This window comes from Aulonocara sp. 'chitande type north' Nkhata Bay, linkage group LG8, assembly GCF_057382095.1.
Source record: "Aulonocara sp. 'chitande type north' Nkhata Bay isolate Kocher_YH1m ecotype deep benthic linkage group LG8, A_spYH_male_GT1.1, whole genome shotgun sequence".
In the NCBI taxonomy this organism is placed as follows: Eukaryota; Metazoa; Chordata; class Actinopteri; order Cichliformes; family Cichlidae; genus Aulonocara; species Aulonocara sp. 'chitande type north' Nkhata Bay.
In genome coordinates, this window is record NC_141351.1 from 26556014 (window position 1) to 26676013 (window position 120000).

The following is a 120000-nucleotide window of genomic DNA, read 5'->3' on the forward strand; positions in this document are numbered from 1 at the left end:
GGGCGGACTTTGTTTGGACTCGTGCTGAGCTGGCAGGACTCTGCCGTAACGTGTTCAGCAGACTGAGTCCAGGTCCGCATTAAACCCGATCAGACAGAATTAATAACCGCCGGGTCAATACGAGGAGCGGCGGCACAAAATGGAGTTTTAATGAACATGTGTTTGTTGACACACCGACTCACTGTTTCATCCCATAAGCACAAAATAAAATTGATTTAACCTGGGTTAATTTCCCAGCTCAGTGTGTGTGTGTGTGTGTGTGTGTGTGTGTGTGTGTGTGTGTGTGTGTGTGTGTGTGTGTGTGTGTGTGTACTGAATTGAATTAGCTGTTGTGTTTCTGTGCAGGGTAGCAAACATTGTTAGCTTTACAGGCTGATCACTCAACTAAAACTACATCACTAATTAAAAGCCTGCTCTGTGTGTGTGTGTGTGTGTGTGTGTGTGTGTGTGTGTGTGTGTGTGTGTGTGTGTGTGTGTGTGTCAGATATTTTCTTGGTGTCAGTGTGCTGTTGAACTCTGGACGGGTCAACACTCACTTTCTTGTTTTTTTCTTTTTCTCCATTTCTATTCCTCCTCTGCTGTCACGCCGCCTGTCATCCCTCCCCCTCTCTCCGTCAATCAGTCAGTTATTCAGCCGACACATTACTAGTTTCCGGACACACACACACACACACACACAGACACACACACACAGACACACACACACACACACACACACACACACACACAAACACACACAGCTGACCATCATTACCAGGCTGCAGCGAAGCAGAAAAGCTCAGTAATAGCAGGTCACCACCCTCTGTGTGTGTGTGTGTGTGTGTGTGTGTGTGTGTGTGTGTGTGTGTGTGTGTGTGGGCTGACCAGTTGGCAGTCTATTAGTGTGAAGTGATGGACTGTTTGGCCAGAGCAGCAGTGTGATGGCGGTCAGGGTGGCACAAGGCTGGAAAGTAGAAATTTGCAGAAACTTCATGAAGAGCTCTGTGTGTGTGTGTGTGTGTCTGTGTGTGTGTGTCTGTGTGTCTGTGTGTGTGTGTCTGTGTGTGTGTGTGTGTGTGTCTGTGTGTGTGTGTGTGTGTCTGTGTGTGTGTGTGTGTGTGTGTGTGTGTGTGTGTGTCTGTCTGTGTGTGTGTGTCTGTGTGTGTGTGTCTGTGTGTGTGTGTGTGTGTGTCTGTGTGTGTGTGTGTGTGTGTGTGTGTGTGTGTGTGTGTGTCTGTCTGTGTGTGTGTGTCTGTGTGTGTGTGTGTGTGTGTGTGTCTGTCTGTGTGTGTCTGTGTGTGTGTGTGTGTGTGTCTGTCTGTGTGTATGTGTGTCTGTGTCTGTCTGTGTGTGTCTGTGTGTGTGTGTGTGTGTGTGTGTGTTCAGCTCAGAGTGTAATGTTATTGTAATGATGAGAATGACTGCACTGCACTTCGACTCCTTTGTGTCTTTTGTTCCTAACGATGGGCTTGTTCTGCTTTCAGTAATTTTCTGGCCTATAAACAGTCTTTATATACACTTAAGTACCTCACATGTGTCTTTATAGTGATTAACTAAATCTTTAAAAATAAAAAGATTAACTGAAATATGAAAATCCCTGAAACTGTGTGCTCACAAAATGCATCCAAATTAATCAAGCTTAGCTGTGTCAGTGCAGCACACTCACCGTGTGATGTCCAGAGTTTCATTATTACTGTACTTTGAGTTCTGCCTGCTGGTTTCTGTCGGTGTTCCTTAGTTGCTCTGTCTCCCCTGTCTGCTGTATCAGCTGTGTTATGCTTCCTGTTTTACTTTGAAGGTCCATGTCTTATGTTAGTGTGTTTGGTTTTGCTTTTCCTGTCTCATTAGGCCTGATTTGTCCCTGCTGTGTTTCCCTCCTGTCTCTCATTCCCTGATTGCTCCGTCTGTTGGTGTTTGGACCCAGTTGTCCCTGCGAGTCCTCCTCTGTAGATTTGGGACTCCTGGAAGTTTATTTTAAACCTGTTGTTACTGACTTTGGTTTTAAGTTGGACAGTGATTTTAAATTGTACAGCCAAATCAGAGCAGTGGTGAAGTCCAGTTTTTATCATTTAAGCCGACTGGCACGAGTGAAATCTTTTCTTTCTGGGCAGCACCTTGAAACAGGATCCATGCTTTTATTTCTTCCCGCCTGGACTGTAACGCACTTTATGTGGGGGTCAGTCAGTCGTAGCTCTCACGTCTGCAGCTGGTTCAAAATGCGGCTGCACGACTCCTAACAGGAACTCGTAAAAGAGAGCAAATAACCCTGTGCTGGCCTCACCGGCTGCCCGTGTCTTCTAGAGTTCATTTTAAAATTCTCATGTTTGTTTTTAAATGCCTTCACAGTCTCGCCCTGTCTTACCTCTCTGAGCTTCTCCACACACCCTGTCGGTCTCTCAGGTCAGCTGACCAGCTGCTGCTGGAGAGATCCAGGAGGAAGCTCAGAGGGGGCGTGGCCTCTTCTATCGTGGCTCCTAAATTATGGAATAATTTGCCCGTGCATGTTAGAGAGGCCCCTTCACTGTCCACTTCTAAATCATGTTTTAAAACCCACTTTTATTCTTTGGCTTTTAACCTCAGCGAGACTTAGTTTCTCTTGTAATTAAATTAGTTATTTAATTAATTATTTTACTTTTTATTTGGCTTTTATTTATATCCTATATAATTTTATTATATGCTTCCAATGTACAGCACTTTGTACGTTGGAACCTCACCGAACCACACTCAGAGCTCAGTCCAGCCCCCGAGCTGCGTCTTCTTTTGAGGTCAGCCGACCTGATGCTTTTAGATGTTCCCAGGTATAAATTAAAGACAAAGGGAGAGAGGGCGTTTGCTGTGGCTGCACCCAGACTGTGGAACAGTTTACCTCCTCACGTCAGACTCTCCAAAAGCCTAGAAACTTTTAAAACCGCTCTTAAAACTCACCTCTTTTCATTGGCTTTTAGAAAGGTTTAATTTATTTGTTTTATATATTTTTATTTTATTTTTATCAGCGAGGTGTTATTACGAAATTGTGTTCTATTGTATTTTTATCTGTATTTACTGTACAGCACTTTGGTCAGCCTTGGTTGTTTTTAAATGTGCTCTATAAATAAACTTGACTTGACTTGACTTGACTTCGCCACCACCAGCATTTAGACTCTAAATCCATGGTTTCGGCTGCCGGTCAGTCAGTGCTGTTTGATTCGTCTGATCCACCATGCAGGAACATCTGGAAACATCAGCTTCATGCCTCAGTATGAAATTGATCCAAACATGCTGCAGGTGCATTAACCTAGGACCTGCGTCCACATGTGGGGACATCACATTTTGGGTTATTTAGACCAAAACACTCAATTTTGCTCTACAAGGGCCTGATATCCTGTTCTACTGTTCTATCGAAATTTTAAACAAATATCCTCATATGTGGCTCTGATTTTTCTTAGAAACAAAAATCTGGTAATTCTTTGTTTTTACATTCATCAGGTCCCAATGTGTCCAAATATCAAAGAGAAATTACAATGCTGCTGTGGAAGAGTTCGGGTTTTAGGAGGTTAAAGCACACCTGGAAAGAAACGCACAGGGGAACTCTATCAGAGCCGGACCTCATCCTGACAGGAAGCCTGTAGAACTGTTCCTGAAGATCCTCACAGAGCTGAGATGAAGCATTTCACACCAAACATCACAGCTCGTTAAAGCCACACAAGCTCTGTCACAGAATCGCTGCACTATTTCTCAGATGTTGTAATCTGTTCATTTACTTTTTTGACAGGATCTTTTGAGTCATATCTGCTTTGAAAAGACAGAACGGCACATTTGATAGTTGATGGAGGAGTACGTGACTCTGCCCTCAGACTTTGAGTCTGTGAACTGATGCTCCATTTTCATTGGTTGTTTGGTTAGCTTCCGTCAGAAGTTGTTGTCCTGTGGGTACCTGCAAACAGGAAGCTCCGCCCCAGCACTAAAAAACCAGAAGGAAAAAAAGCCAAAGTGCTGACCTGGCCTCCAAACTGCAGAGTCCCACCTGATGACACTAAAGGACAACATCACAGGTGTCCATGTTGGAGCAGGTGAGAGCTGCCTCGGGCCTGAACAGTAGCGGCAGGTGTGTGTGTCATGTGATCAGGCATAGAACAGGTGAGCGGCGGTGGCGTGACCTCCTCTCTGTGGCTTCCCTGTTCCAACATGAAGCTGTGATGCACATCAGAGCTGAAGTCTGTGTTAATATTTCATGTCACGCCTGGATAATTCATGCGCGCGCGTGCACATCTAACGAGCTCTGTTTGCTCGGCGCTGCTGAAAGATTCACCGACAGAATCAAAGTTTAACGAGGATTTTCTCTCTGCGTCTCAATGAAGCCACCAGTCCATTTGTTCACATTTAAATAAGAAACGAGGACGAGCAATTAGCACCACACACACACACACACACACACACACACACACACACACACACACACACAAACACACACGTTTGTGAGCGTATATTCAAAGCTTTGTGGAGACCTGGTCCCCAAAAGTTTGAAGACATTTTTGAGGCTCAGAATCTGGTTTTAGTGTCAGGGTTACAGTTAGCTTAGGGTCAGGGTAAGGGGCTACGGAAAGCATTATGTCAATGAAGGTCCTCACTAAGATAGCTGAACGGGCTTGTGTGTGTGTGTGTGTGTGTGTGTGTGTGTGTGTGTGTGTGTGTGTGTGTGTGTGTGTGTGTGTGAGATAATTTATTAATGTGTGTCAGAGTGGTTTGAAACAGGAAACCTCTCATCTCTGTTTAGCTGCAGGCTGAACGTTGTCTGACCCATGACGCCCTCAGAGTGTGTTTGTATGTTTTCACTGTGTGTGTGTGTGTGTGTGTGTGTGTGTGTGTGTGTGTGTGTGTGTGTGTGTGCTGCAGATCTCTGACTCGTGTTAAAACAACAACAGTCAAACCAAATACAGAAGACCTGAAGAACAAGTCATTGATGCTGAACCTCACATGTGGGCTTTTCAGTCACATGACTTCTCATAAAGCTGCTCTGCTTCCTGTCAGGTGGTTGCACAATCATAACACATGATTCGGTCAAAGCCGCGCCGTTCATCATACGTGTCACACTTCAGTGCTGACAGCAACATTGCTGCAACATCCGAGTACGAAAAATCAAAGAAGAAGAAGGAGTAGCGTTTTGCGAGACATCACTTCCTGTCCCTGCAGGCCCTGGGTGCGTTTGGTTTGTCAGTCGTGGAGCACAGGACACGGGACAAGACTCAGCTATACAGCTGCATATAAAGGTCAAAGGTCGTTCTTTGAAGAAGAGAAGACAGATGGTTTGAAAGAGGAGTGAAAGAAGCATCTACGTCCACTGTGAACGACCATCTTTGAACAGAGGGCGGAGCTTATGACGCCAACCGTCTGCCATCTGTAATGTAGTTCCCAGACGCCTTAACGCCGACTCCCTGTGGGTGTGGCAGGTCTCAGAGTGGTTTCACCTCTGCTGATAACGACCCGTTTTCACACCTGAGATGATGAGTGATGTGATGAGTCACATGGTCAACAGTGGGTCAGCGTCCATCTTGGGGACACACCCACGAGCATTTCGGACGGGTCTAAACTGTGTTTCACACCTGTAGTTATCATCATTCAGTCACAGCGCCGCACTGAGCGCGCTCACACCGCGGGTGTCTCCCTCCCTCGGCTGCTCCTGAGCGGGTGCGCTTGCTTTGTCCATCTGAGCGTCTCTGCTCTGTTATTCAGTCGATTATTTGACTCATTTGCTGCTTAATATTTTGATTTGTGGGCCTCGCTCGCAGCCGGCGTGTAATGGACTGAACCCGGCGTGAAACTCTGAGGCCACTTCAGGCCGACGCGCTGCTGAATATTTAACCCACTAAGTGGTTTTTAAGGCGCGCTGAGTGATGGTTTTAAGGTGTTTTAATAACTAACGCTGCCTGCCGGCGCCTTTACTGAATTAAACATGGCTGCTCAGAAACAGTCATCACCTGCAGCTGGGCGGCCAATCAGCAGGCAGAGAGCTTCACTCTGATTGGTCCACAGACACAAAAAAGAAGAAAGATGTAATGGAGATGATTCGGTTCTGACCCGGTCCAAACCAGGACGTCTCCTCTCTGCGGCGTTCTTCTTTATTTAAAAGCAGCAGAAGAAGAAATACGACCTTTTTCCTGCTGGGACACAAATCGATCGGATCAGAACTTCACGATGTTTGGATGTTTCTGGGACACTGAAGACGACGACGGCATGTCAGAGCTTAGACGCACGAGTTCGTTGGACTTCATCAGTTGCTGCTTTGTGGTGTCTGCGGAGCCACAACGCTCCAGATGTTTCAGATGTTTCAGTGTCAGGCTGTACTCTGGTTCTTCCAGAGGTGCTTCATCAGCGATGAGGCCTTCACAGATGTTCGACGCCTCGCCGGAACGTAAAGCTCTGCTTCCACAGGCGCTCCTCTCCGTCAGTCTCCTCACTTTCAATCCTCAGAAAACTCAAGTTTTAGAACTTTTGTTCCTTCGTTAGTTGTCCTGATGTTTTACGTTTTTACCCTCTAACATATCGCTGAGATAAAATCAGGATTTCCAGCGTGGGTTTAGCCGGCGCTGTAAAAGAGAAAACACCTGATTTGCATTTTTCACTGGGATCGTTTGAGGAGACAATAGCTTTGATGTCAGTAATGAGCTTGCTGCAGTTTGAGGAGACTCCCGTCAGCTGTTTTAAACGTGGACGTCAAAGCAGCGTTTTAATGTCCAAACTGTCCTTGAGCCGTCACCGGTCTCCTCAGGAAGCTCACAGCACATTAACGAGCAGGTAATTAATCTTAATTAGAGAGGAGGAGACTGTGTGTGTGTGTGTGTGTGTGTGTGTGTGTGTGTGTGTGTGTGTGTGTGTGTGTGTCAGCAGACAGCTGGACTCTCGGCTGCTGCCTTGCTTCGGGGCACTTGTGGTGGTTCGGGGATTAAACCTGTGACCTTCACTGACGTGTGTCCTGTAGATTTAAAGGGCCATTCTGCTTTATTTCAGCCTGCCGGCTTTATTCCTGACGAGCACAGGAACCGTGAGCGTGAGCACCACGTTGGCTTCTTCAGAGCCACATCTGGACCTGCAGGTGGAGCGCTATGGGGCTGGACTCACTGCTGCCTCTGCTGGACATGAGCGGTACTGCAAGTTTGGCACGTTGACGGTCACTTCTGGTTCCTCCGTCAGATCCACTCCTCCCTCATCGCACCAGAGCTGTGCGAGCTCACACTCACACTTTCCTCAGCAGTTACAGTTACAGTTACATAGCACAAATGCAGACCGCGTGGAAGTCTGACCAAATTTGATTCAATAATACACAAAAGTTTACTTTTTAAACAATGAATAAAAAAGTTCCTTTGGAGTCATGTTAGGGGACGAAATCAAAGCTGAACTTGACCAATCAGAAGCTTAATCTCAACCACAGGAACAGTCATGGAGTTGAAATGCCCCTCCCACCTACCCACCCCCGCAGGATGACTGACAGAGCTAATTAACAGCAGTGCGTGCAGATCAGGCTGAGACACACACACACAAACACACACACACACACATTTAAATAAGACTAAGACGGGGCACCTCAGCGATCTGTAATAACAGCTACGATGATGATGATGATGGTGACAGAGGTGGTGTCGGCTCTGATGATGATTGATTGTGTTTCCATGACGTTAACATGGATGATTAATTAGTTTTAATTACCTGAAGTGCTAACTGATGGACAGACTCCTCCCCTTCTGTCTGCCTGTCGTTCTAACATCGGAGCGCCCACTAAGCCCCACCCCTCCAGGAAAGGGCCCACAAAAACCCGTCTTTGTTGCCTTATTTATTTGGTATATTTCTGAAAACGTCTCAGAGCGTTGCCGCCTCGTTATTGCTCCGTACCTGTGGGGGAGCGACCGCCACCTGAGCCCGTGTGCACTGACATTTGTGAGCATCGGGACTCTGACTGTGTTCAAAGCTGCAGCGCGGGTCACCGTCTCAGACAGCACAGCTGGATCCACATCAGCATCGCCCCCCCTCTGACATTCACCAGGTCAGAGGTCAGACTCTTTTAGGGCCTGCTGTTCTTGATGCTGGTCTGATTCAGGCACACCTCTGAGTTTCATGTCGATTTGGGAACACGTGTTGGCTCGTGATGTTTGAGGTTTTCTTGTTTTGGGGACAAAAAGGCTTCATAGAAACAGCACCGTGGGAAGCAGATAATCAGCACATAACCTGAAGGCAGATTTGAACCCAGGGCTCTGCAGTAGCTGGATGGCACATGGGCCGCCTGCTGACCCTGCTGAGCGCCCTCATTCGGCTTTTTAAACAACACACTTCGTCTGTGTGTTGGTATTTGTGACATACACATGTTCTTTTTCCCTTGTGGGGATGCTAACGCTGAGTGTGCTCGCACCTCTTTCTTCTTCTGTGATGTGATTTCTGGTATGAGGGGTGATGCTGTTCTTTCTCAGAGACAGTTAAACCAACACGTGGCGTACGGCAGCGTCGTGTTTCCTCGTTAGTATAAATCCAGGTTTAATTACTTTACAGAGCGAGCTCGTTAGCTGTGAGGACTGGCCTTGAGACTAACAGTGTCAATGTAACAGTAATGATTTAATTACTCAGTGATACAGTGATATGCCCTCGCAGTGCTAACGAGCTGCTCTAATTATTTTTTGTCTGTAAATCTTCTCTGCGCTCTTTGCTCATTAACAACCTGTTTGATTAACAGGACGAAGCAGAGCCTCTGAATATCATAACAACATAACAACTGTACAGGTCGGTGCATTTGTTTATATTTATTCTGTTTAGATACTATTAAGGCTTAAAGTTTGCATTGTTAGGGGCGTGGCCTCTGTGAGTGACAGGTGGATGGTGAAATGGGCGGCTGTAGCTGCTCGCTGCCCGTCTGAGTGGAGTCCGTGGACCTCTGTTGGTGTGTTTGTAATGCAAATATCTGACCAATGTTATGGCTGCTGTGAGGTTACTGTGCTAACAGGCCATCCAAGAAGTCTGGTTTTAGTTATAGGTTTAGTTATCAGTTATCTGTGCCTGTATAACAGACCCATACGCTCCTAACCAGGGCAGCTAGAATTAGCTGACAACGTAGCCCTCCACCCTCTCGCCCAAACACCGTCACTTCCTGAAACAAATAATAATAATAATGGATTGGATTTATATAGCGCTTTTCAAGGCACCCAAAGCGCTTTACAATGCCACTATTCATTCACTCTCACATTCACACACTGGTGGAGGCAGCTACGGTTGTAGCCACAGCTGCCCTGGGGCAGACTGACAGAAGCGAGGCTGCCATATCGCGCCATCGGCCCCTCTGGCCAACACCAGTAGGCAAGTAGGGTAAAGTGTCTTGCCCAAGGACACAACGACCAGGACAGAGAGCCCAGGGATCGAACCGGCGACCTTCCGGTTACAGATGCGATTCCCAACCCCCTGAGCCGATTAGGATTAATCGTCTCTGTTTAGGATACGAACAAAGATTCACCTTTGACCTACGGCACCTCAGAGTGACCAGGAATCACCACAAAGCTCAGACTGTGAGGAAGATTTTTACACTCAAATATCCTCCTGAAGGTCTGTGGAGCTCACACACAGGGTGGTGATCACCTGACAACAGCCTGAATATTTCACAGGTGAGAGGAGGAAGAGGAGGAGGAGGAAGAGGAGAGAGCGAAACAGTTGAGTCCTCTCTCAGTAGTTTGGTCTTTTTACTGGAGCTCAGCGCCTCGCTCTTCATCTCTTTAATTGACTCCCTCTCCTCCTCCTCCTCCCTCTTCATCTCTTTCTCCGTCTGTCTGTTTGTAGCTGGAGGGCGCGCTCGCCGTTGTTTCTCTCCACAGCTGATTGGCTGCTGAATTACTGAGGGAATAGCCATGATTGGCAGCTGAGAGCTCACAGTAACAGCTTGGCAGGAAGAACACAGGACTACTAATTACTGAGGAGTGTGTGTGTGTGTGTGTGTGTGTGTGTGTGTGTGTGTGTGTGTGTGTGTTCTTGTCGTTAGAAGATGTGACGATCATGTTGTTCCCAGCGGTCATCAGAGAAGATTAGCTCCCATCACCGAGGGACAGACACACACACACACACACACACACACACAGACACACACACAGACACACACACAGACACACACACACAGACACACACACACACACAGACACACACACACAGTCACACACACACACACAGACACACACACACACACACACAGACACAGACACACACACACACACAGACACAGACACAGACACAGACACACACACAGACACAGACACACACACAGACACACACACACACACAGTCACACACACACACACAGACACAGACACACACACACACACAGACACAGACACACACACAGACACAGACACACACACACACACAGACACAGACACACACACAGACACACACACACAGACACACACACAGACACACACACAGACACAGACACACACACAGACACACACACAGACACACACACACAAACAGACACACACACACAGTCACACACACACACACACACAGTCACACACACACACACACACAGACACACACACACACACACACACACACACACACTCATCTGGTTTCTCGAGTGTGTCTGGTGCGTCCCCTTCTCCTCTTTGTCTTCAGGCTGGACAGAATAATAGGAACGTCACTGAAACCAGATTCAGTTTGGATCTGAATGGAAACACAAACCGGTTTGAGGCGCTGACCGAGCGGGCAGCTGTCAGCATGCTGCAGTTGTTTGTGGGACACATGGAGGGCAACACTGAATTGAACTGTTTCCGGTCGTAGTGAGCTTTTCACTCTCTACACCTTTAACATATGTGTTTTTAAAGGACCCAGAAAACAAAGTCCACAGCTGTCTGTGCTGGGTGGGACAGGATGAAGTTCTAGGACTTTCTTTAGGAGAAGAGGAGCACAGACCATGTTCTACATGAGCCCCTGAAGGACAGAACAGTATTGTTGACTTCATTCTGTAGGCCAGGATCATGGTCTTTGGAGGTGTTTTCAGGACAGCATAAAGTTCTTCAGGACTTTCATGAACCAGGAGGGTGTTTTTAGGACAGGACGATGATCTTCTGGAGGTTCTTGGCTGTGGAGCAGCAGCAGTCCCCAGTGTCCTGCAGTTCATTAGTGGGCGATCTACAGAGGCCGGTCCTGCTGGTGGAGATGATGAGTGAGGAGCTGCAGACAGTAAACTCTCTCAGATGTCTGCAGCTGAACCAGAAACAGCTTCGTCTCAGTCTGATGATGAAAAACGTGCAATTCCCCTTTAAGACTTTTCCCTACAGGACAGGAAGCTGCTTCAATCACACACTGGTCATCTGAGCGTGTGTGTGTGTGTGTGTGTGTGTGTGTGTGTGTGTGTGTGTGTGTGTGTGTGAGATGATTGGATCAGTTCAGATCTATCAGAGAGCTCAGAGTTTAGAGGACGAGAACGCCCTGAAGCATTCTAGGAAAAATCACATATTCCCTCTAATGTTCACTCCGATTGTGTGTGTGTTTGTGTGTGTGTGCGTATGTGTGTGTATGTGAACATCCTTCAAACCGCTCACAGAAACCGCCTGCACCCTGATCCAGCCACCGGTACGGGGCAGTACCGCAGTAACCTGTGAGCTGCACAGATTAGCTGACCTACTCAACTGAAAGGACCTGCAGAGGTCTGACGAGGTTGTTGAGATGTTTGAGTAATGGCTGAAAAGTGAAGCTGATTCTCAGTGTGACGTCTCTGTGTGATGGACGATGACCTGTCCAGGTGTACACCCTGTAACCCCACAGCTGGGATGGGTTTGAGGCCCCCCGTGACCCTGAACTGGCTGAGCGGTCAAAGTTACAGGTGAGGAGTAAGTAACATCATGAACTGTGCAGGTAGCAGAGCAACTCGTTAGGAAAAGAAAAACTTGGCATAACTAATGATTGACGTGAAGCCTCTGAGCCTTTGCAGTTACAGTGATTTCTTTGCCCTCTGATTGGTCAGGGTTAGCGTTACAAACTAAAGGATTATCTGATAAAACCGCCCGGTGTGGAAGTCATGTGTCAAAGCTGAAACAGATCCCAGGTTGCAGAAACAGGTCAGTCTAATGTCAGGTTAATCCTCGCCTCCTCGTGAACAGCGAAGTGCAGCAGAAGTGATGTCACAGCTGCTGGCGGTGCAGCACGGCCGAAGCCACGAGCGTACGCGCCGCTCTTCTTCTCCTACACCAGAGCGCAGAAGCTGGAGCTGAGCGTGGTAACTGTAACTGAGCCGATGAAGACTTCAGCTGGAGCTTCAGCTTCAGTGAAGTCACTGCAAGTCTCCGCCTTCAACTTTCACTCGTGTTACCGTGAGTCTGCGCGCCGAACTCCTCAGACTTTAAACGTTTGTCCTAAAGGTCGACAGCAGGACCGATGCTCAGTAAAAACCTAATGACACAGATAAAAACCACATCACACCTGTGTGTGTGTGTGTGTGTGTGTGTGTGTGTGTGTGTGTCTCATTAGCTTTGCTCTAAAAAAAAAAAAAAAAACATTAACGAGATCCATAAAAGGAAAAAATTAAAATTTTAATGTGCAGTGGTCATCCTGCAGCTGCTCTGAGTGTGTGTGTGTGTGTGTGTGTGTGTGTGTGTGTGTGTGTGGGTGTGTCTGGAGGCTGGTCAGTTTGTCTCGTTAATGACCCCTCCCACCCTAATGAGCTAACGATGAGCACTCGTTAAGACAGACGGACGAGCTCAGCCAATAAAATGCGGTTACTGCTCTCTCTCATCTGATGAAACCATGGCGACCAGTCTGGACAGGTGAGGCGGGGGAGGGCAGCTGTCCGTCTGAGTCAGTGCTGTAAATGAAGGACAGCGAAACTGTAAGAGTGAGAAAACTGACAGGAAGTCGAGTCAGCCAAACAGCATCGAACATGCTCTCTGCTTTTAAGATCAACTTACTCGCTGCTTCCAGGTGTTTGGGTTCAGAAAACATCTGCAGCTCAAACACTCAGGGCCCAACAGTAAGTTGCAGTCTGCTTCTCCAAACCTGAAACAGGTGTCGGCATCACATCCGGTCTCGTCGGGTTCAGCAGTCAAACGTGTGCAAGATACACATCATGGACTGAGGTCAGAGGTTAAGCTGTGGGCTTCGTTTGTGGGGAGCAGATCGCTGTGTTTAAGGATTAAATACATCTCTGAACCTTTGTTAAGCTGCAGAAAAACTTGTTACCAGCTTTAAACATCCAGGAGGGAGAATAAGCCCCTCTGCAGGAGAACCGTCACCACACGAATTGAGAGGATTGTGGGAAATCTGGAGCCTGACTTTCTGCTTTGCTATGCTACTTGGTGTAGGATATTTGTCATGTAGGAGCAGCCAAGGATCAAACAACAAACCTTTCGATTAGCAGATGAGCTACAGCCACTGTGAGAGCTGCGACACCACCCAGTTACTCATTATTAAGGTGGAGCTGGCAGCAATGCACTCAGTGAAAGGGACTCTGACAGAGGGAGATCAGAGGTGCGTGCATGCTCGGGCTGAAATGGGAAAAACTGTCTGGAAAAATGTTGGACCTTTGAAGCAGATGCAGGGTAAAGTGGCTGACATGAAGCCGGGCGCAGGAATAGCTCTGAATGACAGCACGCTGACTTTGGACATGAGACCGAACACGGTGACGTGCTACCAGCCCGTCCTCATCCTGACAAACGCGAAAGGTGACTTTCTGCGTTCTCAGCGCCGGGTTATGAATGAAATGCAGTAGAATGACGCTCCCACGGTAATACATGTTCCTGCCATGTGTGTGAGTGTGTATGGGAGTGAGAACGTGTTGGTGCTTCCACCCAGCTGTGAAAGGTAATGAGAGCAGCTTCATGAAGACATCGAGTGATACTGAGCGGGACTAAGCTCACGGTATTGGTGCGGCCCTCCACATTCAGGAGCTCATCAGAACAGTCTCTATTCAATGTTCCAAATCAACACATACATGTCCTGTTGGAATAAATCATATAAAACAATAAGACGAGTGTATTGAGAGAAATCAGATGAAATATTATGAATGATGAATAACTTAGAAAGTATCTGATCTAATAAATCAGTGCAGGAGGACGTTTTATCTGCAGATCACTGCGACGCGATCAAAGAGCAACACCTGAATAAAAGATGACTGCAGGAGGAGGTTAATGATGCCCTCACCGTGACTGGAGCCACCACAGGAAGTCATGTGATCAGAATCCATTCAAAAAGAAGCCATTCTCACAGCGTTGGGTCATGATGAGGGATCAATAACTATCTGGTCATTAATCAGCGCCTCATTACCAGAAGGGATTCCAATCAGAGCCAGCTCCTGGTTCTGGTTTGGTGGGGGCGGGGCTGTTGCCTTTAGGAGTCACATGACTCTTAACAAGCTCTTACTGTGTGGGAGGAACAGGAAGAATCTCGTTAAGGACACCTAACGAGCGTTTGATTGAACCCTCCTCCTCTGCTCTTCATCTCTTGCTCTTTAATCACCTTCCTCTGACAGTTTAATGTCCTCCACCTGAAGGGTGCCGGGGGGGGGGCTAACGTTACCATCGGTGCTTCATGATATCGTCATCAGAGCGAGAGAGAAGCGAGGCAAACCAGGTGACACTGAACAGGTGAGAAACCAACAACAACAGGAAAGAACCTGCAGGCCAGGTGATGTGCAGAGACAGAATACGTGTGTGTGGATGACAGGCAGACAGGTGAAAAGGTAAAGGAGGAGGAGCCGCAGGTATCCATGCCACCTGCCTCACACCTGCACACAGGTGCAGTTCAGGAACAAGTCTCCTGTTAATCCATCTACGTCACAACTCCGAGTACCTGACGTGAGCTGCTGTGGCAGCGAGTGGCATCCAGCTGTCTCCACCCTTTACCTCTGATCCATCCATCACACAGTCTCACCTGCTCAGGTGGTCCTCGATTAATCACCTCCTCTCGCATTAAGTCGCTGTGGCCTCAGAGTCCCACTGTGACCCTTACTGAGCACGCTCCAGGCCTCCCGCTGCTGCTCAGCAGCTTTTATTGATCCACACAGCGGGGAAGACGAGGGAGGTGCTGTCTGATTAGAGTTGGCATGGGCTCGTTGGGCAGCAGGAAGCGCTTAATTTATGAGCGTGAGGCTGTTTATGAAGGCTGACCTTCGACCTCTCAGGGAGCAGTGCGGCAGCAGGTACAGTTCGTCAGCGGTGGCTCGATAAAACTCGTTTACTCACTGCAGCGAGCACAGAGTTTATAAAACATCTTCTCATTAACGGCTGACCTTTGACTTCCACAGTCTGTATACATCAGGAAAGTCGTTGAATTAACTCACTGCACCTGAACGCACCACAGCTCAAGTTTCTGAGTCTGCAGGAGTCAAACTTTTATTCCAAGACACACCCAGGGCGGGGCTTAAACTGTGACATATGCATTTTTAGGGGTGTGGCCTGTTTAAATGACGTGCAGCCGTAATTGATGGTGTCATTATGCTCAGCGTTTTCACCCTAGAAATCAAAAACAACAAAAGTGGTACCACATGGTCTCACATCAGCTCGTCGTGCACGTCTGGATTTTCATAACCCACAGAGGTGAGGCAGCGCCATGGCAACAAACAAAGCTCTGGTTTCATGGCAAATGGTTTCATTTTGTGAAGCACAGTGAGAATCATCATCAGCACCTCTTAGCTTTGAGCTTTGTCACACTTTTGCTGCTCGTCTCCATAATGAAGACGAGTCCCCACAGCAACGCCTGAAGTCTGAAATACAGGGACTGAACCTCCTCTTCATCCTCCTGATGTTTAAGATGAAGAGTGTGTGTGTGTGTGTGTGTGTGTGTGTGTGTGTGTGTGTTCTGTGATAAACAGACTCTGGATCAGTTCCAGCCTTCCTCCTCCTCCTCCTCCTCTGTTCTGCTCCTCTGGACTGAAGCTCAGTCTCTCGGCGCTCCACTCTTCCAGGGCTCTCCAGGATTTTCCAGGACGCCTCTGAAGTGTTTTCCAGGTAAAGCGGCTGCAGGAGATGCAGCCAGACTGCGTGTGTGTGTGTGTGTGTGTGTGTGTGTGTGTGTGTGTCAGATTTACATAGTGAATCCCTTGCTGGGACATCCGAGGCCAACATCACATGACCTGAGAGCGACAGCGATGTTTCCTGAGGGACTCGGCCGTGTTTCTGTGTCACAGAGTCTGTTTGATTTCTCGCTCCTCGTGTCACAAACCTCCTCCTCCTCCTCTTCTTTGAATTTTATTATCTGAACTCCTTTGTGTCACGCAGCTGCTCCTTGTCCTCTCTCCTTCCTCCTGTTGCCTGAGAAGACGAGTTCGGGGTCAACGGCGGTCCGATCAGGTTCAAGTTTATTGATCAGAGTTTTCCTGATTGCAGTGATTGAAGCTCCAGATTTACACTTTTTTATTCTTCTGAATCTTTTTTCCAGCTTCTCAGTCTGCTTGCAGCCATGCAGTACTGCTGCAGTATTACTGTCCCAGTACTGCAGTGAGGCTGGCGCACCTGGGGCTCATTTGTGGAGCCGCAGCTCCCCCTACAGGAGGCTTGGTGAAGTGCAGCTCACAGACTGCTGCCCACTGTCACTCAGAGCAGCAGGATGTTTTTAATGCAGATGTTCAGTGAAACTCACGGACGGCGTTCAAGTTGGACGCTGCCGCCCGTCAGCAGGAGGCCGGGTTCAAACTGCCTCAAGAGGTCACAGCTCCTCCTACATGTCCTACATCAACCATCTCGAGACGTTTGTAGGAGGACACAGACTGTTGATTTTTTTAACCCTTAAACTTTGTGCAGTTTTCTGTAAATTGTGTGTCACAAACTTAATTCATGTTTGTGTGACTCATTGAAATTTTCTCTTCCTGAAAGTGAAACTCTTACCAACACACAGGGCCAAAAATTCTCCCGTTCACAGCTTTGATGTCACAAACAGGAAGTACGATAAACACGGAGACGAAGCCACACAGGCTTGGCACAGGGGGGCATGACCGACAGGGAACACCCAACACCGAGACAAGACAGGAGAGGACACTGAGGAACTCAACGATCACAAAGAACTGAAGACTAATGAAGATCACTGCAGGACTAGAAATAACCATGAAGCTGAGAACAGAGAACATTTTAAAATAAACAGTCCAGAAACGAGAAACAGTGGGTCACACATCAGTACACTCACATTAACTGTAGCGCATCTGAGTTCAGTTTCTCTAGCCACACCCACCTGATATCTGCCACACCTGTTCAAAGACCTGCCTGACAAAGTGGAGCAGACCAGAAGATCCTCAAAAGTCAGACATCACACTGCGATCCAAGGACGTTCAGGAACAACTGAGAAACAAAGCAGTTGAGATCTCTCAGTCTGGAAAAGATTGCAAAGCCATTTCTAAAGCTGTGGCACTGCAGTGAACCGAGTGAGAGCAGTTATTCACAAATAGTGCAAAGATGTGATGAACCTTCCCAGGAGGGCCGACCAAAATTACATCTCATGAAACTAACAGAAGGAACATCGTGCCAGCAGTAAAACATGTTGGTGGTAGTTTGATGGTCTGGGTCTACCAAAACATCCTGAAGGAGTGTGTCCAACTACCTGCTAGTGACCTCAAGCTGAGCTCAGCAGCAGGTCCACCTCTGAATGGCTTAAGGAAACCAAAATAAAGGCTTTGGAGTGATCTAGTCAAAGTCCTGACCTGAATTCGATTGAGATGCTGAGGCATGGTTCATGCTGGAAAAACCTCCAATGTGGCTGAAATATAACAATGGTGTAAAGATGAGTGGGCCACAGTTCCTCCACAGCTGGAAAAGACTGACAGTTATCACATTATCTGACTGCAGTTGTTGCTGCTAAGGGTGGCTCAATCAGTTATTAGGTTCATTTCTTCCCCTTAATAATAAACACCTTCATTTAGAAAGTGGACTAGAAAGAGAGAGCAGACCAGGTGTTGGATGTTGCTGAGCACCAATGAGCAGGTACTCTGTGTCTGCGTGATACGGCGCGCTAACCAAAGCAGCTAACATTATCTGAAGTTTGAGCATGCTAACAGCTGACTAAAACAAGTTGGTAGAAGCTGAAATGCTTAAAGTGAGACAAAAGGAGCCGTCGCACAGCCGAGGACGATGGTGGACATCCTCGATGAGATGGTGCTAATGTAAAGCAACCGTGTGGAGCTGTAGCGCTCCAGCAAACAGCGAGATCGTTTCCACGGTACTAAACACGCTTTGATTTGCCATAATAACTGGCTGTGTTTCAGATGCCCGTCGACGCTTCATCTTTATCTACAGTGAAGCGCTGCTATCTGAACCAACAGCTCTCTGACTGCAGCGATAACGTTGACGCCTCTCCTCTGATCGATAATTGGCGGGAGCTCTTTATTGACCCGTGAGCTGCTGTGGCGACTCGGTTGGAGACCTGCAGCACGAAGTCAGAGTTCCTCTAATTACCGACGCAGTCTCCGTCTCATCTGGGTCGTCTCTCTGCGTGACGACGAATCGACTCGTATCTGATTGATAATCGGAGCAGAGTCATGCGGTGCGATTGCTGTTTGTGGGACATCCAATCATCTCGACTTTCACTCAACAAAACCAGAGTGACCCTGAATCCTCCCTTAGTGAGTGTTTCCTTTCCAGTCACCTTTCTCACTCACTATGTATTAACAGACCTCTCTGCATTGAATCATATCTGTTATTAACCTCTGTCTCTCTTCCACAGCATGTCTTTATCCTGTCTTCCTTCTCTCACCCCAACCAATCACAGCAGATGGCCCCGCCCCTCCCTGAGCCTGGTTCTGCCGGAGGTTTCTTCCTGTTAAAAGGGAGTTTTTCCTTCCCACTGTCACCAAAGTGCTGCTCATAGGGGGTCATATGATTGTTGGGTTTTTCTCTGGATGTATTATTGTAGCGTCTACTGTACAATATAAGCGCCTTGAGGCGACTGTTGTTGTAATTTTTTGCTGTATAAATAAAATTGAATTGAATTCAGAAACTGTATTTTGTGTTTTCTCGTGTTATCTTAAAAAGTTGATTCTGTTCATCTGGACATTATGTCAGATTATAACAGATTTACCTGGATGATTGAACATACATCAAGATGCGTGTGTCATCTTTGCCTAATATTCAGATTTGTTTAATGACCTGAAATATTTAAGTGTGACACACAAAAAAACAGGAAGTTGGGGGCAAACACTTCTTCACACCACTGTAGGAGGTACTTTTGAATGCACCGTCTGGGTCACCATCAGCTGTAGACCTTCGATGTGGGCGGGCCATCTGACCTCATCCCCAACTGATGACCTCACACTGTGCTTGGGTGGAGGTTAATCAATCACCTGGCTGTCAGGCCTGTCAGTCAAAAACCCAGAAGGCATGTGTGTGCTTTCTTTTTTAGTGTGTACCGTCCAACCCTCTCCTGGAAACACCTGTCCACCTGCCCTTTGAGCGACTGCAGAAGAACTGGTTAACGGAGGTACTGAACCCACTGTGTCAGTGTGTCTTAAGCTGGGCTCACACTGTACGATTTTTGGCCCATTTTGAGCCGATTTTTTAGTCGTGCGACCGTTTTCGGGATCGGCCTGAGTTTCGCCTTCATCGTGTGTCGTGCATCGTGTAGTATATGTGGGGTAACGATAAGCGATTAACACCTCATGACCAACTCCCGATCATCAATCGCTTGGTCGTAAGAAAATCAAACCTGTTTGTAATCCTGTCGGACGTCGTGAGGGCGTCACCGCAGCCTCACGCAGATTTTTGTGTTATAACCTTCATGTTATGGACGCACAGTTTGAGCACTCAGGTCGCATCAGAGCATCGGGCCGTATAGTGTGAGACCTGCATCGTGACCTATGAACTTCTGACCCCTGCGAGTCAATCGTGCAGTTTGAGCAGGAGCTGAATAACACGACTGAAAAAACTCGCACAGTGTAGCCCAGCTTTAGGTGTGTGTGTAAGGTCTGGTGTGAGGTTCAGGTTGATGCTGCAGTGATGAAATCTGTGAATGATTAATTTTGGCACATTGCTCAATACATGAGCGGGGCACAGAAAGGGAGTGGCAAGAGGAGCGAAACACCGAGCGGTCACCCGAGACTGCAAAACCAGGGGTGAACGAGACATCGATTCACTGATGCACAATTCAATTCAGTTTTATTTATACAGCACCAAATTACAACAACAGTCACCTCAAGGCGGCAGAACCAGGCTCGGGGAGGGGCGGGGCCATCTGCTGCGACCGGTTGTGGAGAGAGAAGGAAGACAGGATAAAGACATGCTGTGGAAGAGAGACAGAGATCCACACCACCAGGATACACAACAATGACATCGGGATGTCGTTCGGACTGGAGAAGTGTAGTCGAATGGTAACAAAGAGAGGGAAGGTAGTCAGAACGGAGGGGATCGAACTACCAGAAGGCAACACTGCAGGCATTGAGGGCAGCTGCAAGTACCTGGGGATCCCGCAGGCAAATGGGAACCATGAAGAGGCCGCTAGGAAAGCTGCAACCACCAAGTACCTGCAGAGGGTCAGGCAAGTCCTGAGGAGTCAGCTGAATGGTAAGAACAAGATCCGGGCCATCAACACGTACGCCCTGCCCGTGATCAGGTACCCTGCTGGGGTAATAGGCTGGCCAAAGGAGGAGATAGAAGCCACTGACATGAAGACAAGAATGCTCCTTACCATGCATGGAGGGTTTCACCCCAAGTCTAGCACCCCGAGGCTGTACGCTAAGCGGAAGGAAGGGGGCCGGGGACTGGTGAGTGTCAGCACCACAGTCCAGGATGAGACAACGAACATCCAAGAATACATTGGGAAGATGGCCCCAACTGACCGAGTGCTCAGTGAATACCTCAGGCAGCAGAAACCCAAGAAAGAGGAGGGAGACGAGGAACCATCATGGAAGGACAGGCCCCTGCACGGTATGTACCACCGGCAGATAGAGGAGGTGGCTGATATCCAGAAATCCTACCAGTGGCTGGACAAAGCTGGACTGAAAGTATATTGACCCATTGGCCCTGCTCTGTGTTGAACTGGGAGCCAGTGAAGTGCCATCAGTACTGCAGTAATGTGGTCACATGTCTGCATACCTGTTAAGATTCTGGCGAATGAACTTCAGTCCATCGAACACAATGTGTCGGTGATCTCACGCGCTGGATACGAAAACATGGACGGAGACAGGAATGATCTAAACTTAGATGTAGTTTGATGTGATAGAAGGCAGCTCTGGTGACCTTACTGATGGATGTGTGTCAAAGGCAGAGATGACAAACGTGAACACATTTTCTGTGTGTGAGGTTTTGCACCAACAACAAATATTTGTCTCATCTCTGTTCTTAGACAGTTTCATCCAGCAGTTACAGTACGTGACCAGCTCAAAGGTTTGTGAGATCATCAGAGGGGAGTGTGTCACCTATGGTCAGGTGTATTACGATTCATGTAAAGCTTAGACAGTGACAGACTGACCCTCTCTGAATCTTATAAACAAAACAGCAGAATCAGACCAACTATTGTTGATCTTTTGTCTATTTTCTCTGACGATGATGATGAAGAAGAACATGTGTGCGGATGATGTAAAGTGTGTCTCGGTGCTGCTCTCGTATTCAGGACGTCTCTGCTCATGAACAATTCATCGACAACAGCGAGAACAAAGCAGCTGCAGAAGAAGAAGAACGGCGTCTCCGCTCAGCAAAATAAAAGCCTCTAAAAGGCTTTAATGTCTCCTTTGATTTTTTTACTTCTGACACGTTTTCTGCCGGGACGTTTCCACGCCGACGGCAACAAGAAGAAACCCGAGTTTCACGCTGGGGAAAACTTCAGCTTCACAAACACATTTAACTGTCAGCGAAGCCCCGCCGGCGGCGCCCACCAAGCAGGAGGCCACACGCCTTCATCCTTACGACCACGAGGAAGATCAGAACATCTGACAGACCGTGGAAGCTGAACGCAGGAAACATTCTCACCGACTCAGCGGCCAAACATGCAACACAAAACTTTATTCGTAAGCACAGTCAGAGCAGATCAAATGTGGACAAACTCGGTGGAGGCGGGTCATAAATGAGCTCATCATCGATCCGCTCCCGCCCCGTGAAGCTGGCAGCTGGTCGCTCTAACCAGCTTGTATCCCATTAATCAATCCTGCGCTGTCATTGGTAGTTTCTCTCTGAACCCGCCCACTTCACAAGACTAATTCGCTTCCTGTGAATCCCTGCCAGTGTGGGCGTGGCGCCATGCTCCAGGGTCAGATTGACTAATTGGGGAAAATGATCATGTGACTGCGACCTTTATTAGCAAACACAAGAGGGTCATGAACAAGTGGGCGGAGCTTCACTTTGACTAGCCTGGGATTTGTGCATCAGCTTGCCCGGTGATATTGATAACGGTAACGCGGTGTGACATCATTTATAACGAGGTCCCGACCAATCAGCATACAGATGCTTGTGGCATGGATGCTCACGTGTGACGCCGCAAGAATTTACGAAAGTCAGAGGAAAGAATCAGACTCACAGAGAGCGAACAGGAAGTCGGCGGGTCCACTGAAGGATCTGCAGACACACCTGAAGGACCTCACTGACTCCAGATCAGAAACACACAAACACCGAGAGACCGCCAGGTTCTGCTGAGGTTCTGCAGGTCCGGTGAACGAGCTGAAGACGAGCAAACTGCAGGTGGAGGTGAAGATGGAGGCTCTGCAGGGTGAGGCTGTTTGTTTGGGCGGAGGAGGAGCTGCCGTGTGGTGTTTCGGGCCTTCGGGACAAAGATTTTCCGCTCAGAATACTTCAACATGAAGATGATGTGAAACAATTCAGGCGGAGCCGGCGAGGACGGAGGGACGACAGCGGGCCGGGGAGCGGGGAGGAGGTGGGAGGAGGCGTGGAGGGCCTGAGGGAGAATCTAAAACAGCGTTTAGCACTCGGCTGACCTTCACTCGCTCCTCGCACTCCTTCCTCTCTCCTTGTTCTTTCGCTCCGTTTGCTCTAAACAGCTTCCACTCGTTTAACCGAGCCTCGGGAGAGAGACGCCGTCTGCACGCCGCCTGTCTCACCATCAGCTGACCTCTGACCCCTGAAATCACAAAGAGCTTCCTGTAAAGGCTCATTCCACTGATTTCACTGCTGATACCTGCAGACAGCGAGCTGTGGATGAGAACACCTCCTGAACAGCTGTTTCCATCTCTGAGGATCACTCCTCCTCCTCCTTTTCTTCTTCTTCACATCTAATTCATGCGCTCACACCGAGCTGCAGATACCTGCAGCAACATACGAGCTCGACATCTGCGGCAGCTCATGACGCAGAGAACCCGGAAACAGCCACAGCTGCTGTTTTTGCAGTTATTAAACGTCTGCCTTCGTCTGTCGATCCTCTCAGAGCTACACGGTCTGATACTTGTCTGTGATCCTCTTCATCGCTCCGCTCAGGTCAGGTGAACAGTCTTCATCGCTGTATGACAACGTCGGCGATCTTCTCGGCTGTTTCAAAATGAAGCTGCTGTTTCACATCACTGTGTGTCAGGCTGTCACTCACCGATCTCTGGTTTCACTTTTTTTAAAACTCTGGTCTCGGTCTTTGAATGCGTCACCTGAGCCTCACAGATTCGTCAGCCCAGCCAAACTCACTCGCGCTGCTCTGCCGCCACCTGCTGGACACTTTCAGCCTTACGCCGAGCAGCTTTTTAAAGCCGACACAGGAAGTGACGAGATCAGTTCTGTCCTCTGGTGTGTGCTTTCAGTGTTGGACTTCTTTAAAGCATTTTATAGACCTGAAAATATTATTTCAGTGCGTAAAAATGAGAGCCGTCTCCCTGCAGTCAGGAACAACTGTTAAAAGGAACAGATCAGCCCTCTTTTTACTCAAGCAGCTGAATTACTCGAGAGATAAAAACAGGAAAATAGAAATATCACAATTACCACATTATTAATATCATTATCACGGGTCATTAGCAGGCGACACAGATTGATTTAAAAAACCTTCACAAGCATCTGGTCTGCATGTAAATGTGGAGAAATGCATGAAAACACCGAAAGCACCATACTCGATAAACATGAAGTCAAACATTTACAGCTTTCAGTGAAAATCACAGTGACGACAGATAAACACTCAGTGTGTTTTACCAAAGAATAAATAATATTAACTACTGTCATTATAACTTATTCATATTTTGTTACTACGTCCAAGCTGCCTGTTCTCTCTGCCTCCCTCCGGTCTGTTATTTCCTCCTGCTGTCTGCTGTTTATGTTTTATTCATGCACGATGTCATTGTATGACAGTAAAGGGCTATTCTATTCTATTCTATTGTATTCTATTCTATTCTATTCTATAAGAACGATGGATCGAGAGATTCATTTATCCAACAATTGATTGAAAAGCATCAAAATGAAATATTAAAAGGAACCAAAGTCGTTAGAATTTTATTTGGAACAATAAACATGACAATAAAGTCCAGTAGAAGCAGGAAGTATGACTGTACTTGACTTTGAAGTAATGAAAGGTGTCATTAAGTTTAAGCTGCACATATGTAATGAAAAAGAAGCACAGCCAGGTTCTAAAGGAAGAGTTTGGACCAGGGTCCATGTCATGGATGGAAAGGTTCGACGTCATTCTGCTTTTAAGGACGCATTTAAAGTGAACTGCTCTCTACTAACCTGCTAGCTTTAACGAAAGGATCATTACAGTATTCGTAACACAGATTTTTCCTCATCTGAGAATTAAAGATTGCAACTTTCTGGACAATAGAAGTAAAAACAAAATGCACGAAACGATGTTTTTCTCTTCCTGTGAAAAGAAATTTACACTGGAAAGATTTACAATCGTGGAGATGATCAGAATACAAAATATGTGACGTTTGAAAGCTTTCTCCAACTTTTCCTGCCTTTAAAAGTGTTGCAGAAGAAGAAGGCCTTAAAAGTGTCAGAGGGACCAGCAGCATACGTGCAAGATAATTGTAAATAATTAAATAGAGTTTATTTATGTATTTCAGGACTGCTGCTTGGGTTGCTTGATGAACATGTTTGTAACTTAAAGACTGTTCAGTAAAAATAAATAAATAAATCTTTTCAATTCTCTTCGAACCTCGCGAGACAATCACCTCACCTTAATTGGATGGTCTGCCTCACGTCACAGTATTTGAAATTGAGGCGATCCTAAAAATGTCAAATCAACACGCGAAACGTCAACAAGTTCCGCTTCAAAATAAAAGTAATGTGCCGTTTTATTTTTTTCTTCGTTTCTCTTTTTAACCTTGAATGATAAGCCTTTATGTTAGACTTACACATGTATGATTTTATTTGATTTAAGTTTGTGTTTCACGTTTGGCTGCTGTGATGCAGGAAAGTGACAACTTTCAGGACTTTGAAGTTTATCTAAATGGAGTGAATATACACACTGAAATGTGTAATTATTATAAAAACACAGTAAAAATATAACCTTTTCTTTTTAAAATTTCAAAATCAGATGACTTTTCTTCTTTTTAGGGTTCAAGAAAAAGAAGAATCATTATGTGTTCACACAACAGATTGTTATTTGGTAGCTCTCAGCACAGAAGAGACACCGCCTTTTACACGCGCGCGCGCGCGCGCACACACAGAGATATTTGAACATATATATAAACATATTCAGATACACACACAAAAATAAGGCGGAAGCGAAACCGTCAGTGCTTTTATTGTGAAAAGCTGTTTCCGTGTCATACCGGAAGCGGTGGGCTTGATGCTGAGAGCTTCATGTTGCCGGTCAGCAGAAGGTCAGCCAACAGCAGCAACAGCAGCAGCAGCGGATAGTTGTCGGTCAGGTAGCACGAAGTTAACGATCGATCGGTTAATCGGCTCCGTTTGTGCTCTTTGGGCGGGAAACCGGCAGCTTCCGGTCAGTGTCTACCAAACTAATGCTAACAGGCTAACTATTAGCTGCTAGCATGCAGTGCGCGCACCCCATGAAGAAGAGAAGTCTGGAGGCGGAGCCGCGCAACTCCAAAGCGGTAAGACCTGAGGAGGAGGAGGAGGAGGAGGAGGAGGAGCAGTTTATTAGGAGTAGCCGGGGTCATCAGAGTTTTTGGACAAAAACAGTAATAACTTTATTTAAACAGTTTACAGAGACACGAGCCAAACAAAAACCATAGAAGAAGAAACATCAGCGAAATAAGAGAACTACAAAATATAAAAACTACAAAGTGACATCAGTCCTGAGCCTCTTCAAGTACATCAAGTACATCTGCAGGAACATCTGCAGCTTCTCGGTTGCTTGGAGCTCTTATTTGAACCTTCAGATGTGGCTCTGTTCCTCTGATCTTCGTACCTCAGCCTTTCCTCCTCGTTCCCTTCATTAAGAACGGCTTCCTGATGGGCTAAAGGTCCAAATCATCTCCCGGGTCCTGTGTCGGGTCTTCAGAACCCGTTCCTCTGCCGTGGAGATTTTAGGCCTCACACTTCTTCTGTCCAGCTTCCTAAGAAGTCGAAGCGCACCACGCTGAGATAAGCAGAGCTTTCAGCTGACAGCTCTCTGGGAGTCGCACTTTCTCCCTTATCTTTCCTGCTTGGCTTTCATGTCCTTTGTATAGTCTCGCTTATTCTCTAACCCTAAGAGAGTCTCCCAGACTTGTTCTCTAAAAACCTAAAGAAGAAATATGGATTTGATCAACTGGTCCCTTAATGGAATTGACACCCTTGGGAGAGCCCGATTGTCCTGCGGAGACGTTTGCTGCTGGATACTCGATGGTCGGTTGCGTCGTGTGTCTGACGACGCTCGATGGAGGACAATGAACGACATCTACCAATTCAGAACCACGATAACAGAGTTCTGGCTGATTGGAGCTGGTTCAGCTTATTGAAGAACAAGAAGCGGCTACAGCTGTTCAAAATCCCACCAGGCTGGCCGACATGACAGACGATGGGCAGGGCTGTGAGTAAGACTGTGTTTATTGAACGCAATATGGATACGATCTTGGAGAAGAACGGGAATTGAGAGACCTGGTGACCAGTGACGGACATTAGACCAACTGTAAAATTGGAAGCAGTTTGTTTGCCCCAAAACAGCTGCCATCTCCATCATGAAGATGCTCAGGGCACAAGCTGACGGGAATAACAAAACTCTCCTTTAGATAATAAGACTGTTTGTTGTGACTCTCTCCCTCCTCATTCAAGGCCGCCCGTGTCGACCGAAGATTGTTGACTTTTGCTTAACCTTTCTCTCGGCTGAACACACGCATGCACACGCACACACACATGTGCATGTACACTGACACAGAGCTTCATGGATTCATTAAAGAAACGGGAACGCTGACGTGTTTCTGTGACGGGAAACAACGGGTCAGAGGGGACGTGAGACGCTGCATGTAGAGGTAACTCTGTATGTGAAGTTGGGGTTTTGAAAACATGTTTAGCACAATCTTGTGTCGGTACAACTGTTTGCTTGTGTTGGGAACATTTTGCTTTTTGCATAAAGTTGGCTGATGGCAGCACGTGAACATCTGCTTTGCAGGCTCGATGAGGAACAGCTGCAGACTCCAGCATGTCGGTCTGACACAGTCCTCGTTTATAAAGTGCGTTACAAACACCAGCATCACGGCCAACAGCTGGATGTTCCTGTTTGAGTGCAGCCAGCCAAACAGCCACTTCCTGTTTACAGTTTATCCTGGTTTAACATGGACTCACTGCTGCAGCACCACAGTGATCCCCTCACACTGCTGTTTACTTTCCTCAGGTATAACATAAACTAATGTGAGCCTGTGAGCCCGGCCAACCAACCGCGTGACGTCACACTCCGTGCTGACAGAAGATGGCGCTGAACATGTTTTTAACACTTGAAGCACTGATTTCTTAAAGCCAGCGTCACAGACAGAGTGACAGCTGTGGGAGTGTCTGAGAGCAGGTCCGTGGGGTAAAGGAGGTGTGCAGCACTGCGTGTCTCCGGGTCGGGTATGAAAACTGAGGGCTGACGGAGGCCACTCAGTGACTTCTTCATGACCTCTGTGGTTGCGTGCTGTACTTCTGGATTACCAAAACGCAAGTTTAGAAGGAAAGTGACACACCTGCTTAGCCCCACCCCGTCAGTGAGGTCACAGTTTCAGGTGAGGTCCTCAGGTGTGCTGATGGTGCTGATGTTGGGTTTTTTTTTTTCAGAAGCGGCTCTGTTTGGAGGCGGAGCTCCAGATGTCCGACTGTCCAATGGAGACGTCGCAGAGCAGTCCTGCGACCAATCAGCAGCCGGATCAACAGGTGAGCTCGTCGAGCTTCCTCTGACTAACACAAGATGTCATTAAGATGTGAGGGTCAGAGGTCAGCTTCAGATAAACGTGGTGGAAAGTCCTCACCGTGTTCAGCTGGAGGACAGGTGTACAGGTGCTGTTGCTATGGTGACTTGTGTGTGTATGCAGGTACGGCCCACACCTGTTCTGCTCTGCTGTCCGAGGTGTCTCAGAGGAGAACCGGTAAGACGCCGAACTCACGAAACATTTAAGCCCTGCCCCCTGTGGAAGCGAGGCTTACAGAGTCGTCTCTGTGGCTCCGTGATTGGCTGAGAGCCTCAACGGTGTCTTTCTGCCTTTTCAGGGTCACTTCAACCACATCATGGGCCTCTGAAGCTCCACCCATTCTCCTGCAACCAGCCGTCCAATCACATTGATGCTTCAGGTGCTTCACTAAAATGGTGCTGCTGGAAGATGTCATCAAGGCCCCACCCCACCTTCACATCGTTGTCAAGGAGACGGTTTAACGTTTCCATCCAGTGATGCATTCAGGACCAGCAGTACTCCTCAGACTTAAGTTCTGAAATCTCTGATGTCCTTGTGTCCCTGAACACACCACTGAGTGTGAGCGTTTACCTGAGCTTTAAGCCCACCCCCTCTCCTGTGTGATATGTGCAACAGTCCAATCAATGATCAATAACTGTGATTGACGTGGTGGTGCGTTCACTGTCTCCGTTTAAAGGGCTTTCACACGGTGAAGACTTGTGATGTGTTTACAGGAAAAATGCCAGTAGAATATTTTTTAAACTCCAGTATAGAACCGACTGAAAGGCTTAACGAGGTGTTAATGAGAGTTTACTATAAGGGGAAGGAAAATCCATGTGGTTTTTCAAAATAAGAGTCTTCGTGTCTGTACATTTCTATTTTTCTGAGGCAGATTTGTATATTTTTTACTCTGAATTTGACTGAATGTAAAAGCAGCTCCCTATTTTTGATGACATCACTTCCGCTATCTGAGGCCAGCATTTGTACTGATTTCAGAATAAAAGCTTTGACTGTGAACAGCTTTGTCCCCCTTTTCTTTTGACTAAACCAACAAACAAGCTGAAGCGAGGAGAACAGTGATGATGGCAGCTGGGGCGTTTCAGGGAGCACGGTGGCGCCTTTAATGGTCAACGACCTTTGACCTTCATCGTGCTGGAGAAGTGTTGATGCTCTAGATCTCAGCTGAACATCGTATGTTTAAAGTGACTTTTTGTCAGCCTGGCTACAGAGCTGAAGAGAAACCTGGGGTTGTTCTTATTTTCTTCAATCAGTGATGAATAGTAAGATGTTCTGGCTTTGCGGAGGGCTTTCTTATAAAGCAGCAAACTATTTCTCCAGGCTAAATGATGATCCTCTAAATTTGTGACACGCCATTTCCTCTCCAGATTACGAGTCATCTGCTTTAGGCTACGTGTTTGAGAATTATACCACGGTGTCAGGTACTTCTGATTAGAGACCTTAGTTTTCACTGGAGCTACAGTATCCAGAGTCGTACGTAGTGAGGAGGTGAAATTATTAACAAGATAATCGACCTCTGTTGGAGTAGTGTTCAGATAGCTGCTCTGTGTTGGTACAGGGCATTTAAGATGATAACAGTGGGTGGATTATATTCTTAAACTTAGTTACAGCGCTTTCAGAAAGACATCTACTGTCATCTTTTCCTAAATGTATTTACAGGGAAAAGACTTAAAGTTCATGAAACTACAGTTAGAAAAAGACTAAACATGTAAGGCTTGTTTGGAGGAAACGCAGGAGAAAGGGTCTTCCGTCTAACATGCAAACCTGGGTTTGGAAAGCGTTTTGGAACAAACCTCGTCCATAGTCTAAGGAGCTGGGACTGGACCCGTTTGTCCTTAATGCACAGCAGGGTTCGAACCCCTCACACAAGCCATCAGCACGGTGGATGATGATCCGAGAGCAGCGTGAACTCCTCTGCCCACCAAAGCATTCTACATTCGGAGGCTGTCTGTCCCACAGCTGACGCTTGGACCAAACCGGGTCATCAACAGGACGATGACCCAAAAGAAAAGAACAGAGCTGCTGCTACGGTCCAGTCAGAGCTCAGAGAGCCGTGCATGAATGAACGCTGCAAACCTCGATGAGACGAAGCTGAGTGAACCACAGCAAACCATTAATGCTGATGATAATGGAGCTTCTACAAGCTGCTGAGTCACAGTTTGGTCCTCACAGAGCTGCACAGTCCAAATTTCCATATGATTGTAAATAAAAACCAGTTTCATCTGCATATAAATGGACTTTTTGTTTGAATTGTTGGGGAGCACAGAGGATGGAAGCAGAGGCCCTGCTGCACAGAGACAAATGTGAATTCTTCAAACTGTTTATTAAACTCAGAATTTGCTTTAAACTGTCAGCAGAAACAAAAAAAACATCAACAATTTGAAAAAAAAGGCAGGAGAAGAAACCGGAGTTGGCCCGCCCTCCTCCACTGTATGCCCCACCCTCCACCGCTATCGGCCACGCCCCCTACACAACTGACAGTCCCCTCCTCCTCCGATGTCGGTCGTTCTCGCGGTCACGTTGGTTTGGCTCTCTTGGCTGCTGGAGTTTCACCTGTTCGGGTAGAAACACACCTGGTCAGTTACCTGTTTATCTTCAGCACTGATGACACAGCTTACAATCAGTACTCCGAAGCCCACTCGGTGGTACACAGGACCCCACTCTGGGTTCCGTTTATGTTGCTACACGCTGGAACATTCAGAAGTTGCCATCCAGAGAACACATCCTGGACATGTCCTCCTTTCTGACCAAAACGTCTGTTTCCAAGAGCGACCATCTCAGGGCCAGGGTCATTTCCTCTGATGCTGTTATTGAGGTTGTGCAGATGTGGCCATTGATCACATGACGTTCGGCCGTCCGTCAGTGTTGGACTGAAGCTTCAGTCACACGGGCTTAGAGACGACCGTCTGTGGGGGAAATGAGTATTCCTGACCGTGAGTCCCGCTGCAGCCGGCTCAGGTCACTTCTTCAGGAAGAAATGTTTCAATAAACCCGAACATCCAGGTGACATTCAGGACGGACGTCCAGCACATGGACGTGTCTGATATCAGCCAGTTTCAAGAGGTGTGTTTGACTCGCTCATCATCACTTTATTCCACCGCAGCTCAATCGCCACAGAGCACAAACATCTGTAACATCTGTAAAGATAACCGGACTTAAACCTACCGTCTACTGAGCCCTGTGGCGCCTCCTGCTGGCTCCTCGTGGTGTAGATGATTCCGCTGGCTGTCCTCCTGGTTTCTGACCACAAACAAACAAAGTGTTTCCTGAGAGGGTTCGTGCTCGCTCACAGGTGCAGGTGCAGCACCGGGTGCTCACCTGCGTGCAGCAGAGCGGCTCTGCAGGTGGACGAGACTGCTTCTTTGGCGTCTCCGTCTGACAAACCGAACAGCAGAGCTCTGAGGAGGAGCATCAGGACCACAACACCACACGCAGTAACACACGCAGTAGTACTGCAGTAACACACGCAGTAACACACGCAGTAGTACTGCAGTAACACACGCAGTAACACACGCAGTAACACACGCAGTAACACGCGCAGTAACACACGCAGTAGTACTGCAGTAACACACGCAGTAACACACGCAGTAACACACGCAGTAGTACTGCAGTAACACACGCAGTAGTACTGCAGTAACACACGCAGTAGTACTGCAGTAACACACGCAGTAACACACGCAGTAGTACTGCAGTAACACACGCAGTAGTACTGCAGTAACACACGCAGTAGTACTGCAGTAACACGCGCAGTAACACGCGCATTAGTACTGCAGTAACACACGCAGTAGTACTTCAGTAACACACGCAGTAGTACTGCAGTAACACACGCAGTAGTACTGCAGTAACACACGCAGTAGTACTTCAGTAACACACGCAGTAGTACTGCAGTAACACACGCAGTAACACATGCAGTAACACACGCAGTAGTACTGTAGTAACACACGCAGTAGTACTGCAGTAACACACGCAGTAGTACTGCAGTAACACACGCAGTAACACACGCAGTAACACACGCAGTAGTACTGTAGTAACACGCGCATTAGTACTGCAGTAACACACGCAGTAGTACTTCAGTAACACACGCAGTAGTACTGCAGTAACACACGCAGTAACACACGCAGTAACACACGCAGTAGTACTGTAGTAACACACGCAGTAGTACTGCAGTAACACACGCAGTAGTACTGCAGTAACACACGCAGTAGTACTGCAGTAACACACGCAGTAACACACGCAGTAACACACGCAGTAGTACTGCAGTAACACACGCAGTAACACATGCAGTAGTACTGCAGTAACACACGCAGTAGCACATGCAGTAGTACTGCAGTAACACACGCAGTAGCACATGCAGTAGTACTGCAGTAACACACGCAGTAGTACTGCAGTAACACACGCAGTAACACATGCAGTAGTACTGCAGTAACACACGCAGTAACACATGCAGTAGTACTGATGAAGGATACAGGTTGGTGACATCATACGGTCCTCTGAGCTCGAGAGCCTGCAAACAAAAATAAGCGTACTGAGCACGGCCACCAATCAATCAGCGATCAATACAGTCACCGATCACAGACCTTCTGAGCTGCACTGGACAGAATCACACTCTGAGAAAAAACACAAACACAATTTAGTCACGTGACAGGAAGTCGAGTCGTTGGTACAGGAAGCATTGGAGAAACAGCGCCACCTTTCCTTTGCAGCTCTCCATCAGACTGACGGCGTTGGCGATGGTGTAGCGCCTCATGGTGGAGTCTCTGATGGCTGCAGAGTACGACACCTCGAACACCACACCTCTGTCTATGGCCTACACACACACACACAAACACACACATTAATAAACAGTCACGTGACGGTCGCAGTAATAATCTGGGTCACGATGCTCAGTCACCCCGTTGATTGGCGCTCTCTTGAAGAAGAAAGGAAGTTTCTCCGTCATCGGCACACAGATGATGTCGATGTCATAAACCATGCAGGCTGCCTACACACACACACACACACACACACACGCACACACACACACACACAGGGTTACATTACATGCATATGAGAGGTTTTGGAACTGAGCATCCAATCATGGTGCTGATGTGTGTATATTGTGTGTGTGTGTGTGTGTGTGTGTTACCACACAGCAGTGTTATTTTTACGCAGTGTTCAGGTGCAGCACGAAAAGCCAGATTTATTTTAAAAGTGTGCAAATAAAGCTGATGAAGCAGAAAGTCCTGCAGTCAGTGAACACAGCACAGTGTTTGCGTGTCAGTGAAGCTCACGTGGAAAAGTTTCTCTGAGGTTGGCTGGACAGCGAGCAGGTCGAAGCGACGGTACTCCGGAGCGTTCGGCCTCTGAAAACACACACACACCAAACCATGAATCAGGTTGTCACCCTTCAGATTATCATCCTGTAACCATGGACACGGCTGATGTAATCTGGAATCTCTTTAATTCAACTTTAGCAGAAACCACGGTTGCCTCTAACCACTCGAGTAATCCTGTAATCCAGATATTTAAAATGTACTTTACAGCTGACACAGGCCCCGCCCCCCTCAGCACCCTGCCTTACAGATTGATTATGAAGACGTGATCGATGAGTTTACAGGTTTATGAAACGTCGGAGTTTACAGAACTCACAAAGTGACTCGCGTCTGACATCACCACCGTCAGCCTGTTCAGCACTCTGATTGGACGAGATCGACCCTGCACCACGGGCAGCTGATCGATCAGTTCGTTGATCGGAGTCGGGGTGGGGATCTCCTGCAGGAAGGAAGTGACACAAAATAAACATCTGAAGCTACGGATGCTTTTTGTTAAAAACTAGCCACAGATGTTTTATTTATTGATTGCTAATCAGACAGGTTCAACCTGAATATTAATTCCACGGTTTCTGTACTGTTCCTGAACGCAGCGCAGCAGGTGCACTCACCTGTTTCTTCTTGGCTGTGGGCTCAAATACGTAGTTGAGGGCGATGGTGGAGAACCCGACTGCAGGAGGACAGAAACACATGTGTGAGGGCTGGAAGGTTTTCACCGTGCGATGCAACGCATCTGAGCAGGAGGCGGCTGATAATCACTGACAGCTGCATAAATGTCACGGACACACTCACAGCAAGAGGAACCTCTAAAACGGCCTGTTTTTTGAATGGAGTCTGGTGTAAACGCTGCTCACAGATTACATCTGCACCTTGGCTTACTTGATGCTGAGTCAGATTTCTGCGTTAAATCTTTTTCATTTTGTTTCAACTAAACTCATAAAACCGTTAAAAATTGCAGATTTTTGAATGGAGTCTGGTTTGGCTGTTGTTTGTTGTTTTGGGTGTAAAGCTGATCATTGAAACTTGACTGACAGGACGTTTCACTAATAATAAAGTGACCGTGAGAGGCTGAAGACATCAAACCCTCCTCAGTGACAGGTGGAGGGCATCAGAGAGGAGGTGAGACTGGTTCAGGTGTTACTGAGAGATGAGATCAGTGAGGATGAGGACATTTACAGGAGGAAGCAGGAGTGGAAACTCCAGCAGAACAGCATGAGAGAGCAGAGGAGGGTGAGGGCAGAGGTAAGGAGCGAATGTGTTGTTCACCAGATTTACACTGCAGGTAAAACTCCTCCCCCTACAGCCTTACCTGTAGTCAGCCTGCAGTCCACAGCCACACCCCTTCCCCATCTGTCACTTTCACTCACAACCAGGTTCAGACACAAACGAGAAGACTCCACTCAGCCAGGTCTGCTGGACCAGCCGGCGAGCACCATCAGGCCGACCCTCCTGGGTGATCAGCTAACAGTGATGCAGGTGGATTCGCTGGTGTCCTGGATTGTTGTTACCTGTTGTTACAGGAAGACCACAATATGTGCGTCTTCCACAGTGTGTGTCTGACAAGGTGATCGGCACCACAGGGGACCGTTCTCTCCCCTCCACACCACAGACTTCAGCCACTGCACACAGACCTCCATCATCAGTAGGGTTTCTGATGACTCTGCGGTGGTTGGATGCATCAGTGAGGGTGATGAGTCAGAGTACCGGGCTGTGGTCAACTCCTTTGTGACGTCACACAGAATCATCTGCAGCTCAACGTGGCAAAGACCAAAGAACCGATTGTGGACTTTAGGAGGACCAGGAAACCTGTGACCCCTGTTTCAATCCAGCGTGAGGACGTTGTGGAGGACTAGAAATACCTCAGAGTGCACATAGATAATAAACTGGACTGGGTTAAAAACAGCACTGCCCTCTACAGGCAGGGCCAGAGTCGTCTCTGAGGTCCTTCAACATCTGCCAGACAACGCTCAGGATTTTCTACGAGTCTGTTGTGGTCAGTGCATCCTCTGTGCTGTTGCACACTGGGCCAGCAGGTTGAGGGTTGCAGAAGCCGACAGACTCAAACTGATCACAAGGCCAGTAATGTTGTGGGGAGGGAACTGGTCTCCCTCAGGGTGGTGTCTGAGAGGTGGATGTTGTACCAAATAAAGACAATACTGGACAATACCTCCCACCCACTCCATGACATGCTGGCCAATCACAGGAGCACGCTCAGTGAGAGACAGATTATCCATAACGCACCTGCATCTAACACACTGTGATAGTTACAGCCTCACTATCAGAGGAACGAAGTCCGCAGGACAAGAGTTGCTCGATGTTAACACTTATACATTTACTGTGTGTAACTGATTATGGAGCTGTTTGTTCTAAGCTGTATTATGTTACTTAGTTCAGTGTGTTACGGCTCTGACTCGGAACAACTGCGACCATATAATTAAAATCATCAGTCTCTCGGGAATAGAGGGTACAGACTTTAGTTTACATTTCTGCAAACCGCGGAGAAACCTTAAATTGACTGTTTTTGAATGGAGTCTGATGGAAAACTTCTTGCCTGCCCTTTTCCACCAGACTCCATTCAAAAAACAGTCATTTTTAAAAGCCGCTGGTCCCGGAGACAGGAGCGTTACGTTCCCGCGGCTGAGCAGCGGCAGGCCGGCGAACAGAGCGTTGTCTGCGGCCGCGGACACTCACGGTGAGCCGCCGTCTCCACGACGCTGCGCAGGTCGCTCCTGTCCGGGAGAAACGACACGTTCAGGTCCATAAACACAGCCATGATGCCTCCGTCCGCCGTTCCACCACGTGTGCGCAGCCGCAAAGGCTGCTGGGAACAGCAGTCCTCACGTCACAGCCGGAAGTAGCATCAAAGTCGTTTTTACCGCACTGATAGTGATGGGAATTCAAGATCTTTTTAGAGAACTGGGTCTTTCGGCTCCCAATGGGCTCTTTGGGTTGTTTTGTTGCTTTAATTAATTTATTATCATCAACAATATAAAAATATGCACAAAAGGAATTACTAATGTTAAAAAAACGTGGTTTTATTTATTTATGTTTATATATAAATATATAGGGTGGCCCCTGGAGACAAAGCAGAGGGAGAAAGAGAGCCAAGGACAACAACAAGAGACAACATCGTCACATTAGAAAGGTATAGTAATCATCCACAATTATTTTCAGTTGCAGATGATAAAGGATTCAGAAAGTTTATTCATGCAGTGAATAAAGGACTGAATAAATAAAAGTATATTTACGGTGGCCCCTAGAGACAAAGCACGTACAAGCTCCAAAACACATTTCTAGCGTTAACTGAACTTCCGAAACAGAGCTACCTAGATCACTTCAATTACACAATTGAAAGCATATGTGTATTGTTTGGGTATGTAATAATAATTAAAAATAATAATAATAATAATTTTTAAAAAAATGTTCATTTACCTGTTACTTCACACCAAATCCGGTCATTGGTACTTCCTGGCTTGTGTAGCCAGTAGGTAACAAAAGCTCAACACTGCCCCCTAGCATCCTGGAGCACGTCTGTTGTGATTTTACATGTTTTGGAGTTTGTACGTGTTTTGTCTGTAGGGGCCACCGTAAATATACTTTCATTTATTCACTCCACATAAAATGTAATAAATAAATCATATAATACAAAAACCAAATATGTACATTTCAACTTTTAACTATTTAAATTTTCAGCTTTTCCTTTTAAACAAATTTAAAGTGAAACAACACAAAACACTGCAAACCACAACACAATTAAATATAAATTAAAATAAGAAAACAAAAAGAAGATGCACATTCTCTGTCATACAGGCCTGGGATTATTTTTTGGGAGAGTGTTTTCCTGCTTGGAATTGCATACATAGGATTCACTGCATGGATAAACTTTCTGAATCCTTTATCATCTGCAACTGAAAATAGTTGTGGATGATCACTATACCTTTCTAATGTGACCTTGTTGTCCCTGGCTCTCTCTCTCTCTCTCGCTCTGTTCCTGTGCTACTGCGAGTGTAACTATCGCCCCTCCCCCCTCTGCTCAGCGCAAAGCACAAGGCTCGCGTGCAGAGTGAAGCGGAAAAAAGTGAGAGAGTGTGTGTGGGGGGGAGAGAGAGAGAGAGAACCCCCCCCCCCCCCCCCCCCCCCCCACGGCTCGCGATAAGGAGCCAGTCGCCAGTCGCGTCGGTCACTTCAAAGAGTCGGCTCTAAGAGCCGTTTCGCTCGCGACCGACACATCACTATTGTCTGAAGTGAAAATTGAATATGAAACCTTTATTTATTCAAACTGTGAAACACTGGAAATAAAGTTTAAACAGACAGTTACTGATGGATGTTCAGCCCTGTCAGAGCCACGCTTGTCCACAGTAACCACACTGGCCCCAGTACAATAATAACATTCAAATAATGACGCAGCAAACAGTGACATCATATCCCAATTATGTTCATTATATCACATTAATGTTTTCTATCGTCTAATTAATATAATATTATACTTTACACACAGTTTTATTTTTAAATAATTTACATTTTAGTTATATCATAACTGGTCATAAGCGATGAATTACATGCATGAATCATAATATAATTATAATTCCTGTAAGTGCGGTGTTTTTCCTGCAGGGGGCGGTAGTTTGCTTGCTGTTATTGTCGTCAGCAACATGAAAATATGAGCAGAAGAAGAAGCTGTAGCGTCAGCAGCTCCACGCGAAAGAAAGAGACTCACACCAGACTCCGTTCAAAAAGTGGCCGATTTAAGGTCAGAGCTGCAGCTTTAATACAAGAACTGTGTGTGTAACTGCAGACGGTTACTGCAGGTTTCAAGGTGGAGGCTCCCACTGCTGTGGGTGGAGTTAAAGGGCAGATCACGTGGTGATTGGCTCCAGCAGAGTCCAGGCCGTGATCAGCAGCTTTTACAGCAGCTGGTTGGTTATTGGGTGAGTGGGTCTAACCTTTGATCTTGTTATTCTGAATAACACAGTACATTTGTTTCCAAGGCAACTGACATTAAAACAAAATGCTCCTCTCCTTCCTGCACTGCATGCTGGGAGTGTGAGTGAGTTTGTTTGGGCTGTATTTCAGAAGTTTACACCCTGTGGTTGTTCATTGGTTAAAGGTAAGATAAGTTTATTTCACTGGGTTGTGTAGAATGAGGAGTTTGAGTTAACAGTTCACTGTTGAGCTGGACACAGACCAGAACATGGCAGAGAACGAATTAACCCAGGAATTAAAATATACTCATGAGTCAAAGTGACGAGTGTCACTGTAACAGCAGTGATAAGGTCAGCAACATCACCTGTGGGCTTCATCATCGGACCATCGTGCAGCAGTAGCACCGCAGCGGTGCTCGCATTAACAGTTCAGTGTTCATGATGAGATTCTGTTAAGCTTTTAGTCTTTTTTGGAGCCAGTGGGTGTCGAGGAAAATCCCTTGAAGTCGTTAACTCAGTGGGAAATCAGGAAAACTTGAATGAGAATCTTTTGTCTCTATATCAGCTACAGGAGGGAACAGTGGACTCTGGGAAATTTGTTTTTCCAGGAAACTGTTTTTCCTGCTCCTCCACCACTGCAACAAAGCTTCGTTACTCGGTCCTCTGCAGTCCAGGTGGTGCGGTGCTTTTAGCAGCAGGTTCTCCGAGAGGCAGCTGGAGGTTCGTGTGCAAGCCTCCGCTGCAGAAACGTAGTGGCTCTGCAGTGGGGGGTGTGGTCCATGGGTCCACCCTGCTACATTAGTGGGGTGGATGTCCCAGCTACATCACTCCAGCAGCGGCGCTGAGAGTGCTCATATTCCCCTCCCAAATACAGCAGCACAGCAGCCTTTCCAGCTTTCTCATTGGTCAGGCAAAGATGGGATTCATGCTAACTAGGAGAAAGAAAACGAGGTCCACAGATGTTGACCTCCAGGGTCTGACTGCTTATGAAACGGCGGCACATCCACATGTTTCTGTGAAGACTGAACTCTGATGCTGTGCGTCTGTGAACACGTGCAGTAATATTTTCCCCTCTTTCTTTGTGTAACTGTTGACAAAGAGTTGTTTCAAAAGTCAAAGGTCAGAGGTCAAAGGTCTCCTCCTCTCTGAGGTCGTCAGTCACAGGTCCACACTGTCGGACTCTCTGGTGTCAGACCACAGACGCCGTACCTGAGCGTTTGTCCTTCAGAGAATCAGGTGTGGAGGTCATCTGCTGTCACCTGTCTGCAGGTAGGAGACCCCGCCCACATCAGAGCCATGCTGAGACCTCTGAGGCTCCTCCTCTCAGGCCTGAAAACGCAGCCAAGCCGCTGCTGCTCCAGCTTCGTGTCCAGGATGAGGTAACTCGTTATTTTGCTCGATTACTGATCGATCAGTCGGTCGATCGATGGGCTGATCAGCTGATCTGTCCTTTCAGGTATGTGAACAGGCTGAAGGAGGACGACGAGGCGTGCGCGGCGGCGCTGAAGGATGGCTCCATCTTCCTCTTCCACCGCTTGTCTCCTCTGCTGCGACGCCCCGACGCCAGAACCTTCAGCCCAGCAGCTTTCACCTGCTCAGGTACAGAACCGAGACCGAGCGAGCAGCGCTGAGGACCTGACAGTCCGGTGACATTCCTGCTGAGACGCTTTTTCGTGTTCCAGATGTGCAGTTGGTCCTACAGAGGCTCGGTTCAGACGGGTCGCAGCTGAAGGAGGCAGTTCTGATTGGCTGTTCTGAGCAGAACCAGGCTCAGTTCTGTCTGGATGTTGGTGAGAACGATTGAAATCCAGATCCCTGCATTGTGAGCTCGCCAGCGCCATGTTCCTGACTCTGGAGGTTCTGGTCTCTGTTCAGGAGAACTGGACCAGGCGGCGGTGGAGGAAGCCTCTCAGGGGACCTTCATCGATCTGAGGAAGGCCTTCTTTCTGCTGCCCGCAGCTGAGGCGCCTCTAGTGTCCAAGGTGAGTGACTGCAGCTGACCTCTGATACCCACCTGTTCGGTTCTGGTACCAAATCAGGAACGTTTCAGCACCGTCCCACCAAACCGATACTGATACCGCCCCAGTAGAAGAGTCACACAGTAGTCTGTGTGTCCTGACCCTGCAGGGTCAGGCGCTGCTGCGTTGGCATCAGACCAGCAGGTTCTGCGGCGCTTCGGGCCAGCCGACTCAACGAAACCGAGCAGGCAGCCAGAGGTTCTGCAGCAGCAGCTCCACCGTCTACTACCCGAAGGTAACGTCCTCGGTGCAGAACTGAACCAGAACCGAGCCGGGTCTGACTGTTTGTGTCTACAGATGTCTGCGGTGGCGGTCGCTCTGGTGTCTGATGGGAGTCGGTGTCTGCTGGGCCGCCAGCCATCCTTCCCACGTGGACTCTACAGCGCTCTGGCCGGCTTCTGTGACATGGGTCAGACTCACCCGTGTGTGTGTGTTTGTGTGTGTAGAACTCACCCGTGTGTGTGTGTTTGTGTGTGTGTAGAACTCACCTGTGTGTGTGCGTGTGTGTGTGTGTGCGTGTGTGTGGTCCCAGGTGAGACTCTGGAGGAGGCGCTCTGCAGGGAGGTGGCGGAGGAGGTGGGTCTGGAGATCCAGAGCATCTCCTACAGCTCCTCGCAGCACTGGCCGTTCCCGCACAGCTCCTTCATGCTGGGCTGCCACGCCTTGGTTAGCCCCACCCACACTCAGGTGAGCTCACAGGTGATTATTGAGGTTGTGTAATCAGGACGAGGAGAAGCGAGCTCGGAGCTCCTCGTACTCAATGATGTAGTGTCATGTGACCTGCTCTCGTTTCATGTGCAGCTGAGCGTGGACAACTCAGAGCTGGAAGATGCTCGCTGGTTCACCATGGACGAAATCACCCGCGCCCTCCAGGTGAAAGCTCCGCCCAGGAGAGGCGACCCCCCCATCATCTGGCTTCCTCCGAAACACGCCCTCGCCAACCGCCTCATCAGGGAGTGGGTGGAGCAGCAGCGGCAGAGTGAGGGCGGAGAGTGATGGAGGCGGAGTTCCAGTCGGAGTCATCAGATCACACCTGAAACACGGATGTTTCACCTCCGCTCCTGAGATCTCACAGTTCAGAAGTCCATTCAGATTCTCTGATTTTAGCCTCCTTCACAGATCTAACCTGTGACCTTATTGAAAGAAACTTTTAATGTGAAAAACATTCAGTCAGTCACGACAGGAAGCAGCTCGTGGTCGCTGACCTGCTGATGTTTCCTCCAAACTGGTTTTAATTTTCAATAAAAATCCCAGAATGGAAAAAAGCTAGTGCTCGGTTTCTTTTGTCTGAGAAAGAATCAGCAAACACCAGCGTTCACTCATCAAACGTCCGATTTAACAAACGAGCTGGCCGAGGGGCATTCGAGGCCGCGGTGGCTCACCTGTCCAGGTTTACCTGAGGGCTCGCAGGACAGACATGAACTCGGGTGGAAGAGAAACATTTTCACTGCCCTGCTTCTGCTCAGCTTTTATTTTGGTATTTCCTGTGAAACACTGGAGGGGCGTGATTGATCACTCTTCTTCTGTGGTATCTGTCCTCCGGGCTCACTCAGGATAAAGCAGTTTGTGATGACAGGTTTGCTCTGCTCGTCCTCAGAGTGTGAGGAAGCTCCCAGGATAAATGAGTCAGTCTGGTTTGTGAGATTCGTATCAGGACGATAAATAAATGAGACCGACCGCCCTGCGTGCAGCTTTGACCCAGAGTGGCAGCACTGCTGAGAGCTAAACATGGTCTTCTCTGTACACCAAAGATTTCTGTTTATCCATCATGTTTCTGATTGGATGGCTGTAAATGGAAATAGAGCAAAACGTTTTTTATTGAAAGTGTTTATTTGTTTGATTTTTAGATGAAAAAATAAATATTTAGCTACTCGTTGGAGGCACAAACCGTAACGTGTAACCTGATCCAGCCCAGAAACAGGCGGAACGACAGTCAGACATCCGTGAGCGCTGTCCGGATCATAGTTAGAAACGGAAGCTGCTTCCTGTTTGAACCGGAAGCCAGAGCAGCTCTTGGTGCAACCCCCCGTGTAGTTCGGGTCTGTGGGTCGGATCAGACTGGACTCTCGGTTCTTTCCTCCGGGCCCTCTGTCCTCTGAGTAACCGCTGAGAGCGGCCCGAGGTCCCGCTGATGGTCGGCAGGGCTCCGCGGCCTGTCAGCCCGCAGGATGAGCTTCTCCGCCGGCCTGCACACACAGCTGGCCGCCGTCATGGAGTCCCTCGTCCACGCTGCAGTGGCGGAGCTGAAGAAGCTGGTGGAGGCCGGAGAGGAGCCTACTGTGCTGGCCAGAGAGAGGACGGAGAGCCGCGAGAGGATGGTGAGGAGCGAGGACTGCCTGGTCGTTTGTTTTAATCAATTTTAAATCATGCTTTTTATTTGTTTTTGTTTCTAATGTCTCTGTAAAGCACTTTGAATCACCTTGTTGTTGAATTGTGCTATACAAATAAACTTGCCTTGGTGTGGCGGTGTAACTGGTTGCCCAGTGTAGCTGGTGTGGTGGTGAAACTGGTGGCCCAGTGTAGCTGGTGTGATGGTGAAACTGGTGGCCCAGACTAACTGGTGTGGTGGTGTGACTGGTGGCCCAGACTGTAGCTGGTGGTGGTTGTATAGTTTTGACCGTTGTCATGGTGACGGGGTGTGACCTCTGACCTCAGGTGCTGTTCGCCTCCATCATGGAGACTCTGGGGAACGAGGCTCTGGGGAAGATCCTCAACCTGCTGGATGAAGTCGGGCTGACGGCGGAGCCACCATCGGGCCGCGGCGCCCGGCGACTGCAGACGAGCGTACTCAACGTGCTCAGCAACGCCCATATAGGTAAGTATTGGCCCCGCCCAAAGACTCCACCCCCGAGCCTCAGTGACATCACCCTCACTGTGTTATGTTTGTGGCAGAGCTCGAGCACTCGTATGGACTCCGGCAGCAGGGCGGTGACTCAGCCACGCCCCCTAAGGTAAGCCTGCTGCTCTGGCTCACCTGTGCTGCGTTCACTGACCGTGACTGAGTGTATGTATATGTGTCCCTGCAGACCAGTTCGAAGGAGGAGGAGCAGGAGACGCCGCTGGTGCTGGCGGTCACCATTAAGGACGAGCACGGGAACATCAACCTGGGCGCAATCGCAGAGAGTGAGTGCTCGACCGCGGCAGGAAGTATGCCCGCATGTGTGATGGTCTGATCAGCTGTGCTTATTCTCTCAGGAGCCGAGGTGGAGGCGGCCCCACCGGACGAGTCGGAGCGGCTGTTGTCCCCATCGACGGTGACGAGCCCGGCGGGCTTCGTGCTGGAGAGCGTCACCTGGAAGTACTTCACATGCACGGCGTGCGGGAAGTCCTTCTCATCTCAGAGCAACCTCAATACGCACCTGCGCGTGCACACGGGAGAAAAGCCATTTTTGTGCAGCGTGTGCGGCCGCGCCTTCCGCCAGCGGCAGGGCATGCAGAGCCACATGCGCACGCACACGGGCGAGCGGCCCTTCGAGTGCCCCCAGTGCGGCAAACGCTTCTCCAAGCAGGGCCAACTGAAAGCGCACGCCGTCGTGCACACGGGCGAGAAGCCGCACGCCTGCGACCAGTGCGGCCGCCGCTTCAATCTGCCGCAGAACCTGCAGCGCCACAAGCGGACGCACGCAGGCGCCAAGATCTTCGTGTGCAAGGCATGCGGGAAGGGATTCACGCGCGCCGTCACGCTGCGCACGCACCAGCTGATCCATAGCGGCCAGAAGCCGTTCAGGTGTGAGCAGTGCCACAAAGCTTTCCGGCATGCCGTCAACCTCAGGAACCACCAGCGCACACACAGCGGCGCCCGCCCCTTCGCCTGCGACCTCTGCGGGAAAAGCTTCCGGCAGGCGGTGAACCTCAAGATCCACCGCCGCACGCACACGGGCGAGCGGCCCTTCTGCTGCCGCCAGTGCGGGAAGACGTTCAGCCAGCAGAGCAGCCTGATCTCGCACGGGCGCACGCACTCCGGCGAGAAGCCGTTTGCGTGCGGTGCCTGCGACAAGAAGTTCAACAACAGCAACAGCCTGAAGCTGCACACACGCGTGCACACGGGCGAGAAGCCGTATGCCTGCGACGTCTGCGGCAAGAGCTTCAGCCAGGGCAGCCACCTGCGCACGCACAAGCGCCACCTGCACGCCGGTGGGAAGCAGTACATCTGCGACCGCTGCGGCAAACGCTACGCCGACCAGCGCAACCTGAAGCTGCACAAGTGCGGCTACGCCTGAAGGGCCCGGAGGGCTTGAGTGTGCAGGGGGCGGGGCCTCTGATTTGGCAAACAGACTCTGTCCACCTGCTGCCTTAATGGGACGGAGCGCCGCTTCGGCTTACGCATGACGTCATCACTGAGGTCACTGTGAACACTGATAATACTCAGATGTGAACTTTAATTTGAAAAGGTTTTGATGACATGAAGTGACCTTTCAAAATAAAAGAAAACGTTTATTTTTGTTCTGAAATGTTTGTTTATCATTTTTATAAAGTGACGTAAGAAGACAAACATCCTGCAGGACGGATCCATGAAGAATAATAATAATAATAATAATAATCAAAAAGTGTTGGTGATCAATCTGAGGAGCACGAGGTGAGCGACTGCAGCTTCCTGTTTCATCAGCAGGTGCAGCACACCTGTCAGCACATTTCTGAGGCCCATCCAGAATAAAGTATAAAAAGTTAATGAGAAAAATAAATGGTAATACTTTAAAAGGTGGGGGCATGGTCACAGAAGGTGGTTTGGGTGTGATGTCAGCGAGCGCCGCACAGAATGCCGCCGTCCTGTGAATCGCAGGTGATCAGGCTGGTCCCTCACACCAGCACGCCTTCAAACACTCAAACTTTATTAGCACAGCAGCTGTTTCACACATCCACAGCTCCCTGATCCACCAAGTGTGTGTCTGATGTCAGGTTAGCCCTCCTTTATAAAGTCAGCTGTTGGTACAATAATCAATGTGACTGGTCAGCTGTTGGTGGCCCCGCCCCTTTATGTGATGGCCAGCTGAGCGCCACGTGAACCCGGGGGCAGAGAAACTGCACCCAGGTCAGTTTCACGCCCACAGCAGGAGTCTGATCTTTGATCCGTTTCTGGTCATTCACAAAGTGTATTTTAGTAAACTTCAGGTGTCAGCCTGCAGAGCAGGTGAAGGGTCATCCTCCAGCTGTTTGTTTTTTTTAACTTTATTTAACAAACAATGAGTATACAACATACGAACAGATGAAGTATACAAAACAACAAAATGAACACAAAGCCAGGGGTAAATAGAAAAAAGTAACAATTATAAGAATACACGCAAAAATTCACATACATGTATTGTTTTGAGCGTTTTTGTTGGTGGAGTCTGATATTGATTGTATGTATATTTCCACATCCTTAAAATAATGACAGAAATATGGTGTTTTGTTAGTAAACTTACATTTATGGATAAGAAATTTAGCTAAAAGTATTTATCATAAAAAAAACATTTATCATTCTTCTTGGGGAACTTAAAGAAACAAAACATTTTCCCATCGTAAAGAAAACTCCCTTAAAATATGGACAATGACAAAACCCTCCAGCTGTTAGTCTACTGAATGCGCAGTCATCACGTGTTCCGTGTCACATGAACTACTCCACCTCAGGTCCTCAAGAACGTTTCAAGGTCCTGAAAGGTGCATAGAGAACACGTCCAGGAAGCATGGCAGGACCTCAGGGAGTCTGAATCCGAGGGAAAATAATCAGATTACACACACACACTTTTTCTCTTGAGTCTGTTTGAAGCAACATCGGTAAATCTCCCCGTGGAGGCCTCGCGGAGAGCCGTAGGCGTCTGAGGCGCGCTCCAGTCCAGCAGAAAAAAACTGGTCCTGTCCTCCGGCCGCGGGGGGGCGCTGTCCTCTCGTCACAGAAGGGCGGTTACTTTTCTGTTTCCGGGTTTTTGGAGAGCAACGTGTGGAGGTAACCCGCATCTCGGCACCAAAACACTCCGACACTCCGAACCAAAGTGACCGAGCGGGAACGACTGTAGTCCGGCCTGACACATCGGAGACACCGGAACGTCCTGCAGCCATGGGCCCGGTGAGTGAGAGGCTTAAACCCGCCGTTTAATGAACGGAGTCTGGTCTGAGAGAACAAACATGCTCAAAGCGTCTGTGTCCTCACAGCCCGAGTCCACAGAAAACCCACGATTTTAGAGTCAGACTCATTTTAAAACAGCTCCCGGGTGTTCAGAGGGATACCAGAGCCCCAAAATAACGGCGCATTGAACGGAGTGTGGTCCGAGCACACACGGTGATGGCGCCTCCATCAGAGCCCGCTGCTACTTTACGCCTGACAACATCACAAACGGTCACGTGGAAGGACTCAGTGTCTGATGGTCTGCCCCGAGTCAGCCACTCTGTGTCCCACTCAGGAAAGAAACACACCTCATCATCCACCCAGCTACGTAGCACATGTAGTGTCCTGTAGTACCAGGCAGTATGAGGTAGTACTGTGTAGTATTTATTTATTTTATTTAGGACAGTGCATGTTAATGAACATAAATGTAAAAAAAAAATTACATGAATGTAAACATGCCAGATTATAGCCAAAGGCTAACTTCCATCTGTTGTCCTTAAGCATAAAAAAATAGACATAATAATTCATAAAAATTCATCATTCATTCATAATAAAAACTCCATCACCAAACTTACACATACACACCATTCTGTTCCCAAATAAAACATTAAAACTATACAACTCATACATGATCACACACTTGATTTGTCCATAACCAGTTTTTAACCTTTGCCTTAAACAAATTGAATGTCGAGCATTCTCTAATGGGTTGAGGAAGACTGTTCCACAGATGGCCTCCTGGACAGAGAGGACGTTCTGCCCAAATGCTGTCCGTCTGTGGGGTATAAACACGTCTCCTCAGATTGTAGCTCGAGTGGTCCTGTCTGAGCTTTCTTTATGCCTAATGAACTGCTTTAGTGGTGGTGGAGCAAGAGAGTGTAAGACTTTATATATTAAACTCACTCTTTTAAGTTTCACTAAGTTATTGAAGTTCAGTAATTTATGTTTTTTAACACATGACAGTGGTGGGAGGTCGGTTTTTTGTCAAGTAGTTTTAAACGTCTTTTATAAATGTTTTCAATAGTTTTAAGTGTTGTTGGACAAGCAAGTGACCAGGATGTCAAACAGTAGTCCATATGAGAGATGATCATTGAGTAAAAATAAGTTTTTGCAACATTCATATTTAAATTATTACGTATATGATTAAAATTTTGATTATTAAATTTAAGTACCTGGGACTGAGGTAGTACTGTGTAGTGCGAGGTAGGGCTGCCACAAACGATTATTTTGATAGTCGACTAGTCACTGATTATTTTTGCGATTAGTCGACTAATCAGATCATCATCCATTGGACGTAAAACTACAGCTTATTGCACCAGCAGCATCTGCTCTTATATAACTATCATTAGCTTACAGCTTTAAGTGTTTCAGGTCTGTGCTAACTAAAAATAAAGACAAGATGATAGTTTATTACATTTTAATGAAATTTGCAGATTGTTTCGGTGAAGTTTAATAAACTCCTTGCTATCTAAAATATAACAGGACACTGGAGTAAATTCTCCAGCATCTCACACTTCTGATAATCAGCTGTCTGCTTGACATTTATTCAGCTGTGTAAAAACTATAACTTTAATCTCAGCCAAACCGATTTACTCAGGAACAAATAAAATACTGAAAAAAGCCAAACAACAACATTTTTAAGTTATCTAAGTGACTCATATATCATGTTTAACCTGAGTAGTGAAAGACGGCGGTGGGTTTGAAAACGATTTGCCGGGAGTCCGGTGTTCTCACGGCTCTAGTGACCTTGCCCCCGGCTAGCTATCGAGCTAGTGGGTAACAGACGTCTCCGAAAACGTCGGAGCGCTTTTGAAAATATGCGGTGTCTTGATAAACTGAGCAGATATTTGAGGTTTCCACAGCTACATTCTCGCCTGAAAATATGTTAAACGTTTATTTTGTGACCCAGAAAGAATAATAAGAGTAACATTAAAACTAACTAGCTGCCGCCATTGTTGGAAACTACGGAGCCCCGCAGGGGACATGGGAGAAAAAAAAAATTAAGACGGACTTTTGCGAGATCTCGCAAAACTCCAACAATGGCGGCAGCTACTTAGTTGTAATATTACTCTTTTTGGGTCACAAAATACACTTTTAAGATATTTTGAGGCGTGAATGTAGTTGTGTAAACGTCAGATACCTGCTCGGTTTACAAGACATCACATATTTGCAAAAGTGCTCCGACGTTTTTGGAGATCTGACACCCACTAGCTCGAAGCTAACAGGCGGTCGAGACCTACTACAGCCGGGAGGAACACCGCTTTCCCAGCACATCGTGCCTCGACCTCCCGGTCGGCTTCGAGCTGGCGGCCTCCGAAGAATGCGGCTAAAAAAAGTCCGTCTTAATTTTTTTTTTTTTCTCCCATGTCCCCTGCGGGGCTCCGTAGGAAACTGAGCAGGGCTGCGCTATGAATTCTGGGACACAGCTTCTTCTTCTTCGGGGTTTAAGGGCAGCTGGCATCCTTGTACATGCAGTGCTGCCATCTTCTGTTTCAGTCCGTTATTACACTCTTAAATCCTGCTATTATTCCTGCGTCTTTTGTGATCTTACAAAGCTTCAAACGACACGTCGACTATTAAATCAGTCGTGACTAGTCGACTAATCATGGCAGCCCTAGTGCGAGGTAGTATTGTGTAGTGGGAGGTAGTACTGTGTAGTGGGAGGTAGTACTGTGTAGTGTGAGGTAGTACTGTGTAGTGGGAGGTAGTACTGTGTAGTGCGAGGTAGTACTGTGTAGTGCGAGGTAGTACTGTGTAGTGGGAGGTAGTACTGTGTAGTGGGAGGTAGTACTGTGTAGTGGGAGGTAGTACTGTGTAGTGCGAGGTAGTACTGTGTAGTGGGAGGTAGTACTGTGTAGTGTGAGGTAGTACTGTGTAGTGGGAGGTAGTACTGTGTAGTGCGAGGTAGTACTGTGTAGTGCGAGGTAGTACTGTGTAGTGCGAGGTAGTACTGTGTAGTGTGAGGTAGTATTGTGTAGTGGGAGGTAGTACTGTGTAGTGTGAGGTAGTACTGTGTAGTGCGAGGTAGTACTGTGTAGTGCGAGGTAGTACTGTGTAGTGCGAGGTAGTACTGTGTAGTGCGAGGTAGTACTGTGTAGTGGGAGGTAGTATTGTGTAGTGGGAGGTAGTACTGTGTAGTGCGAGGTAGTACTGTGTAGTGCGAGGTAGTATTGTGTAGTGGGAGGTAGTACTGTGTAGTGCGAGGTAGTACTGTGTAGTGTGAGGTAGTACTGTGTAGTGCGAGGTAGTATTGTGTAGTGGGAGGTAGTACTGTGTAGTGCGAGGTAGTATTGTGTAGTGCGAGGTAGTACTGTGTAGTGGGAGGTAGTACTGTGTAGTGGGAGGTAGTATTGTGTAGTGCGAGGTAGTACTGTGTAGTGGGAGGTAGTACTGTGTAGTGGGAGGTAGTACTGTGTAGTGTGAGGTAGTATTGTGTAGTGCGAGGTAGTACTGTGTAGTGTGAGGTAGTATTGTGTAGTGCGAGGTAGTATTGTGTAGTGCGAGGTAGTACTGTGTAGTGGGAGGTAGTACTGTGTAGTGTGAGGTAGTACTGTGTAGTGTGAGGTAGTACTGTGTAGTGGGAGGTAGTATTGTGTAGTGCGAGGTAGTATTGTGTAGTGCGAGGTAGTACTGTGTAGTGGGAGGTAGTACTGTGTAGTGCGAGGTAGTACTGTGTAGTGGGAGGTAGTACTGTGTAGTGGGAGGTAGTATTGTGTAGTGCGAGGTAGTACTGTGTAGTGCGAGGTAGTGTGTAGTGGGAGGTAGTACTGTGTAGTGCGAGGTAGTATTGAGGCGGCAGAGCGTCTGAGCGCCACGCCCACAGTGAGTCCAGTAAATCAGCAGCTCGACGCTGAGTTTGTCTCTGATTGGTCGGTTTAGAGTCGGTCACACAGCGTCAGGTGTTCACAGGATCCAAGCCAGAGCCTCCATGGACCGTGACATCATTGCTGAACACCTCTCCTTCTTTCCTCTGACGCTCCGCAGCCTCGCTCGAAGAAGCGGCGGCCGACGTTTCGCCGCCTGCTGAAGACGAGTGGCGTGAAGCTGGAGAACAAGCTGAAGAACCGCCAGCTGAAGCAGCAGAACGTCGCCAAGAAGCAGCGCAAGGAGCAGAAAAGGCTGAGGCAGGCGGTGAAGGGCGCCGTCGGCGAAACGCCCCGCCCCCTGGAGACGTACAGGAAGAGACCAGGTGAGCGGCAAACGATCACGTGATTACTAACGTCTGCTGTAAACCAATCAGAGACCAGAACTGTCTGACCCTGCTCCTGCTCGTACAGAGGAGGAGGAGGAGGAGGAGTTTCTGGAGAGCCTACCCACAGACATGATGGAGCAGGAAGACCTGCAGCAGATGACCGCCATGGCTCGCCAGGCGTCCTTCATCACCAGGGACCTGTCGTCATGGTAACTCCAACACACACACACACAAACCATATTTAGATACAGAAGCAGGTGTGATGCACAGTGACTGAGGTGCGTTTGTGTGGTGCGGCGGGGCGTCCCAGCGGGCCGGTGCATGGCGGGAAGAAGCGGAAATCGGACGTAGCTCGCAGCTACGAGAAGGTTCCCAGGAAGATGGCGAGGACGGAGGAAAAGGAAGTGATCCACCTGCTGCCGATCAAAGACAAGACGGGCGTGATCCCACAGAGCGTCGAGAGGGGTACGGCGTGCTGCGTTGATCCCTGATCAATCTGATTGGTTCTGTGCGGCTGTGTCGAAACGTCTCCCTCTGTTCTTTCAGTGGTGGAGAAGCAGCCGGAGGAGCAGGAGCAGGGGGAGGAGCCTGATGACGTCGACACAGGTATGAAAAGCGATCAGAACTTTTGGAATAAGAATTAAACTCCGCAGGCACGGCGGGGTAAACGCCTCCGTGACGAGGCTGAGGCGTCCTCTCATCTGTCACGTGTCCTCCTTGCAGAGGCGGAGCCACCGAGCTGCCAGGAGATGACGCCGGCGCAGAGAGAGCGGCTCAGGAATCAGAAGCTTAACGAGAGGAAGCTGACCATCGCCGGCCTGGCGTCGGCCATCGTGTCGGACCCCATCGGCAGCGTAAGGCCGGGCGCCGCTCTGGGATCAGGCTCGTGGCGTGTATGTGTGTGTTTAACGTGACGTCGTGTGTGACAGATAAAGCGCGTGAAGGAGCTGCGGGGGATGCTGATGGAGGCCGACCCCAGCGTGGCGGTGACGGTCAGAAAGCTGGTGATGGTTTCTTTGATGGAGGTCTTCAAAGACATCGCCCCCACCTACAGGATCCGACCTCTGACCTCGGCGGAGAAGACCGCTAAGGTGCGTTTGTGAGTTTGTTTGTAGAGGAAGCGCCTGGCGGCAGGTCGCCACAGTCGCCACGTTTTAACCTGCTGCTTCTGCCGCTCGCCGTCTTCCAGGTGAAGAAGGAGACGCAGGTGCTCCGAGAGTTCGAGGAGGGTTTGGTGAGTCAGTACAAGTTCTACCTGGAGGACCTGGAGCAGACTGTCAAAGGTACGCCTCCGTCACCATAGCAACAGCCACACACTGACACCCGCACACCTCACGGCGCCCTGACCGCTCATCTCCGCCCACAGACTGGAAGCAGAAGAAGAAGAAGCGCAGTCAGGCGGTGGCGCTGCAGGCGTACGGCGGGCTGGCCGAGGTCGCCGTCCGCTGCCTGTGCGAGCTGCTCGTCGCTCTGCCTCACTTCAACTTCCACAACAACATTGTGGTCGTCCTGGCGCCGCTGATGAACGACTCCACCAAGAAGGTGAGTCTCATGGGCGCCGCAGCGCAGCCCAGCATTGTGCGACGCCTTCACGTGCTCTTTGTGTTTCAGGTGTCCGGCGTGTGCTGTGACGCGTTCAGGAAGCTCTTCCAGCAGGACAGAGCGGGCGGGGCCTCGCTGGCCACGGTGCGAGTTATCTCCGGCCTCGTGAAGAGCCTGAACTACAACGTCCGACCCGAGGTAACGAACGAAACGTATCCAGGCCACGCCCACTCCGAGAAGACTGTTGATAAATTATTAATCAGACGCTGTTAACTCCGCCCCCTCCAGCTGCTGCGGACGCTGCTGAGTCTGAGGATTAAAGAGGTGGAGATGAAGAAGGACATCGAGGCTGCGGCACCAAAGAAGAAGTTCATGACCAACAAGGAGAGGAAGAAGAACCTGTCGAGGATGCAGAGGAAGGTAAACCCTCGCACCGAGTCCTTATTGGTTGTTTCAGCGGTCGGCTCCGCCCCCGACAGCCCCGTTAACGAGGCCTCGTTCATTTTAAGGGCTGGAGCTGCAGCAGCAGACGAACAGTGAGAGAAACTCAGGCTTTAGAAACAGGAACACGTGTTCATTCAAACGTTTGTGCCAGAAACATCAGCACAAAGAGATGATCTGCTCACGATCACAAGGTAAACAAAGGATCCAAATATGGGCGAAACGTGTAAAAGATATTTTTAATTTAAAATAAACTCCAAACATAATAATGTGAGAATAAGAGAATGTGTCAATGAAAAGTTAATGTTACTGGGGCAAAATATAAAAAACAATTCTTACAATAACCTGAGGAAATATTAGCAAAGTAACAAAAACACGAGAAGAACATGTGAGTCAGAATAAAATGTTTCTACATGCTCGTGCGAATTCACTGAAGTCTATGAGCATTAATATAAGAAGCATTAACAACTTCCTCTGTGATGAGCTGATGCTCAGGGATTTCTCAGTCCGTCCAGCAGGGGGCAGTGAGAGACACCAACCTGTGTGTGTGTGTGTGTGTGTGTGTGTGTGTGTGTGTGTGTGTGTGTGTGTGTGTGTGTGTGTGTGTGTGTGTGTGTGTGTGTGTGTGTGCGTGCGTGCGTGCGTGTGTGTGTGTAGTGGAAGAAGGCTGAGGAGAAGCTGGAGAAGGAGCTGCTGGAAGCCGAAGCCTCAGAGAGCAAAGACAAGAAGATCAAGCTGGTGAGTTGAAAGGTCACGAGCGTGTACGGTGAGAGGAAGGACACTCCTCCTCCTCCTCCTCCTCACCCCTCTGCTCTTCCTCTCCAGCACACAGAGACGCTGAACATCGTCTTCCTCATTTACTTCAGGATTTTGAAGAAGGCTCAGAAATCAGTTCTTCTCCCTGCAGTTCTGGAGGGGCTCGCCAAGTGCGCGCGCACACACACACACACACACACACACACACACACTCTTTAGTACTACTATAGTGCTGAATATGATGTCATTTCCTGTCAGTTTTGCTCACCTCATCAACCTGGAGTTCTTTGATGACCTGCTCAACGTGCTGCAGGACCTCATCCATGCAGGAGTGAGTGTTCATATTTGACCCCGCCCCCTGCAGAGTCACCTGCTAGTTTGGTGTCACAAATAGTTCTTTATTTATTTTTGTTTCTTTATTTATACCTGCAGGATTTGTCCAATAAGGAGACGCTGCACTGCATCCAGACCGTCTTCACCATCCTGTCAGGACAAGGTCAGACTCTGTGTGTGTGCTCGTATATCTGACTTTGACTTTGAAGACCTTAGTCTGATGAAGACCTTTGAGGCCATTTTAAATATTTTTGTTATATGATCACAAGAAGTCAGGACCTTCTTTGTGTATCAATGTCGAGACATTTGTGGATGTTTATTTAAATAAGCTGCAATAACGAGTTGCTTTAAAGGTTCAGACTTGGATTGTAGTCCTGGGAATATGTAAGGGTCCCCTCCCAGTGACATAGACAAACGTATGTGTTCGTGTTAGGCTCACAGAGGCACATGTGCAGCACTGCTCAGCAATAGCACTGGCTACAGTTTATTCTCACTGAGATAGACCAATAAATTATTTTTAAAAACTCTTTGAAAAGTCAGGTGTGTTTCCTGCACATGATGTCACTTCCTGTTGAGTTTCCTGGATCAATAAAGTTTGTTTGTGTATCAGGTGACGTCCTGAACATCGACCCGCTCAACTTTTACTCTCAGTTATATAAACTGCTGCCCAGGCTCCACGCAGGTCAGTTAGCCTCACTTTGAACCGGCAGTATGACGGTCACACGTCACATGATTGTTTTAACAGCCACGCTTTGAATCCCTCAGGGGCGCCCAACGATGACGCCATCATTGTACTGCGGTGTCTGGACGCAATGCTGACCCGCCGCAGGAAGCAGGTGACCCTACAGAGGGCGATGGCGTTTGTCAAAAGGCTGAGCACGATCAGTCTGCACGTAATGCCCAACGCCAGCGTGGGAATTCTTGCCGCCAACCGAGCCACGATGCATGTGAGTCTGAACGTGTGTGTTGACATCCTGTCTTCGTCCCCTCGTCCCCAACCGCCAACCCTCCCTGAGCAGAACTCCTCCCCGCCCGGTCCCACTGTCGGCAGAGTGCTTACTCATCGATCGTGATTTCAGGGGTTTTCTCTGTGTTAGTGGACGCTCCTACACTCTTTACATTACAGCATGAAGCACCTCGACGTGACTGTCGTGATTTGTTGCTATATAAAAGTCTGATTCAGTCACTTGAAAAGAGGTGTGGTTACCTAACAGCTGCTCAGTAATTCAAGTAGTTGTACAGGTAGAAGTTTAACGTGTGTGTGTGTGTGTGTGTGTGTGTGTGTGTGTGTGTGTGTGTGTGTGTGTCTTTCTCAGTCCTTCCCAAAGTGTGACTTCCTGCTGGACAACGAGATTCAGGGCAGTGGGTTCTACCTGCCGGAGCTCGACGAACCTGAACACTGCAACGCTCAGAACACAGCACTGTGGGAGCTACACACACTGCAGGTACACACACACTGCAGACACACACACACACAGGTATGCAGGTGCACACATGGCCCCACGTGTTTCTGAATGTAGCTGCGCGGTGTTTGTGCTCTTTCAGAGACATTACCACCCGGTCGTGCGGCGGTTTGCAGTCCACCTGAGTCAGGGCGCTCCCTCTGAAGGCTCGGCGGCGCTCAGTGCGGAGCTGAGTCGCAGGTACACACACATCACCTGTGTTTAATCAGAAAGCTCGGCCTGTGTGAGGATCAGTGAAAACGGTGTACTGCTCCTTTAAAAGTTTCGTTTTTCTGAAGTGTGAACGTTGCCCCCTGCAGGTCATCTGTGGAGCTGTTTGACGACTACAGCATCAAAGATATGACCTTTAACCCCCCTGTAGCATCACCAAGCCTCAAGAAGAAGGTTTGAAAGTCAAACTAAAATATTTTAAACTTTAGTGAGTCATGATGACCGACTATCGCTTTGCTTTGTGTCAGGATCATTTTGTGGTCGGAGCGATGCTGCTTGACGCCGAGTTGCAGAGAAGACTCGAGTGCGCCCTGACCGCCGCCGAGGACACACAGCTGGACTTTACTGCAGCGCACACACACAAAACCACCCAGCACTGACACACACACACATAAAATAAAACAACATTTTATGGCCATCAGGAGAGGAAGTACAGCTGCAACCTGATAGGCAGACCTTCAAAATAAAAGCCCAAAGTGTCTTCAGGGTGGAGTTGGACTGTTTTCATCATGTTGATGTGAAGAGTTGTGATGTTGGGCAACCCGGTGAGTCGATGCGGAGTGCCCAGTTTGAGTGCCATGACTGTGCTGTTTAAATGTCAGATATTAAAAATAAAGACCAGAAAAACTCTTCTTTAACATTTAAGCTGCTTTTATTTTTTAGAGGCTGGGGTCTGCCACACCAGGTAAGACCCCAGGTGCAGGCTGTGTAAAGATGACCCAGAGACAAGATGCTAGCATGCAGGGCATACATGGAACGCCATAGCCAAGTGGCCAGCATAGTATACAGAAACATCTGGAAGCCCCGAGGTCAACATGGGAGGTGGTGGAGAATGACCGAGCTAAGATCCTGTGGGACTTGCAGATACAGACGGACAAACAGGTGGTGGCTAACCAACCGGACATAGTGGTGGTAGACAAACAGAAGGAGTCGGCCGTAGTGATCGATGTAGCGGTTCCCAGGTGTGATGTGACGTAGCCGAGCATTTCTGAGCTGTGGTTCTGGAACCTCGTTCAAACGGTGGCCTTCCTGGTACAAACTTTTTCACACGACCTCTGGAAGCTTCTCCTCCGGGCGGTCTTTCTCTTCCCTGTGTGCGGTCAGATCCAGGCGCAGCTCGCACAAGGCTGACAGATACTCGTCGTTGTTGGCGTCTAATTCCAGAGCGCGCTCATAATTTCTCACAGCCCTGCTCCGATTGCCCTCAGCTCTGGCCACTGCTCCCAGGATGCCATAGGACGCGGCGTCGCTGCGATTCTTTTCGAGGCGTCCCTCAGCTATCGTCGTCAGTTTCTGCAAAAGAATACCTGAAGGTTACTTCCTGTTTACTAAGATGAGGTTGAGTTTGCATTAGTTTTGCATAAAGCAGAGTGAGAAGCTGGCCAACCTTCACACAGTGCTTCCAATGTGATGTGTTGATGCATAACTCCAGAGCCTGTTGGATGCAGCACAGGACACGTTAGCAGACGGTTAACTGTCCACAGCTCGACTTTCCAAATGTCCGTCTGCCTCAGAGGCCCGTTCGCTAATACTGGTTGCACCTGGCGTATGCACCTGGCATGCACACCTGCAGTCTGAATGCAGTTTTGGACGATCCATACCTTTTTGTAATAGGTGAGTCCGAGGTCTTTCTGAGGGGTGTGATAGTAGCAGAACTCTGCATAATACCGGTAGATGTACTGACGGATGCCTGGAGGTTCATCCTCTAATGTCTGCAGCACATCATCAAACATCTGCTGAGCTCTGAAGCAACAAACACAAAGCTTAGACACAAAAAGAATCAATGCATCAAATGTTTTTGGAATCAACAGTCCATCTGATGACTGTCTGTAGAAACATCAATACAGTCGAGTAAAACTGTCCAATCTGACATAATGTTGGTGTGACCACAGGGGTCAAAGTTTCCTTCACACACTTGTTTCCAGCTTTGGTAATATGATTCAACACTGTTTTATTCCATAAGTGATCACGTTGGTCAGGTTTAGTCCAACCATTCTTCTACCTGTGTCATTACTACCAGCTTTTTTAAATAGACATAAAACCAACACTGAGAATATTTCATTGGAAACAAACTGACAGGTAAACAGACCTCCTTCTTTCAAAGTTCTGTGCGTACTGCAGAGCCAGCAGAGCTTTTGCAGCATTGAAACCCTTCTTGAGCCTCACTGATTCCTCCAGATGCTGAATACAAAGACGTGTCCAATGCTGCACCTCTATTGGATAAAAACAGGTGTTACTGACTGAAATATTAAACACGCCCTTGTGTCCAGTCTTTGAGTGATGACGTATGAACACTGCTCCGGTCCAAACTCCTCTGTGTTTAAGGCTGTTGTGTTTTTAACATGTTTTAATGTTTTGTATCTTGTTCTATTTAATCCGAACAAGCCCCTAAAATCAGTCAGTGATCGCTGTTGGCCTCTCTCTGTTTTTATTACCGCTGTTCATTTTAAACCCTTACGATGTAACTCCAGCCCAGCAGCAGTATATTAATGACTAACCTCGTATTGTGGATGGATTATCTCAGTTGTTCTCCTGACTGAAGTTTGGTCCGTTTACAGCATCCTGCCATGCGACTGTATTTGTCTCTAACCATCAGGAACCCTCACGTTAACTTTTATCGAGTGGAAAAAAGTTGGCGTTCATCCTCCAGCTTCACTGTTTATGCTAACATAGCTGTGTCGCTAGCGATCACGTAGCACATCATTATATACCAGCTATTATACCATGTTGGAAGTGATAGCAGAGCTGTACGTTTGAATTTGTCAGAAATCTCTCAGTCAGAACATGCTATATCATGTTTAGGTGGAAACTAGTGTGGGAAATATATTAGGTGGTAGTGCTTTAATTAGTGACATATTAATCCAGAAGCTAATGAACATACACAGCATAGAGCCTTAGAAGTGTTTCGCTTGTAACTGCATATGTGCCTGCACAGCGACGGTTATAACAGGATGTACTCAGGATGTGCTATATACGATCATGGGCCCACTAACGAGAACAACAGGAAGCAGCTGAGGTGAAAGGCAATTGAGACACCTTTCTAAGTGTTATAGAAGATTACCAAAAAAGGAGTTGCATTTAACTGTTACTAACCATAATAGACTGTGTGCACGTTAGCATATGCTACTTCCGGTGCGGAAACTCCTGTGGGGAGCTTTGTTTCCGGTGTCCTATTCGCGCCTGGTTTACGGTCCAAAACAAGCAAATGAATGAATCAAGCGGCGATTTACATTTCTATAGATGTCTCGGGCATTTACCCAATATATCTGTAAATGATGTTCATCGACTTGTCGATATTTTCCCCCCGCGCCTCAGAGCAAAAGAGAAAATGGATTCAAATGTTATATTTCTCAGCTGTCCCTCGTTTATCGCGGGTGTTATGTTCTAAAAATAACCAGCGAGAGGTGAAATCAAGGAGCCGATTTTATTTTTGACGGTGCAAAACGTTTGGTGGACATCGTGGACATACAGCGCTGCACTTCAGAGTCACACTGCTAGCATCGATGCAGCGATTCTGTGCTGTACAGGAGAGACGGAGGAGATCGTCTGCAGCGATCAGGACGCAGGACACAATGTGACGTAAAAAAAAAAAGCAGCAAACTTGCACTAAAAAATCTGCGAAACAGCGAGGTGAAAGGTGAACCGTGTTATAGCGAGGGACCGCTGTAATTTTTAAGCTAAGTCACAACATACCCTTCGTACATACTAATGTATAGAAACCCTTACAATCATTCATTTTTGTGTGGCTTTTTTCAGGGTTTGTTAACATGCTGTGTAGGTGTGTACTTGACGAGCTGATCTCGACATAACGGGAAACATCTGGTTTGACTGTTCTTCACCTGTAGTCTGAATGCTGAACATTGGCCTGTTTAAATCATGAGACCAGTCACTACACAGAGATGTGCTTCTGCATGTGGACGATGTGTCTTCTGCTGCAGTGATGCAGTTCTGCTTGTGCTGAGTGATGTAAACAACTGATCGATTGAAACGCTTTAAACGTCAAAGTTGATCGTTAGACTTTTTTATGACACAACAGCGGTGAGTGTTCCCACCTTCTCTTTGTAACTTAACGCCATCTTTCCGTTTTCGAGGTTTGAACATGGTTTTGGAGGATATCTTCGCAGCAGCGATTGACTGGACCTGCTCTGAGTCTTGGTTGTTTGTTCTCAGCACAACATCAGAGAATTCGGGACACTAGCGAGCTAACTTCCTGCTAACTTCTAACTCCGTTAAACTTCATAAATCCTGTTTTCATGGATGCCTGGATGTTAAACTTAATTGTTACACCTGGTAAAGCAGCAGCACATTTTATTAAAGATGAAAGAATTTAGACCGTTCGTAACTTAGTGAAGCCGCAGTGTCCTGAAGCATAGTTTGGGCCCAGAAACAGCTAATGATGTCAGACTTAAAGACTGGATTAAACCTGAAAATGTATTCACATGTTGCAATAGACATAGACTGCCGGGGATTCCCATGACGCATTGAGTTTTTCCTTTCCAGTCACCTTTCTCGCTCACTATGTGTTAACAGACCTCTCTGCATTGAATCATATCTGTTATTAACCTCTGTCTCTCTTCCACAGCATGTCTTTATCCTGTCTTCCTTCTCTCACCCCAACCAATCACAGCAGATGGCCCCGCCCCTCCCTGAGCCTGGTTCTGCCGGAGGTTTCTTCCTGTTAAAAGGGAGTTTTTCCTTCCCACTGTTGCCAAAGTGCTGCTCATAGGGGGTCATATGATTGTTGGGTTTTTCTCTGTATCTATGAAGCGCCTTGAGGCGACTTATGTTGTGATTTGGCGCTATATAAATAAAATTGAATTGAATTGAATTGAAATGTTGATTGCTTTATTTGAGACCTGCTGTGGTGTGCAGAGGCACAATAATAAAGATCGTATCTCTGTCCAAATACTTACCCGACTGGAAGAACTTTATACCAGGTCCTACCTGCTGATGAGAGTATAAACAGAGTACAGTGCAGTACCTGACTCTGGTCGGACTCTTTTCCCAAGCAGCTTATTCTTCTTCTTCTCATAACACAGAGCAAGCTGGTGATGAATGAAAGATGACTGGCTTTTCTTCTCCAGCATACTCTTCAGCAGATCGATAGACTCATCCACCTGATCCTAGAACAGGGACGAGTCACGGTAACGTTGGAGAGACGAGACGTTAGAAGCATAAAACCAATATTTTATCTCGAGTCCCTTGATTCGCCATCAAGACCAGTATGTTTTTCCTATAAGCTACAGATGTTTTACCTGGTTGCGGAGATATTTTGCTACGTAGCGGGTGACTTGAGTGTTGTCCTGTCCGACTTCCAGGGCCTTCTTCACCAAACCTTTAGCCTCTGTGTGTTTGTTCGTGTCGTGGACCAGCTTCAGAGCCAGCATGGACATCAAAACGCCATCATCCGGATTTATTTCCAGGGCTCGACGAAGCTGTTCAGTGGCTGGTGATTCCTCGGGATACCAATCATTAACATTCTGAAGATAAGAGCTCCATAAGTTTGCTGGATGTAATTTATTTAATGGGTGTTACCTCTCAAAGAATCAACAACAACACGACTGCAAAGTTAATGACTACAATGGTTAATACAGGAGAATCGTATGGACTGTCTGCTTCAGCAGGATAACTGCTTATATGCTAAACCGAAAGGCTGATTGGCTGATAGATTGTACCTGTTCTGTGCGATAGAGGACGATAGCATAGCCATTGTTCCACTCGCAGTCATCAGGCTGCAGCTTCAAAGCTTTGCAGAAGCAGTCTTCAGCTTTGGTATAGTAAGAACTGGAGAACTTAAGAAAGGTCCAGCCCTTCTCCCCGTACACTTCTGGATGGAGGTCAGTGGAAGGATCAGGCGGATGGTTCACCTGCAGAGTCACAGTATATTTAAAAGAAATAGATTTGATTGCAGCTAATTCTTTGACAGTGTCTGAACATTTATCAACTTTTCAGCCGAGAAGCCACAAATGCACAAACTAGTCTAGTTTGTCTCATTCGTTATATGCAGTTTATGTTTCAAAAGTTATAGTTGTCACAGAAATATCCTGAAGTGTTTGGTTGCTAAACTGAAAAGATGGTCTGATATCCATACACATGGTCCAGAAAGGACTCGTGCAACACTTCTGAACTTGTTTGTTTTGTTTGGCAGTGTGCGCTATAACAGGGTCTTCGTGTAAGTGAGTGATCGCAGGTTTGGATCCTGTAGAAACACCTCAGGTAACCTGCACACTCTGTGGTCCAGTAACAGGTCTAACGTGGAGCTGTCACATTTCTCTTTATATTAAACTAACATGGAGGTTTAGGTGTTGTCAGTCTTGGCTGATTTCCAGTGTTTATGCAAAGCCAGGGCCCTTTCACAATATGTGTTCTCGTGGAGTTGTGAAACCTCATCAGTGGCTGTACTGTTCCAGTTCAAACATCAAAGTCAAGTACGCTCAAAGCACCTCGATGTATTCCCGCTCCGCCCATCGAGCAGGCAACGTTGTGACTTGTGTGGGCCTGGCTCAGCCAAATATCCCAGAATGCATTTTGTCCAAAACTTAGCGGCAGCGGAGAAGAGCAGCGAGTAACGTTTGAAATATGACTGTTTCTGTGACACAGAATAAACAGTCGATTTGTAAACATGCTGCATTTATCAACACATCACCTTTTTGCTTGATGGAGCACCAACTGTCAGGTGACCGGAGGCTGAGGCTCACTAGAGCCAGTGAGAACGCCTGACTCCCAGCACATTGTTTTCATTTTGATGATTTCTAAATCTTTGTGTTTATTTCAGCTTTTTTGTTGTCTTTTGTTTTCTTCTTTGTTTTTGCTTCTGAGTAAATCGGTTTGACCGAGATTAAAGTTAAAGCCCAGAAAAGTTAATTCTGTTCATCTGGACGTTTTCAGTGGGAGAAATGTTTCATCATCATCAGGTGACTTCTTCAGCCTCAGCTGACAGCAAGCTTCAACCTTATAAACAGGACATAATGACTGAAACTGTTGACGAACTTTGGGCTGCGAGGTCAGTTTATGATCATTAATATGCAAAATGTCATGTAAAAAATGAAATTAACATTAAAAATATTTTCATTCAGTTTCTGGAGCAGAAACATCTGGAGCAGCTGTTCATGGATACCCTGACGCTCCAGAAATGATGAAATGATGTTTTGAACATGTGTTCAGTGATCGTCCACTCCACAGCTGACTATGATAAGTCCTTCGAACGTGTTTTCGTTCAGTGGCAGCGCAAGCTGCGCGTACAATGTTTGTAAGAGAGATGAAGTTTGTGTTTCGGTGACAGTCTTTATGAACATATCAGTGTCTGGATATTATAACAGCCATGAAGGCTACAGGCAGGGGTTCTTTAGATGTAAAGGTTTTTATTATAGTCAGCGCCTCTAGATCCATAACAGCGTTTATGGGTGGGTGTTAAAAACGTGTTTAGAAACAGGTTAAACCAGTCGTGTTTCTGAGGGTGTATACATGCCAGTATATCCTCGACTCTCTGACAGTAAGTCTGGGACTGTACGTAGTCTTCGGTGTGGTATTTCAGCCAAGCCAGGTCTCCGTACGTCACAATGAGCCGCAGCTCGCTCTCCTGTCCGTAACACTCCCTCGTCTTCTCCTCTGACTCAGTGAGTAGCGACAGCGCCTCCTCTGGTTTACCCTGAAGATACCTGAGGATGGACAACAAACAGGAATAACTCGCAGTGCTCCAGCGTCTTCAGGGTTTTGACACGTCTTTGTACCTGTAAAGCCATGAAACTTTGCGGCGCAGAGACATTATATTATTAAGAGTAATTGCTCGCCTGACTTCACCCACACATGAACTTCCCACTCGTGATCCAAGGGGTTTAATACGATGTCAGCCCACCAGCTTCAGCGTTTCTGGGAAGGACTTCCACCGGCTTGTGAGTGTTTATGGGAATTTTTGATCATTCTTTCAGAAGCACCTTTGTGAGGTCACACTGTGCTGTTGTCCTAGCAACCACCAAACCCAGACTCCTCCATCGGAGAAGCGTGATTGGTCGCTCCAGACAACACGTCTCTAGAGCTCGGCGTGCTTCACGCATCGATGCTTGGTGATGTAAGGCTTGCATGCAGCTGTTCGCCATGGAAACATATTTCCTAAAGCTCTGTACGCAATGTTGACGTTTGGAGGTGTGCAGCGATTGACTCTGCACTATGATCCTCACTGACCCCGCTTCACTTCCTCCCAATCTCCTCCACCTTGTTCTAATTCCACTAACAGTCGGATAAAGAGGAACGTTTATGACTGGACAGGTGACATCCTATCACGGTTAAAAGCTGGAAATTCACTGAGCTCCTGGGAGCGACCTAGGTGCTGATTTTCTACACCTGTGGACATGAAAGTGAATCGAACATCTGAATTCAGTGATTGGATGGGTGAGTGAATATTTTTGGCAATAATGTGCATGTAAAAAGCCAGCTTCACAGAAGCAACGCCTGCTTGCACTGTTGAATCTTGTTGTTTTCCATCTTTGTTGCTATTTTGTGCCCAATTATGATGATTTTATCTTTGAATGTCCCACAAACAAAGGCTTTTAGCTGAGGGTTCCTGTTCAATGTTCTGCACTGCTTACCTCACATAAGACAGGAACCTGTAGGAGTGGGCCAGGGCGCCCCGCTGCCCCAGTTGCAGGTCTATATCATGCTGCAGCTGCTTGCTAAGGTCGTCCAACTCCAAGTCTTCCTTCTTCAGATCCCAGGTGAAACGACTCTGCAGCTTCTGCAGCCTGCGGTGTAGATCGTTACCTGGATCACTGCGTAAGACAAAACACATTCTCAATATAGTAGCAAGTGTTCACAAACATGAACAATTTAATAGTTTCTTAGGAGTATTTATGGTTTTATTTTGTGACACTAAGAAAACTGACGGAAAACAAGTGTGCAGCACATGGAAGCAACATGATGAGATTGTGTTAATCTCACTGTTAGTTTTTGAACCTCTTCAGCATGTTTGAAAAACAGAACATGCTGATCAGTCCAAACTCAAAGATCCTTGTGTCCTAATTGTTCCGTTATTTGAGGTTATGGATGTTATTTGACTGGAGGCATAACTCACAGACACGAGACGCGCCATTACTCCAATGAGTGTCCTTTATTATGAGTGCCCCCCACAACAACCCAGCAGAAACGTTCCTACCGCTTAGCATTTACCTGATGCTACATCCCCCCTACTAAACAGGATGTGATGCTGGGATATAACCAAGACAACAGATTAGACCCGCACGCTTTAAAGTATACTACTGCCTTATGCTTTATCTGGTAACAGCTTGTTTACTGAACTCGTCTGGTTTCAACCCAGACTTCTCAGAATGTCCAAAAATAAACTCTCAAAGTATACAACTCTGAACACCAAGCATAAGTGCACATTTCTGAACTATTCGGTGCAGCTACAAACAACATGTTTAAACAGTGCAACCATTTGCTTTATTTCTCATTGTCTCTATGAGGGATGGGGTCGACTACCCAGCCCTCTGCCTGAGTGTGGGGATTATTCTGCCCCATTGCTCACTCACTTCCTAGCCCTATGAGCAAACATAGTCTTTTAGATATGCTGGAGGCCTCCTAGACCTGGGTGGGATCTTTCTCCCAGCTTCAGGAGTCTGCTGGCTGGCCTCCTGTGAGATAGTGTCTGGAACCGACACACTCTGTGCAGCTGGAACAGAGTTCTCAGGTGAAGCCTCTGGTGGATCGACAGAAATCTCCGGTGCCCCAGGTGTCCGTGTAAGATGGTAACGGTTTCTTCTCAGCGTGCCCTTTGCTGTCTCTACGATGTAGGACCTCGGTGAGCCTGCCATGGACACGACTGTCCCTCTAGTATCCGTGTCTGAGACCCACACTTTGTCTCCAGGATTGAGCTGTAGCATGTCATGTGCTCTGTGTCTGCGGTTGTAGTTTTGTCTTTGTTTTTGTCTGTACGTTTGTAGCTTTGAGCTTGTCTGTGTCCGTACCTCTTGGATTTAGCTGTGATGGGATGACAGGAATAGTTGTCCTTATCCTCCTACCCATGAAAAGCTCAGTCGGGCTGTAGCCAATGGAGTGGCCCGGTATGCCATAAGGGCGAGATAGGGATCACCAGACTTTTTAAGAAGACTTTTGATGGTCCTGACTGCCCTCTCGGCCTCGGACAACACCCCCAGGGCTTGCTCTGTATGATCCAAGTGCTGAAACGTGCGTATCAGCTGACTCATCTTCGTATGGCTTGGGAGCAGTGCTTCTCCAGCGGCACGCCGATTTAGGGTGGAAACCAGTAGCATACACTTCAAGAGCTCTCAGCGCAACAGAGCAGCGATATGCTCACATTGAGAAAGAGGCCCTCACTTCAACTTGGGCCTGTGAGAGGTTTGCAGAGTTCCTAATTGGGAAAACATTCCACATTGAAACAGACCACAAACCTCTGGGGTTTTAGCCATGTGACATCCAGTCCCCACTTCCCTCAGGATGGGTGTTCATACTGGAGTGCAAAATTAAAACCAATGGAAGATGGACAAGAAAAGTTCAAAGCCATCAGGTGCTCAGTTTAGAAAAAAGAGAAAAGAAGAGGAGGAGAAACAAAAGATGCAGGTAAGCAGATGTGCGATTGGATGATGGCAGCTCATCCTGAAACAATCAGAATACTTTATTAATCCCTAACGAAATTATGTGTTACAGTTGCTCCAAGAAGAAATGGTAAAAATAGCAACAGTAACAGACTAAACTGCAAACATTATGTTACAGGTTTTAATATTAATCAGTCATTGTCAGTTGTTGATTTGTCCTGTTCTCATTGTATGATGAATTATGATGGCTGTTTGCATACTGTGCACTCTCTCTCTCCATGTGTGTGTTTCTCCGGTGAGACTCAGTGTGGTTCCGACAAGTTTTATGTTAATGTACAATCCTTAATGTGTGTGTGTGTCAAGGTCAAGGTCAAGGTCAGATTTATTTATATAGCACATTTCCAACAGCCGATGCTGCACAAAGTGCTTAACAATAACAATAAAATTAAAAACTACAGTGTAATACAATAATAACAATAGAAACAATAGAATAGAAGAATTGAAACAATACTAACTAATTCAGATAAATCCAAAATGCTTGGGTCATGATGTGTTAAAAGCCAGAGCGTAAAAGTGTGTCTTTAGTAAAGATTTAAATTGCTCAAGAGTTTGAGCAGATCTAATATTAAAGGGGAGACTATTCCAAAGTCTGGGACCTGCCACAGAGAAGGATCTATCACCACGAGATTTGAGGTTAGTCCGTGGAATGGACAACAATAGTTTTGAACTAGATCTCGTGGGTTTTCCTGGAGCATAGGCAGAGAGGAGCTCTGACAAGTAGGGGGGGGGCTCGGGCGTTGAGTGACTTAAAAACAAAAAGTAAGAGTTTAAATTGGATCCTGTAGGGGACAGGGAGCCAGTGTAAAGAGGCTAAAATTGGGGTTATATGCTCTCTCCGTTTGGTACCGGTTAGCAGGCGAGCAGCAGCATTCTGAACCATCTGAAGGCGATGGATGGTGGCATGATCTAGGCCATAATACAATGAATTGCAGTAGTCCAATCTGCAAGTAAGAAAAAGGTGGATGATACGCTCGAAGACGTCAGCCGGAAGGTATGGCTTTATCCTGGCTAGCTGTCTTAGCTGAAAAAAACAGGACTGAACTACTGCACTCACCTGCTTATTCAATTTAAAAGAACCATCAATGTAAACTCCAAGGTTTTTTACATGTGTTTTACAATACGAGGAGAGGGTACCCAACGTGCTGTCGATATGATTGAAATTGCCAAAAATGACAACCTCAGTTTTGTTTTCGTTTAGCTGTAAAAAATTTAATGATAACCACTGTTTAACGTCGTCAAGGCAGCGTAATAAGAGCTGCGGTTGATCTGATCCTGATTTTAAAGGTAGATAAATCTGTAGATCATCCGCAAAGCAATGAAATGAAATGCTGTACCGCGAGAAGATGGAGCCCAATGGCAGCAAATAGAGTGCGAAGAGGGCGGGACCCAAAATAGAGCCTTGAGGTACACCGTATTTAAGAGGGGCTATTTTGGAGTTGTGGGGGCCCATATTGACATAAAAGAACCTTTCTGTCAAGTAGGAGCGAAACCACTGAAGGGCAGATCCTTTTAGGCCAGCATGCGATTCTAGCCGTGATAACAGGATGTCGTGGTCAACCGTGTCAAAAGCTGCTGACAAGTCCAACAGTAAAAATCATGTGTGTGTGTGTGTGTGTGTGTGTGTGTGTGTGTGTGTGTGTGTGTGTGTGTGTGTGTGTGTGTGTGTGTATGGGGGGGGGGGGGGAGTATTAACGTCTGTCTCTGTTCTTCCTGCGGGAGTGTGGAGACGAGAGGGCAGCGAGCACGGACACTAGTGTTAGGAAAATACGTTTTCTAGCGCTTATTTGCTGTGCATTTTGTTTTATGCATTTAATAACAGACCAGTATATTAAAGGCCACCTTTCAGTTATAAAGGTCATTAGATTGTTTAGCAAGACTGAAAACTGTGCAGAACAGGAAGCTTTGTGCAGAGTTGCAGAGAGCATCGCCCACGTTTGTCCTGGTAAAAGAGAACAACAGGAAATGACCTTTGGGTTGTAAAAACTAGACACGAGTGTAGTTGTGCAGATGTTTTTGCAGCTACGTAGCGGACATGTTGAATTAAAATTGATAAAGTGACGGTTTGGTAGGGGAGGAGGGAGCAGACTATATTATACACATCTGGCCTGTAATGCTTCAGATCTGCAGATGCTTAGCACCGTGCACATCTCCCTTCTGGAAGGTAATGATTGAATAAAATGATTATAAATACTCTGGCCACTCTCACTCTGCGTCTTCTCTGTCCGGCCTGAAGAATAAAAGAACCTGGGACAATACTGGGAAGCAGAGTTTTGGAGCACAGACACTGGGAGAAAACACTGCACAGGAGTCAGACAGCGCACGGGGATTTATTGTTGTGGTTTAACTTTATTTACACTGTAAATAAAGACACTGCTTCATTGCAAGAGTCCTGCATTTGGGTCCTCATTCCCCACATCAATCATCACATATTAATTAATAACCTGGAACGGTACGGGGTCAGGCGGGTTGTAATGCACTGGGTGACAAATTAGTGACAGGAAACAGAAGCTGGGTGAATATTTCTCCTCATGCTTGGACTTTGCATGTGGTGTTCCACAAGGCTCTGTACTGGGTATTAAATGATTTACTGTTTATATAAATTATATTTGTAAGGTATCTGATATATTAAAATTAGTATTATTTGCAGACGACACAAATATTTTTTGTTTTGGGGGGAATCTAAAGGAGCTGCTGGACACGAGTAACAAACAAACAAATCTAAGTAAAACTAAAATCGCCTTATTTGGGAAACACACAAGTGCAGATTCATGTAGATGGTGTGGAAACTGAAAGAGTTCTTGAACAAAAGTTTCTTGGTGTGATAATAGATGATCAATTAAGTCTCATATAAATAATTTAAAGAACAGCATTTCAAGCAGTATTTAAATTTTGAGTAAAGTAAAAACCACTCTGGGCCACAGATCACTCCACAGTCTCTACTGTTCACCGATCGCACCGTATTTGCATTGCTGTGCAGAGGTTTGGGGCAACAAATGTTCGCTATCATCAATCTTTATATTACAAAAAAGGGCCATGAGGATAATCCATAACACCAGTTACAGAGATCATACAAATCCACTGTTCTTAAAATCAAAAACACTAAAATTCACAGATCTGGTTCATTTTTTCACGGCACAAATTATGTATAAAGCAATAAACAACCTACTTCCTGACAATATTCTAAAACTGTTTTCTAAATTGAGAGAGACGGAGGTTTCAGAAGCTCCTGTATCAAATGTGACACAAAGGGAATCACAGGGGTAAGTTCCATTTCTGTGAGTTTGCACTTGGGTCCTTTTCCTGCCTGCAGTCACAAGACACACTGATGGTTTGGAGGAAGTAATTACTGGTGCATGTGGTTAGTATTGAGCTGTAGTGTTATGTCTTGGCTGAGCAGTACAACGACAGACAGCAAATAAAACTGGTTCCTGAGTTTTTTAAATCTCAAAAAAAGTGTTTTGAGGATTCTGACAGTTGGAACATCAAAACGTCCTGATGATTTACGAGCCGAGCAAGCTGCAGCAAGAAGCGGTCATATCTGGGCATGCCTACCACACCCACACTGATGTTCCAGCCTGGGAACTTCTCACTGACACCTCTGCTTGTCGTTTAAATGCATTTTTCTGCATTTAAATCATTTGTGAATAATACAGTTCCACACATTTGTGTGCATGCAAACCCTCATATCTATGTATTATTATTTCCTGAGTCTGAGGAGTTTTCTCTCTGTGTTGGATATCGTGAGTGAATCTTGAAATAAAGACAAAAACACTCACCTCATTTTAGTTATTAAGGCTCAGACACGTTGGCACAAAGCGTACTGGATGTGCAGCAGTTTGCAGCAATATGAAAGAAATAATGGTGCGTTCAGTATCACCTCTGACAGGACAATGGCAGGATAATTCATCATAGTGAAGCAAACAGCAACACAGCAGGTTTTTCTTTCAGCTGTGAGGTCACCAAAGAAATTCAACATTTAACCCATCAAGGTCCTGAGGCCTGCAGACACTTCCTGTCTATGACTGAGGTCTGGGTTGTGCTTTGAAGATCGTTTTTTTCCTACAACACCTGAATGCACCACAGTCTGCTTAGCTTTCGTTTCTCTTCATCATCACACAAACATAAATGTGAGAAAGCTGCTTTCAAAGACACAGAGACATGAGGGAAAAATCAGCATTTAATGAGCCAGGAGCAGCCACGGCGGTCCTGAGCCTGCAGCTCTAACTCAGCATCAGCGCTTTCACTGCAGCTCCAGGCGCAGCTCGCACACAGCACACAGGTACTCTTCATTGTCCTCATCACAGTTCAGAGCTTCCTCATAAAACTCAGCAGCCTTCTTCCTGTCGCCCTCAGCTCTGGCCACCAGACCCAGCAGAGCGAGCGCCTGACCATCACGCCGCGTCTTTGTCAGACGTCTGTCAGCGATCTGCTTCAGTCTCTGCAAGAAAAAACATGGAGGAACAAAGAAAGATGGATTTCTGTGTATTTAAAGTAAGTGACTACTACATTCAGTGTCTCTCTGTGACCTGCACCCTGTAACCTGCACCCTGTGACCTGGACTCTGTGACCTCCATGTTGGGAAACAGCAGGGCTCCACCTTCTTCTCGTTCTTCTGCTTCTTCTTCTCAGCTGAAAAATATTAGAAGTTTCCACAAAGCCAGTTTTCTTCTGCTGTGGCTGAGTTTCTCCTTCTCTTCCAGGTAACTGGTGGAAGATGTTTGCAATACCCAGCAGCCCTCCAGCAGAAACCATGTGAACTGTGGTGATGTTTCACACTGGCTTTTCGACCTCAGTCTTCAGTCACACCAGGCTCTCACCAGATCTGACCTGGCCTAAACCCTCTGATCCCCCAACACCAGACGACTCGTGACCTGTGCTCACCTTAGCGCACTGTCTCCACTCATACTTGCAGGGTGGTAACAGCAGAGCCTGAAGAGGAAATAAGAAGACACCGAGATAAATCAAACCGACTTCATTTTTCTTGTAAACAAAGGGGCCCTAGCAAGAAACGTTTGGGAACCACTGTATTAGGTGGACCTCCAGCTGCTCGTGGGTATTAAAGCACACAGCATAACGAAGTGTGAAGCCATGACCTGAGAGTCTATGACAGCTCCTTTCAGCTGTGGTGGAAATGTAAAATAAATCTGACATTAACAGGCTGATGCTACAGTTCAGTGGAGTGTTGGAACAGTGCTCCGGCCTCCAGTAAGCCAGCTGCACATCACCAAGAGTCTGGGAAACTACACCCAACTCACCTGAGTGTAGTGGGCGATGGCTTCAGCCTCGGTTTTTTTGTTAAAGAAGAAAAAGTCACCGTAGCGCTGATGGACAGTCTGAAAAAGGCTTTTCTCCGACTCTGCTAGCTTCAAGCACTGCTGGAAAATCTCCTCAGCCCTGAGGAACCAGAAACGATGATGATGATGAATTTAGAGCCAAAAACAAAAGAGCGACTGCACTGCAGCTTTGCACAGACCAGTACCTGCTCAAATCCCTTTGCTCTGCATACAGCTGTGCCAGATCAGTCAATGCCAGGACAAAGGACGGCCTTATCTCCACAGCAACTTTAAGGTGATGGATACAACGACGCCTCCAGTACCGCACCGCTCCTGTGGGGCAAGAAATCAGGGTTAGATTTGAGCTGCGTTTATTGAACTGGACTGGAGACATGCTGTTTGTTACTCTGGTCGCTGTTGGGCCGGCGGCTCTGCTCTGCAATTTTCTTCATCTTGTAGCACAGAGCCAGCTGGTGGTGGATGAAAGGGGATTGATCGGCCCGCTTCAGTGCTCGCTCCAACATATCAATAGACTCATCCAGTCGATTCTGAAACACAGTGAAGGAGGTGAAACTCACAGGATCACCGCAGCATCTAAAGGCAACCACAGCCTTTGAGACCTGGCTCAGAGGAGAAGATTCAGTGAATTAAACAGACACAGGATAACCTCCCAGTCAAATAAGAATATGGTAAAATGAAACTTTAGAGGGGCGTGGCTTACTCGGCTTAAGTTGTTTTTTCAGAAGCCCGGGATCTTTTCAAGTGTAATTTTTTTCAGTTAGATGCCTGACTGACAACTGTATAAAACAATAACTACACACAATCAACAACAATATAAAATTATGCACAAAAGAAATTACGAATGTAAAAAAACCCGTGGTTTTATTTACCGTATATATGTTTATATATAAATATATACGGTGGCTCCTAGAGACAAAAAACGTAACTCCAAACTCCAAAACACATTCCTAGCATGAACTGAACTTCCAAACAGAGCCTAGATCACTTAAATTACACAATTGAAAGCATGTGTGTATTGTTTGTGTATTTATACACAGGCACTCATATATATTCAAATAATTAAATAAAAAGTTCATTTACCTGTTATTACCACACACCAGATCTGGTTGTTGGTACTTGCTGGCTTGTGTAGCCACAAGATAACAAAAGCTCAACACTGCCCCCTAGCATCCTGGAGCACTTCTGTTGCGTTTGTACGTGTTTTGTCTCTAGGGGCCACCGTAAATATAAATATACTTTTATTTATTCACTCCACATAAAATGTAATAAATAATATGTACATTTCAACTTTTAACTATTTAAATTTTCAGCTTTTTCCTTTTAAACAAATTTAAAGTGAAACAACACAAACACTGCAAACCACAACACAATTAAATATAAATTAAAATATGAAAACAGAAAGAACATGCACATTCTCTGTCATATGGGCCTGCATGAATAAACTTTCTGAATCCTTTATCATCTGCAACTGAAAATAGTTGTGGATGATTACTATACCTTTCTAATGTGACGTTGTGGTCCCTGCTCTCTCTCTCCCTCCCGCTCTGTTCCTGTGCTACTGAGTGTAACTATCGCCCCTCCCCCCTCTGCTCAGCGCAAAACACAAGGAGTGAGAGAGAGGGTGAGAGAAAGAAAAAACGGCTCGCGTCGTTCACGTCAAAGACCCGGCTCTAAGAGCCGTTTCGTTCGCGACCGACACATCACTAGAGACCAGAGGAGAGCTTAAGTTTGAGCAGGTACCAAAGCAAATCATTCGTACTGTACAAATAATATAAATATGACGAAAGATATCAGACTTGACCCATATTACGTTACTTGCTGTTCGAGTGAATCAACAAATGGTGAAATGAAAAGCCGAACAACAACAACGCTGCTTCTTTACAGAGTCTCAGCTCACATGTGTTTATTTCATATTTTCAGTTGTTTCCCTCCACAGCTAAACAAACTCTCTAAACCGGTTTCAGTCATGCACTGATGAACAAGAATGGACATGAGGAGCTTCTTTCAAAGAAAAAACTCAGATGTTATTTTATATATTATGCTTTGGATGTTGTTCAGTATATTTCTATGCAAAACAAGAGGAACTTCAACACACAGCAATATATTCACAGTTGAAACCAGATATTTACACTTTAGGGAGAAAACATAAAAACATTATTTTACTGTACAACATCAATTTAGAGTAAACTTGTTTTGTTTTGTATAAATAAATGTTGAAATATATTTTGAATGAGTTAAATGTCAGAATAAAGAGAGACAGAGCTTCTATTTTTATCACTTTGATCAAATGTAGGAGTACATGTACACTAAGTTTGTTAATTAATAAGAAACTGCAGACGATTCCATCCTGAGCTGAAGAAGCTTCTGATTGGTCCGTAGAGTCCATGTGAGTAAACTGGTGGCACGGCTGTGGATGCATATAAGGCAAAACACAGAGCCTGTTTCTGTGACATGGGAACATCAAGAGATGTCAACAAAACACCAGGAACAGAACTGTGGAGCTGCATAAGTGTGGCTCAGTTTGAATACAATTTGGTGCCATTTACAAGAAATACAGACAGTTTCTCTCTTTACTCTTAAAGTTAAGAAATTTAGGAACAGAGAGAGAGAGAGGGAACAAGAGCAGGTGAGTCACCTGTTAGTCACATGGTTGTTTGCCAAAACTCATCGGAACATGTATCCAGTACCGAGTGTAACTTTTTAGATACCATTTGTTATTTTTCAAATTCTATATTTATTAAGTTTTGCAGCTTGTTTGCACAACAAGGCTGAATAATTATATAAACGTTTCTGAATCTAAACAGTGGACTTTGGTAGAATTAAAAACAAGTGTAGTGCAGGTCTGTGATGATTTTTAGTGCTACTATCATCTAGTTCTGATTCTGTTTTGGTTAAGTCCTCAGTAGTCCTGATTTTGAACTGTTGTAGTCCTGTTTTAATTCCGGATCAGTTCTGGGTCTGGCTGAATCGGGGTTTAGTCCTCGTGTCTTGATACAGCCCTGGTTTGTTTTCCCTGCACATGTGATATATATTTTTTCCTATATGAAGTCATTCTTTTTTGAACCAAACTGAAAACACAGCCTAATAAATCTTTCAGTCATTTCTAAACCCCCCCTCGCACATGCATACCACCCTTTAGGGCTAAGCCCCGGGTGTATAAAATGCCTGGCTCCGCCTCTGCCCTGGAACAGAAGGACCTCGACTTTCTTTGTAATTTCTCTGTATGAAACAGTTATGATGATCTGTCTCTGGCTGCTTTTTATAGCAACACAATACTTTCAACTGAGCCCAAGACCGACCCTGCATGGTGGATGTCTTTGACAGATGAGTCTCCACTCAGACCTACCTGATTACGAAAGTGTTTTCCTATATAGCGGTTGACATGAGGATTATCAGGATCAGTTTTCAGTGCTTTATTCAACAGTTCCTCAGCTTCTTGGTATTCCTTATAGGCCCCCAGCTTCACAGCCAGCATGGACTGCAGGACTGCATCATCAGGGTTGATCTCCAGGGCCAAGCGAAGCTGTGTGATGGCCGGGGACTCTTCACCTTTCTTTAAGTTTTCCAAAGTCCTCTGCAGATAAGAAACCCATTAATGTACCCTGTTGAAATGTTCTTCTTTTAAACTGTCATTACTGAGTCTTCTGAAACGTACGCTGACACTGAACTGACGGATTCCTTTTCTGCTATTTACCATTCATTGAGTCTTCATACTTCCTATGAAACTGACCTGTTCTGTGCGAAAGAGGGCGATGGCGTAGCCGGCGTTCCACTCACTGTCGTGAGTCTGTACCTCAAGTGCTTTACGGAAACAGTCGATGGCTTTGGAAAGAGAAGACCTCGAAAACTTAAGATAGGTCCAGGCTTGTTCTCCGTACACCTCTGGAAGGAGCCTTGTTGAGGAACCAGTGGGATGGTTTGACTGTAATATAGAAGAACGTGTCAGAGATTCAGCAGCGTGTGCTCATAATGTTTGGGCTGGATGGTATACATACAGTTCAGTGACCCTTTATCTCATTGTGAAAACTGCTCAAAGAAGTCCTGCCATTAATTAATGCTTCGATCTTAAATATGATCAACCTATCTCTAATAATCAGCTATGTACCACAGGCCTTCAAGCTGGCTGTAGTTAAACCTTTACTCAAAAAGCATCTCTAGACCCAGCAGTCTTAGCTAATTATAGGCCAATCTCCAACCTTCCTTTATATCAAACATCCTTGAAAGAGTAGTTGTCAAACAGCTAACAGATCATCTGCAGAGGTTTATTTGAAGAGTTTCAGTCAGGTTTCAGAGCTCATCACAGCACAGAAACAGCTTTAGTGAAGGTTACAAATGATCTTCTTATGGCCTCTGACAGTGGACTCATCTCTGTGCTTGTCCTGCTAGACCTCAGTGGGAAGGAAAAACTCCCTTTTAACAAGAAGAAACCTCCGGCAGAGCCGAAGAGGGGTGGGGTGAGAAAAGGAAGACAGGATAAAGACATGCTGAGGAAGAGAGACAGAGACTAATAACAAGGGTGATTCACTGCAGAGAGGTCTGTTAACACATAGTGAGTGAAGAAGAAACACCCAATGCATCATGGGAATCCCTGGCAGCCTATTGCAGCATAACTAAGGGAGGATTCAGGGTCACATGTTCCAGCCCTAACTATAAACAAGCCAGTTAAGGTAGTTCAGGCATCTGAGCAGGAAACCCTTTGAAGGCCTCCTGATGTAGCATCAGTTCTATTAGAAGGAGGTCCCAGGAAGGATTATATCTGGAAAGACCTCAGTGTCCCCCCACATGAGTTAGAGGAGGTTGTCTTAGATTGCTGCCCCTACGACCCAAACGAAATAAGCAGCAGAAATGGAGGATGGCTGGCTGGCTGGATGGACGGGTGCTGTACATACCAGGATGTCCTCAACTCTCTGGCAGTAGCTCTGTGACTGTGCGTAGTCTCCGGTGTGGTATTTCAGCCAGGCCATGTCTCCATATGTCACAATGAGCCGCCTCTCACTCTCATCACCATAACTCTCCCTGATGGTCTCCTCTGATTGGTTTAGAAGTGACAGCGCTTCCTCTCGTTGGTCCTGAAGATACCTGAGGACCAACAGGTCATCACAACTGATGTTAAGTAAGTTGTCAGATCTCGTGTCATCAGACTGCTCACCGCTGAGGAAACTGTACCTGACATAAGCCAAATAGCTGTAAGACCGAGTCACTGCCCCGCGCTGCCCGAGCTGAAGTTTTATGTGCTCCTGCAGTCGGGTGCTCAGGTTTTCCAGGTCCACGTCCTCCTTCTTCAGATCCCAGGTGAAGTGACACTGCAGCTGCTGCAGCCTGCTGAGCAGAGCGCTGCTACCTTCACTTTAAGAGAGTCACAAAGACAAAGCCTCTCAGCTCTGTGTTCATGTTCACACATGGTCTAAAAATGAGTCATTACAGAGCACAGACGTCCTGGAGAGCCCGGACCCTCCCATGGTGTCCAAACAGCATGTCAGTTTATCACAGCTGAAACAACCATCCTAACAACAGCACTTTTTATTTCAACACCTCTCCTGTTTAATACACGTTCAGAAAAACAGAGAGTCACAAACGTACATTAACTATTTTCCCCAGTCCCCAGTTCTCCATCTCCATAATGTCCTCTTCCATTGCTACCACTGCTGCTTTCTTGGTGTTTCTGTCTTAAGCCAGTTTTTGGTGATGGCCTTCTTTGCTGCCAAAAGGAGAATCTGAGCCAGGTATCGATCCTTTACATCTACAGTGCCTGCCAAGTATCCAAGATACAAAAGAAGGCAGGTTCTGGGAATTATGTAACCTGATATGTCACAGACAGAAAATGTGTGTGTGGTTCATCCCATCCATCCCATCCACGCAGCCTCCAACATTGTTGTTGTGTATTGGTTTGTTTATTTTTAATCTTAGGTGTAATAAAGTAGCAAATTTGATTTTTCCAGATGAATTCTCTCCACTTTAATGACTGAGCTGTGTTCTTATGTTCTTTCCATGTTTCATACCACACCTCAGTGATTTCTTCACTCAGCTCTCTTTCCCATTTTACTTTAACATATACAGTTGATTCCTGTCTCGATTCCATCAAACATTCTTGGAATAACACTTTTATATGCCAGTATAATTATTTTTATAATAGGATGGATTTTGTCTTCCTTTATTTTTATGTTTTTATTAAAGTAATCGCTCACCTGTAAGTATCTGTAAAAATCCTTGTTTTTTAAGTTTTAATTCTTCAAAACTTTTAATTTCTCCTTTTTTGATTAATAAACAAATTGCTGTGATTCCCTTTTCATTCCAATTTTTAAAACCAAGATCCAATTTTCCTGGTCTAAATTCTTCATCGAAGGCTATCCATTTTAGCAAACCAAGCTCTTTGCCAATTCTCAACTCCTTTACTGTATCATACCATACATTTAATGTAAAGGATACTATCGGGTTCCTTTCTTGGTCTTTAGTTATGTATTCAGGGGTCTTTTTTATACCCATGTTTGTTTGGATTGGGCGATCGTGGCTCAAGAGTTGGAAGTTCGGCTTGTAATCGGAAGGTTGCCGGTTCGAGCCCCGGCTTGGACAGTCTCGGTCGTTGTGTCCTTGGGCAAGACACTTCACCCGTTGCCTACTGGTGGTGGTCAGAGGGCCCGGTGGCGCCAGTGTCCGGCAGCCTCGCCTCTGTCAGTGCGCCCCAGGGTGGCTGTGGCTACAATGTAGCTGCCATCACCAGTGTGTGGATGTGTGTGTGAATGGGTGGATGACTGGATATGTAAAGCGCTTTGGGGTCCTTAGGGACTAGAAAAGCGCTATATAAAAATACAGGCCATTTACCATTTAGAGAGATTTGATACATTGGATTGATTTCGTAGTGAACCCGAGCTTTGCCATGGTTAGGTACAGGAAGTCCCAGCTGACTCGATCGAAGGCTTTTTCTGTGTCTAAACTCATCAACGCAGCCAGCATCTTGTCTTTATGTATTTGGTGTATGATGTGTCCTTCTGATATTGTCTTGTGCCTGTCTGTTTTTAACGAAACCTGTCCCTCGGTGCTCTCTCTCTCCCGGCTGTTTATCCCGTTTTCCACGTTGTATCCTCTCGCTTGCAGGTCGTTAGCAGCCTCCTCTGCTTCGCCACACGTTTTCACTCCATTTGGCCAGTGGACTCGCATCTTGCTGAGAGGAGTCTGGAAGCGGATGCCTTCTTTCTTTAATATCTTTTTGATATTCACGTACGCTTTACGTTCTTGCACCATTCTCGCCGAATAGTCGTGGTCAAAATAAACCCTGCTTCCGTCCAGAGTGACTATTTTCTTTTCCCATGCCTGTTTAACTTCCATCTCTTTGGTTGTGAATTGTTGGAAATTGACAACGACTGACCTCGGGGGGGAGACCGGCTGCCGGTTTTGAGGTTAACGCTCGGTGTGCGCGTTGAATCTGGAGGTTGATGTTAATATTAAGCTCCTCCCTGAGCCAGACTTCCAGAAACTGGGTCAGCGATTCTGCCTTAGATTCGGCTCCCTCTTGTATCCCGTAGATCCGCAGATTGTTACGTCTGGATCGCAGGTCCAAGTCATCCAATTTGGTCACCATCGATTTGTTCTGTCATTAGTTCTGTCAGGGTTTGATTGGCCTCATGGCTCCACGTCTTCCGTGCGGGTCAGCGCAGCTTCTAATTTCCCTTCTTGTTCTTTAAGTTCTGTAGTCATGTTCTGAAACTGCTGGTCGATGTCTTCTTTGAATTTAGACAGTTCGTGTCTCATTTCTCATTTAATTTCTTCTTCGAATGTCGTGAAGTCTGATTTCAATTCGTTTTGGAGTGATTGAATTTGTTTGCTAATACAATCCAGTCCGTTTTGAAACGCGGCCATATTAGCTTCGGGTGCTAGCTTGTCCTTGTTGTTCGGGTGTTTTATGTCTTTACCTTGGGTGTCCGTAGTTCTTTTATTCTTTGCTTTGTTGTCCCTCTGCTCATCTTCCAAAGTTGTTTTGTCTCACGCTTTAATTTGTGTTTTAGCGGAGTTTATCTACTTGGCTTGCGGGAGCTCTGTACTTATGCGACCGTACTGCTCTACCGCCACACCAGAAGCCCTAACAACAGCACTTTACCATCCATGTCCAATATCTCACACCTTTGTCTGGACAGCAGCATGTATGTCCTTAACGACTTCAGGACATCATCTGTAAGTGTCACAGAGATGGCTTATGTATAAAGAAGTTTAATAGATGGTTCCAGCAGTTAAAATGTTCTTGCTTGTACATTTCTGTGGACAATATTGTAAAGGTGTGTTTAACTTGTCACAAAGAACAAGTTTTGTTACACCGCTATTATCGCGAGGTTTGGGCGTGATGACAGAGGCTGTGAGCCCACGTTTAATAATCACGCTAAGGAGTTCAGCGAGCTATCTGCGGGGGCCTGGTTGTTAAAGCACAAGTGTTACTTTTGATAGACTGAAGCACTTAAAGCGGGGCGATCGTGGCTCAAGAGTTGGGAGTACACCTTGTAATCGGAAGGTTGCCGGTTCATTGTGTCCTTGGGCGAGACACTTCACCCGTTGCCTACTGGTGGTGGTCAGAGGGCCCGGTGGCGCCAGTGTCCGGCAGCCTCGCCTCTGTCAGTGCGCCCCAGGGTGGCTGTGGCTACAATGTAGCTGCCATCACCAGTGTGTGAATGTGTGTGAATGTGTGGATGACTGGATGTGTAAAGCGCTTTGGGGTCCTTAGGGACGAGTAAAGCGCTATATAAATACAGGCCATTTACCATAAAGCCTTCGTGTTTTATGTTTGTAGTTTTCAATAAATGCAGCGAAGCGCCCGTCTTGAAGAAGCCGTGCCTGTGTTGTCATTTCGGAGTGACATCATCATCATTTCCTGTGCATGTTTGAGCTACAGGAAGCTTAACTCAACTCTAACAAAGAACTAAAATATTTATTATCATGGTTTAAATGAGAATTTCTGGACGACCGTCCCCTCTCAGACCCAAGAAGGAAAGTCTCCTCTCTGTCAGCAGGAGGATGGGTAACGAGCTGCCAGCAGCTCACACAGGCTTCCTCCTGAGCTCACGGCCCCTCCCACTACAGCTGGGAGGGGCCCAAGATGACGTTGTAAAATAATACTTCAAAATGAAAGCCGCACATGTGATATGACACTGAAGCTAGGTGTACATTACACATCAGACACACTGAGTTACATGTATGTGTTTAAATCTGTTACCTTGTGTCTGAGTAGCACCTTCAGACCAACACTCAGGTGAGTCTGCAGGCCGCTGCGTCACCTGTATGATGAGCACAGCGGCTTTGATCGCATTACTGTCCAAAGATGAGCGCGTGGAGGAGGACGTCACCACCACCCTCTGGAAGTACAGCTTCACTGTTAAAAACTGTTAATGTGACCATACTATCGGTGTTACTACCTTCTTCTTTCGCGGTCTCTGGAGCACATCATCTTCCTCCATCTTCTATCCCATCATCCTCCTCTGCATGTCCTCCTTCACTACGCCACCTCTGACTCTGAGCTGTCCCTTTGACGGCCTCGTGCCATTATATCTGAACATCTTCACCGTCTCCACCCATCACAGCAGGTCTCGCCTCCACCCTGCCTGCAGCCTCTTCCTCTCCTCTCTGTGGCCTCACGTTCTGCTCCTGGCAGCTTTGACGCATTTTACTAGAGTAATACTTCAGGTTTGAGTACTGTGAATGTTGTCGCTACACATTTACTGAGAAACAGTTGGTGACACCGACTGACAGAGACAACGATCACAGACATGTTCACAACCGACTTGCGGCCTATTTGAAACAGAGACGGAGAAAAGCAAACAAAAGCAACGTCGTAGGTGCGGCGGGCCGGACGGTGACTTCGCATCGCCGCGGTTCACGCATTCTCGGTCATCCAGGTGAGGAAACAAGACTGAAGAAGTCACCTGGATGACGAAACGTTTCGCCCAGGTGAACAGAATCCCCTGCGTGGGCTTTACTCTGCTCTCTGCAGATTTCACAGTAATCTGATTACACCCTGGATCCAGATCGACTGGGTTAAAGGTTAAAGGGAGGCCCTGAGCTGACTTCACTTTCCAATAAGTGATCGATTATCAGACTGATCGGAAGTCTCAAACACTCACCTCATGTTGCCCTCTTCCTCCTCAGAGGGAGCAAAGTGATGATGAGGATGAGGGAGAGCGTGAGCACCGAGTGACCGGTCCGTGCGCTCCGTCACAGAACGGAAACTTAACGTGAGGCCTTCACGGTCCTCTCTGAATGCATGTACAGCAGAGAGCTCAGCCGGGTGACGCAGACTCACACTTGTTCGTGTTACACAGTCATTTCCACGGGTGACACTCCCAGCGTGTCCCCTCTGACTCCATGCTCAGCCACTCTAACGTAGCTTATTTCAGGTGAACTGCAGCGCCAAGCGTCCTAAATGATGTGATGACGTGTGAAGGTGGCTCACAGGTAAGCTGCACAGCCTTGTTCACATGGACAGGTTTACATAAAGTTACGTGAAGCACAGGTGGAACATCTGGAAAGGAGTCACGTGCTCTGTAATCACAGACCTCTGCCTGCAGGTCCATGAACACAAACAGGTGGCTGCAAGGGACAGAACTGTGTTTGGGACACTTCTGCTGCGTCCACACTAATCTGTGTCTCTGCACATGTCTGCAAAACTAGTTAAATCTCAGTTCATACGGAGGAGCAAATGTCATCATATAAGGAAGGATCACGTGGTTAAAAACTACTGTGGTTGACACATAAAGTTCATTTTTTTAAAAAGAGGCACGTGGACGTGATGTGAAACGTGACTTCAGAGGGGTCCTTGAAGGCAGCACGATGAGACGCCAAGTTTCGTTTCTGTGAACCAGCTGAGAGCCTCGAGCTCACTGATCAGCTGGTAATCTGTAACTGACTGATCTGGGATCAGTCAGTGGATTAGCCACTGACTGTGCTTAGAGTTAGAAATGTTTTTGTTTGTTTTTTAGTTGTTTAAAGTAAGAACTTCTTTGCTCAGTGTAACCATCTGTGTTTTGCAGTGTAAACTTGATGAATCAGAATCAGAATACTTTATTGATCCCTGGGGGAAATTATTTTTTGTTACAGTGCTCCATTTTAAACCAACATTAAGACAAGACAGACAATACGCTAACTAAGAATAGTACAATATATACTGTAGCAGCAAACAGTGTGTTAAGTGGATGCGTTGTACAGGGAGCCACAGGCAGGAATGATTTCCTGTGTCGTTCAGTGGTGCTTTTCGGTAATCTCAGTCTCTCACTGAACGAGCTCCTGTGACTGACCAGCATGTCATGGAGTGGGTGGGAGGTGTTATCCAACATTGTCTTTATCTTGGACAGCATCCGCCTCTCCGACACCACCTTGAGGGAGTCCAGCTCCATCCCCACAACATTGCTGGCCTTACGGATCAGTTTATTAAGTCTGTTGGCATCTGCGACCCTCAGCCTGCTCCCCCAGCATGCAACAGCATAGAGGATCGCACTGGCCACCACAGACTCATAGAAAATCCTCAGCATTTTCTGGCAGATGTTGAAGGACCTCAGTCGCCTCAAAAAATAGAGACGACTCTGGCCCTTCCTGTAAAGTGCTGTGGTGTTTTTAGCCCAGTCCAGTTTATTGTCAATGTGTACTCCAAGGTATTTATAGTCCTCCACAATGTCAACACTGACCCCCTGGATTGAAACAGGGGTCAAGTGAAGAGGAGCACTTTATGAATATGCCAGTAAACATTATTCCTGTCTAACGAGGTCGTAATGAGTCTTTCAGAAAGGCTTCGTGCTTTTCTCTGCACACGCAACTGTGTCTGCAGCTTTCCTCGTATTTACCTGCTGCTCGCTGCTCAGGTGTACCTTACCTGTCTGTGGCGTCTGCACACCATTTAATGAAACAGACGTTTAAATAAAGTTAATGAATGATTCCATCACAGATTCACTCATTTACTGCAGCAGAGGAACGTGAAGCACAGCTGGAACATCTGGAACAGACCCAGCTGAACAGCAGCTGTGGTTCAGAGCTCCACGTCCACACCTGAAACTCTCACGCTGCAGTGAGGCTGAAGCACCAGCAGGTGTCACCGTAGGGCTGAGTGTGAAGCTGTGACTCTTCAGCACATCTCTAACAGCGAGTCAGTGAGCATGCTCAGACCAGCACTTCCCACCATCACCGCTTCTGACACGAAGAGAAACATCAGCTCAGTCTGAGGACACCTGGCACCTCTGAGGCTCCGCCCAGCACAGGTACAGGCTGGCTGGACTTCAGTGAGGCTTCACGTTGATTCTTTCAGAGAGGAAGATGAAACTTTATTTAGAACAGCACCTCACCTCATGCACTCTCTACACCTGACCCCTTCTTCGAGCACTCACGTGTCATTAGTGCGAGGGGGTCACAGTCACCACGGTAACATTTCAACAGGAATCCTCGAGATGTTTTGGAATTCAGATTTTATTCTTCAGCTCATCTTTAATCTAAAAGAGCTGAACACGCAAGATAAGCAGAAAAACATGTTTTTAAACCTCTTTGATGATTTTAATCACCTTTGAGGAGGAACGCACCGGGGGGCGTGGCTTTGACAAACTTGTGTGAAGTCTCCCCGACAATAACACGTTCAAAGACAAGCAGCCGTTTGTGTGTGGGAGTGAGGGTTTTCCATTTTCCCTCCGGCAGTAGGAAACATCCCAATAAGGACGGCAGGGCGGGTTCTTGCTGCTGACGCTGTGTGGGCGGGGCCTGCTGCCTGATTAAATGGAGCAGTGGTGATGAAGGCGAGCAGAGCTCCGACTGTGAGACAAACTGAAGGATGGCGATGCTGCTGCAGCCTCTGTGGACCTTCGTGCTGGGACACGCCCCCCTCCTGCGCTCGCCCTTCTTCCCCGTGCTCTTCTCGCTCTGCGTCTACCTGTCCTTCTGCCTGCCCTTCCTGCTGCTGGACGCGCTGTCCACCAGGTGGGCGTGGGTGCTCAGGTACAAGCTGCAGCCTCAGAGCTCCGTCAGCTGGTCGTCGGTGCGGCGCTGCCTGGCTCTGACGCTCTACAACCACCTGGTCTTCATCTTCCCGCTCACCGTGCTGCACTGGTACCTGAGGCCGGTGCACCTGACCGAGGAGGCCCCGCCCCTTCCGCGCCTGCTGGCTCAGGTGCTCGTGTGCCTGCTGCTCTTTGACTTCCAGAGCTTCGCCTGGCACCTGCTGCACCACCGAGTGCCCTGGCTCTACCGCACCTTCCACAAGGTGAGTCCCCGAGGACGATGGCGGTGGTGACGATGTCACGCCTTTGTTCTTCCTCCACCTCACGCTCTCTCTCCTCCTCCTGCAGGTGCACCACACCTACACCTCCACCTCCGCCCTCACCGCCGAGTACTCGGGCACCTGGGAGACCCTCAGCCTGGGCCTGTTCGCTGCCGCCAACCCCCTCCTGCTGGGCTGCCACCCGCTCACCGAGCTCGCCTTCTTCGTGGTCAACATCTGGCTGTCGGTGGAGGATCACTGCGGCTACGACCTGCCGTGGGCCACGCACCGCCTGGTGCCGCTGGGGCTGTACGGCGGGGCGCGCCACCACGACCTTCACCACCTCAAGTCCAAGTGCAACTTTGCGCCGTACTTCACCCACTGGGACCGCCTGGCCGGGACGCTGCAGACGCAGGACTGAGCCGCCGTGATGGCGAGGAGCTGATGTAGAGACGTTTTCTATTTATTTATTTATTCCTGTTTTTATTTATTATGCCACTTCTGAGCCCACCAATCACAGCGGGCTCTCCTCGACTCGCTGCTCCTCTCTGACGTAGAGACGGAGCAGTCGGAGCCACGAGAGCGCCGTGAGCACGTTAACTGATACCGGACAGATGTGCCGATGAGGCAGCTGGCTGCGAGCGCGGGACAGACGAAAGTGAAACGAGGGACAGAGATAAGCTGGCGAGGAAGACGAGGAGTCGCGCCGCCGCTGAAGGAGAAGCGCGGCGTCAGAGGGAAACTGGAAAGTTTGATTCTGAACTGGGAAGTGAAAGTTTGAGCACTGAAGACAAAATGAAGCTAAAATAAAGTTTGTGAAGAGAAACACACAAGTCTGTTTCCTGTTTGTGTCCAAAACACACACACAGAGACGCACACACACACAGACACACACACAGACACACACACACACACACACACACACACACACACACACGCAGACACACACACACACACACACACACAGACGCACACACAGACACACACACACACACACACACACACACACAGACGCACACACAGACACACACACACAGAGACACACAGACACACACAGACACACACACACACACACACAGAGACACACAGACACACACAGACACACACACACACACACACACACACACACACACACGCAGACACACACACACACACACACACACACAGACGCACACACAGACACACACACACACACACACACACACACAGACGCACACACAGACACACACACACACACACACACACACAGAGACGCACACACAGACACACACACACACACACACACACACAGACGCACACACACACACACACACACACACACACAGACGCACACACAGACACACAGACACACACACACACACACACAGACGCACACACAGACACACACACAGACACACAGATGCATACACACACACACACACACAGACACACAGACGCACACACAGACACACAGACACACACACACACACACACACACAGATGCATACACACACACACACACACACAGACACACACACACACACACACACACACAGACGCACACACAGACACACACACAGACACACAGATGCATACACACACACACACACACAGACACACAGACGCACACACAGACACACACACACAGACACACACACAGACGCACACACAGACACACACACACACACACAGATGCATACACACACACACACACACACACACACACAGACGCACACACAGACACACACACACACACAGACACACACACAGACACACACACACACACACAGATGCATACACACACACACACAGACACACAGTTGATGAGTGAACGAGGTGGTAAAAGTACACGTTCTGTACTCAAGTATTAATACAAATACTCCTGTTTAAAACTACTCCATTAAAGCTGAAGTACTGAGTCTGTACTCGAGTAAAATTGAAACGTTACCTGAAGAGTACTCAGAGTACAAAGAACAGCTCTGTTTGTGCAAAGCTAACTGAACCTTGTGTTCTCTGAATGTTGTAATACAATAATATCAGCACACAGGATATAGATGAATCTACTTCCTGTTGCCTGCATGTGGAGGGTGACTCTAAAGAGGAACATGAGCTCAGTCAGGGTTACACACCACCTCCTGAATCCACCGTGTGTGTGGGGGGGGAATGTGACACTGCGATGCTCCCACACCAATCAAACTCAGTCATTTCTACTGAGAGCTGCACTACGTTTCCTTGGTGTGCAGGCTGTGATCAGCTGACCTGCTGCTCTCTGTGCTTGTACACAACAGATGTGAGCAGATGTTTGATGAGTGTCCTGGCTGATGTCTCTACACTGACATTATTCTCCTGTCTCCATCTCTGAGTGAACTTAGCTCTCTGTCTCTCCTCTCCCTGTCACACACAGCAGCTGGACTTTATCTGCAACACACTGTGAGACAAACTGCACACAACAGTTTGTGTGTTTGCTGATGTTTGTAGAGCTGCCTTGCACATTTCCCCACGTCACTGCCTTTGCGCTCGCTCCTCTTCAGTCGGGCTAGCTGGATGCTGATGTACCGCAAGCGCATCTGTAACCGGAAGGTCGCCGGTTCGATCCCCAGGCTCTCTGTCCTGGTCGTTGTGTCCTTGGGCAAGACTCTTTACCTTGCTGCCTACTGGTGTTGGCCAGAGGGGCCGATGGTGCGATATGGCAGCCTCGCTTCTGTCAGTCTGCCCCAGGGCAGCTGTGGCTACAACTGTAGCTGCCTCCACCCGTGTGTGAACGTGAGAGTGAATGAATAGTGGCATTGTAAAGCGCTTTGGCTGCCTTGTAAAGTGCTATATAAATCCAATCCATTATTATTAATCCATTAACTGCAGCTTCCAGTCCTGCAGTCGTTGCAGCGTGGTGCCGAACGTGCTCACGTTCAGCCCTGAATATGGAGATTATACAGAACAGGAGGCTGTGACGAAATATTAGCTCCCCTCGAATCAAACCAAGTTTTGAAGTAAAATGTTCCTAAAAAATAAATATTCAAGTAAAGTACAGATGCCTGAAAATTCTACTTAAGTAGAGAAACACAGTATTTGTACTGCGTTACCTCCTGCCTGTGCAGAGTGAGCATGCTCAGTCCACAGCGACGCGTCCTTCAGTTCGACACGTTCTCAGGTGCGTGTCACACCCATGCCTATGCTACAAATCACTTTATCAGGTACAGCTTGCTGGGACCGGGCTGACCCACGTTTTTCTTCGGGTCTGCTGCTTGGTGGCTGAGATTCAGCTCGGTGCTGGGAAACAAATCGCTGTGTGAGAAACGCTTTCTCTGTCGTGTCTCAACAAGTCAGCAGTTTGTGAAACCCTCAGATCAACAACCGTGTTCAGTCATCTTTCTTCCCGATTATGATGCAAACCCACAGAAGTGGTTTCACAGCCAGTGAACGTGGATCAGATCTGCTGTCCAAGTTTTAAAACGGGGATGAAAACTTTGAATTGATCAGAGTTGAAGTGATTTGAGTGAAAAGTTTTAATGGCTTTAGTGCTGAAACACGTTTGAACTGTTCTGAAAGCTGCAGTGTGCTGAGAATGAGATAAAGAGATGTGATAAACATGTGTTCGGGACAATGGCGTGTCCAGCGGGGTGGCCTGGGGGGGCACAGGCCACCCCCCAAACCAGACTGGCCACCCCAGGTGCCACCCCAAAGGCAAAACAATAAAATTCAATCAAATATCAAATGTCCGATTATGTTTTCACGGTGACGCTCAGATATCCGAGTGTAAGTGAATGCAGCATCGCTTCTGCGCTATGCGCATCACGTTAGCAAAGGTAGGAGAGCCAAGCGCGAAAGATGGCACTGCAGGAAACAATTTTTCGGTGAAAGAAAATGAGGACAGAATAAATGTCCCGGTAAGTAATATCAAGTTTGTTGAGTTTAGTAAACTTCGGTGTAATTAGAATACCAAGGAAAAAATAACACTTAAAGAATTATTGCAGCCGTCGAATATTTCAGACAGTACGCTACTGAGGGCAGCTAACATAAGAGTTATGCGTTATAAGATATAATCTAAGTCGTAACATTGCTGTATGGGGCTGCAGATTTGGTTGCAGGTTAACATCGCTGGACTGGCCATCGGGCATACCGGGCATATGCCCAGTGACTTATTTTTTATTTTTTTTGTAACGGCATGAACAATGAGAGGTGGTGGATTGGCCAGATGCAGGTCGATGTGTAGAAATAACTCCGTTGTTTGGTGGTGGCTATGACGGGGCTTCCACAGAGGCAACAGGTGGATGAGGGAAGGGGAGGCAGGAGGAGAGACCCGAAGCAGCCACCAGTCCGAGTGTCAGGTGAACTGAACTTCAGGTAAGAAGTTATGACCTGCAGTCTATCTGGGTCAGATATAAACCAAGTTTAGGTGGAGTTTATTTTCATGTTGCTGACTTTTTACTGTCAGTTGCAATAACTCATACTGCGTTCTAGCCAGTTTGACGGAGTTTTTATACAGCTGGGTGGGTGCTATGATGTTACTGATAGTGAACTTTATTTTATTCATAAGGTTAGTTAGTAGAGTTGCCAACGGCTCCTTAAAAAAATGGAATGGTCCCTCAATCAGAGAAAATATTACGTGTTTCGTATTGAGCTGAGAAGAGACGCAGTTTGTCCCGAACTTTAGCTAGAATGGAAAAAAGACACAAAGCTGGTGTTATTCTGTCTTTATGCTGCACAGCTGCCTCTTCTCTCATTCTCTCCCCTCTCTCTCCTGTTGCTACTTCAATCATGAAACTGATCAATGATCAGCTGATCGGCTTTTCTCTCTTGTTTATCGCCCACTTTGCGCCAGAAAGAGGAAACCAGCAGATATTGCGCTAAACAACAGCAGCACGTTTAAGCTTGATCGGCTGTTGTTAGAATTTATTTAATATTAATTTCTAGTATCAGCTGATGTTTGCTGGAGCCACAGCTGTAAAGCTGCTGGTCATGATGTCAGTTTGGATATGTGGTGAGAGGGAAACATGAAGATGAAACCAGGAGATGTCCTTACTGAACCATCAGAGCTGAACAGGTGATGGAGAAACAGGTTTACCTTTTAGGTGACATGAATGAGTTGAAGGGAAGTTATGAACTGTTTCTGAGAGACAAATAACACCAGGATCCTTTTTTATGTAGCAGACAGCTGGTAACTGTGCAGGGGCGGGTCTAGCAAAGTTTTGCCAGGGGGCCAGGTAGGGCATTAACAGGGAAAGGTGGGCACAAAGAAATACTTTTCTTTCTTATTCTCATTTAAAATACCTAGTTTTTATTAAATAATTATCTGAATCTTACAACCAAAGTTTTTATCTGACGTAAAATGTATAGAAATCATACATATACCAACAAGACTGTACATCACTGTCACAACAGGGTTTGTTTTCAGTCAAAGTCTTTATGGCTTTACTACCTGGTGGGTCGGTCTGTAGTAAAAATGCCCAATTTTTTTGTCCCAGTCCAGCCCTGCAGGTTAATACTGGCAGTGTCACCATGCCAGCTGACTGTATTTTATCATCAGCCAGTGTTGTTCTTTATCAATATTACCAAAGTTTACCATAAGGCAGCATAGAAAGTATTTACTTGCTTTCAGGTTTTATTCAAATGTTAGTCTTTTCAGTTGTTTCCCCACTTTTTTCCTGTTTCAAAATCAAACACCAGTTTGTGAGAAGATTATCTTCTTTTTTTAACAGGCAGATAAAGTTTTGCATTGGCATTGACTAATTTGTCAATTGTTTGTTACAAATGTTCGTATTTTAATTTTCAAAAATGTTTTTGCCCAAAACATATGTGCACTATATGTCAGTAAAAATACTATGCAAATATTGCTGTCCTTGAATGCTGAGTAAACACTGACAAAGCACTGATTGTATCTCTTGTACTTTATCAACGCAGTATCTAAAAACTTTGCACCGTAGTGGTTAAAATCTCATTCTAATAAGAGTTAAAAGTGCATTTGGTTATTAGGTTTATAGGATTATTGAATTATGGTTAAGGGTTGGTAGAATTTTTTTTTAAAACATTATCTGCCAATTAAATCTGCCACCCTTCTCCAAATCTGTGCCCCTACCTGGCCCCCCCAACAAAAATTTTCTAGACACGCCACTGGTTCGGGAGTCGGGAAGCTGGTGGAGCGAGGCCAGAAAATCCCGATGTGTGTTTCAGGATGACATGAAATCTGCCCGCAGCAGGAATCTGACGTCACTTCAGGAGAAACGCTGGTCCTTGGAAAGGCTGTGGAGCGCGTGGGAAACCGAGTGAGTCAGAGCCGCACAAACATGCTGTTATCATTTAATCTCCTCTTTGTGCTGCTGCACTTTCTGTTTCAAGCAGCGCACACACATTCATAGACTTCCTGCCCCCCCGCGCTGTGATTACAGCCTGAGACCTGGAATCTGACCAAATCCTTTTCTGACTGAGTTTCTTGGTTTTTTATTTCTGTTGCATTTTATTTGAAATTCTTGCTTCACATTTCTGAGATGAAGGAAATATTTGTAGTAAGTAAGTAAAAGTTATTTATATAGCACATTTCACAGATAAAAATCACAAAGTGCTTTACAGTAAGATCAGACATGTGTGCTGTTTTTATGGAGGCGTGTGTTTGCATGAGGGGGAGGGTCTTCATCACAGCGAGGGGAGGCTAAACCAGTGTGTGTGTGTGTGTGTGTGTGTCAACATTATAAGGAATGTGTGCGCGTACAGTGGTTCAGACTCACTGAGGATGATGATGACAGGCTGTGGTTCCCCTGATGATTCCTGAGAACAGTCGTCTCTTCTCATCACGGATCCAGAAAATTCTTTTACATTCAAATCTTTAATATAAGAAAATAATCCATCGTGCACAGAAACTCGGTTTATAAGACAAACATCTCTCAAAGCTGAAAACCTGCTGCTGTTAACATCCCAGCCCTCCGTGGGAGCACATGGACATATATTTTTATCTATATATTTCTTCTACGTGTATATTTTTATATTTTCTTCTGTTTTTGGACATGAATGTTCCATCTGTGTGTTCATTGCTGCCTGGCTCCTTTGCTGCTGGAACAATGGGAGCTTGTCCTCTGTGGGATTACAGTTTTTTACAGCCGCTAGGACACATGTCTCAATACTTAGGTCACTTTTGCAAAACTCTTCACACAATCCTCCTAACTGACCGTCAGCTTGGCAAAGCAGTTCATTTCACATTCAAAATGCACTACAACTACCAAAACACTTCATTCAGGTCTCAAATAAACTCATTCTTCCAGAACACTAGCAAAGGTTGACAGCCGACAAACACACTTTGTCACCCACAAAACAATGACCTAAAAAACACTAACAACATGTTACACAGTGTTTTCTTGTGTAAAACAAGGACACATCTCTGTTTATAATTTCAATATATGTTACTGGAATGAATCAGACATCATGCAGAATTCGTTAATATTTGTTTATGTATTTTTATTTTTCTGCACTAAGTAATCCCAAAATACAAGAATTTGTATACACACCATCCACTGATACACATACAATAGTAATGCTAATCTACTCGGTCTCCTCCATTTGGCCACAGGTTCTCATCCACATCACATCTTATGTCATCTTGGGCAACACACCTAGGAAAGAATCTTCTGGCTGCCAGAATTGAAGGAGTTGAACAATTGAAGGAGTAACACCTGTGCAGATGTTCATCTACAATGAGAATCAGCTGTGGCTGGTTAAACTGCATTTTTAGATTTAAAATATGTTTCAATAAAATATTGCTGTTGGATTTTGCTGTCTTTTTAAGTTTTGCATTGTGTTATTGTTTTGGCCATAAGTTTAACATTTTTGAAAACAGTATGTAAGCACATGCAAAATGTCCTGTACGTACAAAGATTTTTGGCAGTTGTTGCGTCTGAGTGAGAAGATAATTCATGAAATTTGAGAGATGTAGTCATTGAATGCATTTTGTGCCAAAACAATGATAACTGGTCCTCAGTTTAGCCCACATAGACTTCTGTTGTGCTCACTGTGTGAGGAGGTTTGCAAACGTGACCTAAGTATTGAGAAATGTGTCCTAGCGCCTGTAAAAAACTGTAACAGAGGCTACGTCACCTCATCTAATGATGTGATCACAGAGCTGAACTGCAGCATTGCTACAGTTTGCTTTGCTGTATTTGTCCTCTGAATCCACTTTATGACTTCAGATGTAATTTCACTTATTAAAACAAAGAAATATTTAAGCTGAGCAACGTACATGACAGAAGGATGAGATTCAGTGTCAGTGCCACCTCTCAGACATTTAGCACACGCTTATTTCCTTCATTTATTGTGATGACAAAACAAATAGTTGTGTTTCAAACAGCTGGTTATAAAATCGGACGTTCTCGGTGTCAGGTGGCTTTTGATGAACACAACAGAAGGAAAATGAAGGAGCTGTCTTCGCTTTTTGCTGGAGTGTGCGTCAGAGTGTGTTAACCACAGTCGCTGCCACCTCCCCGGTGTTCACAAATAAACATAATAGCTGCGTTTTGTCGTCACTCGGTTCACGCTAAAACCGCTCTGCTCTCTCTTGTTTCTGGCTGTTTCGTTCCCAAAAGGCTGAAAAGTCCACGCTGTGCGTTTGAAGCGTCCCACACTCTGTAATGTCCTCGCCAGCGTTTCCGCCATAAACCACTTCCTGCTCAGAACGAAGATCTGACCTCCCAACACCATAATTAGTCTTATTTCAGTTACAGAAACTTTCAGTACTTATCTGTGAAACACTAATAACTGTTACTGTTACATTTGTGACTGCATGTGATTTAAGTTTATTCACAGCTTTACATTTAACATGTTCAGGTTTTGTCATTTTACTGATGTTTCTTGTAAATAGAGCAGATATTTCGCCACGGCGCGGCGCCCTGCAGCAGGACGGCTGCGTTACATCATCGTTACTTCCTGATGTTTCAGTGAAATGAAACTGAAATGTTTTATTGTGATTCTGGAAAAGTGAAGTTCCAAATGTTTCATCAATAAACTCAGTTTTTTATCACAATGAAGAAGGAACGCCTCCTTAATGAAGATGTTATTATTTATTATTATTTATTGCGATCAGATATAGAAAAGACTGAGAACAGCAGAAGAACCTGTGTGGCTCAAACTGGCACGATGTTTAAATCCCATCAGCTCCTGAGTCGACAGTTTGTGCAGTCAACAAATGAAGAGCCGACATCCTTACACGGACCGGAACCACCTACCGCCATTTCTCCGGTTTCTGATGCCTCGCGACGCTCGACTGACACGTGACGAGAAGAGACGGCGAGGAATGTGAACCTTCATCATCAGAGGAAACAACCTGTCGTCATCATCCTCAGTGAGTCTGAACCACTGTAAGCTCACACATTCATTTCTCATAATGCTGACACACACACACACACACACACACGAGTACACAAGTACACACATCCTGTACTTCAGCAGAGGTACAGACTCTCACGCACCACAAAGTTGAAGCACAGCTTCTTTAATGTTCACTTAGAGCCTCAGGTGTGTGAACCTGCACGGCTCAGGTGTGGCAGCGCGGGCTAACACCGCAGCTGTAGCTAAAGGTTGCTTCAGCCCGTGTAAACATCACACACGTGCTCAACCTGCCAACAATGGAAGCAGGTGAGCGGCTCTCACAGGGACAATCCTCAGTGCACAGTGAAAGAGCCTGCTGTGGAATGTGGAAGTGGGAGTGTGGGAGGGAGGGTTTTCCATTTTCCCTCCGGCAGTAGGAAACATCCCAATAAGGACGGCAGGGCGGGTTCTTGCTGCTGACGCTGTGTGGGCGGGGCCTGCTGCCTGATTAAATGGAGCAGTGGTGATGAAGGCGAGCAGAGCTCCGACTGTGAGACAAACTGAAGGATGGCGATGCTGCTGCAGCCTCTGTGGACCTTCGTGCTGGGACACGCCCCCCTCCTGCGCTCGCCCTTCTTCCCCGTGCTCTTCTCGCTCTGCGTCTACCTGTCCTTCTGCCTGCCCTTCCTGCTGCTGGACGCGCTGTCCACCAGGTGGGCGTGGGTGCTCAGGTACAAGCTGCAGCCTCAGAGCTCCGTCAGCTGGTCGTCGGTGCGGCGCTGCCTGGCTCTGACGCTCTACAACCACCTGGTCTTCATCTTCCCGCTCACCGTGCTGCACTGGTACCTGAGGCCGGTGCACCTGACCGAGGAGGCCCCGCCCCTTCCGCGCCTGCTGGCTCAGGTGCTCGTGTGCCTGCTGCTCTTTGACTTCCAGAGCTTCGCCTGGCACCTGCTGCACCACCGAGTGCCCTGGCTCTACCGCACCTTCCACAAGGTGAGTCCCCGAGGACGATGGCGGTGGTGACGATGTCACGCCTTTGTTCTTCCTCCACCTCACGCTCTCTCTCCTCCTCCTGCAGGTGCACCACACCTACACCTCCACCTCCGCCCTCACCGCCGAGTACTCGGGCACCTGGGAGACCCTCAGCCTGGGCCTGTTCGCTGCCGCCAACCCCCTCCTGCTGGGCTGCCACCCGCTCACCGAGCTCGCCTTCTTCGTGGTCAACATCTGGCTGTCGGTGGAGGATCACTGCGGCTACGACCTGCCGTGGGCCACGCACCGCCTGGTGCCGCTGGGGCTGTACGGCGGGGCGCGCCACCACGACCTTCACCACCTCAAGTCCAAGTGCAACTTTGCGCCGTACTTCACCCACTGGGACCGCCTGGCCGGGACGCTGCAGACGCAGGACTGAGCCGCCGTGATGGCGAGGAGCTGATGTAGAGACGTTTTCTATTTATTTATTTATTCCTGTTTTTATTTATTATGCCACTTCTGAGCCCACCAATCACAGCGGGCTCTCCTCGACTCGCTGCTCCTCTCTGACGTAGAGACGGAGCAGTCGGAGCCACGAGAGCGCCGTGAGCCGTCGACGGCGTGAGCACGTTAACTGATACCGGACAGATGTGCCGATGAGGCAGCTGGCTGCGAGCGCGGGACAGACGAAAGTGAAACGAGGGACAGAGATAAGCTGGCGAGGAAGACGAGGAGTCGCGCCGCCGCTGAAGGAGAAGCGCGGCGTCAGAGGGAAACTGGAAAGTTTGATTCTGAACTGGGAAGTGAAAGTTTGAGCACTGAAGACAAAATGAAGCTAAAATAAAGTTTGTGAAGAGAAACACACAAGTCTGTTTCCTGTTTGTGTCCAAAACACACACACAGAGACACACACACACACAGACACACACAAAGACACACGCACACACACACACACACAGACACACACACACAGACACACACACACACACACAGACTCACACACACACACACACACACACACACACACACCTGTGTGTCTGTGAGCTTCAGCAGGAGACAGATCGTTGGTGGAGACGATCTCTGAACGTCACGATTCAAACAGCATCTGTGAACATTCAGCAGGAATAAAGTTTATTGTTAATAATCACAATTATTCAGCACGTCGTCTGCAGAGACGTCGTCATGTTGTTTAAGTAAAAATGGAGGCAGAGCCTTCAGTTTTTAGGCCCCATCTCATCTTAATGACCTTATAGTACCATACCACCCCATTAGAGCACTTTTCAGGTGTGTTGCAACAGCCCTCGAGGGCTGGAGTTTGAGACCTCTGTCCAAGAGTATTTAAAAGTAGAATGGGAGGCAGAGCCTTCAGTTTTCAGGCCCCTCTTCTGTGGAACCAGCTTCCAGTTTGGATTCAGGAGACAGACACTATCTCTACTTTCAAGATTAGGCTTCAAACTTTCCTTTTTGCTAAAGCATATAGTTAGGGCTGGACCAGGTGACCCTGAATCCTCCCTTAGTTATGCTGCAATAGGTGTAGGCTGCCGGGGGATTCCCATGATGCACTGGGTGTTTCTTCCTCACTCACTATGTGTTAATAGACCTCTCTGCATCGAATCATATCTGTTATTCGGTCTTTAAGTGACGACGTGACGAATCCTGCTTCCGGGCCCAAAGTAGTCTGCATTTAACATGGCGTTTGTGTTTTTAACATGTTTTACAGTTTTTTCTGATTGCTTAAGCACATTTTTTGTAACTATTGGCTAATTTTGCAAAACTCTTCACACAAATAAGAAAACCTGTCACCCAATCATCAAAACATTGTAGTTCTCTTGCAAAAGCAAACACAGCTAGATTAACTCTCCACACCTTCGTAAAAATGGTGTTTCCGTATCAAACAGTACACACAAGCCATCATCTACTAAGCACACAATGCGCCAACTGCACACTGATGGTATGAATACAAAACACATCTGGCTTTTGCTTTCTCTGCGCACAAGGTAGGCTATGTCAGTGTGAGCTCATACTTCTGTCATAGATCCATAAGCATAGAGGGATCCAAACTTCAAGTACTGGTGTTTATTCAAACACATCAAAACAAACACAAGTGTTTATTTCCAAGTATAGGATTATTTGCAATCGCCATAATGACTATATGGGTTACGTGGTCTGCAGTGAACATGCTTCCTCTGCCCCAGCATCTGGTCATCTAGCAATTCTGTGAAGTAACAATTTCAGTATTTTTACATCAATGGTATTGGTGTGTTTCTCATTGGCATATGGCAGTGCTACAAATCTTTGTGCGGAGTGACTGTACTAACCGACTCTCATTTCAAGATGTCCTTATGGTGCTTGCTACAGTGTAGCGGCTCGAGTTAGGCTGGACCCGTTGGCCAGCTTCCCTCAGGGTCATTCCACGGTTGATGACATGGTCCACTATTGTAGCTCTGATGTCATCAGCAATTCTATTTCTTACTCTTCCTACCCTTCCTCTCCCCCCTCCTCATCTTCCTCTCCCCCCTCCTCGTCTTCCTCTTGCTCCTCCTTGTCCTTGTCGTCCTCTTCCTCGGCCTCCTCTACTTCTCACTCTTCCTGCTCCCTCCATTGTACTCCGCACACACAGCTTACCTGTATTATAGTGCTTAGGCTGATTGCAAAGTGAACTAATTATCTAAGAAAGTTTTGACATGTGAAAGTGTGCCAGACAGTTGGCAAGTTAGTGTTAATGATAGCCATACATGTGTATACTTTTGCTAGGAGTGTGTTGGAAATTTGGTAATTGAGTGTTGTGCAGTGAATTGTGCCTACAGTTTTGCAAAGTGTGTGTTACAAAATTGCAAACTGAGTGCAAAGCAGTTTTTGTGCTTTTAGTTTTGCAAACTCAGTGAGTGGTTTTGCTATAAGTCTGAATAGTTTTAGAGATTGTGCTACAGGAATCACAGTTAGGGTTTAAGCATTCAGAAAAAACTGTAATGCTTTGTATCTTGTTCTATTTGATCTAAAAAGCCCCTAAAAACAGTCAGTGATCACTGCCGGCCTCCCTCGGCTTTTATTACCACTGTTCATTTTAAAGCTCAGTGTTTAAACCCTTACGATGTAACTGCAGCCCCAGCAGCAGTATATGAATGACTAACCTCGTATTGTGGATGGATTATCTCAGTTGTTCTCCTGACTGAAGTTTGGTCCGTTTACAGCATCCTGCCATGCGACTGCATTTGTCTCGAACCATCAGGAACCCTCACGTTAACTTTTATCGAGTGGAAAGAAGTTAGCGTTCATCCTCCAGCGTCACTGTTTATGCTAACATAGCTGTGTCGCTAGCGGTCACGTAGCACATCATTATATAGCAGCTAGCCCAACTTCAGTAACCCTACAAACGTCACTGCTGTTTAGTTTCTGTCTTCATTTATGTTGGAAGTGATAGCAGAGCTGTACGTTTGACTTTTTCAGAAATCTCTCAGTCAGAACATGCTACATTGTATTTAGATAGAAGCTAACTACCTGCTAACTTCTAACTCCGTTAAATGTCTTAAATTCCGTTTTCATGGATGCCTGGATGTTAAACTTAATTGTTACACCTGGTAAAGCAGAACGCTGATCATTTTATTACAGATGAAAGAATTTAGACAGTTTTTAACTCTCAGTGATGCCACAGTGATCGTTTGATTTATGGACCTGCAGCAGAGTTTGAGCCCAGACACGGCTAATGACGTCAGACTGAACGACCGGATTAATCTCCGTCTCTCTTCCACAGCATGTCTTTATCCTGTCTTCCTTCTCTCACCCTGACCGGTCGCAGCAGATGGCCCCGCCCCTCCCTGAGCCTGAATGAGGTGCGTGCAGAGAGCCGTCACTCAGACCTGATCTCTAAACATTGAAAGAGGATTTTTTTCAATCATATCAGGCCCTTGTTTCCCTGATATGATTCACCATTAAAGGAAGAGACAGGTAAGCGCAGGAATGTGCTGCAGCATGAGTAATCGCACTGAACCGAGCGTGCTCCTCTGTGACCTGCATGTGTGTGACTATCAGCACAGCAAAGACCTGAAGGACAGACATGCTCTTCAGGCAGTGTGTTGTATGTTACAGTGTGACGGCTAAATTCACACTCGGGTACATAAACTAAACATAATCATTAACAGTTAAAACAGCTGGCTTTTTAAAACGATCTGAATCTCATTTCTCTGATGTCAGTAGCCCTCTTGTAGATCTCTAAACTGTTATAAAGATAGTTTATACAAGAACAATGTTTCTACACACGGGAATTTGTGAGACTTGGGTTCAGTTTATTAATTACACAGGACGTCTGTAGACACACAGCTCTGCAAAGTATCTCAGAATATTTCAGATGAATAAAAACCTGTGAAAAGTTTCTGCCAATAAAAAAGCCAAGTGTAAATCTCCCTGCTGGTGAACGTTTGTCACCGAGAGATCTTTGCTCAAATAATCGTTCCCGCTAAAAAGCAGGATAAACACCTTAGTTCATAATCAGCCTCGACAGCTCAGTCTGCTTAACACAGAGCTGCAGTCAGGCTGACGGTCACAGCTGCTTCTTGTGTTTCTGCGGTTCAGCTTTGGCGGCTCTCTCTAGCTTTATGTTGAAGAAACAGCGTGAATCAGAATCAACCACCAAAAAAACAACCACTGACCAACGAAGGAAGCCGAGCGTGGAGCCCAGTATCCACCGGCTATTCAGGCATTAATGGTTGATCTGTGCCCGTCTTTGTGACGCCTCACCCCCGCAGGCTCACAGACAACAGGTGACCTGAAAACATCCTCGCACCGGACAACTCACAGCGCGACCTTCCTCAAGATGCTGCTTGAGCCAACCTATTAGAGCTCACCGTGTACACAAAGCTCCGTATCTGCAGAATACGTGGTCACAAGCAGCACTTACTGAACAACGTGGTTCATTTAGGAACCTGCAGCATCTTAACTGACAGTGACACCATTTCAAACTGACATTGAGCTTGAACCTTGTAACATCACACGCTAGCTGACGTCAGCTTGTAACGTTACGTCAATTAAAAAATAACATTAACGTGATATTATTAAAAACGTTAACAGCCTCCATGAAACCTCGTCTCCCGCCTCAAGAAGCAAACGTCCGCGCTCAGGTGTCTTGATGTCCACCATCATTGTACTCGTCCCAACACAGAAAAGCTGCGACTGGAACATGTTTGTCCTGCACCTGCTCGGGTCGCCACCAACACTCAGACTTTCAGGCTCTGAACAGAGAGCAAAGGGTGATTTAGCATCTGTGGTGACTAACGAGGAAGCTGGACACGCCTCTCCAGAAGTGGAACGCAGCCTTCACAGATGTGAAGGGAAGGCACCACGAATCATATCCCACAGCTTCACATCTGTCGGCTGCTCTCTGTTTGAGCCTGAAAGTGTTGGTATGTGACTGAACTTAAACCTACTCCGTGCCCCAAACGCTCACTAACAACCTGCTGCAAAGTTTTTCTCTGGATGAAAGTCATTTATCTGGAATACAGTGGCTTGCAAAAGTATTCGGCCCCCTTGAACTTTCCCACATTTTGTCACATTACAGCCACAAACATGAATCAATTTTGTTGGAATTCCAGGTGAAAGACCAACACAAAGTGGTGTCCACGTGAGGAGTGGACCGAAAATCAGACATGATTCCAAACATGTTTTACAAATAAATAACTGCAAAGTGGGGTGTGCGTAATTATTCAGCCCCCTGAGGCGATACTTTGCAGAACCAGCTTTTGCTGCAGTTACTGTCACAGTCCGGCGAGGGCAGACTGTATGTGTTGACAAAAGGACCCAAAACGCAGACTCCAAAAACTTTAACAAAAAACAAGCCGTTTATTGAGGCTAGCAAAAAGGTACAAACAAAAGGGCATTGGTGAAACGAAACAATAACCTAAACTGGGTGAACTAAAACTAAACATGAAAAAACCTTAAACATGGTGAACTGACATAGATTCCTGAAGCAGTGACATGGATGAGCAGACGACCTGACAAAGAACGACTGAAAGCACACGGACTAAATACACACAGGAGGATAATGAGTGACTTATGTATGTATGTATATATATGTATATATTGTACTATTCTTAGTTAGTGTATTGTCTGTCTTGTCTTAATGTTGGTTTATAATGGAGCACTGTAACAAAAAAAATTTCCCCCAGGGATCAATAAAGTATTCTGATTCTGATTCTGATTCTGAATGAGGGAAGTGGGAACACATGGAGAAACAGCTGACACACATGAACATAACGACGTCACCAGGAGAGAGTAACACTAAAAACATTGAACATAGGAACACAGGACTCCTTCAAAATAAAACAGGAAATATAATGAGACGCAGACCTGACAACATAAGACACACAGACATGAAACACACGAAGGGCAAGGGAGACTTCACAGGGGTTGAAAACACAAGGGGGAGCTAATAAGCAAATGAACATAGGAAACCTACTAAGGTTAAACATACACTATAAACATCAAAAGAACTAAAACTCAAAACGCTGGGTCATAAGACCCAGGATCGTGACAGTTACAGCCGACTCGAGGGAGGAAGTCAGTTATAAAAAGCTGATCGCTGGAGAGGCGCTGCTCCTATCTGATCAGATAAGGCGTGTCAGGAGACGCACATGGGCACAGGGTGGAGGTATTTACATCTGTTAATGTAAATTATAAAAATAACTTGAGTTTCAAACTACAAACTGACCCAGAGAAAACAAAATGTGCTCTTTATCACCTCCACCCACTGACACCACCCACTCACTTTCAGAGGAACTGAGCAGTCATCGGGGTCGATTCTGGTTCATTCTTCAGTGGCAGTGTTAGCGAGCGTCACACTTACTGACACACAGATATGTGTGTGTGTGGTTTCTGGGAATTTAGTGTGTGTGTGTGTGTGTGTGTGTCTGCGTGGTTTCTGGGAATTTAGTGTGTGTATTCTGTGGAGCTGCTCCTTCAGCCAGGATCAACAGAAACATCAGGAGCTCTGCAGACTTCCTCCAGACTCACACAGTCGTTTGTCCCTGATGTAATCTTTACTTCAGCTGCGTCATCCTCCCACACGTGCATGCAGCGCTTTACTTTAGCCACCAGGCCCACCCACACGGATTCCCCAGGGGAACTCCGAGGAACAACTCTGTGATTAGCAGAAAACTCCACATCACCAAATTCATCCCGACTTTATTTGGGAAGCTGTGAGTTAGTAGCTGAAACTTCATTTTTCTGTTTCGTTTCACAGAGAACGTGAATTTTAACAAGCAGCAGTTAGAAACACAATTTAAACTTTTGTCATCGCAAATGTTTTGATGTTGTGGTTTATTTTTAGAGGATTCGATGTTAAGACAAATGTCGAAGAGCTGCTCTGGTAAATCTCATTCTTCTATCGTTTATGTCGTTCAGAGCGTGAATATCTCTCTGTAGGTTTAATAATTATATCTGAATAAATTGGATTTAAAGGAAAAATACAGCAAATCCCACTGCAGGTCAGCACTATGATGACATCATTAAACAAAGCTGCATTTCATATTTGTAATATTAAACGTGTGCAGTGTTATTATCTTAAATCTAATTATTTATTCCAATATGATCATCGATCGTTAACTTTTATTTTTCAAAAGGTAAAGCCAAGAGCTTCCTAATGTTTTCATAGTGAAGATTAAATATATACGATTTTTAGCTTAATAATATTACATAATAATATTTGTGATTATGAATCCAGTACTGACTCCGCCTCCTGGTCCGCTGAAGACGCAGCGTCCAGGTGAACAGAGCATGCATCAGTGTTTGGACATGTTCTTATTTTAAACATGTAAATACTTGTTTATGTTATTTATCATGAAACATCTGTAAAAACACAAAAGATGAAGTTTGTAGAAACACGCAAACTTTTATAAAGCTTTACGGCACATTTGTGACGCCTCGCGACGCTCGACTGACACGTGACGAGAAGAGACGGCGAGGAATGTGAGCCTTCATCATCAGAGGAAACAACCTGTCGTCATCATCCTCAGTGAGTCTGAACCACTGTAAGCTCACACATTCATTTCTCATAATGCTGACACACACACACACACACACGAGTACACAAGTACACACATCCTGTACTTCAGCAGAGGTACAGACTCTCACGCACCACAAAGTTGAAGCACAGCTTCTTTAATGTTCACTTAGAGCCTCAGGTGTGTGAACCTGCACGGCTCAGGTGTGGCAGCGCGGGCTAACACCGCAGCTGTAGCTAAAGGTTGCTTCAGCCCGTGTAAACATCACACACGTGATCAACCTGCCAACAATGGAAGCAGGTGAGCGGCTCTCACAGGGACAATCCTCAGTGCACAGTGAAAGAGCCTGCTGTGGAATGTGGAAGTGGGAGTGTGGGAGGGAGGGTTTTCCATTTTCCCTCCGGCAGTAGGAAACATCCCAATAAGGACGGCAGGGCGGGTTCTTGCCGCTGACGCTGTGTGGGCGGGGCCTGCTGCCTGATTAAATGGAGCAGTGGTGATGAAGGCGAGCAGAGCTCCGACTGTGAGACAAACTGAAGGATGGCGATGCTGCTGCAGCCTCTGTGGACCTTCGTGCTGGGACACGCCCCCCTCCTGCGCTCGCCCTTCTTCCCCGTGCTCTTCTCGCTCTGCGTCTACCTGTCCTTCTGCCTGCCCTTCCTGCTGCTGGACGCGCTGTCCACCAGGTGGGCGTGGGTGCTCAGGTACAAGCTGCAGCCTCAGAGCTCCGTCAGCTGGTCGTCGGTGCGGCGCTGCCTGGCTCTGACGCTCTACAACCACCTGGTCTTCATCTTCCCGCTCACCGTGCTGCACTGGTACCTGAGGCCGGTGCACCTGACCGAGGAGGCCCCGCCCCTTCCGCGCCTGCTGGCTCAGGTGCTCGTGTGCCTGCTGCTCTTTGACTTCCAGAGCTTCGCCTGGCACCTGCTGCACCACCGAGTGCCCTGGCTCTACCGCACCTTCCACAAGGTGAGTCCCCGAGGACGATGGCGGTGGTGACGATGTCACGCCTTTGTTCTTCCTCCACCTCACGCTCTCTCTCCTCCTCCTGCAGGTGCACCACACCTACACCTCCACCTCCGCCCTCACCGCCGAGTACTCGGGCACCTGGGAGACCCTCAGCCTGGGCCTGTTCGCTGCCGCCAACCCCCTCCTGCTGGGCTGCCACCCGCTCACCGAGCTCGCCTTCTTCGTGGTCAACATCTGGCTGTCGGTGGAGGATCACTGCGGCTACGACCTGCCGTGGGCCACGCACCGCCTGGTGCCGCTGGGGCTGTACGGCGGGGCGCGCCACCACGACCTTCACCACCTCAAGTCCAAGTGCAACTTTGCGCCGTACTTCACCCACTGGGACCGCCTGGCCGGGACGCTGCAGACGCAGGACTGAGCCGCCGTGATGGCGAGGAGCTGATGTAGAGACGTTTTCTATTTATTTATTTATTCCTGTTTTTATTTATTATGCCACTTCTGAGCCCACCAATCACAGCGGGCTCTCCTCGACTCGCTGCTCCTCTCTGACGTAGAGACGGAGCAGTCGGAGCCACGAGAGCGCCGTGAGCACGTTAACTGATACCGGACAGATGTGCCGATGAGGCAGCTGGCTGCGAGCGCGGGACAGACGAAAGTGAAACGAGGGACAGAGATAAGCTGGCGAGGAAGACGAGGAGTCGCGCCGCCGCTGAAGGAGAAGCGCGGCGTCAGAGGGAAACTGGAAAGTTTGATTCTGAACTGGGAAGTGAAAGTTTGAGCACTGAAGACAAAATGAAGCTAAAATAAAGTTTGTGAAGAGAAACACACAAGTCTGTTTCCTGTTTGTGTCCAAAACACACACACAGAGACGCACACACACACACAGACACACACACAGACACACACACACACACACACAGACTCACACACACAGAGACGCACACACACACACACACAGACACACAGACTCACACACAGACACACACAGACACACAGACTCACACACAGACTCACACACACAGACACACACACACACACACACACAGACACACAGACTCACACACAGACACACACAGACACACAGACTCACACACAGACACACACACACACAGACACACACACACAGACACACACACAGACACACACAGACACACACACACACACACAGACTCACACACACACACACACACACACACACACACACACACCTGTGTGTCTGTGAGCTTCAGCAGGAGACAGATCGTTGGTGGAGACGATCTCTGAACGTCACGATTCAAACAGCATCTGTGAACATTCAGCAGGAATAAAGTTTATTGTTAATAATCACAATTATTCAGCACGTCGTCTGCAGAGACGTCGTCATGTTGTTTAAGTAAAAATGGAGGCAGAGCCTTCAGTTTTTAGGCCCCATCTCATCTTAATGACCTTATAGTACCATACCACCCCATTAGAGCACTTTTCAGGTGTGTTGCAACAGCCCTCGAGGGCTGGAGTTTGAGACCCCTGTCCAAGAGTATTTAAAAGTAGAATGGGAGGCAGAGCCTTCAGTTTTCAGGCCCCTCTTCTGTGGAACCAGCTTCCAGTTTGGATTCAGAAGACAGACACTATCTCTACTTTCAAGATCAGGCTTCAAACTTTCCTTTTTGCTAAAGCATATAGTTAGGGCTGGACCAGGTGACCCTGAATCCTCCCTTAGTTATGCTGCAATAGGTGTAGGCTGCCGGGGGATTCCCATGATGCACTGGGTGTTTCTTCCTCACTCACTATGTGTTAATAGACCTCCCTGCACTGAATCATATCAGTTATTCGGTCTTTAAGTGACGACGTGACGAATCCTGCTTCCGGGCCCAAAGTAGTCTGCAGTTAACATGGCGTTTGTGTTTTTAACATGTTTAATGCTTTGTATCTTGTTCTATTTGATCTAAAAAGCCCCTAAAAACAGTCAGTGATCACTGCCGGCCTCGGCTTTTATTACCAGTGTTCATTTTAAAGCTCAGTGTTTAAACCCTTACGATGTAACTGCAGCCCCAGCAGCAGTATATGAATGACTAACCTCGTATTGTGGATGGATTATCTCAGTTGTTCTCCTGACTGAAGTTTGGTCCATGTACAGCATCCTGCCATGCGATTACATTTGTCTCTAACCATCAGGAACCTTCACGTTAACTTTTATCAAGTGGAAAGAAGTTAGTGTTCATCCTCCAGCTTCACTGTTTATGCTAACATAGCTGTGTCGCTAGCGGTCACGTAGCACATCATTATATAGCAGCTAGCCCAACTTCAGTAACCCTGCAAACGTCACTGCTGTTTAGTTTCTGTCTTCATTTATGTTGGAAGTGATAGCAGAGCTGTACGTTTGACTTTTTCAGAAATCTCTCAGTCAGAACATGCTACATTGTATTTAGATAGAAGCTAACTACCTGCTAACTTCTAACTCCGTTAAATGTCTTAAATTCCGTTTTCATGGATGCCTGGATGTTAAACTTAATTGTTACACCTGGTAAAGCAGAACGCTGATCATTTTATTACAGATGAAAGAATTTAGACAGTTTTTAACTCTCAGTGATGCCACAGTGATCGTTTGATTTATGGACCTGCAGCAGAGTTTGAGCCCAGACACGGCTAATGACGTCAGACCGGATTAATCTCCGTCTCTCTTCCACAGCATGTCTTTATCCTGTCTTCCTTTTCTCACCCCGACCGATGGCCCCGCCCCTCCCTGAGCCTGAATGAGGTGCGTGCAGAGAGCCGTCACTCAGACCTGATCTCTAAACATTGAAAGAGGATTTTTTTCAATCATATCAGGCCCTTGTTTCCCTGATATGATTCACCAATAAAGGAAGAGACAGGTAAGCGCAGGAATGTGCTGCAGCATGAGTAATCGCACTGAACCGAGCGTGCTCCTCTGTGACCTGCATCGACCTGCCTGCTGTAACACTGACTCGTGAAATGTCAAAGGTCGCCCTCTGCACACGGTGACGGACCAATCAGCTGGTCAGAGGACAATGATGAGAGCGATGAAGGCGTCTGCAGAGTGACAAGCACCAGGTTACCTGACCGTGAGCGTGTGTGTGTGTGTGTGTGTGAAGGTTGTGCAACTGTCTGCAGTCGTGTCTCGGCAGGCCTCTTTGTGCTTCTCTGCAGAGCACGTACGCCATTCGTCACCCATGTGGAAACTCTCTGACGACAGCTGAACGGTTGAATCTTGAATTGTTCCACTGCTCACTGCTGTCAGAGGGGGCGGGGTTTGTTAGAAGATGCCAGGTATTTTTAGCTTTTTTTCCCAGCAGGTGATCGAGCAGGTTTTTAGTGTCTCTTCTCCGTTTTTTTTTTAGCTTCTTTCCATCGTCCTTTGTCCTCGTCTTTCTCTTTGTTTCTCAAACAAACTATGACAATCAGGTGGACCAGTATGGCAAAGCCGCAATGATGCAATTGGGAAAAAAATCTGTTGGGCGATTGCTACAGTCCGGACAGATGACAGTTACTGTGATCATTTTCAGCTTCAGTGTGAAATATCTGAAGAATCGTTGAGGGTTCTGGGATCAGCCCCGGAGCAGGAACCAGTTCACATGCTGGCAAAAGGACGCACTGTCACTACCCGATCCGTACCGGCAACCCGATTGGTACTACGCATGCACAAATCTTACGTCACTTCCTCTCTTTGCCAACATTGCGACGATTAATGTATTTGAGTGACACGGTTAGCACCCAGTTAGCTCCTAGCATTTCTCAACAGCTCTGCCTCCTTTTCGACATTTAAACAATGGATAATCCGTTTACAAACAAATTCATGCTTCATGAATTCAGGCGCCTAATTACAGAGTTAATAATGCAGACTTTGTAATATGTCACGTGATGATTCAGCAGCCAGATGAAGTGTTTACTGGCAATTGACAGTGATAGTGGACATCATCATCACTATTCCAACAATCCTCTGCACACAGACGAGCATAAACACACTCGACTATCACTAAATCAAATTTAACACACGTTTGTAATGACGCTAGTTCATAGGGCTCATTCACTCGGTCAGCAGGGGGCAGTATCCTCATACACTGGGGAGTAAACTGCCATTAGACAAAACAGAAGAAGAAGAAAACACCTGCACATGTGCGGTACGGATCAGGGAGTCCTACGGAGCCCCGCAGGGGACATGGGAGGAAAAAAAATTAAGACGGACTTTTGTGAGATCTCGCAAAACAAACTCGGGATCTCGCAAAAGTCCGTCTTAATTTTTTTTCTCCCTGCGGGGCTCCGTAGAGTCCTGATCCGTAACTATCTTTTTACTTTTCGTTTTTGTCTAGATTATATTGAAATTGTTCATTGCAAACATTTTCAGAGATGCTTATTATTCTTAACATCTTAACTGATACTCTGACCTGTAACTATCGTAAAATGCTTCGAGCTGAAGTAGTGGCCTTTTGCACATGCGTGGTACCGATCGGGTTTCCGGTACGGATCGGGTAGTGGCACGCACAATGAAGCCTTTGACAGTTCAGAGTGCGCCTCCTTAAAACCTCCCCTGTGGAACCACAAAGCACGGATCCACACAGTTCCACCTTTGTTCCATCCAAGAGCTCTGGGATCTCGCTGCTCATTCTTTCAGGCGATTACGGCTGCCCCTGAGCTGCTCCGTCCAGAGCGCTGGAGTCCCGCCATGAAGGCCTCGCCTATAACATGACCTTTAAATGGTTTGTACTGACGGCTCACACTGTGGCTCAGTGACACGACCGTCGAGCTCCACAAACAAGAAGCTCCGAGCCTGCAGTTCCTCTACCATCCAGCAGAGGTGCTCACTTCTCCGTCGTAACAACTGTGAGCGCTTAAACTCTGTTAGAGTCTGCATGACTCTCTGACTGACAGACGGCTGAACGGGACCTGTGTGTGCATTTGCCTGCACGCACACAGTGACAGGTGATCACGCCACATTAAACTGCAGCCAGCTGTCAGAGGACTCAGGTCACACCTGCACGCTGTCCACCCACAGGACGGGAAACCTGCGGCTCTGCTTTTATTCAGACAGCCACAGCTGCCTGCAGCTGCTTTCCTCAGCCAGGTAAACCCTGACAGCCCAGCAGGTTAAAGCCTTCAGTCCAGCTTCCTGTTTGTGAATGCTCAGAGTGACGCTGGTGTGGAGCGCTTTCGGTTTCAGCAGTTATTTAAATCCTCTCAGATTCAATGCTGCCTCTTACTTCCTGTGGAAATCCACAGGAGAAACACCAATTTTCTTCTCTGACCAGAACTGAGCGACTTCTTGGAAACCACCCATGGAAAGTCCACTTGTCCGTTACGACAGCGTGCCAGGCCATGAGGTCATCTTTCTTTCAAAACACAGTACAATGTGAGGCATTTCGTCCACGCCCAGCCTTATCCCAGCGCCGGAACTACAAGGAACTAGCTTCAGTTTTTCACCACAGCAAGCATGGGAGTTCCTCGGGAAGCTCAGATAATCATCATAACCATAACATAACCTTCCTCTAACAGCTCCTGCAGCAGCTCGTCCACTTCCTGTGTGGAAACTCAAAAACAAGCTTCTTTGCCGACACATGAGGCTAAATCCAGCCCAGCGAGGCCTCGGTCAGTTTAACCCATCTTCATCATCAATCTTCATCCTGACTTCCTCTGTATGAAGCTCGAGTTGATCAGTGATGATGAGGAATATGATGTTATGATGTGATGACGATGATGATGATGAGGAGGATGAGGATGATGAGGATGATGCTGATACTGTGAGGAACATGATGAGGAGGAGGATGATGAGGATGAGGATGATGAGGATTATGTGAAGATGATACGGTTGTTGATGATGATGATGGTGATGATGTGAGGATGATGATGATGGTGGTGATGATGAGGATGATGATGGTGGTGGTGATGAGGATGAGGATGATGATAGTGATGAGGTTGATGATGGTGGTGGTGATGAGGATGAGGATGATGATAGTGATGAGGATGAGGATGATGATAGTGATGAGGATGAGGTTGATGATGATGGTAGTGATGAAGTGAGGATGATGATGTGGTGGTGATGAGGATGAGGATGATGATGGTGGTGGTGATGAGGATGATGATGATGGTGGTGATGAAGTGAGGATGATGAGGATGATGAGGATGGTGGTGATGAGGATGATGATGATGATGATGATGATGGTGATGATGATGATGAGGATGATGATGTGGTGGTGATGAGGATGACGATGATGATGGTGGTGGTGATGAGGATGAGGATGATGATGGTGGTGGTGATGAGGATGATGATGATAATGGTAGTGATGATGAAGAGGATGATGATGGTGGTGGTGATGAGGATGATGGTAGTGATGAGGATGAGGATGATGATGATGGTGGTGATGAGGATGAGGATGATGGTAGTGATGAGGATGAGGTTGATGATGGTGGTGGTAATGAGGATGATTGTAGTGATGAGGATGAGGTTGATGATGATGGTGGTGATGAGGATGAGGATGATGGTAGTGATGAGGATGAGGTTGATGATGGTGGTGGTAATGAGGATGATGTAGTGATGAGGATGAGGTTGATGATGGTGGTGGTAATGAGGATGATGGTAGTGATGAGGATGAGGTTGATGATGGTGGTGGTGACGAGGATGAGGATGATGATGATGGTGGTGATGATGATGATGAGGATGATGATGATGGTGGTGGTGATAATGATGATGATGGTGGTGATGAAGATGAGGATGATGATGATGGTAGTGATGAGGATGAGGTTGATGATGATGGTGGTGATGAGGATGAGAATGATGAGGATGATGTGAAGATAAAGATGATGACGTGATGATGATGATGATGATGGTGGTGATGAGGCGATCGTGGCTCAAGAGTTGGGAGTTCGCCTTGTAGTCGGAAGGTTGCCGGTTCGAGCCCCGGCTTGGACAGTCTCGGTCGTTCAATTCAATTCAATTTTATTTATATAGCGCCAAATCACAACAAAAGTCGCCTCAAGGCGCTTCATAGGTACAGAGAAAAACCCAACAATCATATGACCCCCTATGAGCAAGCACTTTGGCGACAGTGGGAAGGAAAAACTCCCTTTTAACAGGAAGAAACCTCTGGCAGAACCAGGCTCAGGGAGGGGCGGGACCATCTGCTGCGACCGGTTGGGGTGAGAGAAGGAAGACAGGATAAAAGACATGCTGTGGAAGAGAGACAGAGGTTAATAACAGATATGATTCAGTGCAGAGAGGTCTGTTAATACATAGTGAGTGAGAAAGGTGACTGGAAAGGAAAAACTCAATGCATCATGGGAATCCCCCGGCAGCCTACACCTATTGCAGCATAACTAAGGGAGGATTCAGGGTCACCTAGTCCAGCCCTAACTATATGCTTTAGCAAAAAGGAAAGTTTGAAGCCTAATCTTGAAAGTAGAGATAATGTCTGTCTCCTGAATCCAAACTGGAAGCTGGTTCCACAGAAGAGGGGCCTGAAAACTGAAGGCTCTGCCTCCCATTCTACTTTTAAATACTCTAGGAACAACAAGTAGGCCTGCAGAGCAAGAGCGAAGTGCTCTAATAGGGGGATATGGTACTACAAGGTCATTAAGATAAGATGGGGCCTGATTATTTAAGACCTTGTATGTGAGGAGCAGGATTTTGAATTCAATTCTGGATTTAACAGGAAGCCAATGAAGGGAAGCCAAAACAGGAGAAATCTGCTCTCTCTTTCTAGTCCCTGTCAGGACTCTTGCTGCAGCATTTTGGATTAGCTGAAGGCTTTTCAGGGAGTTTTTTGGACATCCTGATAATAATGAATTACAGTCGTCCAGCCTGGAAGTAATAAATGCATGAACTAGTTTTTCAGCGTCACTCTGAGACAGGATATTTCTAATTTTAGAGATGTTGCGCAAATGGAAGAACGCAGTCTTACATATTTGTTTAATATGTGCGTTGAAGGACATGTCCTGGTCAAAAATGACTCCAAGGTTCCTCACAGCGTTACTGGAGGCCAAGGTAATGCCATCCAGAGTACGAATCTGGTTAGATACCATATTTCTAAGCTTTTCAGGGCCGAGTACAATAACCTCAGTTTGATCTGAATTAAGAAGCAGAAAGTTAGCGGCCATCCAGGTCTTTATGTCTTTAAGACATTCCTGCAGTTTAACTCATTGGTGTGTGTTATCTGGCTTCATGGACAGATAGAGCTGGGTGTCATCTGCATAGCAGTGTAAATGTATGCTATGTCTTCTAATGATGCTGCCTAAGGGAAGCATGTATAATGTAAACAGAATTGGTCCTAGCACTGAACCCTGTGGAACTCCATAATTAACCTCAGTGTGTGAAGAGGACTCTCCATTTACATGCACAAACTGGAGTCTATTAGATAGATATGATACAAACCACTGCAGCACAGTACTTGTAATACCTACAGCATGTTCTAATCGCTCTAATAGGATATTATGGTCGACAGTATCGAACGCTGCACTGAGGTCTAGCAGGACAAGCACAGAGATGAGTCCACTGTCAGAGGCCATAAGAAGATCATTTGTAACCTTCACTAAAGCTGTTTCTGTGCTGTGATGAGCTCTGAAACCTGACTGAAACTCTTCAAATAAACCATTCCTCTGCAGATGATCTGTTAGCTGTTTGACAACTACTCTTTCAAGGATGTTTGATATGAAAGGAAGGTTGGAGATTGGCCTATAATTAGCTAAGACTGCTGGGTCTAGAGATGCTTTTTGAGTAAAGGTTTAACTACAGCCAGCTTGAAGGCCTGTGGTACATAGCCGATCATTAGAGATAGGTTGATCATATTTAAGATCGAAGCATTAATTAATGGCAGGACTTCTTTGAGCAGTTTTGTAGGAATGGGGTCTAAAAGACACGTTGATGGTTTGGAGGAAGTAATTATTGAAGTTAACTCAGAAAGATCAATTGGAGAAAAAGAGTCTAACTTAACATCAATGGTACTAAGAGTAGCTGTAGATAATATTACATCTGTGGGATGATTATTGGTAATTTTTTCTCTAATGATAAAAATTTTATTTGTGAAGAAGTTCATGAAGTCATTACTAGTTAACGTTAAAGGGATGGTTGGCTCAACAGAGCTCTGACTGTTTGTCAGCCTGGCTACAGAGCTGAAGAGAAACCTGGGGTTGTTCTTATTTACTTCAATCAGTGATGAATAGTAAGATGTTCTGGCTTTGCGGAGGGCTTTCTTATAAAGCAGCAAACTATTTCTCCAGGCTAAATGATGATCCTCTAAATTTGTGACACGCCATTTCCTCTCCAGCTTACGAGTCGTCTGCTTTAGGCTACGTGTTTGAGAATTATACCACGGAGTCAGGTACTTCTGATTAGAGACCTTAGTTTTCACAGGAGCTACAGTATCCAGAGTCGTACGTAGTGAGGAGGTGAAATTATTAACAAGATAATCGACCTCTGTTGGGGTAGCGTTCAGATAGCTACTCTGCTCTGTGTTGGTACAGGGCATTGAAGATGATAACAGTGGGTGGATTATATTCTTAAACTTAGTTACAGCGCTTTCAGAAAGACATCTACTGTGATAAAGTCTACTCTCCACTGCTGTGTAATCAATTATTGTAAATGTAAATGTTATCAGGAAATGATCAGACAGGAGAGGGTTTTCAGGAAACACTGTTAAATGTTCAGGTTCTATGCCATATGTTAAAACAAGATCTAGAGTGTGATTAAAGTGGTGGGTGGGTTCTTTTACATTTTGAGAGAAACCAATTGAGTCTAATAACAGATTAAATGCCATGTTGAGGCTGTCATTTTTAGCATCTACATGGATGTTAAAATCTATGGGGCGCCGTTTGTAAAGTGAAACATGCTGAAATTAACGGCAACATTTTTCCACATTTAGCTCAAAACAAGTCATTTTTTACAACATTTAGTAAAATATTTGTAACTTTTCATATTTAAAACAGAATTTTAAATGTTAAATCTAAATGCTAAATGTTAAACGTTAAATCTAAATGTTTAGGCTAACATGCAAATTTATTGCACGGATCAGCGGAAATACCAAAATACCATCCGGCCATACAAACTCCGTCCCAAACTCCACCAACTGGGACTTAACTCCTCTCTGTGCAACTGGATTGTGGACTTCCTCACTAACCGTAGACAGAGTGTCAGAGTGGGTAAGAACACCTCTTCCACCCTTGTGGTCAACACCGGTGCCCCTCAGGGGTGTGTTCTGAGCCCTCTGCTATACACTCTCTTCACCCATGACTGTATTTCCTCCTGCGCGTCCAATCTCATTGTTAAGTTTGCAGATGACACTACAGTGCTCGGACTTATATCCAACAATGATGAGACAAACTATAGGACAGAGGTGCAACAACTAGAGTCATGGTGCCACGACAATAACTTGGTCTTAAACACCAAAAAGACCAAGGAGATCATTGTAGATTTCCGGAAGAGGGGTCATAACAACCATCTGCCTCTCTTCATTGGCAGTGAGGCGGTGGAGAGGGTGAGCAGTTTTAAATTCTTGGGGGTAACTGTGACCGAGGACCTGTCCTGGGGCAACCATATCACCTCAGTTGTACGGAAGGCCCAACAGCGCCTCTACTACCTGAGGAGACTGCGGAGCGCACACATTCCCAGATCTCTGATGTTGAACTTCTACAACTGTGCCATCAGCAGCGTTCTGACGTATGGATTTCTAGTGTGGTTCCCCAGCTGCACCAAGGCCGATCAGCAAGCACTCCAGCGGGTGGTGAAGGAAGCTGGCAGAATTATTGGAACAAGTCTGCCAGAGATCAGTAATATCTTCCCCACTCGCTGTCTGAGGAGGGTGCACAGTATCCTGCGGGACCAACATCACCCTGCGCGCCACCTTTTCCATCTGCTGCCCTCAGGGAGAAGGTACAGGTCTATACAGGCCAGAACATCCAGACTGGCCAACAGCCTGTATCCACAGGCTGTGAGGCTCCTGAACTCTCTGCCCCCCTCTCACGGACAATAACCATATCCAACTTCTTAATAGCAATGAACTGGTCTGCATTGGTGCATCATATCTTTATTCTCTTCCCCCTCCTGCCCCCCCCCCCCTCTTTCTTAAATAGATAACTATCATATCTGATATCATATCTCACAGTACAATAATATTGAATGGGTTGCATTGTTGTATTTTGTCATGTTTCTCAGGTCTTTGTCTGAATTTCTACGAACATTATTGCTAAGGATTGTCTTATTGCATTGGAGTCACACTGGGTTAAATATGTACACTTGGGTTTTAAGGGGTATTTATTATTTTCTTCTTTTTTTTGGGTTGTATGGAAGCCCCAAACGCAATTTCATTGTTCTTGACAATGACAATAAATAAATAAATACTAAATACTAAAAAGCTTTCCGAAAACCTCCGGTGCAAAAGTGTGCCGGTGGTGGTCAGACACGTTCTCACTCCCAAAGCGTAATAATTTTCGCTAGGTGACAAATTGTCAACATTTTATGCTTTCGGGTACCCAACACGTTCCTAAATGACGGCATCGGAAAAAGGAGAGCACATGAGAACCGTTTGGACTCAATCTACACATGTTCGTTCATTTTCTAAAAATCGATTTGGAAAACACTATTTTACGTCATTTAACTGCTAGTAAAGGTTATGAATAAGGTTATAGTTAGGGATAAGGTTAGGTTTAGGGCTGGAACACATGGCTGAAACGTCTATTATGGTGGGACCGTCATTCCACTGGAATTCAGCCATAACCCGACCATGAGAAAGCACGTCCGGCAATTTAGCTGAAAACATCGGAAGATCCGTTTTGTCGGCCATCCAAAGGTTCAGCAGTAGTGCACTCTTAGCAGCTGCAGTCTCCACTTCACAATCGCTGCAGCACATGTCCAGCAAAATCGCTGGACATGCTCGTAGGCAAGAAGTGAAGTAGCACATGGCGGGGAGAAGTGAGGAGGAGAACAGACACAATTTTGCACCGGAGGTTTTCGGGAAGCTTTTATTTTGGTATTTCCGTTGATCCGTACAAAAAATTTGCATATTAGCCTAAACATTTAGGTTTAACATTTAACATTTAGATTTAACATTTAACATTTAGATTTAACATTTAACATTTAGATTTAAATATAATATTTAGATTTAATATTTAACATTTAGATTTAATATTTAACATTTGATGAAAAGTTACAAATATTTTACTAAATGTTGTAAAAAATTACTCGAAAAAATATGTTTTTGTAAGGTTTTGAGCTAAATGTGGAAAAATGTTGCCGTTAATTTCAGCATGTTTCACTTTACAAACGGCGCCCCATGAAAATCACCCACAATAATTATTTTATCTGAGCTCAGAACTAAATCAGATATAAAGTCTGAGAAATCAGACAGAAACTCTGTGTAAGGCCCAGGTGGACGATAGATGAGAACAAGTAAGACTGGTTTCTGAGTTTTACAGCTGGGGTGGACAATGTTAAGCATCAGGCTTTCAAATGAATTAAAAGTCTGTCTTGGTCTTTCATTAATTAATAGGCTGGTGTGAAAAATTGCTGCCACACCGCCCCCTCGGCCTGTGCTTCGAGATTTCTGGTAGTTAGAATGGCTCGGGGGTGTTGATTCATTTAAACTAACATAATCATCCTGCTGCAACCAGGTTTCTGTAAGGCAGAGTAAATCGATTTGTTGATCAATTATTAAGTCATGTACTAACAGAGACTTGGAGGAGAGAGACCTAATATTTAATAATCCACATTTCACTGTTTTACTCTTTGGTTCAGATGTGGATACTGTATTGTTCTTTCTTTGTAATTGTTTATGTTTAAGTTGTTTGTTGATGGTTTTTAGTTTGTTTTTTGTCTTTTTGGAAGCTGACACAGTCTCTATGGAGATGGGTTTTTGGGGGGGTAGCAGGAGGAGAGAAGCTGCAGAGAGGCGTGTAAGACTGCAACTCTGCTTCCTGGTCCCAACTCTGGATAGTCATATTTTGGGGGGTTTAATAAATTTGTCCATATTTCTAGAAATGAGAGCTGCTCCATCCAAAGTGGGATGGATGCCGTCTCTCCTAACAAGACCAGGTTTCCTCCAGAAGGTTTGCCAATTATCTATGAAGCCCACATCGTTTCTGGGACACCACTCAGACAGCCAGCAATTTAAGGAGAACATGCGGCTAAACATGTCACTCCTGGTCTGATTGGGGAGGGGACCAGAGAAAACTACAGAGTCCCACATTGTTTTGGCAAAGTTGCACACCGATTCAATATTCCAATTCAGTAATCCTGGCCTCCAGAGCTCCAAATATGCTACATTTGTTACAGATATCATTACTGCTAAAGGAGGCCGAGGAGTAACTAAACATCTGACACAATGAGCAAGAAAGTGCAGGAGGGACAGGTGAAGTAGCCATGGTGCTAACGAGTCGGCTACGAGCTATGCTAAGCTAGCGAAACAGTACAGAGACAGAGAGTGAATACTTTGGCTATAACTTAGGTAGTGAGTACACAGAAAGTGTGCTTCGGATGAAGCACGTGAAGATTATACTATGAAAGAAGAATGTATTTAAAGGTTGTTAATTAAATTGCTAAGCAAATAAGCTACTCAGAAACACCACTGTGTTTGAGCAGGAGCAGGAAGTGATACTCTACTGTAGAGCGAGCGAACACCAAGTGACAGCGCGACAGGTCGTTGTGTCCTTGGGCAAGACACTTCACCCATTGCCTACTGGTGGTGCCAGTGTCCGGCAGCCTCACCTCTGTCAGTGCGCCCCAGGGTGGCTGTGGCTACAATGTAGCTGCCATCACCAGTGTGTGAATGTGTGAGTGAATGGGTGGATGACTGGATATGTAAAGCGCTTTGGGGTCCTTAGGGACTAGTAAAGCGCTATATAAATACAGGCCATTTACCATGTCTAAGTTGTTCAGTAACTCAGTAAACTGAGTTCACAGTTAAAATCTGAAGTTGTGTCACAGCACTCTTACAGCCAGCTGTTCCAGCTGTTTTCTATTCAGTTTCTATTGTTGGGCATCTGATGAATGCGCCATCTCCAAATACTCGAGGTAATCCAAGTTTGCAGCTCTGTAGGGAATGTCTCGTTTTCGTGTGTGTGTGTGTGTGTGTGTGTGTGTGTGTGTGTGTGTGTGTGTGTGATTATGTAACTTCCTGTGTTGTGAAACTAGAGCAGATTTGCGGGAAATTCCTTCAGGATGTTTGATCACCGGTCACATGACCATCACATGACTCAATAACTGAGTAACTCAATTCAGCTAAGGCAGGAAATGAGTTACTGTTCTTTTGTATTTCCACATCTAAATGCCCCGCCCACCTCCACTGCACAATGACACTCCTCTGGCTGCCCCTGCTGGCTGAGTGCAGGCAGTGCACAGTGAGGGCATTAATGGTAATATTTATCAATTTACCAGTCAGCTGTTAGAGAGCGAGCCATGACACTGGAAACTAAACGTGTTCACAGTGCCTAACCTCAGGGGTATTAAAGCTGTGTGATGCTGGAGAACATCAGCGACGGAACGTGATGAGCGGCAAAGACAGTGTACAGGTGTGCAGCAATATCAGGTGATCTGTCCACAGATTCACTTCCTCAGCCTGGATTTCATTTCCTGCTCCATGCTCACACCTGCAAGCTTGGCTCTGTGACAGAGAGGGGGGCACTGGCTGTCCAGGGGGCGGGGCTAAGAGGACAAGTCAGAAAACTGCAATTCTCACCTGCCAGGTAAACTCACAAGGCTTTGGAGATCATTTTGAGTCCAATCAGATTTTTATGCTGTGGTCAGAGCAGTGTTTCACTACAGATTACATGGCCCAAAATGTATTTTGTAACGTATTCCGTTATGTTACTTAATGGGAGTAATGTATTCTGAATACTTTGGATTACTTGATATATTGTCATAGTTTTTACAACTACATGAATGTACTATTACTGTGTGATTTATTATGTATACAGATGTAAGCGTGTATGTGGAAATATGTGCGTATATGTTTGCAGGTGTATGCATAACTTGTACATATCTTTCTTGTGTAAATGTAAATTTGTCTGTTATTGTGTAAATACTTACACTATTGTGTACTTCACACACATGGAGAGATGCCAAACTGCCTTTCATTGTTCTTGTAACAGAGACAATAAAAAGCTTTTCTATTCTATTCTATTCTATTCTATTCTACATTGTTAGCTGGCTTTAGCTGAGGTTAGTTCACAGACTGCAGACTGTTAGAGTTGATGGATAGCAACTAGATTTTTAAATCTTAATATAAAATGAGTAACAATAGGGTGGAGATTAGGTAAGGCTGCACTTTTTACAGTGAGCTGGTATAGAAAACTGTTTCTGTATCAGCAATAAGTTTTCTTTCTGTCTGCTTTCAGAACAGCACATTACATTAAAAAACAATAAAAGTTTCTATTCCTATCTACTAATGTTATTTTTATTATTACATTCATACAAATGTTGTATTTGTTTGTTTTTCTGTGTGATTTTGTTGACTTTCATTCAGAGTTCAGGATGAAGGCGTTCTCCTTTCCTGAAGGAACACATGCAACCACAGGGTGGCGCTGCTCTTCCAAACAGCTCAAGTTACACCTCGGTTTCAAATCTCTGCCAGTTTATTAGGTATGCTAGTTTTCACTGCACAGGAAGAAGCTATTTGCTGCTGTCTCAGCTGCGCTGCACTCATGGCCTATTAAAGTAGCTGCCCTTGTGCTTATGAGCCATCGTCCTTTGACGTTGTTAGCCAACCTGTATCAGATACAAGCTACAGACCATCCAGGAGCAACAGTCCCTCCACAGTTACTCCAGAAGCTGCAGACTAGTTTGATTTGTCAAATCCTTCCTGTGTAAGAAATGCATGCTGGTGTACATGCATCAGGCGAAGGGTTCAGAGTAAGCATTATATTTTCTGCATCTATTTTCTGCAGAGTCATTGCATGAAGGCAGACATGAGGAGAGGTGAGATGGAGCAGCTGATTGTAGCAGGCTAACAAAAGTAAACTGCTCACCCTGCAGTCGAGTTATTCACCCCACTGCCCACGGCTCACTGCCTTTTCGAATTCAAATGTAAAAAACTTTATTGACTGCAAATATGTGTGGACAGAATCTGGGTCTGCTACACTGAAGAAGAGCCACACATAGTATGGCAGATGTAACCAGTGTTGCCAACTCCTCAGTAAGGAAAATCGCTATTGGCTGTCCTAAAAGTCGCTAGAAGTCGCTAAATGACGTCATCGTCTAATTTGCATAATTGGTCATGCTAATGTAATTGTAACCTATGTTGTTGGAGAGAGAAATAACATCGTGGAAGAGACATAAAGTGAGTAAAAAACGTCCTAAATGCATTTAGAGTTTATTTA

At 46.6% G+C, this 120000-nt stretch overlaps 10 protein-coding genes across 16 annotated transcripts; 7 read left to right on the plus strand and 3 right to left on the minus strand.

The window, feature by feature from the left end:
* Positions 1-25572: 25572 nt before the first annotated feature.
* On the plus strand, positions 25573-29134 carry LOC147324109 (uncharacterized). Its single transcript, XM_086304597.1, has 4 exons — positions 25573-25867; positions 28008-28103; positions 28262-28315; positions 28437-29134. The coding sequence occupies exons 1-4, from the start codon at positions 25805-25807 to the stop codon at positions 28464-28466; spliced, it is 243 nt and encodes an 80-aa protein (XP_086160723.1). The 5' UTR covers positions 25573-25804; the 3' UTR covers positions 28467-29134.
* A 1285-nt stretch (positions 29135-30419) lies between these two features.
* On the minus strand, positions 30420-36294 carry rpp30 (ribonuclease P/MRP 30 subunit). The gene is made up of 11 exons (XM_086304598.1): positions 36136-36294; positions 34056-34114; positions 33764-33886; positions 33406-33477; positions 33027-33116; positions 32826-32942; positions 32713-32742; positions 32602-32639; positions 31454-31533; positions 31301-31375; positions 30420-30688 (listed from the first exon to the last, which is right to left on the minus strand). Exons 1-11 carry the CDS (start codon positions 36215-36217, stop codon positions 30651-30653), a joined length of 804 nt encoding a protein of 267 aa, XP_086160724.1. The 5' UTR covers positions 36218-36294; the 3' UTR covers positions 30420-30650.
* A 1810-nt stretch (positions 36295-38104) lies between these two features.
* nudt13 (nudix (nucleoside diphosphate linked moiety X)-type motif 13) lies at positions 38105-41824 on the plus strand. Of its 6 annotated transcripts, none has more exons than XM_086304602.1 (9): positions 38105-38194; positions 39636-39745; positions 39823-39965; positions 40049-40156; positions 40242-40348; positions 40494-40619; positions 40682-40808; positions 40917-41071; positions 41186-41824. In XM_086304602.1, exons 1-9 carry the CDS (start codon positions 38105-38107, stop codon positions 41378-41380), a joined length of 1161 nt encoding a protein of 386 aa, XP_086160728.1. In that variant the 3' UTR covers positions 41381-41824. The 6 variants fall into 6 exon arrangements, with proteins under 6 accessions (XP_086160728.1, XP_086160729.1, XP_086160726.1 ...); XM_086304603.1 differs by having other exon boundaries at positions 40682-40793; XM_086304604.1 differs by lacking the exon at positions 38105-38194 and adding an exon at positions 38240-38372.
* Positions 41825-41990: 166 nt separating this feature from the next.
* On the plus strand, positions 41991-44835 carry LOC147324112 (uncharacterized). Its single transcript, XM_086304599.1, has 5 exons — positions 41991-42702; positions 43040-43199; positions 43277-43335; positions 43411-43507; positions 43580-44835. The coding sequence occupies exons 1-5, from the start codon at positions 42553-42555 to the stop codon at positions 44602-44604; spliced, it is 1491 nt and encodes a 496-aa protein (XP_086160725.1). The 5' UTR covers positions 41991-42552; the 3' UTR covers positions 44605-44835.
* A 1427-nt stretch (positions 44836-46262) lies between these two features.
* noc3l (NOC3-like DNA replication regulator) lies at positions 46263-56052 on the plus strand. The gene is made up of 21 exons (XM_086304607.1): positions 46263-46427; positions 50451-50655; positions 50744-50867; positions 50969-51123; positions 51205-51264; positions 51382-51512; positions 51588-51749; positions 51848-51941; positions 52025-52200; positions 52270-52398; positions 52489-52620; positions 53299-53379; positions 53467-53567; positions 53656-53728; positions 53830-53893; positions 54341-54412; positions 54496-54677; positions 55047-55175; positions 55276-55373; positions 55493-55577; positions 55652-56052. Exons 1-21 carry the CDS (start codon positions 46419-46421, stop codon positions 55781-55783), a joined length of 2394 nt encoding a protein of 797 aa, XP_086160733.1. The 5' UTR covers positions 46263-46418; the 3' UTR covers positions 55784-56052.
* LOC147324114 (interferon-induced protein with tetratricopeptide repeats 5-like) lies at positions 56017-70028 on the minus strand. Its single transcript, XM_086304608.1, has 10 exons — positions 69787-70028; positions 63989-64168; positions 62872-63061; positions 61079-61270; positions 60659-60883; positions 60385-60526; positions 57493-57616; positions 57005-57146; positions 56791-56838; positions 56017-56696 (listed from the first exon to the last, which is right to left on the minus strand). The coding sequence occupies exons 1-10, from the start codon at positions 69789-69791 to the stop codon at positions 56448-56450; spliced, it is 1497 nt and encodes a 498-aa protein (XP_086160734.1). The 5' UTR covers positions 69792-70028; the 3' UTR covers positions 56017-56447.
* A 141-nt stretch (positions 70029-70169) lies between these two features.
* Positions 70170-81553, minus strand: LOC147324115 (interferon-induced protein with tetratricopeptide repeats 5-like). 2 transcript variants are annotated; one of them, XM_086304611.1, is made up of 10 exons: positions 81405-81553; positions 76471-76650; positions 76194-76383; positions 75035-75226; positions 74651-74878; positions 71690-71831; positions 71490-71616; positions 71266-71404; positions 70892-70939; positions 70170-70448 (listed from the first exon to the last, which is right to left on the minus strand). In XM_086304611.1, exons 1-10 carry the CDS (start codon positions 81407-81409, stop codon positions 70251-70253), a joined length of 1449 nt encoding a protein of 482 aa, XP_086160737.1. In that variant the 5' UTR covers positions 81410-81553; the 3' UTR covers positions 70170-70250. The 2 variants fall into 2 exon arrangements, with proteins under 2 accessions (XP_086160737.1, XP_086160735.1); XM_086304609.1 differs by lacking the exon at positions 81405-81553 and adding an exon at positions 80700-81374.
* Positions 81554-83232: 1679 nt separating this feature from the next.
* Positions 83233-85339, plus strand: LOC147324116 (cholesterol 25-hydroxylase-like protein). Its single transcript, XM_086304612.1, has 2 exons — positions 83233-84517; positions 84603-85339. The coding sequence occupies exons 1-2, from the start codon at positions 84089-84091 to the stop codon at positions 84933-84935; spliced, it is 762 nt and encodes a 253-aa protein (XP_086160738.1). The 5' UTR covers positions 83233-84088; the 3' UTR covers positions 84936-85339.
* Positions 85340-94080: 8741 nt separating this feature from the next.
* LOC147324117 (cholesterol 25-hydroxylase-like protein) lies at positions 94081-95612 on the plus strand. The gene is made up of 2 exons (XM_086304613.1): positions 94081-94774; positions 94860-95612. Exons 1-2 carry the CDS (start codon positions 94346-94348, stop codon positions 95190-95192), a joined length of 762 nt encoding a protein of 253 aa, XP_086160739.1. The 5' UTR covers positions 94081-94345; the 3' UTR covers positions 95193-95612.
* A 7580-nt stretch (positions 95613-103192) lies between these two features.
* On the plus strand, positions 103193-104535 carry ch25h (cholesterol 25-hydroxylase). Its single transcript, XM_086304856.1, has 2 exons — positions 103193-103713; positions 103799-104535. Exons 1-2 carry the CDS (start codon positions 103285-103287, stop codon positions 104129-104131), a joined length of 762 nt encoding a protein of 253 aa, XP_086160982.1. The 5' UTR covers positions 103193-103284; the 3' UTR covers positions 104132-104535.
* The last annotated feature ends 15465 nt before the right edge of the window (positions 104536-120000 follow it).

Bases quoted from the DNA above. Each gene is read 5' to 3' on its own strand.
- LOC147324109 (XM_086304597.1), top strand. From the start codon at position 25,805: ATGCAGTGCGCGCACCCCATGAAGAAGAGAAGTCTGGAGGCGGAGCCG. The intron at 28,104-28,261 runs GTGAGCTCGTCG...GTGTGTATGCAG, and splicing joins ATCAGCAGCCGGATCAACAG to GTACGGCCCACACCTGTTCT. The intron at 28,316-28,436 runs GTAAGACGCCGA...CTGCCTTTTCAG, and splicing joins GGTGTCTCAGAGGAGAACCG to GGTCACTTCAACCACATCAT.
- rpp30 (XM_086304598.1), bottom strand. From the start codon at position 36,217: ATGGCTGTGTTTATGGACCTGAACGTGTCGTTTCTCCCGGACAGGAGC. The intron at 31,534-32,601 runs GTATCCTTCATC...GCTCCTCCTCAG, and splicing joins CCGTATGATGTCACCAACCT to AGCTCTGCTGTTCGGTTTGT. The intron at 31,376-31,453 runs GTGAGCACCCGG...GTTTGTGGTCAG, and splicing joins AGCCGCTCTGCTGCACGCAG to AAACCAGGAGGACAGCCAGC.
- nudt13 (XM_086304600.1), top strand. From the start codon at position 38,105: ATGAGCAGAAGAAGAAGCTGTAGCGTCAGCAGCTCCACGCGAAAGAAA. The intron at 39,746-39,822 runs GTAACTCGTTAT...CTGTCCTTTCAG, and splicing joins AGCTTCGTGTCCAGGATGAG to GTATGTGAACAGGCTGAAGG. The intron at 40,157-40,241 runs GTGAGAACGATT...GTCTCTGTTCAG, and splicing joins TCAGTTCTGTCTGGATGTTG to GAGAACTGGACCAGGCGGCG.
- LOC147324112 (XM_086304599.1), top strand. From the start codon at position 42,553: ATGAGCTTCTCCGCCGGCCTGCACACACAGCTGGCCGCCGTCATGGAG. The intron at 42,703-43,039 runs GTGAGGAGCGAG...CTCTGACCTCAG, and splicing joins CGGAGAGCCGCGAGAGGATG to GTGCTGTTCGCCTCCATCAT. The intron at 43,336-43,410 runs GTAAGCCTGCTG...GTGTCCCTGCAG, and splicing joins ACTCAGCCACGCCCCCTAAG to ACCAGTTCGAAGGAGGAGGA.
- noc3l (XM_086304607.1), top strand. The intron at 52,399-52,488 runs GTAACGAACGAA...CGCCCCCTCCAG, and splicing joins ACTACAACGTCCGACCCGAG to CTGCTGCGGACGCTGCTGAG. The intron at 55,578-55,651 runs GTTTGAAAGTCA...GCTTTGTGTCAG, and splicing joins CACCAAGCCTCAAGAAGAAG to GATCATTTTGTGGTCGGAGC.
- LOC147324114 (XM_086304608.1), bottom strand. The intron at 60,884-61,078 runs GTACAATCTATC...TCTTATCTTCAG, and splicing joins TCCTCTATCGCACAGAACAG to AATGTTAATGATTGGTATCC. The intron at 60,527-60,658 runs GTAAAACATCTG...TCCCTGTTCTAG, and splicing joins CAAAATATCTCCGCAACCAG to GATCAGGTGGATGAGTCTAT.
- LOC147324115 (XM_086304609.1), bottom strand. From the start codon at position 80,731: ATGATGTGCTCCAGAGACCGCGAAAGAAGAAG. The intron at 71,617-71,689 runs GTAACAAACAGC...CTTGCCCCACAG, and splicing joins CCGGCCCAACAGCGACCAGA to GAGCGGTGCGGTACTGGAGG. The intron at 71,405-71,489 runs GTACTGGTCTGT...CTGGTTCCTCAG, and splicing joins GAGCAAAGGGATTTGAGCAG to GGCTGAGGAGATTTTCCAGC.
- LOC147324116 (XM_086304612.1), top strand. From the start codon at position 84,089: ATGGCGATGCTGCTGCAGCCTCTGTGGACCTTCGTGCTGGGACACGCC. The intron at 84,518-84,602 runs GTGAGTCCCCGA...CTCCTCCTGCAG, and splicing joins TCTACCGCACCTTCCACAAG to GTGCACCACACCTACACCTC.
- LOC147324117 (XM_086304613.1), top strand. From the start codon at position 94,346: ATGGCGATGCTGCTGCAGCCTCTGTGGACCTTCGTGCTGGGACACGCC. The intron at 94,775-94,859 runs GTGAGTCCCCGA...CTCCTCCTGCAG, and splicing joins TCTACCGCACCTTCCACAAG to GTGCACCACACCTACACCTC.
- ch25h (XM_086304856.1), top strand. From the start codon at position 103,285: ATGGCGATGCTGCTGCAGCCTCTGTGGACCTTCGTGCTGGGACACGCC. The intron at 103,714-103,798 runs GTGAGTCCCCGA...CTCCTCCTGCAG, and splicing joins TCTACCGCACCTTCCACAAG to GTGCACCACACCTACACCTC.